General features: G+C 36.9%; 1 protein-coding gene across 1 annotated transcript; it reads right to left on the reverse strand.

The window, feature by feature from the left end:
* Positions 1-16933: 16933 nt before the first annotated feature.
* BCHE (butyrylcholinesterase) lies at positions 16934-94403 on the reverse strand (the record flags this gene model as incomplete). The annotated part of the gene is made up of 3 exons (XM_084232389.1): positions 92879-94403; positions 28293-28459; positions 16934-17058 (listed from the first exon to the last, which is right to left on the reverse strand). Exons 1-3 carry the CDS (start codon positions 94393-94395, stop codon positions 16934-16936), a joined length of 1809 nt encoding a protein of 602 aa, XP_084088515.1. The 5' UTR covers positions 94396-94403.
* Between the last annotated feature and the right edge of the window lie 49776 nt (positions 94404-144179).

The raw sequence follows: 144179 nt of genomic DNA on the forward strand, positions 1-144179 counted from the left end.
GCCGTCCTGCGAGGGTCCCACATGGCGCACAGACCTCTCCTGTCATGCCTGCTGCTCCCCTCAGCAGTGTATTTTGTCCTTCTGCCTGTTCTGTTCCCCGCTCTGGCTCTGGTGAATCCTCTCACCCACCCACGCAGCTGGCCTGTACCCTGGTTCTTGTGTAAATTAATGAATTAATGAATGAATGAATGAATGAATGAATACATAAATCTTTAGGAAAAAAATAAAATTAATTACTATGCTATTTTTGAATGAATTAAAGATGAAATAAAACTAATTATCTGAATGATTATAGTTAGAAAATATTGAGGTCCACAAAATAACATGTGACATACCTCTGCAGAGATTACAGATCAGGAGCATCTACCTATATTAATATAAAGATTACAACTCTTATTGAATAACAAGACCTTTCAGAATTGCTTTCACTCAAATGTGGATTATAAAGAAATAAAACAAAGGAACAGGTAATACTAAATCAAAACAAACCCTAGAAATTGACTACAGAATTGAGGATACCAGAGAGGGAAAGTGGGGGGTTGGAGATTTAAAAAAAAAAAAAAAACAGCTTCTAATAGATTACTGTACAGAATTATTGTGGTTCTGATGGTGGGCTCAATGTGGAACATATATTTGAACAAGTTGAATCGAAATCCCAAATAATATACAGAGTTGTAAATCAATGTCGCCTTAATAAAAAATAAAACAATAAAAAAATTGCTTAATAAATGGGAATTTTATAACCATAAGACGCCCATAAAAGAATGCTTTCTTTGTCCTGCTGAGAACTTTTTAAGATTGTTAGACAGAAACTTATTTAATTGTTATGGATTTAGTGAATATTTTCTATTTTTCCAGGGACAATCAAATGAACCTCCTCACTATGCTTAAATATTTTTTTTTATCATTTATATTGGAATTCTAAGTTCCCTGAACACACTCTAAATGTAAAAATGCTGGCTTCTCAGATTCTACGTTTTCCTATTACCTCAGGCTTGAATATACAACTAAGGCCATTCACTCATGGGCATTCATTGAGAGCTGCCCATTGAGATACAGAGTTTTGATGTTGGGTATTAGAATTGGGCCATGATAGTTCTGGTTTAGTCCATTGAATTTCATCCCAGTCAGAGTCGACAGTATGTTGTGGCAATATTTAGCATCTGGTGAACTATGTCTTCCCTGTCCAGGTGTATTGCCCTAGGCCCTTTAACACTGCTCTCAAAGTCTGGCTTTTTAAGCTTCTTGGTGCATTTTACTATAATATTCAAATAAAATATTTAAGTTCAATATATATTCATTGCATTTCACATTGTTTTAAACTCATTTACATTTGGTGTTTCTAAGCTAAATGTGCATAATTCTTACTATTTTTATGGGTCACTTTATATATTCAAGTTTTTAATTACACAATTAATTGGTATGAATTTTAGAACTACAAAGGATAAACTATGGAAATATAAATTACTTGTATACTCATAAGTCAGATATCTGGTATATGTTCCTTTAGAATTTGTTTTGAAAAATGCTGTTGTATAATTTGAAAGACCAAAGTAAATATATATGAAATGTGCAGTATTTTGATTTGATTAACTAGAAATTCCATTTATAATTTTCCAGTGAACTTTATCATGACAAATATTTGATTACATCCTTCAGATTTCTCATTGACCTATTAAATGGCTGTTTTATGTTCTATTGTTTTTCTCAGCTAGTCTAGTATTCTACATATATTTCATAATACAGTATTATTAGATTATGCAGTATCAATAGTTTAGAGACTGCCTAATAGGCAATGATATAGATAGTGCCACATGAATAATATAAATGAAATAAATATCATTTAAGAAATATAGAAATATTCATTTTGTTGAAAAGTTAATATAGGTAACTGATCTTGAAATTTAAAAGCTTTAAGAAAAGTGAATAAAATGCATATAACATCTTGTCTAGTTATGTCACATACTCATTAAATATGACAAAAACTGTTAATAAACATATTTTAATTTGTAACTTAACATATTGACAAATTACTTGTTCAAACAAGTTTGTGCTCAAAAGATGTCTTCAACATTTCACCCTAAATATTTCCACATTGTTGATAATTTTATTTAATCCTTTTTTATTAATAATTCAGCCCTGTCTTCAGGCTAGACAAGTTTTGACACCAGAGTTAGAAATTTTTAATTTGCATTAAATGAAATTTGCTATATGAAAATGTAAGTTAATGAACATCATCTGAGGTTTGAGTTTCTTTGGAAGGACATCATTCTTTAACCTCTATGTGGACTAGTGACCGGTACTTCATTTGTATACAGTGAAGTTTTTTTTTTAAGATTTTATTTATTTTCTGTGTAGAACTGGGGTGCAGGCCAGAGGTATAGGGGGTGATGAGAAGATTCCCCAAAGACAGAGTTTGGAGCAGATAAACTCAAATAACTGCTGAGGGGAACAGCAGGCAAGACAGGAGAGGTCTGCTGCGCCATGTGGGTAGCTCCCTGGCCGGGATCAAACTCAGGCCTTTGGGGTGAGCATTTAACCTCTAGGCCACCAGAAAGACCCACTATAGTGAGATTTTAAAGAAAGTAAATGTTTTATTTCTCAAATTATATAATATTGTTTATTTTTAGAATTATTTCCCAGTTGTCATGTAATAGTATTACTTAGCTATTCAAATCATGTGCAAGATTCTCACTCTCCAAGAAAATTTGCTGTTTTTAATCATAAATGATAAATTATGTATTCATTTTAATGTCCTTTTAATCTAATGGAATTTCACTTTCAAACCACCTTATGTGAATCAACTGACTTATGTCAACTACCAGCCTCACAGATGGATCATTAATGGCAATCGCATAATTGCTGAGTTCTGCAACACAGGTGCTTAGATTGGCCTTGTTTTCCTGCCAACAATATCCAGATTTTTGGCGGACCGCCATGTTGCAAAGAGGCAGAGAGAAAGAGAACACATAGTCATTTAGCTGACACACATCCTTCTCCACAATGAGCCCCATAGTTGAGCCAGACTCACTACTATCATTGCCTCTTAGTTCCTGAATCACTGTCAGATTTTTGACCCATATTTATAATTTGCAAGTAAACCATTCTGGTTTAATTACAAATATGCAAATTTAGTATGGAAACAAAGTGTTCCTTTATGCAATAACTACTACCAACAAAGGAGAGATAACTGAAAGATTTGTGTTTTTTTCTTCCCAAACCAAAATGAAATGTCCCTACGACAAATATAAAAACACATTTTTAAAGAGACTTTCTTTGGTAAAATTCATACTTACTATTAGTTAAACTTTTGATTTTCCAGCATGCTTTTGCCCTTTGTGTTTAAAGATGGATTAGAAAGAGTAACTGTTATTTGTACATGTTGGTGAGTCTGAAAGTAATGTTTGTGTGCTGTTTTTAAGCATGAGTGCACATGAAAATTTGTCTTTAGTGAGAATTTATTAACTGGGCTAGTTTTCCAGGAATCCTAATATGAATTAAAGGTAAACCTACTCTTGAGAAATGCATGGTAAAGTTGATGAAAGTAAAATGTATTGCCTTCTATTAAAAAGTAAATAAAGTGAAGAGATACTGCTAGCAATTGCACTTCATAAGGGACAAGGAAAACATTAAAAATAAACTAACATAAACTTAGTACTTCCAAATTGTTCAGAGCTTCATTAAGAAAGTATCCAGATGTAGGTAGTTCTGACAAAGGGAATGCAATGGCAGTTTGTTTTGTGGAATGGATTTCAGTTCATTTGTTAGGATTAACTAGAAGCACTACTGGAAAGATAGTTTTGGATTAGAAAGGAAGATCTAATGATTTTCCCTAGGGATTTTAAACTGAAATTTAAATAAGTAAAAGTAAACTGTAAGTAAAATGAGAAATAATAACGGGGAATTATTAAGGCAATATTCTTTTCTTCTTTCATTTATTTTATTTTTTTCTGTTAGAGAAGGAGAGGGACTTAGAGACCTAGAATGAAAAACAGACATGGAAGAAAACTTAGTGGTACAGGATTCTCAGCCAGCACTCTTCTAATGAATATCAAACAACATAGGTAACTGTGGGACAGTACAAAGGCAATGTTATGTATACCATAGTTATCTTGGAGAATAAATCCTGGAACCCAGATAAATATTCCTTCTTAAAAGTGTCCAACATTAGAATTTCCTCTTGGAAATTACTAATATGCTACATTTCCTCACTAAGTAAAAATACAGAAAGAAAAAGAAAACTATCACATGGTTTCACTTTGTAGGGGAACCAAATAAGGGTTCCCCTTATTTGGGATAAAAAAGAATAACAATAAATAAAATAAATAAATAACAGGCAACTGTAAATCAGACACATTCTGCAGGGGAGGGAGAGTGAAACGGATCGAAACAAGGGTGGGAAGAGGGCCTCCCCGGTGGCGCAGCGGTTGAGCGCTGGGTTGCGAAGCTACCTGCGGCCTCTGCGGCGCCGGTTCGATCCCCGGCTGCTCCCCGGCCACCGGAGGAGGGTCCCACATGGTGTGCAGACCTCTCCTGCCGCCCGCTGCTCCCCTCAGCAGTGTACTTCGGTCCTTCTGCCTGCTCTGCTCCCTGCTCTGACTCTGGTGAATTCTCTCACCCTCCGCGCTTCTGACTGTACCCAGTGCATGTATAAACCAAACAAACAAACAACTAATAAATAAATAAGACATGCCTCTAGAAAATTAAAAAAAAAAAAAAAGAAACAGGGGTGGGAAGAGCTCAGGACACTATGGCAATGGTGCATGGGTGAATTGGTGGTGGGAATTCTATGGGGACTATACCTCGAGGAGAAAGCAAATATTGTATGAAAATGAACAATGATATAATATATATATAATATAAAATTAAAAAATGCATTAAATATAATATGTCTCTCCTACCTTTTTTTCTCTTTCTGAAGTATTAACCCAGAAATTGCACCTATTTCTGCCAAAATTTATGTCAGTGCTTATACACATACACATAGTATTATGTTAGCATAGACCTATGGGAAAAATAATTCATCTAAAAGAAACACTATACTCAAAGATCAACTGCTTCTGAAAAATAATGAGAATTTTTATATTCATGAAGTCCAGAAACAAAGCATTGGTTAAGATGTAGAGAAAAGGCAACACTTACACACTGTTTTGGGGAATGTAGAATGGCCCAGGACCTATACAAAATAGTATGGTATCTCAAAATATTAAAACTAGATATTCAATATAACCCAGCAATTCCACTCCCACAGTATGTAAAAACACTAATTTAAAGGAATATATGTATTCCTACACTCATTGAAGCACTATTTACAATAGTCAAGTTATGGAAACAACCTAAATGCCCAATAACCTGAATAAGTAGATAAAGTAGATGCCCAAAACAGAGGAGTGGATCAAGATGATGTGGTATATATAAACAATAGACTATAAATCAGCAATCATAAAAGGTAAATCATCCTAGTTGTTGCAATATGGATGGAGCTGGAAGGGATCATGCTAAGTGAAAAAAGTTAGATAGATAAATAAGTTATATAGAAATAAGAGAAAGATAGATGCTAGATGGTGTCACTTGTAGGTGGAATATAAAGAAATCAAACTATCAGTCAGATAAAGGCAATATTAAAAACTAACACTTGAAAGCTGATTAAAGAATTGAAACATCTAGAGAGGGAGAAGGGACTCAGAAGGAAAATGGAAGGAGTGTGATGGACTATGGTGATAGACTATGGCTGATTTGGTGGCGGGTGCACTGTGAGGGCAACACTTGATTGGAGGGCAACCTAATATTACCTCAATTATAAATAAATACATAAATATATAAATACATAAATAAGTGTGTATGTTCACAATAGAATACTGATCAGCTATAGAAACAGATGTAACTTTGCCAATTGCAACAATTGGTAACAATGTATGGAACTGCAAATGGGACTGCTAAATAAATTAAGTCATAGGATGACAGATAAATATTGGATGGTTCCCTTTATATGTGGACTTTAGAGAGTGGGGAAATGGTCAAATAAAACCAAACCAATAACAAACCATTGAAATCTAACTGTGAATTAGAGGTTAAAAGACAGGGAGGGGAAAAAACACAGTGGGGAAGGGACACAACAGATTCTGGTGTAGGACTATGGATACCTTAGTGGTGCATGGGGTGTGGTGACATGCAAATGAAGAAGGGTGATCCTGTGTCTGTGTTTCCTACAGTGCTGTACTACAATGTTTTTACCTCAATAAAAAATAAATTAATAAAAATACATATACACATGAAAATGCACTGTACAATAATTAAAGGGTTATTTTATATATGTGAATTATAATTATGAATCTTCAGAGAGTGTAAGATGAAATAAGAAAAAAAAAAATCTCTGAATGCAAACCAAAGTTTACAAAGTTAAAAGAAAACACTGGTAATGGTATTGGACTAAATATTGAAGACAGAGCTGGGAGGAGGAGCAAACACTGGAGAAAAAAATCTCTCAAATTAGAGTGTATCTGATGAAACAGGTAAAGAAAACCACAGTAAGAGTAAAGCAAGTCAGATTTGGGTAAGCAAACCCATTAATAATAACTTAGGGAGATGAGAACTGAGTAGACAACAAAAACAACTGAACATTTTCACCAAATAAAGATTTATTTTAACCTGCATACTTTTTTAAAACCAAGGAGCAATTATATTAAATAAATAATATTTAGATATATCTTGGTAAATTATATATTATGCATATATTATTTATAAATAGATTACTTTTTATGGCTGCTGTAATAAATTAGCACATTCTGCAGCTACTGTACTGTATAACTCAAGGCATCATCTTCTCTTACCTGTAATAATTAAACTGCTTCTACTAAACCCATCCTTCCCTGTCTAATATAAAGTATGATATTGATCATGCTCACACCATTGTCCAATCTGCAAATCTCCTTACTTCCTGACTTCATCCCCAAACACTATCCTTTATTTACTCCAGCAGCCTAAGCCTCCTGTTTGGTCCCTAAACACAGCCATTGAGAAGTTCCTTCTGAGACTTTTCTTTGTTCTCTCAACAGAAGTGCTCTTCCTTCATATGTTTGCATGGCTAGCTACTGCACTTCCTCCAGGGTGGCTCATTAATCCTGTTAACTAATCATACAGTCCTTGCCCCACTACAAATCGCTGTGTTCTTACCTATTGTATTTTATTCATGGCTCTGACATTATGTAATTATATGGCTCTTTGTATATTTCATTGTGTATCTCACATTTGAATGTGAGTTTTGTGAAAGCAGAGGATTTTTATGTTTTGATCATTGCTGTAAACTTCACTTGCAAGAAATCAAGAGCTATACATTACAAATAAATGCCAAATTAATAGCTTTTTATATCAAAAAAAATGCATAATATATGTGCACATATCCAAAAGATGGTTATCTTTGGACAGTTTAAGATTATGCCTTTTTTTTAAAGATTTATTTATTTACACAAGAACTGGGGTATAGTCAGAGGCGCGGGAGGGTACGAGAATTCACCAGAGACAGAGTGGGGAACAGAACAGGCAGACAGACCGAAGACACTGCTGAGGGGAGCAGCAGGCGAGACAGGCGAGGTCTGCCATGCCATGTGCCATGTGCCATGTGGCCGGCTGGGAATCAAACCCACAGTGCAGAGGCTGCAGACAGCCTCATGGCATAGCACTCAACCCGCTGGCCACCAGGGAGGCCCAGAGTATGCTTTTTGTTGATATTCAAGATTTATTTTCAATGAACATATACTTTTAAAATTAGTACCTATACATTTAGCCTATTTTGAGATATGAATAAAACATAAAAGGAAAAGATAATTAACTGGGTTATGAATACCCATGTAACTGATGATATACGCAACCACCAGATTGTTTTGAAGGGGGATCTCAGATACCTGCCCTTTCCTACGAACAGAGTAGTCCACTAAAGCTGCCTTTAAAATCTGTGTAGTAGGAGCAACTCCAATGGGAAAATTTATCCAAGTATTCCACCACTAAATGTATTTAGATGGGATCCAAGCCAGATTAATTTGACTAAAAGGGATACCCTATGCCTTAGACTAATAATGGGGAACTGATAGATCAAATAAATTTCATTAAAACATCCAAAGAATAGTGAAAGTGAAAAGCGATTGAAAGGATGATTAAAATCTTATTAAAATGTAGGATGTTTTTCAGCCACTGAAAAATGTAAATGAAGTGGGAGATTACATACAGCAGAGCCAATCAATGATCAAAATGATCAAGAATCTTAGGTCCTCTGGAATTTGATGCATTCCTTGGAGCTCTCCTCTTACTCTTTTTCCACCCCCCCAACAACCCCTCCCCAGGCTGGAGAATGAACCTGCAGGCAGCCTCGCAGCCCAGCGCTCAACCGCTGCGCCACTCTTAAGAATTGCCCCTCTGAATGATTGTAATACCAGGTAAACTGAGAGGGAGGACATGGTATTCATTCTGTTTCAAAATTTTTAAAAGAAAGAAGGAATGGTGCCTGGTAGAATTCTCACTTAATATTTTGCTCATGACTTCAAAGAGACAACTCTGGTGGAGATTATTATTAAAATTTTATCTTTCATGGTTATATGAAAATGTTAATCCACTTACCTGAGAAAGTATTAAACACACATTTGGTTTAAAATTGAAATGCCACAGCAGATATTAGCATTTGAGTTTTTTACTCACTTATTACAATTACCTTGCACAAAGATAGTAACTTCCAAATTAGCATAGTATAATGTTGTAAAACAAAGATAGCACATTTCAACTAAGGAAATGTCTTTAAAGCAGTGGAAGTGGAAGAGTTCTCTGAAATTAAAAATGTTTTGTGCCTGGGATACAAATGACTGAAGGTTCATTTGTCTTGATGTGGTGAAAACAACAGCTAACCCAAGTTTTGTTCTTCCCCAAATAAGTATCATTAGGGAGGGCTTCTTTAAGAATACAAAGTGATTGAATTAATAATTAGATAAAGATAAGGTGATAACCCTTGTTAGCTGACTACTGAAGTTAGTATCTTGCAGAACTACAGACACTAAAGGGAGAGCATGTGGGGAAGGGGAAAGAACAGGATGGGAGGGAGGCATGAATGTCTGTGGTGGTAGAGTATGGGTGAGTTGGTGATGGATGCACTATGATAGCAATACCTGATGGGTGTACTCCAGAGTTACTTGGTAAAAGTAAAAGGTTGAATTAATTTAAAAAATTAGATTTAAGAAAATAAGACAAAATGATAATAAAAAAATATATAAAGTGCCTATAGGTGTCTTTGGTATGTGAGGAGGCCTGAAGTGAATGTTATATTAGTGTAGGGTAAATGAAGTTATCGGACTTTTTCCACCCTCCCACCACTAGTATGGATGCCAGAGACCCAGGGGCGTGGGTGCAGGGCACGCCTCCTTTTATTGTGGACACCTGGGCCCAGGGAGTATGGGAGTGTGCATGTGAAAGTGCAGGTACCTGTGCTGGGAGGCCAGGTATAAAAGGGAGGTCTCACTATTGGGAAGAGGACCACTCTTAGGCAAGACCACCGGATGACACAGACTGAGAATGCCAGAGAGAACTCCAGAGAGAGGCCAGAAAGAGAGCATGTGGAGATTAACATGGGGGCTGGCAGACTCTATTGCTTGCCCGCCTCTTGGGGCCCCTGTTTGGCCTGTGCCTGCCTCCTTGCCTGCCCAGCCTCCCTGCCTGGAATGCCTGTGTACCTGGTTCCCTAAAAGAGCACTAAAAGCCTGTAAAATTGCGAAGGGCTCCAGGACTCTCTTTATACTTCTGCCCAAATTGATAGTAAACCTGCCCTTGTGCATGCACTAGAATTAGCTTCATGAAAAATCCTAATCTGGGGTAATATTCTCATGGTGTATTTACAAATAATATTATGTGTGTGTGTGTATATATATATATATATATATAATAGCTATATATTAATATATATATATATTATTAATAGCTAGATGATCGAGCTGGGCATATTTATTTCAGTTTTGCAATACATAATGTCACTAGATGATTTTTTATACTTAATTCTACAGAGAATTCATCAATGAGATTTAAATTTATTTTTCTTTCTACTGAAGAAAACATTTATAATAAAATGAAAGTTCTCACCAGGAACAACTGTTAATACTAAACTATCTAATTTAATAAGTAATTAATGCTAACAACATCTCTTTATGAGTTTGACAAGTATGATTACTTATAATTTTGAGCATTCACAAGTCAGTCAATACTTTTTTTTAAAGATTTATTTATTTATACAAGAACTTGGGTATAGCTCAGATGCGCAGAAGGGTGAGAGAATTCACCAGAGACAAAGCGGGAGCAGAACAGGCAAACGGACCAAAGACACTGCTGAGGGGAGCAGTGGGCAAGGCAGGAGAGGTCTGCTGCGCCATGTGGGTTATGTGGGTTTCTTTTTTTTTTTAGATTTTTTTTTTTTTAAATTTATATAAGAGCTGGGGTTTCTCCCTGGCCGGCTGGGAATTGAACCCACTCTGCAGAGGCTGCGGACAATTTCACAGCATGGCGTTCAACCTGCTGTGCCACTGGGGAGGTCCCCAGTCAATACATTTTATATAGAAAGTTTTCTGGAAAATGAGAATTAAAATCTGGTTCTTTATCTTGACTATAAATTGTTTTCAAGTGAGCAAATTTCTGTTCAAATTAAACAGTTATCTTCTGTAATGACTGCTGTTATATCATCATCAAAATTATAAATTATTTTCATTTACAACTCATTTACTTTTTTTTTTTTTTCAGATTTATTCTCTCCCTAAAGCATGTGTGTGTGTGTATGTGTGTGTGCACACATACCCAACTGTAGGGTAAGGAAAAATGTCAGGTTTTTCTGCCCCCTGCCATCAGGACAGATGATGGATCCTTGAGGTCCTGAATGCATGCCTGATGGTGGGCACCTGGAGTAGGGTGTGGGCATAGGTAGATGGGATTCACCTGGGCTAAGACTGTTCTTTTTAAGGGCGGCGTCATGGGGATGCCAGCAGAAGCAGAGAAGCAGCAGAACGAACGGAAGAGCAGAGAAGCAGACAGAAGGCCAGAGAGCCCAGATAGAGTGCAGACTTGCTGGGGGCTGAGAGGCCTGCCAGCCTCCGGGCCCCCCAGCACCCCTGCCTGCTGTGTACCAGGTAAATCCCAATAAAAGACCTGCAAAAAACCACTGAGGACTCTGACTCCTCCTTTACCCGGCCTGCTGGATATTAGAAAACCGGCACTGTGGCCTGTCCTGCCCCTACACCAACTTACTCTACACTTTCAGAAATCTCTGTTTCAGTTACTGTTAGAGAAAAAATAATTTGGTTATAACAAAAACAAATATGTATTTCTCACATAAAATTTCAACTTTTAGGGCCTCCCCGGTGGCACAGAGGTTGAACACTGGGTTTCAAAGCTGCCCGCAGCCTCTGCGGCGCCAGTTCAATCCCCGGATGCTCCCTGGCGGCTCCCAGGCCACTGGAGGAGTGTCCCGTATGGCGCGCAGACCTCTCCTGCCACCCGCTGCTCCCCTCAGCAGTGTGCTTCGGTCCTTCTGCTTGTTCTGCTCCCCGCTCTGGCTCTGGTGAATTTCTCACCTTCCCGCACTTTTGACTGTACCCAGCGCTTGTTTAAATAAATAAATCTTTTTAAAAAATTTGACTTTTAAAGTATTATGTTTGTAAGTACTAAAATGATATTAATAGTCTCCTAGTTCTTTAAATTAGCCATCTAGGCTGAGTTATTGGTTGACAAACTTTGCTGTACATGGTGAAACCAATCAGGGATCATTGAGAAATACCGATTCCTGGCTCACTCCCTTGCAAAGTGATTTAATTAGTATTGGGTATGGTAAGGATTTTGGAAGTTTTAACTTCCCAGGTGATTCTAATATGTAACAAAGCTTGAAACTACTGATCTAGGGTGTATATTTCTTCTCTATGGGCATCATCCTTAAACCTGTTGAGACAAATAGTGCTATCATGAGAAATAAGCCAGTTCATCTCATCCTGACAAAAGCACAATCACCTGAGAAATTACAAATACTAATATTTAGGTTCTACTTTTCAGAGATTCTGATGTAAATGGTCTTGTATACACAAACTAAAGTTATACCAAGGAATTCTAATGTGTAGTCAAGGTTGAAGGTTGAAGTTCCTGAGTTAAATATAAACACCTTATGTAACAATATGAATTATTAATTATCTAGTGTAAGGGTTAGGAATTGACCACAGTGCAGGTTTCCTGATCCCATGCAGACCGGGTAAAGGAGGAGTCAGAGTCCTCAATGGCTTTTTGCAGGTCTTTTATTGGGGTTCACCAGGCAGATGGCAGGCAGGGGTGCTGTGGGGCCGGGAGGCTGACAGGCCTCCCAGCCCCCAGCAAATCCTCACTCTATCTGGGCTCTCTGGTGATCTCGGCTTCTCTTCTGCTTCTGCTGCTGCTTTCTCTGCTTCTAGCAACCCCATGACGCCGCCCTTAAAAGCACAGTCTTAGCGCAGGTGTACCCACTTCAGGTGCCCGCCATCAGGCATGCATTCAGGATCACAGGGTTCCCTCATCTATCCTGATGACGGGAGGGCAGAAAAGCCTGATACCTTTTAGCCTTACCCTACACCTAGAGAGCACGTTTGGATAAATTCAGTTTTAGTTGGTAACAGAAGTGGATCTCCACTCTCATCTTCGCACCCCTCCTTTTTCTTCTTCTCCCCTCACATCCACCCCATTTCTTGTCCTCCTGTTTCTCCTCCTCTTTCTACATTTTTCTTTATGGTCCATCCTGTTTCCCTAAAGATTCACAATGCTGTATTCCTTCTACATAATGGTACCCAACTCTTCTCAGCTGTATCATATGTACTCATTCACTCACTCAATCAACAAATACATACAAAGTGCAGCAACCTTGGGCCTCCCTGGTGGTGCAAGGGGTTAAGACACAACCTATGAAGTTATCCACAGCCACTACAGCACAAGTTCGATCCCTGGCCAGAGAGCAACCCACAGACCTCTCCTGACTCATCCACTGCTCCCCTCAGCAGTATATTTCCGTCGATCTGCCTGTTCTGTTCTCCAATCTGTTTCTGGTGAATCCTCTCACCCACCACACCTCTGGCCTGTAACCCAGTTCTTGTATGCATAAATAAATCTTAAAAAAACAAAGTGTGACAGCCTACTCCTACTCAGGAACCCAGAGATAAGACTCATAGTACAAAAAGAAAGGCTGTTGGGGTTTCCCGGTGGCACAGCGATTGAGCACTGGGTTGCGAAGCTGCCCACAGCCTCTCCAGCGCCGGTTCGATCCCCGGCTGCCGGGCGAGGGTCCCACATGGCGAGCAGACCTCTCATGCCACCCGCTGCTCCCCTCAGCAGTGTATATGTGTATTCCGTCATTCTGCCTGTTCTGTCCCCCACTCTGGCTCTGGTGAATTCTCTCACCCTCCCACGCTTCTGATTGTACCCAGTGCTTAAACAAACAAACAAATAAATAAATCTTTAAAAAAAAAAAGAGCTATAATTCACTGAATGTGTCCCCCTGCCATGTAATTCAGTAAATGCTACTTTGTAATTTTTTATTATAAAAAATGAAATCATTTGCAGAAAATAAATCCATTTCATTCTTGGATTGAAAACACTTTTCCTAATAAAATGTTAATATTTCTGTGTCCATAGAAGGGTTTCCATATCCAGGATCATACATGACCTCTGACTTTAGACTTCTGTTCATCCACATTAAAAAAAAAAAAGTCACAGAAAGAATATTTTGCATATATTCATGTTTGAGAGTGAATCTGGAAGTGAGGATATGTACAAGTTGCAAGAATGAGGAATATGAGGAATCCAAGTATATATATTGTTGCACAACCATACCAAGCAGGGTAGGCTTGTTGTTGATTCTCACAGTTGATAAGAAAATTTTGGAGCCCTCAGTATCACTTTGCAGGCCTTTAATGACAAAGCTTCAGGCAGGAAGACAGTCGCTGGACCCTCTAGCCTCAAAGTGTTGCTGTCAGCACAAGCCCTGGAGCTGAGGAGCCATTTTTATCCCTCATTTGTAGGCAAAGTTGCCCCCACTTAATGCGTGTATGCCATGAGCTCTCTGGGCCCAGGTATCCACAATCATAGGTGTGTGTACCCTGTGCCCACATCTCTTGGCCCAGGCATCTGTTCAGCCCCCTAAAGGGAATGCAAGACCAAAGGTGCTAGCTATAGAGACCAGTGGCAGGAGAGAGGGAAAAAAGTCTGATTTATCTCCATTTTCACTACAATCCACTCTCTCAGGATTTTTTTTTTTTTTCCACCCTACAATCTACCAGTCATTCTTCTGTAAGTTTCCCTCGGTGAAAAGTATAGAACAATATCCATTGCCCACAAAGTAAAATAAAAATAGAATGTAACTAAGAGACAGGCCCATACTAGAACACAACGACAGCACAAATGCCTCCACAGAGGCCAGGCCGCCCTTTCTGCTCCTCTTGTTTAACGTCCACAACAAGCACAGTGAATGTCCACTGTCATCTTCCTACATGAAGGCAAACTGGTCTTGACTGTCTGGTGCTACAGAAAGGAAAAAAAAAATCATCTTGTAGCTGATCTGGCTAAAACTTACATGTCTAGCTGATAGCTCAGATGATCCATCAAGTCTGCCACTGAAGGCACTGCCGCAGGCAATTCACAATAATCTGTCAGGCACCAACAGCCAGTGGGCATCTTCACTGGCCACATGGGCAAATCATGGGGACTGTGGGCAGGATACACCAGGCCCACTTTCTCTACTTATGCTATTGTGCCTGTAATATTTTCATGGCCTGCTGGCAACGGCTACTGTTTAGTATTGGTCACTGGCCTAGGGACTGCAGTTGTATGGGCGGAGGCTCACATGTCCACCCACCACTTCCTTCACACAACACACAGCCTAAGGTGAAATCCTCTAACTGCGGTCTCCAGCCACAAACCATGTATCAGAGTGCATCCTGGGGAATGAGATTGGTGACACATATATTCTTCTCCTTTAGGGGGTTATTGCCCAATCCCCAGGGGTACTCTCACTGCTGTGACCTTCACACTCTTGCCTCCATAGCTATCAATGTAACAAGCAGCCCCCTGAACTAAGGTCAACCATTTGCAGATGCACATGGGCTGAGGACCAGTGGATGATAAGCTCCACATGTGACCTCTGGTCCCCACCCGTCTCCTATGTGTGGCCTCACCCTATTCAACAGTGAACAGGTCATCACCCATGGGTGATTTTAAGGTACCCAGAGGCATGCTTGCCTTTTTCAGTGTCCTTTTTGGCTACTGAACCACCACTCAGGAATTCCTAACCTTGACACTAGCCTTTGGCCTTAACTAGGCTGTTTTTTGATACAGCTCCTGCATGGCTGCAGAGGACCTGGTGAGGGCATCCTCCCTCAGCCAGCCGTTATTGTTCTCATGCCTGTCCCCGACTCCCCCCCCCACCACTTCTAACCTGTCCACAGGGGCTATTGCCATTTTGGGATGCACCCACACAGCTCCCTGGCTGGTGGAGCACAGACACCCTCTGGCCCTTGTGGTGCTGGACAGCGCACAAGGCCGCTTTAGGCCACAGATGTCCACTGGCCACCCCTTGATTTTCATCTTCTGGGAGGTGCTAGTGATCCTTTCCATCCCCGCAGTTCCCATAGACATACCAGCCAACATGCCAAAGATCCCCTGCCTTCTGGCGGAATTGTTTGTCCAAGTCTATCAGCTTTATATTTGAGTTACCACTGGGTGAGTTACAAATGATAGACAGGGGTCCTCTTTTTTCCCTTATGAGTCTGCCACCTCAGGTGTAGTGGTCTGGTCCTTGCATGCTGTCACCTTCTCCACACAAGGTCCCATAGCATCAATTTGTCCTGCAGCTACAGATCTTGTCTCCCTCCTGTGCTCTTGCAGCATCTTTAGCTGTTCCTGCAGCTCAGGAGTATTCGTGTCCCCCAGCCTCACTCACCCCATGACCTCTGAGCTCTCTCTCTCCTCTCTGGCATTCTCTCTGTCTCCCTCACTCATAATCTTGATCTCCCCTTGCCTCGGAAGGATGCCACTCTCAACACCAGAAATGAGGAGCCACTTTCATCCCTTGTTTCTAGGTGTCTGTTTATATGCACGCCCTGTGCTCATTGGGCCCAGGGGTCCATAATCATAGGTTCCATGCCCTGTGGCCATACCTCTTGGCCATGGAATCCACTTGGAAACCTGGGGAATGCAAGACTGCAAGTGGTAGCCTTAGAGGCCAGCAGCAGAAGGGCAGAAATAAAAGCCTGATTTAACTCCATTTCCCCTACATATATTTTCAATGTACAGAACAGAAGTAATCATGTTATTTTCATTTTATCACTTGGTAGCAAGATTTTATTGTATCACAAGGGGTTTCCAAGTGACTTCACCTGTTATTTTACAATTCCATCTTCCTTTATACAAAGAAAGGGTCAAACATTCCCTGTGTGTGCTTTAATATCTCACATTGATATTAAATTCATAAATCAATAAGAGGAAATTTTGTAAATTATAATATACAGTGTTTCAAGAGCTAATTCATTTTCAAAATAGACTTTTAAAAGTGGCAATGAAATCAATGAAATACATATGCAACTAAAAATACAATGCAGATACATTTTAGGAGAAATGATTACTTAAAGTTATTCAGGAAAGAGAAAGTGCGAAGCTGTAAAGTACATAATATACATATAATTAATTGTCAAACATTGGTTGTGAAACATAATCAAATATGTTCTAGTCATTTGGGTTTTGAAATGTTATGGACAATACCAAGCGAAAGATGTAAATAATCGGTATAATCCTTGTGGCATTTTTGTTTCTGCTATACAATAATTTTCTTACTAGGTGTGTAAAAGAGCCGATTATATTTTTTGCCTTTATCTAAGGAAAATGAACATTGTACAAAGGGTGAACCTATTAATTAGAGACCTGCACAACTTTCTTTCTTGCTAGCATAATCGTTAAATTGATTTTTCCAATCCATCATGTAATTGTTCCAGCGATGGAATCCTGCTTTCCACTCTCGTTCTGCTTCATCAGTATTTCCTATAAAACATGGGATAGATTGTATTAATCTAGATTTTAAACTCTTCTTATATCAATTGAAAAAATAATTTTGATTACAGATGCCATTTACCTCAAATACACTGCACTTCAATTTTTAATTTCTAATCAGTTCTCTCATTACCTAAAAATATTTTAATAAAAAAGCTTACACATTATAAGAAAATGCAAAAAATTTACACATGTGCAATATATAAAATGCAAAAATGAAACAACATAAATGCAAAAATAAATATATGTATATTGTCAAAATATGTTAATTACATATTTGCTTTGTTTTCTAACAAAATATAGATTATTATTATCTTTTCTGACCCCATTTATAACAAAGGTATTATTTAATGCATCTAGTTTACATACATAATTTACAGCAGAGTATTTTACTTGAAAAAATACCTATATGTGGGCCTCCCCGGTGCTGCAGCTGTTGAGCGCTGGGCTGCAAGGCTGCCCGCAGCCTCTGCAGAGCCAGTTGGATCCCAGTCCGCCTGAGAGGGTCCCACATGGCATGCAGACCTCTCCTGCCACGCCCACCACTCCCCTCAGCAGTGTACTTAGGTCCTTCTGCCTGCTCTGCTCCCCGCTCTGGCTCTGGTGAATTCTGTCACCCTCCCGTGCTTGACTGTACCCAGTGCTTGCATAAATAAATAAACAAACAAACAAATAAATAAATCTTTAAAAAAGATTAAAAAAAGAAAAAAAAACTTATATGTAAATACTAATTAATGCATAAGATAACTTGTTAATTGGCATCCTGTATAGATTTGTATTTGCCTAACAGGGTGGCTTCCAGGATAAGGGGATATTTCAGGTCCTCTGCCCCACCCAAGGAAGGGCGGAGCTAAGCAGGGAGAAAAAGCAAGCAGGAGGGGAGGAGACTGGAGGAAAAAAGCAAGAATGAAGGGGAGCCAGGAGACCTGGAGGCGGCACATGGAATATAGACATACATGAACAACCTGTGCTTGCTTCTAGGTTCAGGACTAGTTAAAACAGATGTGGGTGTGAAGCCTGTGGGGAGGTTAACAATGACAGCTTTTATCTTTATTTTGCTCCTTTTGTCCTGGATGCCTTGGTTCCCTTTTGCCCCTTTTCTGTGGATCCCCACCAGGTGCTTTAGACCATGGCAGACTTTTGGGCCTTGCTTTGGGCTAAATCTGTTTGGCTGGCCATTTACCAATGAGGGGATGGGTAACTTTGGGTGCTTGATTTGGAAACTTTGTTCTTCCCTTTTTCTGTATTACACACTGATGCCGGCGTGTGTAACAACTGCTGCCACTTTATCACGAGTTCTTGTCTCGTGAAACCGTAGAAAGGAATTCACAGACCCTTTGAAGTAAGTAAGCAGAGAGAGACAAATCTTGTCTTTAGAAGAAGAGTTTATTTAGGAAGAAAAGAGACAAAGAAGAAAGACTCCCAGGTATAAAGTACCTGGGAGGGGCCAAGATGAGCTGGTACGGGATATTACATTGGCAATATATACTTTCTCTCCCCCATTATGTTCAAATTTCACTCTCTCTCCCTGATTGGTTAACTCCCAGAGGGTCTCACACTTACTAAGTGGGGAAGTTTCACATTCCTTATCTAACAGCTTCTCTTTCCCCATTTGTTGCATCTTTATCTTTATGGCCCAGTCCTCTGGATGGGCATCCTTGCTTTAAAGTTAAACAGCTGCCCTTCTAAGTTGTCCATAAATTAAACCACTCTCCATTTCTCCAATCTCTGCCTCCCTTTACCACCTGAAGGAAACCAGGACTAGCATTAACAATGTTGTCCTTGGTCCTGGGATGTTTGTTTTTCCTAGTGGAATTGGTTACTTTCCCTTGGTTGTCCTTATCTCTGAAGCCTCCCTAAATTCTTCAAAGGTCCCCTTCTGCACTGTCCCTAAAACTGCCTAATAACCGTAGCTTGCCCTGTGTCTCAACACCAATGTTTCTAAAGTTCCTTTCCAGGGCCTCCCCTGGTGGCGCAGGGTTGAGCCCTGGGCTGCAAAGCTGCCCACAGCCTCTGCAGCACTGGCTCAATCCCCTGTCTCCAGCGAGGGTCCCACATGGCACGACAGGCCTCACCTGTTGCATCCACTGCTCCCCTCAGCAGTGCATTTCATCAGTCTGCCTGTTCTGTTCCCCGCTCTGGCTCTGGTGAATTCTCTCACCATCCCATGCTTCTGACTGTACCCAGTGCTTGTATAAATAAATAAATAAATCTAAAAAAAAAAAAAGTTCCTTTCCAAAAAGTGTCTCATGCACAGGATGATGTTTTGTCTTAATGCGGCAGAAGGCAAAATCTATTTAGAACCGTCGGGATTGGGGGTTCTGGAATGTCCTTTTCCCTACCCTATAAAATTTATACTGTTTCAAAATATTTTAATTTCAAACAATGCTTATTCATTTAAAGCAGTTTACTAAGGCTATTATATGAAAGGAGTTTATTAAATTCTTTGCAAATTAGAATGACTAACAACCTTTGCTTTCCAGCATTTTACAGAGTTTATGTTTCACAGAAGAGTGTTTAATCCAGAAATAATGTGAAGCAATGAACTAGAAAGGTATATGTGTTATAAAAAACATGAAATCTTGATTTATTAGGAAGCATACTACATTAAACACAGTAAAGATTGGAAACAATGGCGATTCTTAATTAAAAGTCTTTAAAATAATGCTCAAACATTGTAGATTCCCTAGTTTGTAATCTCAACCAAGTGAAAGATTTTAACTGAATTTAAAATTGTTAAATACTTCAACGTATATTTTGCATGAATTCACAGGTCCTTCTGAAAGATACCTGTACCAAACTATATCTGCACATGCTCACTGGTGTCTGAATTCCTTCAAGTCTACTGAGGAGAGTAATATTAATCATTATTACTGAGTGTAAATATTCTTTATGAGAAAGATATAAGGAATAAAAGAGGAAATGAAACTGAAAAGTTGGCAGTAAATTTAAACATCAGTGAGCAGAACCTATCAATTACTGGAGTTATGCTTTTTTTAATATTTATTTATTTCTGCAAACAAGAACTGGGGTGTACCCTAGAGGTGTGGGGGAGTTAGAGGTTTCACCAGAAAGAGTGAAGAGCTGAAAAGGCAAATATACTGAAATACAGTTCGAGGGGAGCAGCGGGCAAGACAGGAGATGTCTGCTGGGTCATGTGGGTTAGCTCCCTGGCCAGCCTGGGATCCAGCTGCAGTGGCTGGCTATAGCTTGAGAGTACTGTCTTTAACTCCTGCACCACTAGTGAGGTCCTGGAGTTATGCTTTTTTCAAATAATTTATTTGGACCTTAGAACCATTTTTAGAAGAAGGGACACTGATTTGTAGAAAGATTTTTTTTTTTGATAACTAATATTTTCTATTCATCTTTATATTTACTCTTCCAGTAGCACTATTTTGTTGCCTTGAACTCTGTGAACATAATAAAAAAAAAAAAGATTACTGAACTATATGATGCTCTAATTTATTGTATGAAAAAAAAAAAGGTCTGAATCAGGGCACTGATATTCTCAAGATTTTATGTAAAGGGTACTAACTGTAGTTCCCTCAATAATGTTTATACTCTATTAGTTATATGAAAATGTATCTTTTTTTCTGAAAGATTTATTTTATGTATATAAAAGCTAGGCCAGAAGTACAAGGGGTGGGGGTGTTGGGAGTATTCACTGGAGACAGAATGGGGAGCAAAACAGTTGGATTGACTTAAATACACTGCTGAGGGGAGCAGTGCAAGAGACAAGAGAAGTCTGCTGTGCTGTGTGGGTTAGCTCCCTGGTCAGGGATAGAACTCATGCTGCATGGGATGGCTATAATTTGATAGTGCTGAGACTTCACCACTTGCATCACCAGGAAGGTCCAAAAATGTATGTTTTTCATTAATTTTATTAATAATGGAATGCATGCCAACTGTCCTCACCTTAAAAATTCAATTGCACTGCATTGAAGAACTACATGTGAATTAGCATAGAAAAAAAGTAACAGCAAAAAGCAAATATGTAGCACAAATATAAATTTAGAAAAATAATGACACACTATAAATAGTAGGCATGGTAAAAATAAAAGCCAAAATTTAATTGGTAAATAGTTATATATAAGGTTTAAAAATCCTCAATATTGATAAAACTTATAACTATGATTTTTTCCTAAAAACAAGCACATAAATTATATTAAAATATTACTCAAATTATAAAGATATATTCAGAGAACACATTTATTGCTTCAGATCTTAACTCATTTTTAAAATAAAAATAGATCAGTAAGTAATAAATAAGGTTATTAAATAACCCTGTCATGTAGCTAGTAATACTTTAGACAATTTTAAAATATTTAACCTTAATGGAAGATATTTTATCTTTGGTAAAGAAAAATTTTTCAAAAGATTTGTTGTATTAACCCACACACCCAAATAAAATCATTAAATTTGAATTTGTAGAACAGAAAACTGTATATTTTTAAAAGTAATATTTATGTCAAATTTTAAAATGATTAAATAAACATGTAAGTTAAGGTTTGTATAATAATTGTGATAGTTTTTTTTAGCATTTAAAACAAGCATCTAACAGTAGATAGATAAAGAAAAATTTCTCAAAAATAATTCTCTGAATGGCATGGAAAAGCAAACTTGCAAGTTAAAAAAACAAAAACAAGGTATGTGAATTTATGGGACACTTTCAAATTTGCATTTAGAGGCAAATTTGAGTGTTAAATGCATTCATGTTGATACAAAAAATAAATTTTAGAATAATTTAAAAATGATAAATAAAAGAAGACAGCATATTTCTGACACAAGAAAGCAAACAAATATTAAATGCAAATTTGGATTTGAAAAATTTGCAATAGAAACAATTTTAGTGTTAAATACTTATACAGAGAAACAAAAATGCAATTTTTGAGTCATTTTTAAAGGATAAAGTAAATATAAATATGATACATATAAATGCAATAAATATAAGGGAAGTTAGCATATTCTTAATATAAACAAACTGACAGACAAAAACAGCTGTTTGAATAAAGGGTACTTCCTTGGAAATGAAGATTATGTCGATATGATATAATAGAAATTTGGACATAAGGTAGAAAAACTCTTACAACAATAAAAACTAGTAAATATATAAATCAATTACGAGAACAGGTCATTTCTCATTTAAAAATTAAATGACTTTACTTTAAATAAAATTAACTAAATGACTTTACTTAAAATAAATTTTAAATCCTTTACTATCACAGACAAACTTAATCTCATATCCCTGCTTATGAGTTTTTTCTACTTTGCCTTCATGTTCAAACTCAAAGCAGGTATCTTTTCCTCTCCACAGTGCTGTGTACCATGCCTCTTTTATTTCCCTGTATGTTAGCAGACCTTATCCTATGTAGCTAACCTTTTGAAACTCTAACTTCTAGCACAGCTCCTGGCACAGGGTAGCAGAGAATGGACTTGTAAACATTAATCAAATTAATTGATTAAAAAATGGAAGAGAAAAATCATATTTCTACCAGGACTCTTGTTGTACATTTGATGACATATTTCTAAAAACCTTTTTCATAGATTACATTTTTTACTACCTTAGGAAAAATAATCTGCTTAAAATAAATATCCAGTTGCTTAGATGTTTTCTTCCTGTTTTATAAATATTTTCCTGGGTAAATGATGTTATGATATTTCTGTTTTATTTTGATTTATAAATATTTCACAGCTTTAATTTATTAAATTTTCAAAATATAGGTTTTAAAAACTTACCCCTATAGAAAGATCTTATTCATGTTGGCTTTAAGCGAAAACATTAAGTGATATTTTTGGGGAATTTTAAAAATATATATAAATCTTGTACTATATATTCAATTATATTTTGTAGTCTGCATGAAAATAAATTGTTTTAAAAATGTAAAGAATCAATATCTAGGTATATATGAATACATTTAAATCCTGAAAATTATTTTTTTCTAAAAGTATATTGCCTAATGGAAGAGTAGTAAATATCAAAATAATATCCCATACACAGAAAATATTAATAATTTCAATAATATATAGATTACTTAGTTTAACTTATCTCCTATCATCTTGGATAATCCTTGAAAAAAGGATAGGTCATTATATTTGGCTAACAATTTTAGTATACATTTTTATGGCATATTAATAGTAGTTAAGTTAATATGAGGTACTAAATATAAATATGAATAATTCAATACATGTACACTTTTATACATATGATATATTAATTTCATAATGATATTTATTGAGATATTATTGACATACACTATTGTACATTAGAAAGATTTAATAGATGTATGTATTGCCAAATTATTAGCTAATATCTGTAAGCTCACAGTTACAAATTTTTTCTTGTGATGAGAACATATAATTACTATTATTCAGCTTCATATGCAATATATTAAATCAATGCATTTTTAATTATAGTTTGCCTAAGTGAGTTAAACACTTTAAACTTATTTCATGGTGCACAAATTATTTTAGATAATATACGGAGACAGTCTACTTTGTATGTGTGTGGTTTTTAGGGAAAAACCACATGATGATTTTGATGATTCACAGGGAAAAGAGGAAGGACTAGCTATGGAAGACTATACATGACGCAAATAATGAGTCCAACAGGAATAAATAAACTAAGTGAGTAGAGATTTGGCTTTCTATAGGATAAAGGATGGGAGTGTAAGAGATATGATGCTGGAAAAAGCATGGTGAATTTCAGGAAGGGAAAAAATAGTCCTGATGACTGGAATAGTGAGAATTAGGAGAAGTGAAGTCAAAATGAAATCAAGGTCAAAGGGTGAGGTATTCGTACAAGATATCAAGAGCTTTGTAGGTAATTCTGAAGATGTGAGCTTTTTTTCAAGAGATGGGTGGAAACCAATTTGAGATCTTGAGAATTTGAGAAGCACTGAGTTTTCAAAAATATTCTCTGGCTACCTGATCTGAAATTTTTCTGGAAAGAAATATTAATAGTAATTTAATATAGTGTTCCCTTCTGCTGCTTGGCTAAAAACTGTTTTTTTCAACTTCAGCTTATATAACAATCATGTTAATCATTAGAATCTCTTTCCCCTACAGTCTTACTTCATATTGAGTAAAGTAGAAGTGATTGGAATTATTTCCAATATTTCATCTGATGTGAAGTAGGGTTTTCAGAATGGAGAGTATGAGGGAGAAATATTAAAGCTGATGGGTATATGATACATATATGGATAAAAATTGATCACAAAAGAACAAACAATCCAAATAAGAACACATTAGAACCAGGAGGAATTGAGAGAAGTCTTTCAGATTTACAGTGCTCTAATTTTGCGCAAGAAAACCTGACATTAGTTTATTCTTTCATTTTGAGGCTAAGACATAACTTACATTTTAATATCAGTTTCACAGCTGTTTAGTAGGTCAAGTGACTGGCCATGATTTGGAAGTTTTCACAGCTATTAGTTTGGCAAGATCCTATTCTTCATCAATTACACACCACTGGTTGAATCCATGGTGTACTAGTCATGTGTTCCTCAACAACACTGGAAAATATGCACTGCAGTTTAGAGCTAAGTTAAAGTTGGGAAACATGACATTTTCTTCACTTCTGTCTTTAAAACTAAAATGTGGCTATCTATTTACAATTGTGATTTATAGACCTATTTCTTTTGTAGTTAACACAGTACTGCAGTATGAAATAAAGACCATCAATAAAGGTTTTTGAATGACATGGGTTGAAATTCCAGCTTGACAATTTGTATTAGTGACATACAATAAACTATTTTCTTTTCAAATTATTTTCCAACTGTAAATGGGGTTAATAATCTCTATTTTTCAGTACTACTACAAAGATAGATGAACTGGTGTTTACATTATGAAATCAAGCCCTATACACCTATTGGGAGTTCCACTAATGAATTTACTTACCTATTTACAAGAATTTATTGCTTACTTTGTTCTTTATTGAATTCATACACAGCCATCAATAAAAGAGTAGTTCATAAACATAAATGACAGTTTTTCAGGATTTTTATGATATTTGTTTTTCATATATTGTATCATTTGAGGAAAAAAGTAGTCAAAGCTTTGTTCAGTATGGAAAGAGTAATCAGAATAAGGCTTATTTATTTATTTTGGTCTTGTCAGTTGAAAAAGAGTGGATAGTTTTGTTCTTTTTTTTCTTTTTTTTTTTCCCAACCATAGTTGAATCTATTTAGTCAAGCCTGAGAAACTAAGAGAGAGCACAGGAAACACAATTCAAGTTGATAATGTAGGTAAAATTAGAAGAGATTAAATTGATATTGAGTTGTGCTGAGCATCATATTAAAACAACGTATTTTATGTACTTGGGCAATCTTCTCTGTCTCTTTTATTGCTTATTTCCCTTTTTGTTGACCAGTTATTAGGGGGTGCATAATTCTTTACACAGTAGTTCACAAACTGACAAGTTTTCATGTGAAAATTTTAAGCGTGTGGTAAATGCTTTGTGAAGACTTTGTGTCTTTTTAAAGTGATTATCACTTGACCAATACCTTTTGTTTGCTTTATTTTGCTTTTATAGAGAACTAGAATACTCAGGCATATTAAAATAACAAAATCAGTTTTATTTTTCTCCGCCAAACCAATGTTCCATTTTATCAGCTTTGATTACCAGTCTTGCTGATTAGCAAATAGCACCAAATCATTCTCCTAAGTGACCAATCCATATCTAAGTTTGTAAAGTTTTATGTGATCTTTTCTAGTTTTGGCTACCAATAATGTTTAATGATTTATTCAAAGGTCAAAAGAGAAATGATTAAAACAAATGTTTTTCTTTATTGGGAAGATGTGAAGGTCACAGATTTTTTTTCCCTTTAAATATATTTACTCTGACTTTTAGTGAAAATAAAATATTATGTCATTGATAATGAATTTGTCATTTTTCTTATGTTTATATTTCTGTTTTGATGTCATTATGAGATACTGAGCTTATATTCTTAGTGAAAAATCTGAATTTTAGAACATTCAAAATAAACATAATACCTTTCATTTTTTGCAGGTGTATGTATGAACAACATAAATGTGTGTTGAAATATAGTCTGACAGTTAAGTACCGGATTTATGTGTTAGAACAAGTCTTATGGAACATTTTATTTTAGAGCTCATTGCTCAAATGCAAAATACTGCTTAATGATTTGGATTTCCATCTTGAGTGAGGCAAACACTTTCTTTTAAGAAATACAACTAGTAATTACTCTTTGAAATCTTTTTTTATTTGTAGCTCTTCCTTCATAAAAATCTTGCCCAGGTCATCTGAATAACAGCACTTTTCAAGTCACTGAAATCTTTTGCAGTTACAGAACTTGAAAAGTATAAGGTAGTAAGAAAATGTGTTCTTAATGTTGTTAGTCCCCCTACACTATTTATTTGTGAAACTTAAAAATGAATAATTCAAATGGGTTATTTGTTCAAATGGAATTTTTCATTAGTTATGGATAAATTTTCTGAAAAAAATGGTGCTAAACTAAAAATTATATTTCCAAGACATATTAAACTATACCATAGAATGGAAATATACCATCGTAAAGTATGATATGTCCATAGAGCTCATTGTTTTGATAAAACTAGAAAGTGATTTACATTGCATAGGAAGGACTAGCAGCTAGCCCCAAACTTATGCTTTTACTGTTTATTCATCCTGCTATATGGTCTTTGAGTATTTAGAGATACAGATTTTGAAGTACAGCTTCAAAAACTGCTCCTATCAGATTTTATTTTACCAACAACTAAATTAAAATATTCCACATGCACTTGAACTAGACCAACTCAGTTTGGTTTAAAATAAATGAGTCTTTTAAAATAATCACACATTCCTCTTACTTTCTCTATAACTATGACCCTCTCATTTAAAAATATTTTAAGTAAAGATCAATATTGTGCAGTCTGTGATACTTAAATGGTCCCTCTGTTTGTCTTTTGGCAGAAAAAACACATTACCTCATTGTTATTCACACCCAGAGGACACAAAGGCAGCACTGTAGCTCTGCCAAGGGATGCAGAAGCCCATCTCTGGACATATATTATGTCACAGAACATTTGGTAATACACAGAGCACTGTTATATCAGAAACATCTCCTAAGCAGATGGAGAACATAATTAAAAAATTTTGGTGAGTAATATCTGATAATCAAAATGTGTATTAAACAATCAAATATAGCTCAGAGATGACCATTCTTGCTTGAAATCAAAATCCTAAACTCTTAGCAACAAAATAAAAATAACCACTATATTCTGACACCTAATACATAGTAGCCTGAAAATTATAGTGTTATAGTGAACAGAATGATAAAATCCAAATGATCTGGTCAGACTGTTTCTTATGATTGAATGTCATGTAACTTTTTTTAAAAAATTTATTTATTTATACAAAAACTGGGGCACAGGCCAGAGGTGCGGGAGTGTGAGAGGATTCACCAGAGACAGAGCAGGGGGCAGAACAGGCGGATCGACTGAAACACACTGCTGAGGGGAGCAGTGGGCAAGACAGGAGAGGTCTGCCATGCCATATGGGTATCTCCATGACTGGCCGGGAATCAAACCTGCACTGCAGAGGCTGCAAACTGCCTCACATTGCTGTGCTCAACACCTTGCACCACCCAGGAGGCCCAAAGGTCATGCACTTTTATATGAGAAATAAAAATATGGAATTAGATTTGAGGAGTCACATGGATCATGAAGAGTTAGGCATTTTAAAACAAGTGATTTTTCTCAGAGAAGATGTGATCATTAGAGCTGATCATTTAAATATAATCAATCAACTATTATCTTACTAGTACTTTAAAATAATATAGTAATCTGGAACAGGTTACTTAGTATTGATTACATAAGCTCAAACAATCACTTTCTGAAAGTTAGCTAAATTATTGTTTATTGTTTCATGCAATATAATGTCTGTTCTTAGATAATATTTCCATACTCAAAATATTGAGAAATATTTTTTTTAATATATAAGTTCTGCTGGTGTTTTCCTCCTTAGAAACCAAGGGTTCTAGTATTTAAAAATACATGAGTTTTCTTGCTCATATCATTCATTTTCAAAACCTATCTAACTTTATTGGAAGAAATTTGTTAAAAAATAACATACTAATTTAAATTCATTAATTATATAGACACAAATACAAATTTTAACATCATCTTCATGTCTTGGATGTCTACATTTCCCTTAATTTACATAATCCACAATCAACTGACTAAGCTATAACTAAAAAGTCACATACCTGTTATTTCTAGCACTTTGGGAAAAAACAGTGTCCAGAATCGGCATTGTTGACGACGTAATTTTGTGTGTACTCCTGGTAATTCTGCATTCAAGGTTAAATATTTTTGTTCACTGCTCTTGAAGACGGGCCATCTTGAGTTATTGCTCTGGGTCCCATCCGGATTTCTAATAAATAAATAAACAAACAAACAAATAAATAGTAAAATTTTGTGATTTTTGTTTAATCAGTATTACACAAACGATCTATTAATAAGAGATTTTAAAAATTAGAAAATACGGATGTGTTTTGATGCTGTCAAACCTAGGTTTTCAGAACCTAGAAGCTCTAGAGCTGTTAGTAAAAATTACAGAAATTAAATTTTAAAGAGCATACATTTCTGTTTAACATACAGAAAGGGGGAAATAATTTATATCAATAATGCTAATGTTTTCTTTAATTTAAACATGCTCTAAGGGGCAATGCTTCTTCTATTTCATCTTCTTCCATTATCCCAAACTGAATCTTTTTACAATGAACATTGGACAATATCTCTTGAATCAATATCATTCTATTTTTTTCCTTATCATTAATGCCTGAGTTTGGGATTGATTATACATCTATTTATTATTAAATTCTCATTAATCTAGAAACAACTTTGAATCTCACTTTAAGTTGATCTTACATTCCTTAATATCTGCACATTGTTTAAAACTTTATCAGTAATTCCCAGTAGATTCAGATAAAACTGAATGAACATGGCTCCACATATTGTCATATTAATTTTCAGATACATTTTATAAGCCAACTAACAAGGATTAAGGAAATTTCCTTAGTGAGTCTCTATTTTATTTCATATTCCCTCCTTTAACCTGCTACTAATTCTACTTAGAAATCCTTCATCCCCCCAAAAAGCTCACACACAAAATTCTTCATCATTTGGGTAATTTCTATGTATTAACTCTAGCAGCAGAACTACAAGATTTTTTTTTTACTCAAAACTTGTGGACTCAGTAGAATTTGGAAAGAGAAGCAAGCATTCTTCCAACCTGGTTACAGGAGCAGAGTTGTATCAAGAACTCATATTCAACAAGCAACAAAAATTCTTATGTTATGATCAAAGCATATATTTGAGCAGGAATTTAAGCACAAATATCTTTCTGAGCAACTAGTCTTTTGTTTTGGAATTCCATGACTTAATAGGAATTATTAATAGCCAGAGTTATTCAACCTATATCATAACAAGATTGAAACCCCCTGCTTTAGAGTATTATTTGAGAGAAGTCATGAAGAAAATTTCTCCAGATCACAGATGGAACACTTGTCTAGGTGAATTATATTGTCTTTTTCCTTTCTCTTAACACATTAGAAAATAACAAGTGCAGCTGCCAGAGGCTGTATATTAAACCATGAGAACCATTGGTCTGATTCAGTACAACAGTTCTTATGTTACTAAATTGCCCGCTTTCCTTCCAATTCCACTCTAATTAACTTATGGCATCATTTTAACCGCACATTCATTCATGGCTTCTGTAAATGGTGACTTAAACAGAGCTGACTTGTACTTGAGTTCAAGAGCAAGACACTAATGGCACTGCCAGTGTTCATTTAACAAACTTTGTGCTATGAAATAACTCATGACATTCCAAATTGTAATTCAGAGGTAATAAAATGTCTTTGCCTATGGAAGCAGATATAGTTTTCAAAAAGTGATTGAAATAGTTATTGAAGAGATGGTGCATTTTACACTATAACTTGAAGAAATCTCCAAATAATTTAAAACTTAAGAGATATAATCTCTCCTATATGTATCATTTATAAACTTTGTGATATACAACATGATCTGCACATAAATATTTCTGAAATACTACTTAATTTTAACATATAAAGTAAAATAAGATGCACTTAAACATCTTGACATTATGTTTTTTCAAAAATAGTCTGTCTTATGTCACAAAATATGATTTCAAAGTACTAATACCAAAAAAAAACATAAAATAGGAAGATTTTTGCTCTAATTTTAGCGTTAAATTATTTTCTACTTTTAGTGTTAACTTCTACAGAAGTTAACTGTTTTTTAAGATTTATTTTATATATTTATACATTCACCAGAGACCGAGTAGGGAACAGAACAGTGGATCTACTGAAATACACTGTTAAGGGGAGCAGCTGGCGAGACAGGAGTGGTCTGTTGTACCATGAGGGTCAACTCCCTGGCTGGGGCTTGAACTCATGCTGCAGTGCCTGACAATAGCTTGGCAGCACTGAGACTTTGACCCCTGCACCACCAGGGAGGCCCCAGAAGTTATCTTATGGTCATTCATTAATCTTTTTTTTTTAAGATTTATTTATTTATTTATTTATTTATTTATTTATTTATTTATTTATTTATACAAGAACCAGGGTACAGGCCAGATGCAAGGGAGGGTGAGAGGATTCACCAGAGACAGGGCGGGGAACAGAACAGCCAGGCTGACTAAATACACTGGTGAGGGGAGCAGTGGGCGTGACAGGAGAGGTCTGGCGCACCATGTGGGACCCTTGCCGGCCGGCCGGGATAGAACCGGTGCTGCAGAGGCTGAGAACAGCTTCACACTGTGGCTCTCAACCCCCTGTGCCACCAGGGGAGGCCCCATTCATCAATCTTTGACTCCTATGTATATTGAAAAGTTTAAGAAACAATTTGTTTAGGCAAATATAAAAAAGAGAGAGTATTTTATTTCTTTGTGTTTTTTTTAAAGGTTTATTTATTCATGCATACAAGAACCATGGTAGAGGCCAGAGGCACAGGAGGGTGACAGGATTCACCAGAGAAAGAGCAGGGAACAGAACAGGCAGACTGACCAAAATACACCACTGAGGGGAGCAGAAGTGATACAGGAGAGGTCTGCCACACCATATGAGTATCTCCCAGGCTGGCCTGGACAGAACCTACGTTGCAAATGTTGTACACAGCTTTGCAGTGCTGTGCTCAACTGCCTGTGCCACTAGGGGGGACTAGTTTTCTTGTGATTTTTAATCACAATTTTGCCTACTTAATCCTAACACAGATATTAAAATTATTTTTGGCTAAGGATTCAGAAACAATAATTTTTAAGTAAGCTATCCAGTGATTTTTAAGTGACTATATTTCAATGTACTTTGAAATCTAGTAAAATAAAGAAACAAATAATAATTGCAAATTAAAAGGCCACTAGAAATCTTTCATGGTCATAAGAAAAGTAAGCCGGGCCTCCCCTGGTGGCGCAGGCAGTTGAGAGCAGCACTGTGAAGCTGTCCGCAGCCTCTGTAGCTCCGGTTCGATCCCGGCTGGCCAGCGAGGGTCCCACATGGCGTGGCAGACCTCTCCTGTGGCACCTGCTGCTCCCCTCAGCAGTGTATTTCGTTAGTCTGCTTGTTCTGTTTCCCCCTATGTCTCTGGTGAATCTTCTATCTTCTCAAACTCCTGTGCATCTGGCCTGTAACCCGGGGTTCTTGTATAAATAAATAAATAAATAAATCTGAAAAAAAAAAAAGAAAAGTCAGCAGGTATAGTTTATATTGAATCATTTCTTAAACATGCAAATACACATGGATTCATATTCTTCATTGTCACATTTAAATAAAATTATATTTTTGTTACAAGAAGAAGGATGTTATAAGGAAATCTGAATTTAAAGATTCAGCACATAATTGTTGAATGTATATTATATGAAGCTTATTTTGGTCATGGATAAAAAAACAAAATAAAAATTCCTAGTTCGTGTTTTATTCTATAAGGAAGATAGTAAACAAGACAAATAAGGGAAATATATAATGTGTTATATCTCTAGCTGCTAGAGATAATAAAATGGGTAATAAGTATAATAAAATGTTTAATAAATCTGTGTGTGTGTGTGTGCACATGTGTGTAGGCAGTGGTGGGGGGAATTTTGAACCAAGTCCAGTAGCTTTTGTTAACAAGGTGATGATGATGATGGGTACGACTTATGTTCTTTACACTACTGAAAGGGTTGCTCACACTGATATTCTTAGGGTAGAAAATGGTTAACCAGAAATATCAATCATTTGATTACAGTATTAGGACTTTGTGTCAAATACTATCAATCTGGCCTCCAGGAATTGGAGGTGGGGTGGGGCTGAAGATTGAGTTTAACCACATGGCAAATGATTTCATCTATTTTACATATATAATGAAATTGTAATATAAATTCTGGACTTCAGACACAGGAGAGATTCCATGATTGGCAACACACAGTTAACATATTGCCACAATGGGGCCTCCCCAGTGGCACAGTGGGCTAAGCACAGCGCTGTGAAGCTGTCCACAGACTCTTCAGTGTGGGTTCAATTCCCAGCCAGCCAAGCAGAGTCCCACATGGCGTGGCAAACCTCTCCTATCTCTCCAGCTGCTCTCTTCAGCAGTGTACTTCGTTTAATTTGCATGTTCTGCTTTCCACTGTCTCTGGTGAATTCTCTCACCCTCCCACCTCTGGCCTGTACCCCAGTTCTTATATAAAAATAAATTTAAAAAAATAATAAAAAACATATTGCCACAATGGATGGCTGAAGACAATGCATCTCTGAGAACAAAGACTCTGCATTTGGAACCCTATCAGTCTCAAATCATGCTCTCTCTCTACTTTGAATCATTCTCTTATATACATATACAGACACACAAACATAAACACACACACATATACATATGCACACATATATATTTACTATATTAAGGCTATAATTTTAATTGTAGTACTTTCTTGACTACTGTGAGTTGTTCTAGTGAATTATCAAACTGACTATAACATATTTAAAAAGTGAGATGCATATGTTCAATGACCTTAGATAAATTTGAACCAAATGAGTAAAAATAAAGAGATATTCAGGGCCTCCCTGGTGGTGCAGCTTGTTGAGCTCGGCATTGTGAAGCTGTCGCAGGCTCTGCAGCATGGGTTTGATTCCTAGCGGGCCGGAGAGTACACACATGGCACAGCAGACCTCTCCTGTCTCGCCCGCTGCTCCACTCAGCAGTGTATTTCAGTCAGTCTGCCTGTTCTGTTCCCCACTCTGTCTCTGGTGAATCCTCTCACCCTCCCACACATCTGGCCTGTACCCTGGTTCTTGTATAAATAAAATAAATAAATCTTAAAAAAAAAAAAACTGACCAAATAAGATCCCTTAAAGTTAATTAACTGTAACATTTACTAATAGTTATATAACTTATTAAATTAATTTATTACCCCTGAATTATATTAAAGTGTGTTATATTAATTTATGAATGAATTACCAATAAGTCACTGTAGTGCCGGGAAGGCACAGAGCACCAGATGGGTAAAGTAGAGTCCTGGAGCCCTCAGTGGCTTTCTCAGGCTTTTACTGAGCTTTTACATGTAGTGCAGCAACCAGGCACACGGCAGGCAAGGGTGTGGGGGGGGGGGCGGGCAGGAGACCCAGGAGGCCTCCCAAGTCTTCACTCTCTCAATACTCCAGCCATGACCCAGAGAAGTAAACAACACAACTTACAACAATGTAACAAATGCAGGTGCCCCATCAGGCAGGCAATCCTAACAGTGGAGGGCAGAAAAGCCTGAAAATCATTTACCCTACAGTCACACATACTGATTCCCTTGTAATCCACATAGCTATATCTTATGTTGATTTATGAGCTTTATAAATCTTCAGATACTGAACTTTATAATTTTCTGCAAGATTCCAAGATGAGTCTTTAAAGACAAAGAAAATGATTAAAACACTTTTTCTTTGTACTTACACATGCACATTTCCATTAATATGATTTCTGACACCTGTGTATATAGTGTGGACATTACATATACAAATATATATATACTATTTCTGTGTCAGTGTTCTGCAATTGAATGCTAGGATAACAAAACAATTAGACACATATAAATTAAATAAGTGTAAGTCACTGAAGGAGTGTAAAATTATATAAAAAATTTTGAGTTTCATAGCAAATCATGTTTATTTTTTCAATAATTGATTGTTGAAATGAGAACTAAGTGATTAGCTTTGAGAATTTTGAATGTATTTGAGAATAATTCAACATTAGTTATAAAATATGAATTTTAATGTATTTGAAGAAATTCATTTTATTTTCATGTGTAAAGATGAAAAAAGTCATTATTATTACTTTTTCAAAGATAAAAGCTCAAAAATTCACATTGACTTTTCAAGTTCCCTAAATAATAATAGATTTGACTTCAAAATCTTACATCAGTTATGAATAGCTACAATGTGCGAGATTCTCTTAAGCTTTTTCCAACTTGGATGTACTTTTTCCAAGCTCATTTACATCCTTTATCTAGACTCAATATAGTTAGAAATGTTTTTATGAAAAATAAGGTTTTTATGACTATACTATTTTCACTCTAGATGTAATAGGAGAAAGATATTATTTACTAAACTGTATGGATGTGTAATAATTTAATTATGTATAGAAAATTTTCATAAATGTATCCTTTGCAACTCAGATTATATGTAATGAAAATATCAAAATCTAGTTCACTTTTGTTATTTGTTTCTTCTCATATCCTGATATTTCTTGTGAAAAGATGGAAGTAACATGTGAAGCACAATTCCCCAGTTTCATTAGTTTACTAAGTTTGCCTTTTGCTTCAACAGGTTTAATTTCCTAGGCAGAAGTCCAAATACCTAGAGAGACACGACTATATTTATAAATCATGGACATCTTCAATGATTCAGAAATTTTCCACCAATGATTTAATGGAACTAAATATAGTGCATAACGAGAGTTCATGGTCAGCTTGGTCTTTACATGTTTTTGTTATTTTATTATTCTTAACTAGTTGATACAGATACATTCTCAATTTCACAGGGGACATGGAATACACATTTTTATGAGACAAATTATAAAAGGGAAAAGAAGGAAAAAGAAGAAAAGATAAGAATAACAATGGAAATTTATGATTCAATGTATGATCCAATAACCAAATTTGATTAAATGACAAAATACATCCAAATCTTCTAGGGAAGAAAAAAAGAAAAGCAGGAAGATTTCTTTTTGCCCAGCATTAATATAAAGGGACATAATGCATTTCAATTAAATAAATACCATTATGAAAATGGGCTATAATTATCTGTACATTATTTTCTGACTTTAAGAATAATTAGCAACTGTAGTTACTGTAGATATTGGGAATAGTGGGCGAGGTTTCAGTACAAGCAATAATCAAAGACCAATCATGAAATAATATATCTAGACATGAACTATGAAAATGGATGCCTGGTAAATAAGAAACTACATATAAGGCAAAGACTTCATGAGTGTTCCTTCATGTCAGGAAATGAAGTGTTCCTTCATTTTTATGTTTTTTTTTTTTTTAATTGAGAGCACCTAACAAGGATCTTTGTACCCATTATCAATCTTTGCTATTGAAATCAATCACAATTTAAAAAAGAATAAAAAATATGTCTTACACATAGGAAATGCTGTTGATGTTGATTTTGCCTTCTCCACATATTCACAAGTACATTACAAAAGAACTAGGTCAATAGACCTGAAACATATAAAGACTTACTTGTTTAGGCATACAAGAACTGGGGTGCAGGCCAGAAAGGGTGGGGGAGTGAGAGGATTCACCAGAGACAGATCAGGGAGCAGAACAGTCCCTTTGACTGAAATGCACTGCTGAAGGGAGCAGCAGGTGAGACAGGAGAAGTCTGCAGTGCCATGTGGGTCAGCTCCCTGACAAGGGATCAAACTCATATTGCAGTGGCTGGTGATAGCTTGATAGCACTGTGTCTTTAAACCCTGCATCACCAGGGAGTCCCCTAGCCCTGAAATATAATAGATGACTTCCATATACATCATGAGCAATAGTGAGGTGGGAAATAATAGGAAAAAATACATATAATTTAACTGTGTTTTCTGGATACTAGGACATTAAAACCCCAAAGGCAGAGGTGCAGCTGCTGTTTTGAGCCCCTGTGCTGTTTATTCAAGGACATACATACATCCACATTGGTGCTTGGAAACCCAGCACTTCACTGAAAAAGGGGATGCATAGAGTTATGTCCAGGACATAGTGTACACAACTGAGAACTGTAATGGTGATTACTGATTTGAACCTGAAAATCCCAAATCAGAAGAGTTGAAGCCTAAATTACAGGGAGAGCCAGAGAGATCACCTGTTATTCTTCATAGAAGAGAAGGTTAAAAGTAGGCTGAGACTGTGATATTTTATATATCTGTCTTACATTTATCTAAGGGAAATTATCTAGATGATTAAAAGCTCTAACTAGCACAGCTTAAACATCTATGTTTTAATAACAGGATTAGATCCCCCCCATGTAAGACACTACATTTGAAAAACAAAGAGAATAATTCCCAGCTTGTGTCTCTCTCTCAACTGTAGTCCCCACCCAGCACTATATCTGATACTCAACAACAGCATAGAGGTTGAATATAGAACAAGACTTTGTAAAACAATATGGCTGAGTCATTTCTCTAAGAGAGGTAATGACAGTGGATCCCTGCCACACAAATTGGGTATGCACCATTCCTACCCACACTCCTCACAGGAAACTTGATCCCTTGATGCTCACTGGAGGAGAATAGTTGGTACCTGTCTAACCCAGTTACTTCCTATTAATTATACTTTATGAGTTTCCCAACCATACATAAAAGTGAAAAGTATCAGGCAATGAAATGATATACAACTAATGATACTGGATAAAAAGGCTAAGTTTACACCCAGGTTTTTGTAGGCGAGTTATGTAGTCAATTTATTAACATAAGGACAGGAAATTCCTCATTACAACCGATAAATACTAAAATTAAGAGACAGAAGAACACATCACAAATGCTTGAGGGGGGAAAAAAAAAAAAACAAGAAAAGACTTAATCCAAAAGAATTGCAAGATGTGACTGAAAGGAGTTTTAAGGTTACAGTTAAAATTAAAATTAGACTTGCTAAGTTAAGAAAAACAATGAATTATATAAAATAGGAATATGGAAAGATTAAGAAAATATGAGATATCTACAACTAGGAATAATGTAGAAAAATACTTCATCGAAATTTAAAAATACAATTAGGGCTTCTAAAGTAGACAAATTCAAGCAGTGTAGAGAATTAGTGGGTTTGGTAGCACAGTGGTGTAGAACATGCAAATTGACCAACAAAGGGGAAATAGAATCAAACAAGTGACAAAAGAGTAAAAGATCAGTAGATCAAACTAAGGATAAACAAAATTTACATCATTAGGATCCCAGAGGATAAAAAGAAGAGAAAGATACAGAAAATTTAATTAAAGAAATAATAACAGATAATCATCTCAATCTGGGAAATTAACACAGGTTCCAATTTCATACCCAAAGGCTTCCAAACAAAGTAATAACAGATATACATATTTTGGTACATAATAAGATAAAACTATTGAAAAACAATGACAAGGAAAAATATTTAAAGCATCAATGGAAATAATAGTAACTTTGAAGGGAACACCAATACAACGTCCATAGACTTCTCAGTGGAAATCTTACAGGAACAAAGACAATGGCAGGAACGGTTTAAATATTCTAAGACAAACACTTCTTGCCTAGAATACACTTATACTGCAAGGTTACTGTTCAAAACAGAAGAAAAGGTATGGAATTTCATTGAAAATCAAGCAAACACTAAAATATAACATACATCAACAACAAACAGCTCATGAAAGAACTATTAAAGTTGCTATTAAAAAGCAACAATAAAAAATATGGAAATAACAGATACTGAACTATGCAATGTGGAGGAGGATTATCCAAGAAATATGAACCATTAGATGGAGTTTAAGATCAGGTGGCAAAATGTGTCACAAAACTTGTCCATGATATACTAATTTCAGCAGATCCTCCAAAAAAAAGTAACAAATATGACAATGGAAATGAGAGCTAAACAAGACATAAAATTAAGATGTCCAAAACAAAACAAACTAAAAATGTAATTATGTCTGAATAATCACCTTAAATGTAAATGGCTTCAAGTCAAGAAATAAAAGGTAGTGTTTGAGTAGATTTCAAAACCATCTCTTTTTTTAAAGATTAATTTTTATTTATTTATTCATATAAGAATTGGGGTGTAGGCAAGATCTGTGGGTGTGAGAGGATTCATCAGAGAGAGTGGGGAGCAGAACAGGTGGATCTAATGAAATATACTATTGAGGGGAATAGCAGTGACACAAAAGAGGTCTACCGGGAACTCATGCCTCAGTGTCTGGCCATAGCTTGATAGCGCTGAGACCTTAACCCCTGTGCCACTAGGAAACCCCCCTTTTTTTAAATAAGAAACCAATGTTACTAACTGTAACATTCATAGACTTTGAGTTAAAGAGTGGAATAATATCTTACAAGCAAATGACATTCAACAATGTCAGGAACAGATATACTTATATAAAATAAAATAGATTAGCAATTACAAAAGGTAATAAGAGACTGAAATGGGCATTGAATTATGAATAAGGACATATGATATAAAAATTAATCACATTAGTAACACTATATGTACCAAATGATGGTGCACCATGATACATAAACAACTATTAATAGAACTATTAGTAATAGTGCAACAGAAAACTAATACAAAGGGATTTACAACTAGATCAACAAGACAGAGAATAAATAAACAATATATTTGAACATGTAGCTAGAACAGCTAAGCTTAAAGACATCACAGAGCACTCCAATCAAACATCATTACATATATATATTTTTAAGTGCACATGAACAAATGAAACATTCAGGAGTAAACCATATGTTAGTATACATGTCATTTTCAATAAATAAAAAAATTAAAAATGTATATTTTTCTTATGATTTTGTAAAGTTAAAAATCAATTTAAAAAAAAAGAAGGAAGAACCATAAACACATACAGACTACACAGTATTGACATAATAGTTATTCGATTTAAAAAACGGTTATCCCAGTAGAGATAAAAAAAAATAAATCTTGATCCATGGAATGCAGTAAATGCAGTCCTAAAGGGAAAGATAATTGAAAAACTGGCTATCATTAAAAAGCAAGAGAAAAAAACCAAACATCTAAAGTAACTTGAAAAAAGGAATAATCTGTACCTAAAGTTAGTAGAAGGAAAGAGACAATAATAACAACAGGATAAATAATATACAAATTAATAATAAATGAACAAAACTGAATGATGTAGAATTTATAAAGAAAATAAAAGATCAATAAAACTAAGAGTTGTTTCTTAGAGAAAGTAAACAAAATTGATAGTCTATGTAGGCTATGAAAAAAAAGAAGAGAGAGGACATTAATAAACAAAACCATAAATGAAAGTTCAAGAACTATAACAGATGACATAGGGATACAAATTCTCATAAGAGATGAGCTTTTAACTATACATCAATATATTTGATAATTAATGAAATGGAAAGATTTCTATTTTACAAAGAGTAAATCAGGAAAAAAAATAAATTTGACAAAACATACCAACATTGTGAAATTGCTTAACAATCAAACATCTCTTCAAATAAAAGCCCGGGATCAGATGGTTTTACAATAGAATTCAATCATACCTTTCAAGAATTTATGCCAAGGTCCTCCCTAGGTGGCACAGTGGTTGAGCGCTGGGCTGTGAAGCTGCCTGCAGCCTCTGCAGTGCTGGTTGTATTTCCGCCACCCAGCGAGGGTCCCACAAGGAGTGACAGACCTCTCCTGCTGCGCCTGCTGCTCCCCTCAGCAGTGTATTTCGTAGGTCTGCCTGTTCTGTTCCCCGCTCTGGCTCTGGTGAATTCTCTCACCCTCCCGTGCTCCTGACTGTACCCAGTGCTTGTATAAATAAATAAATAAATCTTAAAAAAAAAAAAAAGAATTCATGCCATTCTGCTCAAACTATTTCTAAAAATCCAAGATAGAAAGTTTCCTAATATACAATATAAAGTGAACATTACCCTCAGACTGAAACCAGAAAGCACAGCACCCATTTATGATAAAAAATTTTTAAAAACAATGAAAATAGAAGGGGCCTACCTTAATATAAAGTCCTCAAAATACTAAAAAATGGGCCTACAATATGATTCACTGATTCTATTCTTACGTATCTACCAAAGAACTCAAAACACTAATTCAAAAGGAAACCTGAACTCCTATCTTTATTGAAAGACTATTTACAATAGTTAAGACATGGAAACAACCTAAATGCCCCCAAACAGATGACTGGATCAAGAAGATGTGGTACATATACACAATGGAATACTATGCAGTGATCATAAAAGATAAACTCATGCCATTTTCAGCAACATGGATGAAGTCAGAAGGGAGGATGCTACCCAAAATAAGTCAGAAGGAAAAAGAAAAAGTATCTGATGTTTTTACTTACAGGTAGAAAATAGGGAAACTAAACAAAGGTCAGGAAAAAGACAAAATTCGCAGGTAAACCATAAATTTGAGGCATATAGCAGGGGCAGGAGAGAGAGTAGGGTCAAAAGAGGGGAAGGAAAAGCACAGGCGACTATGGTGATGATTCATAGGCACTGTGGTGGTGGGAAAATTATGGTGACTACACCTGAGGGGAAAAATAATCTTAATGGTGAAAAACTGAATAATCTAAATAATCAAAATATCAACATCAGGGAACTTTAGGTGGCCTAGGGATTAAATCTCAGTGCTAACACCACGGCACCATGAGTTTAATCCCCTGCTAGGGAGTAACTCACATGGTGCAGTGGACCTTTCCTGTCTTGCCTGCTGCTCCCCTCAGCAGTGAATTTCAGAAAATTTGCCTATTCTGCTCCTCTCTCTGTCTCTAGTGATTCCTCTCACCCCCAGCATTTCTGCTTTACAACCCAGTTCTTCTATGCAAAAATAATCTTGAAAAAAAAAATCATTTGTCTTAAAATAAATTCAACAATTATAATTTATATATTATAATTTACATGCCATGACTCAAAATCAAAAACACATGAGAAAATGAATGAAAGAAATGGAGGTATCATACAACCTTTATTTAACAATAGTAAATAAAACAATATAGAGTTGGCATAAAAATAGAAACATGGAGAGCCTCCCCTAGTGGCACAGGTAGTTGAGTGCAGTGCTGTGAAGCTGTCTGCAGCCTCTACCGTGCCGGTTTCATCCCGGCCGGCCAGCGAGGGTCCCACATGGCGAAGCAGACCTCTCCTGTCTCGCCCGCTGCTCCCCTCAGCAGTGTATTTAGTTAGTCTGCCTGTTCTGTTCCCTGCTCTGTGTATGGTAAATCCTGTCACCCTCCCGTGCATGTGGTCTGTACCCCTGTTCTTGTATAAATAAATAAATCTTAAACAACAGACACGTGGATAAGTGGAAGAGAATTTAAGCCAGGAAATAAGACCATACACATGTCAATGTCAGTTCATGATAAAGAGGCCATGACTATAATGACAAAGGATAGTCTCTTTACATGCTAGGACAGCTTGACAGCCACACATAAAATAATGGATTTGAAATACTCTAACTTCATTACAAAAATAAACTGTTCACAATTAAACAATAAGAAGACAACCCAGTTAATAAGTGGTAAACAGACCTAAACAGACCAAAGAGGATATCCAGAAGGCCAACAGACATATGGAAAAAAAAAATGTTCCTCATCCTTTGAAATAGTGAGAGGCAGCCAAAACCACGATGCATCAACCCATACCTGTAATACTGGCACATATTAAACAGTTCCCAATAGCAAGTGCTGGAAAGGCTATAGAGAAAGAACAGTCCTATTACATAGTTGATGGGAATCTAAATGGTTGCAAACATTTTGTAAAGTGATCTTGATTTACCTTAAAAAAATGAAATACTTTATTTTTCTAATATATTTTTACATCATTTTTCATTTTTGCACAATGTATGCATTATAATAAAGTGAAATACTTTTTGACCCAGCAGTCCTACTCTTGGGCATCTGTTTGTAGGACATGACACAATCAACTCAAAAAATACATATGTTCTACAGTTGCAGGATGATTAACAACAGTTAGGACCTGAAATCAATCTAACAGCCTATTGATAGAGGACCATATCAAGAACAATGGGGTATACATCACAAAGGAGTACACACAGCTATAAGTAATGATGAAAGGCTGCCATTTGAAGCAAAATGGACAGAGTTTAATGGAATTATGTTCAATAAATCAAGCAGAATGTTAAAGACAAATAATATTTACATAGTGAATTTTTTGATAAAGTAAAATATTTATAAAAAACTAGCATATATCAATAAAGAGAGGTTTCTGAGGTTAAGAGGTATGGAGTAAAGGAGAAAGATAGAGTGGTAGCAACAACAACAACAAAAAAAAATAGGAAGAGGCAAATTCTGCCCCTATATGGGCTTTTGCTGTTAGTGATTTTTTTTAAAACTGCCTCTTACATTTAATACATTATTTTCTGTTTACGACCCTAGGATCCTTTGTTCGTGTATTATTCTTATCTGACAGAACCTTAAAAAAATGAATAAATAGAGTAAAGGTGAGTTTTCTCATTCATTCATTTCACAAATATTGTTAAAACACTTGACAGTTGTCAATGACTATAATAAAAGCTGGGACCTGAGGAGCAAAAATCCAACAAACAAGCAAGCATATTTCTCTTTAATCCAAATCCAAATTTTTCAACATATTTTCAACTTTGCTAATACATAGGCTTTTTTTCCCCCTAAAACTATAGGAACCAGGTGCCTTCTTTAAAGCATATTTCCATATTTGGTAAAAACATTTATATTTGAATTAGTCTATAAAAGAGGTTTTTTGTTGTTGTTGTTGTTGTTGGGTTTTTTTTTTTTTGTGTGTGTGTGCTTAACCTACTTTCCTATATAGTTGGATAGAGCCAGGCAAATTGATTCCCAAAGCACAGTTCTCATTCAGCAATTAGGTTGCAGTGCACATCTTCAGTTGTTCATCAACTGAAAGGGCAAATGGTTGCCAGAAAAAAAAAGATCTCCAAGATCTTCACTATACTCTTGGTATGATGGATGAACAAAGATTTCATGGTCTGGAAGAGAATCCTTTCCCCTGCATTGTTTACACAGAAGGGTTTGCTTAATTAGTTGGAGAGTTAAAGAGGAAGAGCAGGCAATGTTTGGCCTCTTCAAGCTCTCGAAAAACTGAATAGAGCTTGATACTGGATTGATTTAGAGAAAAACAAAAGCCATCTTTCCCTCTCTCCCTCCCTCTCTCCTTCCCTTCTTTCTAAAACAGGGCCAAGGCGGGGGACCAGACACTTTGTTCGCATCAGTGCACTATTTTTTTTTTTAATGATTGTATTTATTTATGCATTACAAGAAAGGGCTGTAGCCAGAAGTGTGGTGGGAGAGAGACGGGGGTGGGGGGGAAACGGAATAGGAGGATCTACTGAGATACACTGAGGGGAGGAGCGGGAGAGACAGGAGGGGTCTGCTGCACCATGTGGGTAGCTCCTTGGTAGAGGATGGAACTTCTGCTGCAGTGGCTGGAAATAGCTTGAAAACACTGAGACTTTAATTATATATATATATATATATATATATATATATATATTTTTACGTCATTCTTCATTTTTGTACAATGTATGCTTTCTCCTCTCAGGTGTAATCCCCGTGACCCATGTCATTCACAGCAACATGGATGGAGCTAGAAGGGATTATGCTCAGTGAAATAAGTCAGAAAGAAAATGAAAAAATATGGGATATTTTCACTTATAGGGGGGATGTAGAGGAACCCAATGAAATATCAGAAAAATAAAAGGACTGAGAATTTAACCCCTGCACCACCAGGGAGACCCTCACCAGTGCATGCTTAACTTCAAGATCCCAATCAGGCTGAGGGTGAAACAAAATTAGGGTTTATTAACAAAAGGGAGATTGGGGAAAAGCAAAGAGTTTCTAAGGCCTCAAATGGTTGTTCTCCTACACAAAATTCTGTTCACAGTGTCAATTTTTCCAAAACAAAAGCTGTTCCTGAAAGATGATGCTATCCTTTCAAGGAGAGAATGAAGCGGTTTGCACACTGGTAAGAAGTGGACCAGACCCCAACTCACAGTATTTTCTACTCTCATGGAGCACTAACCAGAGCACACCCTGTCATGGGGAGACCCAGGGATAGCTTGTGCTGGAGAAGGGCAAGAAAACCACTATTGTAGCCTGACTCTGGGGGTCTGCCGGCAAGGAGACACTTTAAGGTGAGGTGGTCGGGCTCCTGTAACACTTCTCCATACTTCTTTCATCCTATTCTCCTGCCCTCCTTTTCCTTGTTTTCCTTTCTTCTCTTCATCAGCTTGGCAAACTGCATCCTGATTACTTGCCTAATTTCTAAAAGTGAAACTGCATTACATCTGTCCCTATTTTTGTCTTTTAGTGACAGTAGAGCAACTACTATCATTTGGATCCAATCATATGAATCCCACAGGAGCTATAGCTCAATGGTCCATAGAAAGTTCAAATGCACTTATCTATAATAGCACTAGAACACTTACTTTAATAAGGAGACAGACATAGCATTAATTATGGATAAGAAAAGAATCCAAAACTTAAAAGAAATTGGCTTCTCTTTTTTCCCAAATTCTATCAGCTTTGCTCTTCTTCATGTCAGTTTACTCCAGTCTGCTATAAAGTTGATGGCAGCAAGCCCAGTTTCAGGAATGAGCTTAAGAAATGCCAAGAAGAAGTACTGGAAACTCAGTTTTGTAGTAGCAGATACAAGTCCTAAAATAACTTGATTCTAAGCGAACACTGAACATTACAAGGGACTTGGGAAATCAAATATTCTAAGAAAACTATACAAAATCTTAATTATTGCATTTTTTTCTTTAATGGGTAGTTTGAGCATATCAAATAATTCTTTTTGAATGCAAAGTTGTTTTTTTTTAATATATCACTATTCACTGGAGGTCCCTATATTTGACTAATCCCTTCTATTAAAATGGAAAGCTCCATGAAAGCAGAAAACATCCTTTTTTTTTTTTTTTCCATTCCTATTCTAGTCAGGTCTCAGTACAAAGCTTACCTACCAAAGTACTTGTTTTAAGTAAGCAAGCCATTAAATTGTCATTGAAACACTTAAAATGAAACAGCCAGAGGAGGAACGGATGAGGACAAGGAAGTAAGGAGGCAATGCACTATGATGGTGCACTATGGGTAAAGATTTGGTGCACCATTGCAGCGGCAATACCAGAGGAGAGGATCATATATTTTCAAAATACCAACATTTCGATATTACAATGTTACTGCAATTTAGAAAATAAACTTAAAAAGACTGTGATTATATTATAATTCTAAATTGAAGCTTGTTTCTAAATGAAAGGTCAAACTTATTTATTTTCTCTCTTAAAAAGCTGGTGCTGATGCTGTCTATGATGATTTTAGTTTATTTAAGATATTTTTCAGAGATGTATGAATAAATAAAAACAACATATATTGGCTAGTGTTTATTGGAACAGCATCCTTTAGGCACTGGTGCAAGCACTTTTTATGCATCAACTCATCTAATCTTCATCACAATTTTCTTAAGTAGGTCATTTTATTACTCAGATTTCACAGATGAGGAAACTGAGGTACACAATGTAACTTGCCCAAGATCTCACAACTACATCAACTGAGTGAAGTTTCAGAGACATAAAGAATGAATATATTGCCCTCAAAACCCGCAGTCCCCAAAGCATAAGTCTGATGTTTTCACGGTTTCAAGTAAATACCTACTTCACTATGAACATTAAAAAAATGTATTGCTTCCTCATGAAAATAAATCTTTTCATGAAGTTTATGAAAAGTAGATTTTATAGTCAAACACATTGATGCCAATGATGCGTGACAACTCCTCATTTTCAATAATAGAATCTGAAATAATAAATGTTTACTGCATAAAATCTGCAACTATCGGTGGTTATTAACTTGCTACTTTTTCAAAGGATATAACCCTGTTATCTTATAAGACTAGCACATTTTGATACATATGATTTTCAAATTTCAAATACTAGTTTTTCTATTTTATTTCAAGAATTTACAAAAATCTAACTCAATTTTTAAATTTTATTCCATTTAGTGTTGTGATATTTTCTAAGGGGCTCAAAGCACACCTTGGAATTAAGAAACTACCTTTGCCCTAAATATTCTGAATGTTTATGTAAAAGCTGTATGCTATTTTAACTGAGCTCTCTCATGAAATGCACCTCCCTAATATTGATAGGAAATGGATTGAATTTAAGGTAAAATTTTTAAGATTTTAATCCCAGGGTGTTTTTATGTAAAAAATAAGTGAATATACATTTTAGCTATCAATTATTTCTTTTTTTTTTTAAAGTATTTTGAAATTCCATCTTTATTTATTTATTTATACATACAAGCACTGGGTACAGTCAGAAGCGCGGGAGGGTGAGAGAATTCACCAGAGCCAGAGCGGGGAGCGGAGCAGGCAGAAGGACCGAATTACACTGCTGAGGGGAGCAGCGGGCGGCAGGAGAGGTCTGCACGCCATGCGGGATCCTCCTCTGGTGGCCGGGGAGCAGCCGGGGATCGAACCGGCACTGCAGAGGCTGCGGGCAGCTTCACAACCCAGCGCTCAACCTCTGCGCCACCGGGGAGGCCCAGCTATCAATTATTTCTAATTGAGTTATTTAATTTTATAAGTATATAGTAGAAAACACTTTACAGTAAGAATGTTCTATTTTTAAATTGTTACAGTTACTTCCTGTCTGGATATATTTCAACATTTTCTATTATTTAAAAAAAATCTTATTTTTTTTTTGTTTTTTCTCGAAGACGAATACCATGCCCTTCAAATAAAGTTGAAATAATAATTTGAAGTAATAATATTTATTTTTCTTTTGGGGCCTCCCCAATGGCACAGAGGGTTGAACGCAGTGCCTGTGAAGTTGTAGTAGCACCTGCAGAGTTGGTTTGATTCCTGGCTTCCCAGGGAGCTAACCACATGGCCCAGAAGACCTCTCCTGTCTGGCCTCCTGCTCACCTCAGCAGTGTTTTTGGTCGCTGCCTGTTCTGCTCTCTGCTCTGTCTCTGGTGAATTCTCTTACCCTCCCATGCCTCTGGCCTGTACCCCAGTTCTTGTATAAATAAATATTTTTTTTTAAATAATATTTTTATTTTTAAAATTTATTATTGGGGGTCTCCTTGGTGGCACAAGGAGTTAAGTATCAGCACTATGAAGCTCTCTGCAGCCAGGCAAAAGTTCAAACCTAGGCCACCCAGGGAGCTAACCAACATGGCACAGACCCCTCCTGTATTGCCTGCTGCTCCCCTCAACAGTGTATTTCAGTCAGTCTGCCTTTTGCTTTTTTTTAAAGATTTATTTTATTTATGCATACAATAACTGGGGTACAGGCCATAGGTGTGGGGGGAGGTGGAGAGGAGTCACCAGAGACAGAGTGGGGAACAGAACAGGTGGATTGACTGAAGAACACTGCTGAGGGAAGCAGCGGGCAAGTCAGGAGAGGTCTGCCGTGCCGTGCGGGTTGCTTCCTGGTCGCAAGGGAATAAACTCAAGTTGCAGTGACTGCGGATATCTTCATAGGTTGTGTCTAAAGCCCTTGTGCCACCAGGGAGTCCCCAGAATGCCTGTTCTGTCCCCCACTCTGTCTCTGGTGATCTCTCTCACCTTCCACACTTCTGGCTTGTACCTGAGCTCTTGTATGCATAAATAAATACATATTTAAAGAAATAAAATATATAAATGAGGGCCTTCCCTGATGGCACAGGGGGTTGATCACTGCGCTGTGAAGCTGTCCGCAGCCTCTGCAGCACGCGGGTTCGATCCCGCCGGCCGGGAAGTGTCCCACATGTTGCAGCAGACCTCTCCTGTCTTGCCTGCTGCTCCCCTCAGCAGTGTATTTCGTCAGTCTGCCTGTTCTGTTCCTCACTCTGTCTCTGGTGAATCCTCTCACCCTCCCGTGCTTCTGGCCTGTACCCCGGTTCTTGTGTAAATGAATAAATAAAATTTTAATAAATAAATAAATAAATAAAATCAATTACTCATTTTTAATTGAAAACATACTTGATGCATCCTCAATTATTACCAGAGTAGTACACATCAACAAATTACCCAGAGTCCACCATCATTGTGCATTTTGCTTCCTTCCCTTTTCATTCTTCTTACCATTCCTACTCCCTTCTACTTAGCGAGTCAGTTCTGCAATTAGTTTTCAAGGGCTAATTTTAAGCTTGTCTTTATCTGACTCTTACTTTATATTCCACATATTAATGACCCCATCCAGTATGGATCTTTCTCATTCTGACTTTTTTCACTTGCCATTATCCCTTCCAAATCCATCCATATTGCCACAAATGTCATGTTTATGTTTTTTGGTCATTGAGTAATAGTCCATGGTGTATGTATACAAAATCTTCTTTATCCACTCATTTGTTATAGGGCACTTAGGTTGTTTCCACAATTTGGTTACTGTAAATAGTGTTTCCATAAACATGGGAGTGCAAGTTTCCTTTTGAATTAGTGTTTTTGTGTTTTTTTGTGGTGGATGCCTAAGAGAGGAATTACTGAAGTGGCAGCTCAATGTTTATTTTTTTTTCAGATTTATTTTTTTTTACTTATGCATACAAGACCTGGGGTGTAGGGCACAGGTGCAGTGGGTGACAGAATTCACCAGAGAAAGAGTAGGGAGCACAACATGTGGATCTATTGAAATACAATGTTGAGGGGAGCAGCAGGCAAGGCAGGAGAGGGTTACCTCCCTGGCTGGGGATTGAACTCAGGCCATAATGGCTGGTGATAGTTTGATACTGAGACTTTATCCCCTGAGCCACCAGGGACACCCACAATGTTTACTGTTTTGAGACACCTCCATACTGCTTTCTATAAGTACTAGACCAGTTTGTGTTCCCACACAGAGTAGGAGGGTTCCCTTTACTCCACATCCTCATGAGCACCTGCTGTTTCCGGCCTTTACAATATAAGCTTGTGTTACAGGTCTGTGATGGTGTCTCAGACAGTGAACTCTTTTTCATATGCCTGTGTGCAGTCTGAAAATCTTCTTTGGAGAAGTGTCTGTTTAGTTCATCTGCCCATTTTTTTAATTATTTTTTTTGTTTTTATTTTTATAGCTTTATGAGTTCTTTGTATATCTTTGATATCAGTTTTTTGTCAGATGTATGGTGTGCAACTATTTGCTCCTATTCAATATTTTGTCACATTGCAAATAATTGGTCTCATTTCATTTCAGTTATTGTTTCTTTCACTTTTCAGAACCTTTTTATTTTTATGTAGCTGATTTTGTATATCTTTTCTTTTCTTTTCCTTGCTGTTGTGGCTGAATCCCTAAAGGTATCACAAAAGTTTATGTCATGAAATGTTTTTTCCTATGAATTTTATAACTTCAGGTTTTACTTCCCAGTCTTTTATCAATTTTGAATTGATTTTTGTATATGGTTTGAGATTTTGTTCTAGTTCCATTCTTTCACAAACAGTTGTCCAGGTTTCCTAACATACATACACACACAAACATATATATGTATACATACATTCATGTGCACATGTATATATACATGTACATATATGTTATGTTAACTGCAATGAATGATAGTTTTACTTCTTTCTCAATTTGAATCACTCATATTGTTCTCTTGTCTAACTGGTCTATCTAGAACATCCAATACTATGTTGACTAGTAGTTGTAAAAGCAAACAACCTTGTTTATACAGTACCTTAGTGAAAAACTTTGTCACCAAAGTGGCCTTGTGATAAATGAAATTTCTTGTGTTATATTCCATTTTCCCCAGTTTTTTGAGGATTTTCATCATAAATTGATGCTGAATCTTATCAAATGCTTTCACAGCATCTATTGATACAAGATAGTTTTTTATATTTCTTTATTTTTGATATGGTGAATTACCATGACTGATTTTCATGCATTGAAACATCCTTGTGAATATAGTATGAATCACACTCGCCTATGGTATATAATCTTTTTTAAACATTGTGAGACAGTTTGCTAAAATTCTACTAAGAGTTTTTGTGTTCATTAGGGAGATTGGTCTTTAATTTCCTTCTGTTTCTTGAGTGTTGACTTTGTTTGGTTTTGATTTTAGAGTAATGTAGGTCTAATTAAAAGCACTGAGAAGTATTCCCTTTTTACCCAATTTTTGGAAGAGTTTAAGCAAGATAGATATTATCTCTACTTTGAAGGCTTGGTAGAATTCACTTGTAAAGCCAGATTGTCATGGAATCTTTATTTTAGGGAAAGTTTTGATTACTGTTTCAAATATCTTGTTGTAATTGGTTTGTTCAGAGTTTCTATTTTTTCCCTACTTAGTTTCAGATGGTTATATAATTCTAAGAATTTTCCATCTCCTCTAGGCTATTTAATTTGTTAGCATATTGATGTCACAGTAGTTTCTAAATTTCCTCTGAAATTCTGTGATATTTTTTGTGATTTCTCCTTTCACTTTTGATCCTAATTATTTGAGATTTAACCCTTATTTTCCTGATGATCCTTGCTAGAAGTTTGCCTATTTTATTTATATTTTACCAAAGAACCTTTTTTTTTGTTTGTTTGTTTCATTTATATTTGTACTGTCTATTAAATGTATATTTTATTTATTTATTTTTTTATTGTGTCTTTTTTTGCCACACGTTTTGGATTGTTTGTTCTTCTTTTTCTAATTCCTCAAGGTACAAGAGAAATGTTTTCTACTTAAGCTCTTTCTTGTTTCTTTTTGTGGGTGTGCATTGTTGTATATTTCCTTCTTGATAGTTCGGTGTACTGTAAGTTTTGAATAGTCATGTGCTCATTGTCATAGTGTCAAGGTACTCTTTTTTAATGTTTTCTTTTTAAAAAATATATTTATTTATGCATGTATGTATTTATTTATGCATAAAAGAGCTGGAGTATAGGGCAGAGTTGTGGGGGATGAGAGGATTCACCAGAGACAGGGTGGGGAACAGAATAGGCAGACTGCCCAAAGTACACTGCTGTGGGTAGCAGCAGGTAAGTCAGGAGAGGTCTGCTGCACCATGTGTGTAGCTCCCTGGCCAGCTGGGGGATCAAACTTCTGCTGCAGAGCCTGCAGACAGCTTCATATGTTGTGTCTTAACCCCTTGCACCACCAGGGAGGCCCTAAAGTTTTCTTTGATTACCTCAATAACACAGTTGTCATTCAGTAGTGTGTTCAGTTTTCATGTATTAAAGGATTACCCTGATTTCTTTTGTAAGTAATTTCTATTTGATACATTTATGGTCTGAAATGATGCTAAGTATGATGTAAAACATAGTGAATTTGTTGGCATTTGTTTTGTGTCCAATAATGTAGTATAATGTGAGATTATCCAATGTGCACTTGAGCAAGATGCTGTATATAAATTAACAACAATATAATAAATACATTAATTAATTGATTTCAAAAAGAAGAGAAAACTGAATATAAAATTCAAAATGTTATTCCAGGTTCTGAAGACTTGTATCATCTGGCAAGACCATGCCAGCACCCACCAACACCTGCAGAGGCATTAGCCCCAACTGAGACTGGTGAGACCCCTGTTCCATGCCAGAGGAAGATCCACACCCAGAGGAAGCCCCACATATAGCAGCTGAGTTCCAAAGCTAACAATGGGAGAAGAAAAAAATTCCCCACAAGGGAATAGTAAAACACAGAGAAAACATGTCTTCAGAATCTAAAACAAAGACTTGGAAACTATGTTCTCCCTATCAGATACAGAGCTTACTATTACAATAATAAATAAATTCAAAGTACTGGAAGAAAACCAAATTAATGTACTTAGAAATAAAAACAAAGAATTGGAAATGGAAAATAAAGTTCTAAATAATATGAAAAAATGGAGTTTCAGGATTGAAAAAGAGAAATACAGGAGGTAAAACTGCAGGAGAAAGTCACTGAAGTAGATAGATGAGTTGTAAGTACAAGTCATTGTAAGTTGCAGATCTACAAAGAAACTTGGTAGAAGAAGGAGACAGAGAAATTAAGTAAAAAATTTTAAAAATGAAGATATACTCCAAGAATTATTTGACTCAATGAGAAAAAAAAAAACTACATTTAACAATAATATGAATATCAGACAGGGAAGAGCAAAAGGAAAAGAAAATGTGTTTCAAGACAAACTGAAGAAAAATTTCCTGAGCCAAGAGAAGGGAATAAATGTACAAATCCATAAAGCTAAATGAACCCTGGAATACCTAAATAACACAAGACAGACAAAAAGACAGATAGTAATGAAACTTCTAACAGTTCAGAATAAAGAAATAATACTGAAACTGGTAAAGGTGGAGTAGCAGATAACCTATAATGGGACTGCAATAGGGCTAACATCAGATTTCTCTGATGAAACAAAGTGAGCAAGAAGAAAATGGAACAACTTGTTCCAAATACATATTTAAGAATTGAAAATGCCAGGTAAAAACACTCCATCTTGCAAAATTGTCCTTCAGAAAAGAGGGATGAATTAAAAGCTTTTTCAGATACTACGAAACTTAAGGAATTTGCAAACACTAAACCACCACCAGAAGAAATAATAAAGGAACTTACACATATAAACCAAAGAGAAGATCATACACACACATATACAAAAAAAAAAAAACAAAAAAAACCAAAAACTGATTTAGGAATTAGATTGACCACACTAAAATTATGAATAAAATGGTAGCAACAAACCATCACATACCAATACTCACTTGATGTAAATGTACTGAACTCACTCATCTAGTTGGATGGGGAAGCAGAACACAAACTAACGCTATTTTCAGGAGACACAACTGAACTCCAAAGTCAAAACAGGCTCAAAGTAAAATGTTAGAAAACAACCTACAAGTGAATGGGACTCAAAAGCAAGTGGGGGTAGCCAAACTTATATCAGACAAAATAGATTTCCATTAAAAAAAAAAAAGTAACAGGAGGCATGGAGGGACACTATACATTGATTAAGGTAAATATGCAACAAGAAACATAACACTGATCAACATACATGCATAAAATAAGGATCATGAAAATATATTAGGCAACTAGTATGAACTCCTTAAACAAATATGGGAAAATACACATGTGGTAAGAGACATCAACACCCCACTCTCAACAATGGAGAGATAAACTATACAGAAAACAGTAGATACTATACTTTCAGCTAAAAATATTATCTATTAAGAAACAACACTTGGTGGGGACGCCCAGGTAGCACAAGGGATTAAGTGTGTCAGCACTATGAAGCTATCCTCAGTTACTGCAGCATGAGTTCAATCCCTAGCCAGGGAGGTGACCCACATGGTGCAGCAGACCTCTCCTGTCTCCCCCACTGCTTCCCTCAGCGGTGTAGTTCAGTCAAGCCACCTGTTCTGTCCCTACTCCGTCTCTGGTGAATCCTCTCACTTCTGCCCTGTACCTCTGGCCTTACCCCAGTTCTTGTATGCATAAATAAATAAATTGTGTCTCACTCATAGCGGGAATTTAGCAAACCTAAATAAGGGACCAGGAGAAAGACTAATTATAATACAGTAAAAATCAAAATCAACAAGCAACTATAAGCCAGAGACGCACTACGGGGGGGGGTGGGGGGGGAGGCGGGTACGAGGGATCATGTTCAAAATAAGGGGGTGTGGGAATTGTATGGGGAATATAACCAAGATGAAAAAGCATACATTGTGCAAAAATGAAAAATGATGTAAAAATATAAAAGTAAAAAAATATATAAAAAGAAACACCAGATGATATAATTAAGTATATTTAAAGAAGATGGAAAGATTTAGAATTGGCTATTGGGTCATGAAAAGTAGTTAAGGGAGCAAAGGTAGAAGGATAATGAAAGCAAATTTTATTTCCTGCACTAATACTTATTACATATTTCTGATTTTTAACTACAAACAGAAATATGAGAAGGGTAGAGTGGAATCTGCATTCTCAGAGTTTCTAAATATAGCTCAGGCAATTCCTTCCAGACTCCTCTCCAGTAATAATGATCAATGTGACTTTTTAATTACTTGCAAATTGTAGCTAAGTCAGCCAGGATTTTATTTCTTAGGTCCAAGGCAGTTTTACCATCATATTAACCATAAAGATAATTGTCTTTTACAGGACATCTTATTTGATGACTTATAAACTCATATATAGAGTGTTTTGAACAATATTTCATGAATTTTATGAAAAAAGTTTATCCAATAATGTAAATAATTGAAGGTATCATTCTTATTACATTATATATTGTTTTATGTTTAGAACTATAGAAATATTTATCTTTTTATAAGCAGATATATTTTCTACATTTCACATTAATATAAATGGAAAATTTGAACTATAAATTTTGAAATATAATAAAAATAAATATGCATTTAATTAGAGATCTTAAAATTCCCTTAATCAAAGAGCAAATAAAATTGTATTGTCTACCTAAAGAATAGCAGTTTTATAAAGAAGGTGAGTATTCTTGTTTTTGATTCAGAAATACAGGAATCGGCCTCCCCGGTGGCGCAGAGGGTGGAATGCAGCACTGTGAAGTTGTCCGCAGCCTCTTCAGCGCGTGTTAGATTCCAGGCCAGACAGGGAGAATCCCACATGGCGTGGCAGACCTCTCCTGTCACGCCCGCTGTTCCCCTCAGCCATGTATTTCTGTCCTTCTGCCTCTTCTGCTCCCTGCTCTGTCTCTGGTGAATCCTCTCACTCTCCCGTGCCTCTGACCTGTACCCCAGTTCTTGTATAAAAATAAATAAATCTTTAAAAAAAAAAAAAGACTGGGCCTCCCTTGGTGGTGCAGTGGTTGAGCGTTGGGCTGCGAAGCTGCCCGCAGACTCTGCAGCACTGGTTCAATCCCGGGCCGCTGGCGAGGGTGCCACATGGAGCGACAGACCTCTCCTGCCACGTCCACTGCTCCCCTCAGCAGTGTACTTCGGTCCTTCTGCCTGTTCTGCAACCTGCTCTGGCTCTGGTGAATTCTCTCACCCTCCCGCGCTTCTGACTGTAGCCAGTACTTGTATAAATAAATAACTAAATTAAAAAAAATTAAAGAGTATCAAAATTACTTTAATATATATATAGAACCTATTTTTTCAGATATATGTTAATTTTATGCAGATCAACTAGATAAAAAATATACAGGAATACAATAGCCTTAAAAAGAGAATTAAGCACCTAAAAAGTACCTCAAGACAAATGAAAATTAGTACAAGATTAAAAATGAATCTACCATATAATAGAGCAATTCCACTCCTAGGACTCTAACCAAAGAACACAAAAATATTAATTTAAAAGGAAACATACACTCTTATGTTTATAACAGCACTATTTACAATAGCCAAGATATGGAAACAACCTAAATGCCCGAGAATAAATCAAGGATATGAGGTTCTCTCTCTCTCTGTCTCTCTCTCTCTCACACACACACACACATACACACACACATAAACTATTCAGCACTCAAAAAATATAAACAACCCATGCTACTGTGGCAAATGGTGCAACTGGAAAGACTTACTATAAGTGAAAAGAGCCATAAGGAGAAAACAATAATAACTGGATGATTAAACGTATAGGTGGAATATAGAAACACCAAATAAATGACCAGAAAACAGACTTTAAAACTGATTCTTGAAAGCTGAGCATAGACAGAAGCATGAGGGGGGTGGGTGGCGATAAAAGGATAGGTGAGAAAACTGAAAGGGTGGGGGAGAGAGCACAATGGACTATGGTGGAGGAAATCGGGTAACTTGGTGTTGAAAAACTCTTATTGATCACACCTGTGGGGAGAAAACTACATTGTGAAAAAAACAAACAAGGATGTGAAATAATGAAAAGAAAAAGATGAGCCTATAATAAAATGTCAAAATTCATAAAAAAAAAAAAATCAAGGGGGGAAATGGGCCAAAAGCTAAATAGACACTTTTCCAAAGAAGACATGCAGATGGCTAACAGGCATATGAAAAAAAAAAATTGTTGAAACCAGTGAGATACCACCTATCACCTGTCAGACTGAGCTATATTAAACAGCAACAAAAACAGAAACAAGTGCTGGGAAGGGTTGAAGAAAAAAGAAGCCCTGTAAACTGTTGGTGGGAATGTAAACTGGTGTAGCCCCTATGGAATGTTCTGTTGTGGTGGAAACTCAAATGACTGAAAATCAATCTGCCACTTGACCTTGCAATTCCACTTCTAGATATATATCCAAAGAACACAAAAGCACTAATTTGAAAGGAAATCTGCACATATTGTGATCCTTTTTACAATAGCCAAGACATGGAAACAACCTAAATGCCACCAAACATATGCATAAATAAAGACAATGTGGTATGTATGGATATGCCGTTTGTGGCAACATGGATGGAGCTGGAAGGGATTATGCTAAATTCAATACTTCAAGAGAAAGATAGAGGATGGTTTCTCTTATATTTGTAGTAAAATAACCAGACAGTCAAAGACAAACTTTGAAAGCTGACCATATGACTAAGCCATCAGGAAGGGAGCGGATGGGGAGTAAGAAAAGGAAAAAAAAAGCGAAAGAAAGAGCAAGGAGGGGAGGAATGAAAACAGGAGTTATACGAAGAGCACAAGTTAATAGGGTGCTTGGTAATGGGAGAGCTACCGTGATCATACCCGAAGGAAGAAATCCTATTTTTCAAAGTACTGACAATGATATAATAATGGTACTTCATTAAATGTAAATAATAAACAAATAAGTCTATTAAAAGACTTTTCAGGGCCTCCCTGGTGGCACAAAGGATTACGTCTCAGCACTAGGAAGCTATCTTCTGCCACTGCAGCAAGAGTTCAATCCCTGACCAGGAAGGTAATGCACATGGTGAGGCAGACCTCTCCTGTCTCTCCTGCTGCCAACCTCAGCAGTATATTTCAGTAGATCTGCCTGTTCTGTTCCCCACTCTGTCTCTTTTGAATCATCTCAAACCCTGCACCTCTGGCCCGTATCCTAGTTCTTATATGCATAACCTTTCATAAAGAGTTAATCGTATCCTATTTAAATGTCTGCAGTTTATATGATATATGATATATAACTGGTGTGACTTAATCACATATAAAATATTTAGACCATGTGTTTCCAGCAATGTACATATAACTCCTAAACAGGAAACTGGAAATAAGGTACCGTATTGTATAACTATAATATAAAACTACTTTATTTACTGATTACTATTCCAGAAAATGTGCTAAGTGCTTTTGAAACTATTGTACAATAATCAATCTATGATATTGTACGAAGCTAAGACTCAAACACAGAGAGGAGTTTGCCTATTATAATAGTAAGTGGATGAACCAGGATTTGAACTTTGTTCAATGAATCTATTTTCAGACCTCCCTGGTGGCACAAGAGATTAAAGAGGCAGCACTATGAAACTATCCAAAGCCACTGAAGCATAAATTCAATCCTGGCCAGGGAGGTGACCCACATGGCACTGCAGCTGCAGACCTCGCCTCTTTAAAAAAAAAATGTATCGGGGGCCCCCCTGGTGGCACAAGGGGTTAAGAGGCAACCTATGGAGCTGTCCATAGGCACTGCAGCACAAGTTCGATCCCTGGCCAGGTGCTATTCACATGGAACAGCAGACCTCTCCTGATTCACCCGCTCTTCCCCTCAACAGTGTATTTCAGTCAATCTGCCTGTTCTGTTCCCCACTCTGTCTCTGGTGAATCCTCTCACAATCTGCACCTCTGGCCTGTACCCAAGCTCTTGTATGAATAAATAAATAAATCTTTTAAGAAAAGTATCTACTTTCCACAATGTGTCCATGTTTATTCTGTTCTAGATACCATCAGGAAGTAAAAATAATTAACAAATGAAAGCTAAAGTTCACTTTATATATATATATATATAATATTTACTCATTTATGCATACAATAACTGGGGTACAGGCCAGGGTTTAGGGGTGAGAAGATTCACCCTGAGTTTGAGTAGGGAACAGAACAGGCTGACTGACTGAAATACACTGCTGAGAGGAGCAGCTGGCAAGACAGGAGAGGTCTGCATGTGAGTCACTTACCAGGCATGGGATCAAACTCCTGCTGTAGTAGCTGAGGATAGCTTCATAGCCCTGCCTCTTAACCCCTTGAGCCACCAAGGAGGCCCTATTTTTAATATTTTTGAAACTAAGGTAACAGAGTTACAACACTGCATATGATTCAGGAATATAGGACCCCCACCTCATGATGAAGATGAAGATGAATTGTACCTGAATGTATTTTGGAAGTTACACAGAGTGATAATCTTATAGATCTTTTATCACTTGTTCTATGTATCAATTTGTTTATGCTGTAGTAGGCTATCATATTCTCCAACTGAGCAATTGATTATACATCTCCCTCCCCTGAAATGTATTTATTTTACATCATATTCCTACTGACTTCTCAGAATTTAGTTCAATAAAAGCATGTTCATACAATACAATACATAGATGTGAGGTAAAATTTAATATAAAATATAAGGCTTTTTAATCAATTAAGTCCATGATATTATACAAAACAAAAAGGGACTAGAACCAAATGCTTAAGTAATGTTATATGCATATATTCATCATAATAATTAGGTAGCTTGTTTCAATGTGCCTGAATAAGTCAAAATTGATGGACTATTGTCTGATTCTTTTAATAACCAAAATAATCCTTGTCATGGTTCTGTTGAGTGATTATGAAAAACTCAGTGGTTAAATTTGAGAGATCAACAGCTTGACTAAACTTCTGTATTCTTACAGAAAGAACTATAAATACAAATCCTCATTAGGAGGATAGATTAAATCAAATCTTTACCTTAAAACAACTATCATTACTTTTTTTAATTTTTGGTTAAAATTATGGAGATAGAAATAGTGTATAACTTCAATTTTCTCTCTTAATTTTTGAGGTTATATTATAGGATTGCAAAATTGTGTTAAATTGTTTCTTCATATTAATTTATAAAAAGACATTCTGGCATTTGGTATTGCTTATTAGTTCAAACTAAAAATTCTACAGGTTGGAGCCTCCCTGGTGGCACAGGCTGTGCAGTGCCATGCTGTGAAGCTGTCCACAGCCTCTGCAGCATAGGTTCAATCCCCACTGGCCAGGGAGAATCCCACATGGCGCATCAGACTGCCTTGTCCATTACTCCCCTCAGCAATATCTTCGGTCAGTCTGCCGAAGGTGAATCCTCTCACCCTCCCGTTAATCTGGCCTTACCCCGGTTCTTGTATAAATAAATCTTTAAAAAACTTCTATAATTGAGGTGAATTATAGCTAAATTATAATATCTATCTACTTTCTGGCATCACACAGAAAAATATTTTTTCTTGTGCTGTATTTGCTCATAAAAAGTCATTTATGAAGTAAAAGGATTTTTCTTGAAGTTAATATTTCCATATTCATAAAATTAAAAATTTTATTTTTTTCCTATCACCCTATACAAGACAAAGATGTGAACTGTACCACTACTATTCAACATTGTGTTCAAAGTTCTGCATAGGGCCTCCCCGGTGGCGCAGCGGTTGAGCGCTGGGTTGCGAAGCTGCCCGCAGCCTCTGCAGTGCTGGTTCGATCCCCGGCTGCTCCCCGGCCACGGGAGGAGGGTCCCACATGGCGCGCAGACCTCTCCTGCCGCCCGCTGCTCCCCTCAGCAGTGTATTTCGGTTCTTCTGCCTGCTCTGCTCCCTGCTCTGGCTCTGGTGAATTCTCTCACCCTCCCACGCTTCTGACTGTACTTGTTTAAATAAATAAATAAATCTTAAAAAAAAAAAAAAAGATCATGTTTAAAAAAAAAAAAAGTTCTGCATAGAACAATCTGGTGAAGGAAAGATCTAAAATAATCTAAATTGGGGGCCTCCCCTGTGGCGCAGTGGTTAAGCGCTGGGCTTGGAAGCTACCCGCAGCCTCTGCTGTGCCGGTTCGATTCCCCGGCCACCAGCTAGGCTCCCACATGGCGAGCGGACCTCTCCTGCCACGCACTGCTCCCCTTAGCAGTGTACTTCGTCAGTCTGCCTGTTCTGCTCCCCGCTCTGGCTCTGGTGAATTCTCTCACCCTCCCACGCTTCTGACTGTACCCAGTGCTTGCATAAATAAATAAATAAATAAATAAATCTTTAAAAAAAGAATCCAAATTAGGAAAGAGTTAGTAAAACTATAACTATCTGTTGATGATATGATGATATACAAAGAAAGTTCCAAAGAGGCAACTGAAAAAAAATGTAATATAATATAATATAATATAATATAATGCACACTTAATATAATAAATTGTTAGTATACATGATTAATTTGCAAAAATCATTTGCATTCCTGTAACTAACATTGAGTTAGCAGAGAAAGAAATCAAGAAAAAAATTCCATTCCCAATTACAACAAAATGAATTAAATAGCTAAGAATAAATTTAACAGAGATTAAGGACCTACATATTGAATACTATGGCATTGTTTTAAGAAACCAAAAACACACAAAAATGGAAAGATATTCCCTGCTCATGGGTTGGAAGAATTAACATTGTTAAAATGGCACCCTGGGGCCTCCCTGGTGGCACAGGGGTTAAGACTCAACCTATGAAGCTAGCCGCAGCCACTGTTGCACACATTTGATCCCTGGCCAGGGAGCATCCCACATGGTGCAGCAGCTCTCTCCTGACTCGCCCATTGCCTCTATCTGCCTGTTATGTTCCCAGCTCTGTCTCTGGTGAATCCTCTCACCCTCCCGTGCATCTGGCCTGTACCCCGGTTCTTGCATAAAAATAAATCTTTTTTAAAAATACACAAAAGACCTAAATATACACTTCTCCAAGGAAGTTGTACAGATGGTAAAAGGCACATAAAAAAATACTTATCACCATCTATTGTCAGGGAAATATCAATCAAAACGACAATTAGATGTGACCTCACAACCATGAGAATGACCCATATCAAAAAGACTAAAACCAGGTGTTGGCAAGAACATGGATAAAAAGGAACCCTTTTAAAGCATTGGTGACAAAGGAGACTGGTCCAGTGTCCATGAAAAATACTGTAAGGTTTCTCAAATTATGAAAGATAGATCTAACATAAGACCCATCGATTTTACTCCTCAGTCTCTACTCAAAGAAGGGGGGGGGAACAACAACAAACTATTAAAAATATTGGAGGTTATACTGTTTATATTTTGGAAGTTTATCTTCTGGTGATGCTACCACAGTGCTCCCACCACTACATCATCCATGGTCCACCACCACAGTCTACTGTACTCCTTCTGCACATTCCCTCCTCCTTCACTCTCCCCTTTGCAAAGCCACTAATTAGAAGGGATATCTGTACCCTTGTTCATTGTAAACTTATTTACAATAGCCAAGTTATGGAAACAAACTAAGTGCCCAAGGACAATGTGGTATATCAGAAAAAATGTATTATGTATACACAAAAGAACACTACTTAGCTACTGAAAAAGAACTTTTTTCCATTTGCAACATCATAGATGGAATTGGAGAGGATTATGCTAAAAAAAATTCAGAAGGAGAAAGACAAACACCAGATAGTTTTACTTACATGTGGAATATAGAGAATGAAGAAGAAATCGTCAGACAAACTCATCATAATAACAAATCTTTCACATTTAACTATAAATCTAAGGCAACTAGAAGGTGTGTGTGGTGGAGCAGGAGTGCCAGAGAGAGGACATCCGATGGAGCATAGTGGAGGATTTGGGGTCTTTGGTGTTGGGTGTGGTGTGGAAACATACATTGTAGAGTTTTAAGCCTATTACCCCTAAAACAAATACAATGATGTAAATAAAATTTACATCAATAAAAAAATTAAAATAAAAATAAATTCATGAAATTAGATATTAAAATTTCCACCAGTTCTTGAACTTTATTTACCCATCTTGCAATTCTGACTATAATAAATAAAATAATTACATAAAACATCTTTTCATATTTATTAAGGTACCATCATTTTTTAAACACTTTTTTTCTTTGATGCGTAGTACACCAAGATATTCTTTAAAAATCATTGAGATCAAACTGGAGAAATTTTATTATTGAATTTTTAAAGTTAAAAACATCTTGCTCTCAATGGAATATCTTTTTTTTTTTTTAAGATTTATTTATTTATACAAGCACTGGGTACAGTCAGAAGTACAGGAGGGTGAGAGAATTCACCAGAGCCAGAGCGGGGAACAGAACAGGCAGACTGATGAGATGCACTGCTGAGGGGAACAGCGGGCTCGGGAGGAGAGGTCTGTGTGCCATGTAGGACCCTTGCCGGGGGCTGGGAATCAAACCGGTGCTGCAAAGGCTGTGGGCAGCTTCACAGCCCAGCACTCAACCACTGCGCCACCAGGGGAGGCCCCTGTATTCTTTGTTTTAAAGATTTTTTTTTTTTTAATTTATATAAGTGGTGGGGTACAGGCCAGAGGTGCGGGAGGGTTAGAGGATTCACCAGAGACAGAGCAGGGAGCAGAACAGGCAGACGGACCGAAGACACTGATGAGGAGACCAGCGGGTGAGGTAGGAGAGGTCTGCCATGCCATGTGGGTTTCTTCCTGGTTGGCTAGGAATCTAACCCATGCTGCAAAGGCTGCGGACAGTTTGACAGCTCAGTGCTCAAACTGCTGCGCCTCAGGGGAGGCCCACAATGGAATTTCTTAAACAGAAATTTGTTGAGTTATGATAACCTTGACTACCATAGACCTCCCTGGTGGCACAGGGGTTAAGTCTCACACTAGCAAGATATCACCAGCCACTGTGGCTGAGTTCAATCCCTTGCCAGGGAGCTAAGTCCCTTGGTGCAGCAGACCTCTCATGTCTCAACGGCTTCTCCCCTCAGCAGTGTATTTCAGACAATCTGCCTGTTCTGTTTCCCATTCTGTCTTTGGTGAATCTTCTCTCCCGCTGCATCCCTGGCCTACATCCCAGTTCTTGTATAGCATAAATAAATAAATTTTAATATCACCCATAATTCACCACCCATAATCCCATTGTGCCTCCTTCCCTCTAAATTCTTATCCCTCTTGACACCTCCCCCATTTGGGTGCTTCAATTCTATAGTCAGTTATCAAGTGCTAGTTTATAAGCTAGTGTAGGGTTAGTTTATAAGCTTCTCTTTGTCTGAGTCTGACTTTAGTTACTGTATATTCCACATATTAGAGATACCATCTGGTGTTTCTCTTTCTCCTGACTTATTTCACTAAGCATTATACTTTCCAGCTCCATCCATGTTGCCAAAAATGACATGAATTTATCTCTGTTATATAGCTAAGTGTATTGCATTGTGTATGCACATGTGCATATGCAATTTTATTTGTGTGTATATATGCACATATACAAATTATATATGCATACACACACACCACATCATGTATGTACATCTTTCTAAAACACTTTTCTGCCCTTGGTTACTTCAGTTTTTTCCATAATTTAGTTATTGTAAATAGTGCTACAATAAAAATGGGAGTGTGTGCTTCCTTTCAAATTCAGTGTGTTTGAATTTTTAGGAATTGGGTTACTTGGTCACATGGCTGGTCCATTTTCAGTCTTTTGAGGAACCTCCATAGGTGCTGTATCAGTCTGCATTTTCACCAGCAGTGTAGGAAGGCTCCTCCAGCAATTTTGTAGAATTATAAAATCCATGATAATCTTTGTACATACCAGTTACATACATCATAAGGAAAAAATGAGAAAATAGTATGCTAGGTTTTAGTATGTTTATTAATTTTAGCATATTTTAATAACCTTTATATTTAATTTGTCAAGGTATGATAATAGTTTATGAACAAATGCTACATAATCAATCCACTCTGACAACATTAGTTTAGCAAATATCTTCGAATGATATACCAAGTTGGTTTTATTTTATGACATAATAAATATTTAGTTTTAAAAGTTATGATCACATTGTGTAACTGTATTTCAACTACAACTCAACAGGGCTGATTTTAAATAGCATGTAGACTGTTATGAATATAATTCCAAATATAATTCATTTATAATAAACAGAGCTATATAGTACAGAAAAAGGGTGAACATATGTTAATCTGTGTGTTAAGAAAGTGAACTGTATGAAAAAGTTATTATTGAGTGGTGTACCTATAGTTGCATATTACTTTTGAACACTAATATTATTTCTGTAGTGTTATTTTCTACACTAAGAAAGCACACGGTTATTTTTAATTTATATTTTAAAAATAAATAATTTATATGTATATATATATTTGAAGATATAAATTATTTCTTTTAAAATAAATATGTATCATATTATTTGATATTTAGCTCCTGGAGGAAAAACTGTTATGGTCTTTCATTTTCTAAAGAGTAAAAATGTTTAACTTCTATTTCATATGGGTTATTTGGGGCATTAATGGATAATTTTAAGTTAATGTTAGAGAAAATATTGAAATCTAGGTACAAAAATAAATAGCTAAACCCAATTTACATGTGATTTCAATTTAATTACTTCATGAGAATTTTTCAACTTGCATGTGAAGACATCACATTATTGCCAGATTTAAGCATTCACAGTTCTTTTGTGCAGCATACTAAAGCAATTTAAATACTTACATGCCATTTAATTTTTTGAAAATGTCTATATAGTAAGAACTGAGGATGCATGAGTTTTTTAAAAGATTTTCTTATCATTCAACATGCTTTAAAATATTTTCTTTCCCATTATGTATGTATCTATATAATTGCACATGCATAGCTTTTTAGATCCATTGCTCATATTATTGTAAGTTTAGCAGTGGTAACTTAAGGCAAATATTTCTTAGATACATAACCCACTAATTACTCACCCATAGCACCATGCCTTTTTATAATCCAAGAGTAGAACACTTTCATATTGGATTAACTTTCAAGGTAAATTACATAAGATGCTAAAATATACAAATTCACTAAGGGAAGTAGCAGGGATTTTATGATTATTGAAACTATGCTAGTAAATGTTGACATACGCATATATAGCAGAGCATGACTTCGAGTTAAATTTCTTCGACTGGGCCTCCCCGGTGGCTCAGGGGGTTGAGGGTCTTGTTGTGAGGCTGTCTGCAGCCTCTGCCATGGATTTGATACCCAGCCGGCCAGGGAGAAACCCACATGGCGCAGCAGACTTCTCCTAAATCGCCCACTGCTCCCCTCAGCGTTGTCTTCAGTCTGTCTGCCTGTTCTGCTCCCCGCTCTGTCTCTGGTGAATTCTCTCACCCTCCCGCGCCTCTGACTGTACCCTAGTTCTTGTATAAATAAATAAATAGTGATAAATAAATAAACAAAGATTCTATTGCAAAATACTTTAAAAAATTAAAAATAAATGTCTTTGATAATCCACATTTTAAAAACATCTTATCAGGGCATCCCTGGTGGCTTAGGGATTATGTCTCAGTGTTATGAGACTTAATGAGTTCGATCCCTAGCCAGGGAGCTAACTCACAAATGGCGCAGCAAACCTCTCCCATCTTGCCTGCTGTTCCCCTCAGGAGTATATTTCAGTAAATCTGCCTGTTCTGCTCCCCACTCGTGTCTTGGTGAATCCTCTCAACCCCTGCCCAACTCCCACACCTCTGGCCTATACCCCAGTTCTTTTATGCAAATAAAAATAAAATAAAATAAAATAAAAACATTTTAAAAAAAGTCTTATCAAACTCAAAATGATTTTCTTATCATTAATTATAAAAAAAATATTTGTTATTTTATGTAAGTCAAAAAACTTTACAGAATCTTAGGGAAGGTTTTTTTTTATGTTCATGATTATTATTGGCATTAAAATTAACATTTTTAATTTTTTTTTGTTTGCTTTGCATAGTAGAACTGGGTTGTTGGCCAGAGACGCAGGGTTAAGAGGACTCCCCAAGGACAGAGTGGGAAGTAGAACAGGCTGATTTACTGAAATATACTGTTAAGGGGAGTGGCGGGCAGTATATGGCCACTGCGCCATATGTGGATTAGCTCCTTGGCTGGAATCGAACTCATACCACAGCAGTGACAGCGCTGAGACGTATATTTAAAGCCACCAAGGAGGCCTAAAAATTACCATTCTTACTCATGTTTACTATGTCATAAATGTTATTTTAGGTGATTTAACACATTATCTAGTTTCACGCCAATTGCAGGAGTTGAGAAGTATTTTCAAGACAAAACCATTAAGTTTGGGTAAGATATAGTCTTGCTTACTGTAGTGCCAGGATGGGCACTGAGTAGGTTATCTATGATCCTGCAGATGGGTAAAGGAGAGTCTTGAAGCCCTTGGTGGCTTTCTCAGACTTTTATTGAGCTTTACATGCATTGCAACCAGGTGCATGGCTGGCAGGGGTGCCAGGGGGCCAAGAGGCAGGCAGGCCTCCAAGCCCTCAGCAAGTCTTCACTCTGGGCTTCTCTCTCCTTCTTTCTCCCCTTCTCTCTCTTGCCTCTTTCTCTTGGTGACTATCTCAATACCCCTCCCATGGCCCATAGAAGTAAACAAGATAGTTTGCAACAATGTAACAACGGCAGCAGCCCAATCAGTCAGGGCAATCCTAATGGTGGGAGGGCAGAAAAGTCTGAAAACCATTTATCATACCATTTACCCTACACTTACTTAAACAAAATCTAGATATTTGACAAAAAAGAGTTATTTTTTATGTATAGTTCTTAATATGAACAATAGATAATACGTTTCTGTTCAAATTATGGTTCTCTAATAGATTCAAATTCACAAATGATATTTTTATGAAAATTTTCTATATTGTCCCTACCAGGAAGATTATCTCTACTCAAAATATCTTGGGCCTCCCTGGTGGCTCAAGGGCTTGAGATGCAACCTATGGAGCTGTCCGCAGCCACTGTGGCATGAGTTCGATCCTTGGCCAGGGAGATACCCACATGGTGCAGCAGACCTCTCTTGACTAGCCCACTGCTCCCCTCAGCAGTGTATTTCAGTAAATCCGCCTTTTCTGTTCCCCACTCGGTCTCTGGTGAATCCTCTTACCCTACCACACACCTCTGGCCTCTACCCCAGTTCTTGGGGTATATATATATATATATATATATATATATATATATAGTTTCCTGGATGTCTTGTTATAATGTGTCGTGTGGGGTGAAAAAAGATTACTCAGGGCCTCCCTGGTGGCACAGGGGTTACAGACAGTGCTATCAAGCTGTCACCAGCGACTGAAGCAGAGTCTGTCCCCTGGCTGGCCATGGAGCTACCCACATGGCACAGCAGACCTCTCCTGTCTTGTCCACTGGTATCCTCAGCAGTGTATTTCAGTAGATCTTCCTGTTCTGCTCCCCACTCTATCGCTAGTGAAACCTCTCACCCCTGACCCTGCACCTCTGACTTACATCCCAGTTCTTGTGTACATAAATAAATAAATCTTAAGACAAAACAAACAAACAAACAAAAAACGATTACTCAGAGTCCATGTGAGTCAAAGCAATGTGAAACCTAGTGGGACTATGCCAAGAAAGTACAGTTACCCTCCAAGGGAAATCTCATTGCTTTTACAATCAAGCAGAAGAGTTAAAAAATGATCAAAGAAGCAAGCTGGCAAATGCACAAGTGTGGGGGGAATATGTAACTAGCTGGCCCCAGCCAAGGCTGGGGTATCAGGGAGACAAGGGAAGCCTGGGTGTGTTTGCTACTTTAACCATAACATCTATTGCTGTTCTCAGCACATGCTGTTTTCAGCATGTGTAGACCCTCATAACCAGGATTTTTCCCCTGAGAAATTCCTCATCTCAAACTTTCCCTGTTCATACACTGGATGAAAGGCACAGAATGGTAAAAACAGAAAATTAAGATAAAGGCACAGAATAATTAAGGCACAGAATTATCTAAGCTCCCACACTGAAGTATGCAGATTCCCAGGGTACAGATTCCTTCATTTGTGTACTTATGTTGTATTTTACTGAATTCATGAAATACTTTCCATAGCTTTATCACTTTGTAACATGTGTTTCTTGTGTCTTTGTGACAGGTCTTTTATTGCCAGCTTTCCACTTTGAGGATAGTCTATGACACTGAGAGAAACAAACACCACTAATCAAATTGCCACTGGGATTAATGATGCGCTGTGTTCATCAGTTAGGCTTTGGTGGCCATCTGGAGAATCAAGTTCCTTTATTTGATATTAATAGTAAGTAGTTAGACTTGGTTTCCTTCACAGTATTTGAGGTAACCTTTTATTTCTCATACCCTTAAAAAACTGTCCCATAGTGGGCCTCCCTGGTGGCACAGCGGTTGAGCGCTGGGTTGCGAAGCTGCCCGCGGCCTCTGCGGCGCCGGTTCGATCCCCGGCTGCTCCCCGGCCACCGGAGGAGGGTCCCACATGGCGTGCAGACCTCTCCTGCCGCCCGCTGCTCCCCTCAGCAGTGTACTTTGATCCTTCTGCCTGCTCTGCTCCCCGCTCTGGCTCTGGTGAATTCTCTCACCCTCCCGCGCTTCTGACTGTACCCATGCATGTATAAACAAACAAACAAACAAATAAATAAATAAAACATGCCTCTATTAAAAAAAATAATAAAAAAACTGCCCCATAGTTTAATATTGAATAAAGAACTGTTGTAATGCTTTTATTTTAAGAGACAAATTGTGAGAAGATCAGAAGACAAAAATTGACATGAACTTCTAGATGAGTAGAAACATCTGACTGAAAGGCAATGAAATAAAATTAATTATAACATAAAATTAAGTATCCTTTTTTTTACATTTTACTTATGTTAAATTGACTAAAATTTACTTCACAACATCACAACAATGATGGAAATGAACCTGTAATACACAAAAGATAGCTAAAGTAGTTTCAATAAATCTTTAATTTTTAAAACAATCACAAAACATCATCATGTTAACTTTTGAACAGGATAATTCAGCTGCCCAAGATATGAAACAATCTTGTTCAAAAATGGAAGACTCAACTAAAAATGAATCTGAAGTTGAGTGACTTAGATCTCTCCATTGTAACTCCAAGGCAGTTACAATTCCCACAAGAGAAGTGAAATTAGCAATGATTTTGCACATGGAAGTAGAGGTTTAATTCTTGTTCTAAACTAACTTCCACTTGATACCAAAGGACTAAGATAAAAATGAGAGCATACATGTGTAGGGGAACAACTATCTTCCAATCCAAAATATGACATTTTGCAAAAAGTTGCAAAAGGGGCACTGAAGGTTGGGTGGGGCTGATTTTGTAAAAGATATTTAGATGTAAATTGTGAGACCACATACTGCAAAGAACTAATTCCTCATCTTTTTCAATGGAGAAGAGAGAACAAAGTACTTTTTTTACTGTACCTTCCCTAGAAAGACCCCTAGCTAACCTTCCATTTCTCTACCCAAACTCTTCTGTTTTATCTAAGTTTTTGTTGTTGTTGTTGTTGTTCGTTTGTTTGTTTGTTTGTTTTAAATGACATCTGAAGACACATGGGTTAGTCACATTGGGTTTCACCCATATATACAAAGTTTATATGTCATTATTAAAGCTTTTTTGACTTTTTCTTTTATCAATCTGTTTGATGCTCATTTGCCAGCCCAGAAGAACCCAGAGGAGTACTGGATGATTTCCTTAGTATTGCATTTTTTAAAATATTTATTTATTTATGCATACAAGAACTGGGGTACACTCCAGAGGTGTGAGGGTGGTGGTGAGGAGGATTCATGAGAGACAGAATGGGGAGCAAAACAGGCAGACTGACGGAAATATTCTGCTGAGGGGAGCAGCAGGTGAGACAAGGGAGGTCTGCTGCACCATTTCCTTTATATTCCAACAGCTTCCTATATTAATGAAGAGATATGCCCACTTTGTGTATACCTAGTCGAGTGTAAGTTTGTGAGGGGTGAAAAAGTGTGAGATAGTAAAAGTGTAAAATAGTTGTAAACATGAGAGAGGTATAATTCTTTCCATTTCTTTGTGTCATCTTCTATTTCTTTTAACAGCATTTTATAATTTCTTTGTATAACTCCTTAACCTCTTTGGTAGGTTTATTCCCAAGTAGTTGATATTTTTTGTTTCATTATAAAAGGGATGGTTTTCTTCATTTCTTCTTCAGATTGACTGTATAGGACAGCTACTGATTTTTGTGTGCTGATTTTATATCCTGCTACTATGCTAAACTGGTGATTGTTTTCATTAGTTTTTCTGTGGAGATTTTAGAGTTCTCCATGTATACTATCATATCATCTGCAAATCGTGATAGTTTTACTTCTTTTATCCCTATTTGCATTCCTTGTATTTATTTCTCTTGTCTTATTATTCTAGCTAGGGCCTCCAGTATTATATTGAAGAACAGTGGTGAGAGAGGACATACTTGTCCTGTTCCTGATCTTAAAGGAAAGGCCTTCAACTTTTCACCATTGAGAATAATATTGGCTGTGCCTTTGTCATATATGGCTTTTGTCATGTTAAGGTATGTTCCTTCTATCCTGAGAATTTCAAGGGCGTTCATCACAAATCAATTTTGGACTTTGTCAAATGCTTTCTCAGAATCTATTGATACAATCATATGGTTTCCATATTTTTTTTTGTTGAAGTGTTGGATTACACTGATCTATTATTTTCCCTCTGTTTGTATCGCTTTACTTTTGTCTGACAATATTTAATACCAAGTATTAAAATGAATGAATTTAGATTTTCAAAAATCATGAAGTATATTTGATCATAATGCTCTAATAAAAAAGTTATGTTTACAAATATATGCACTATCAGTAAGAGATATATAAAGATTACAAACAAATATTTTAGAGTATATGCTTAAATTTTTCTCATAAAAGTATAAGAACAACAAACTTATTTAACCCATTGCTTTAAGAGTGAACAGCAAATCCCTTTCTCTGGCTTACTTACTGAGATATTTTATTTATCAGAATGCCATATATTTCAGACATGGATTGCTAGCTGAATTTTGCATATTTAGATAACTACTCTTTTTTAAATTGTTTTTTAATTTTATATATTTTATATCATTTTTCATTTTTGCACAATGAATGTATTTTCATCTACATATTGGTGATGAGACTCAACAAAAACAAAGAAAATGATCCAGTCAAAAAATGGGCAGAAGAGCTGAAAAGAAACTTCTCCGAAGAGGAAATACAAATGGCCACCAGGCATGTGAAAAAATGTTCAACATCACTTGTTATCAGGGAAATGCAAATCTAAAATACAATGAGATACCATCTTACACCAGTGAGAATGGCACACATTAAAAAAAAAAAAAAAAAAAAACAAAACAAAACAGCAACTAGCAACAACAAATGTTGGCGAGGACGCAGAGAAAAAAGAACTCTCCTGCACTGCTGGTGGGAGTGCAAACTGGTCCAACCACTATGGAGAGCTGTGTGGAGATTCCTCAAGCTGCAAAAGATGGAATTTCCATATGATCCAGCAATTCCACTCCTAGGTATTTATGCAAAGGACACAGAAACATTAATTCAAAGGGTCGCCTGCACCCCTATGTTTAAAGCAGCACTATTTACAATAGCTAAGCTATGGAAACAACCCAAATGCCCCAAAATAGATGACTGATCAATTTTTATATGTTGAACCATCCTTGTGCCCCCTGGAATAGTTATTAAGGCATTGCATGTCCCCAATCCATGGACTGCTTTCTCTTGAACAAAGGATATGAAAGTCACTAATAAATAGTTTTGTTTTTGTCATTTGACAATAAATGTAAGTTTATTGTATTAAGCAAATTTTCTGTAAAAAATTCAACATAAGAAAGGGCAATTGTAAAGATGAAGTTCAGTTTTATATTGATTAAGTTAGAAATAGTCACACTTTAAGAACAATTATTGAACACATATAAAATATTTTTATTGTTCTAATGGTAGGAAAAAATGTAATTGGAAGAAGATAACAACCAATGTGACTCTATACAATAATTAAAGGAATTATAAAGAAATCTACTTAATTTACCCATAGTTGATAATAAACCTGAATAAATAATTTAAATGTGAGCACAAAGTTGATAGAGAGAACAAGGTTAAGACTTAGACATCCCTGAACTTTAATCATTTTTAATTGTTAATTTTTTTTGGCTTTCACAAGGTTCCATTATAATAAAACCCTTTATATTACAAGGTATGAATAATTTATTTTCTAACAACTCAAATTAATAAGTAGTTAGAACAATATAGGTAGGTATTTTTAGTAATACTTTGAAAATGAAATTTGATATTGTAAAATCTAATGTTTTAATTAAATAGAAATAGTTTGAGATTCTACTAACAATCTTTCTGGTTTATGTTATTTTCCTCACGTTTTTAGGGTTCATTAATATGATTCAAAAAGTTAATTTACCATAGGTAGGCTGTAAAGAAACTGATCAAAGGTTTAGTGAAAAATCAAAATATGAAGAATGGGAGGGGAAGGAAATGGGGTCAAAGAGCATAAGGGATAAGAGAGATGGATCAAGGATGCTATCGTAGCGGGAGAACTATGGGAACTTCACCCAAGGGAAGAAATCAAATACTATCAAAAACTTAACCATGATGTAAGTAAACAAAGTCATAAAATTTAATTATTAGAACAGACTCAAAGCATTTTCTGAGTACTAGGTATTCCAGTTAAGGAAGAAGTAAAATTTATTTTGATTATAACAATCATATTTAGATACATTTTGATTGTTGTGATGTTAATCTTTACTTTCCTCAGCTCAATAACAATTACGTAAATCATTAACTAACAAACTGAGTCCTTCTGAGTCCCACAGCAAATACTGGCAATAGGAGCCAGGACATAACAAATGCAGTCTGTCCCTTGGGATCTCCCATTTCCCAAAACCTGGAGGCTTGACCCATTTGTTAGAGCCGGCTCTTTCTGCAGCCTTCTTTTTTATTTTCTTTTCTATCACTGAACTCGCCTCTGATAACGTAATTAGTTTTTGGCTAAACCCTGATGCTAGGGTTTGCTCCCTTTCTCTATAGGTTATCTGACTTTAGATTTAGCAAAAACAAAACAATTAGATAAATGTGAACTTCAGCAAAAAAAAAAATACATATATATATTTGTTAATGGAATGCGTGTTCCATGTAAATGTATGGTACATGTGCAAATGTGTTGTTAAGCTTGTATTTCAATTTAATGGTTATTCTATATTACTATATATTTATCTAACAATCCTATTGATAGCATGTGCCTAGAAATATATCAGATATTTTACATATTTTATTCAAATTTTTATAATTGAAGGGTCAGTTAAAGATAAGGAAACTAAGGACAAAATAAATTCAATTATTTGTTCTTTCAAACTAGTACACAAACATTTTAACAAAGAGGGAGTTAAATATAGGAAAGATGTACCTGAGTTCCTCTATCAGACCACAAGGTTCAAATTGGAGCTCTGGGTTTTACTAATAGCTTGGAATTTTAAGCAGCTTAAGCTCTTTAAGTCTCAGTATTCTTATCACCACCTGTCAGTGATGATCATACTTCCTCAGAGAGCTGTCATATTGAAAGTGAAGTCCTGAGCAGAGAAGTATCACATATTAGCAGTTAATAAATTTTAAATGATGCTATTATTAATATACTATTTAATAATTGACTTAAAATTATTAATTCAAAGGTTATTGTCAGTACTTTCTTAAGAATATTCTGACCACACAATAAAGTAGATTATTACTTATAGGTCATGTGTGTTGCATATTTATTGTTTTCAGTTTTGTTACTATATTCATGTTATTTTAATGAACTAATTTTTCTAACAAATAATGTATAACTCTTCCATTAATATTAAATGGAATGTGTGTGTGTATGTATATGTATTTATATATATTATGTTTTGTGGTCTCATGGTCACTATTTTGTCACTACTTAGACTAACCCCTATACTGGAGGTTATTTCCCCCACCCCAGCTGCTATTTGTCTGTGACTTCTCAGCTCTGTTGTAAAGTCACTTGCTTTTTGTCTGAGCTCTTAGAAAACTGTTGTTTCTGACTTCTCATCTTAAAAATAAAGAAATGTTTCTTTGAGAATTTCGGGGAAAATATATATAAGATAATAGGTTCCAGAATGTGAAGTACAATCTTTTCTGATAAATATCAAATAAATATTTCATGATAACTCTTTTTGACATTCTTATATTTGGATGCTGGCTTTGTTTATTTTTCTTATGCTTCTAATCTCTTTTCCCGTAGTTTGTACTCCAAAAAATTTAAGTTACAGACAACCTGCATTTTTACCAAGCAGATTGCATCATATTTAAATGTATGGTTTCTTGGGCCTCCCTGGTGGCACAGGGGTTAAAGACAGTGCTATCAAGCGATTGGTTGCCACTTTAGCATGAGTTCGATCCACTGCAAGCCAGGTGCAACCCACATGGCACAGCAGATCTCCCTGTCCCCCCTGCTCCTCCCCCTCAGCAGTGTATTTCAGTAGATCCGCCTGTTCTGCTCTCTACTCTGTCCCTGGTGAATCATCTTACCACCTGCACCTCTGGTCTGCACCCCAGTTCTTGCATGGATAAATAAACAAATATTAAAAAAATAAAATAAAATTGATCCATGGGCCTCCCTGGTGGCGCAGCGGTTGAGCGCTGGGTTGAGAAGCTGCCCGCAGCCTCTGCAGCGTGGGTTCAATCCCCGGCCTCTGGGCAAGGGTCCCACATGGCGAGCAGACCTCTCCTGCCGCCTGCTGCTCCCCTCACCAGTGTATTTCGACAGTCTGCCTGTTCTGCTCTCCGCTCTGGCTCTGGTGAATTCTCTCACCCTCCCGCGCTTCTGAATGTACCCAGTGCTTGCATATATAAATAAATAAATAAATAAATAAATAAATAAATAAATCATAAAAAATAGATAGATGCATGGTTTCTAAAAAGAAAATAAGTGAATAGAATTTTGTACATGATTATGATGCTGACATAAAAATAAAATGTTACACCAATCACTATATCACTCCCTAAATACATGAGAAGTTTGCAAAAATCTCCCACTAAAAAGCAAAATACTGAAAAAAACTATAGCCTTCTCCATTCCCCATATACCCTGGTTTAATTTCCTTGCCCAGCTTCAAAGATCTTGAAAAAGTTGATTCAAGTCACAATTTCTAATTTTCTCCTCCCATTCTTTTTACTATCTCCATTAAAGCTTTAGTTGTCCCCATTACTTCAAAACATCACTTCTTTGCCACCAACAACCTTCACGTTCCCAAACCCACAAACCTTCATATAGTTGCCTATAGCTTTCATAATACTCATTCTATATTTTATCTAGGTATTCACCCCCTCCTTGAAATGCTTCCTTCACTTGTTCTTGGTTCTTGGCTGCCTATGTGTCCCTGCAACTCACTGGCTTCTCATTCTTTCTTCTATATCCTCCCCCTCCTTCAGACTCAGACTATAGAGTAGTCAGACAACCTCCATAAGTAATGAAATCCAGTCTTGTGACTTAAATGCCATATTTATTGTTGTTAAGATATCAAATTTATATCTCTAACCCTACCTCTCCCTTGAATTCCAGATTTGTGACAGAATAGCTATTTTAATGTTCCACATGTCTGCAAAGTTGGCCCCTTGAAATTAAAAAAAAAAAGTTCTTAAATTTAATTAGTTTTAATTTAATTTAAAGTTTAAAATTTATAAATAACAATTTTTACTATAAAATCTGAACCATATTCTATCATAGTGTCCCTACATCAGAAAAGAACATCTCTGTTCTTCTGGTGGCTCAGGTCAAAACTTTGGAACATCTTTTTTTTTTTTTTTTTCCTTTCCTTCATTTAATCTCTCTTATCCCACATTCAATCTATCAGCAAATCCTGTCAGATCTTCCTTCAACGTATATCCTGAATCTGACAATTTCTTTCCACTTATATCTAATCCAAGACCCCATCCTTTCTCACCTGGATTGTAACAAAAGCCTCCTGGCTCTTCTCTCTTATTTACCTACTTGTCAGAGAGATGCTTATAAAGTTTGAGTCAAGTTATGTCACTCAGCTGCCCTAAATCTTTCATGGCTTATTGTTTTACTCAGAGTAGATTTCAAAGCTTTATCTGAGATTCCAGCCCTATCTACCTTGACCCTCTGTATTTCTCTGACTTTGTTTTCTAGCACTTTCCACTCTTCCATCCACACCATCTGTCTTGTGCTTCCTGTAACATCTAAATACTTTAGTTTTAAGGCATGTCCTGACCATTTTCTCTTCTTAGAAAACTCTGCCTGCATCTAGTGACATGATTTATGATATCACCTGCTCTCTTTGTCAGAGGTTTATCATGACTGCCATACGAATGATATCACATTCTACTCATATAATGCTTTATGCACCTAACTATACTTAATATTTTTTTCAGAGTTTGATCACTATGAATTTGTTTTGATCACTAAGCTAAATTTGTTTCTCTATTGAATTTTTTCCTTCCATTAGATTATAAGATATTTTATATTATATTATAACACACAGACACACACACACACACACAATTTTTTCCCCTCGATTTCCCTGTGTATATTTTGATTAATGCTATATTGCCATTATTGAGGTAATGCTTGGTGCATATGGTTTGTGAATATATTTTTGAAAGAGTAAATGGAAAAAGTAATCAGCAAACTATCATAATACATTACCCAAATTTACAATAATTTAAAAAATGTGATTATAAAAATGGTAGATTTCTACCATGTTTGATAAAAAGTAAATGTAGAAATTTTCATGCTTACAGAAATATCAGGCCAAAAAACTACATAATTGGCATTATGATTTTTAATCAAAATAACAGATTTAAACCTACAATACCATTGGTTAATCATTTTGCTCTGTAATGGTTCATTAAATAAAATATATTTTGCAAATATTTTACTTTAATCATAGAAATATTGATATAAATTCTTAGAGAATAATTAAATTTAATTTAAATAAGATAAAGTATCACTTATTTTCATAAACAGATGTGTATAGACAAGTTAGTATAGCACAATAAACCTACAGAACACCCTGGCAGATTGATAGGACCTAGCATGCTAATCAGAACATATCCAAGCCAAAAATTGACTTATAGACAATAAAGAGGGTAGAATTATGCATACACAGCAATTTTGTGTATAATCGACTGAAGAAAAAGTGGAACAACAAAATTTTCTTAGAACTCATCAGTCTAACCAAATACTGTGTAGGATTAATAATATCTTGTTTTGGTACAGGCAGAAGGCCCAGTATTTTACACAGTAACATATTTAAAGTAACATTGTAACTACTACATTTTTTTAAAGATTCACTTATTTATGTATACAAGAACCAGGGTACAGGTCACATGTGCAGGAGGGTGGGTGAATTCACTAGAGACAGAGAGGGGAACAGAACAGGCAGATTGACACCGAAATGCACTGGTGAGGGGAGCAGAGGGCAAGACAGGAGAGGTCTGCCTTGCCATGTGGGTATCTCCCTGGTTGGCTGGGATCAAACCGTGCTGCAGAGGCTGCTGACAGCTTCACAGTGCTGCGCTCCACTCCTTGCACCACCAGGGAGGCCCACAAATACATTTTTTAACTTTGTAAAATTTGAAGCTATTATTTTGTATCTAACAATACTTTTGAAGTATTACCTTTATATGTTCTTTTCTGAAAGCATTGCTGAATTTAAAAAATGATGGATTAATTCTAATTTTAGGCTCTTTTCAAGATTTACAAATGAACTGAGTAGTATTCTATTTTTATTTTCAAGTACATAAAACATTTTGGAAAACATAATGAACAAATCACATTTTTATTTCCAAGTAAATTATTCCTATAAAGAGGATTTTTCATATTTTAATTAGCACTGTTACACTACAAATGCCTGGTTTTCTCTTATTCCTTTGTAACAGAGTATTCAGAAACATTTGTTAAACATATTTTATTTTTAAAGCTACCTTCATAGATGTGATCCTTAGGGGGGATCAGGTTTCTCTACTCATTCCATTGTCATTGATGGAAAATATTGCTGCACTCTGAAATGGGTTTGTATGTGATCTTATGTATGTTTTAAACTTTCCCATAACAAAATGATTCCTTTTCAAATAAGTTAAAGTAGTGTATATATGTTTTTCGTCACCTATATATATTTTCAATCTGTTAAACATAAATAAATTTCTTCACAAGAACACTGCAGTTAACATTTTTTACTTTTATCCCTTGCTGAATAATTCCTCACCAAATTCCTAAGGAGAAAAATAATTTAAAGTGGTAGAACACACATGCTATCATAGCAATAAGGTAAATTGAAGGAGACTTGAATATTGACCCTTTTGCAAAGTCTCAAAATGTTCCAATTAGGATAATTATGATAATGCACCACAGATGATTATAAAAGTAGAGGAGAAAGATCTTTTTCTTCACTCTGAAAACCACATGAACTATTATATGTCAGAAAGTCTAATTATATGTCTGATAATAATTATACTGGATAGCTAGATGATAGTCTTTCACAAATATAAACTTGTCTCTACTGTTTATCTAATTTTGGTCTGTTCTCTGCCCCTTAACTCTCAAACATTAACAAGGTGGGTAACAGTATGCCTGCATGTTTAAATTATAAGTTTTCAACCACAATTACTTCTTAAGTATATTTAATGATTGCTTTCAACAATTCATGATGAAGGCAGCCTGGTGAATAGATATATCAAGGAAATTAAAGTTAATAGTGTTCAGTCACCTATTAGCTCAAATTCACTTTTCTTCTATGGACCACACTTTTCACAACTGAAAAATATTAGACAATGTTATCATTTCAAGTATTTCATAACTTTTCATGTTGAAAACTAACTACTATGCTTCTGATATATATTTAAGACATATTTTATTAAGCAGTGTAATGTAATAAACTGCAAGAATATTTATTTTGTTGAATGGTGAAATATAATGCAAATAATAAAGAGTAATTTGAAAATTAATTTATTAACAAAGGGATTAACACTAACTATATATAAGAAGTGATGAGTCACATACTAAATTATTATTTAGAAATTTGAACTTCAGAAATAGTACTGGTTATTCAATTAACACTTCTTTGACTTCTCCTTAGAATTTTATTGCCTCATGATAATAAAAATTGTTTCAGGAAAAGGGAAAAACACAGAAAATTTATCTAATGTGGTGAGTCTGGGAAGACGACTGCAGAGTGAAGACACTAGGTTTACAAACTGTACATATGCAAAAGTAAATAACAGTAAAATAACATAACTGCCCACCCCCTAGTAAAAAAGATGGCCATAACACAAACTAAGAGAATGTTCCTGTACAAAAAGGTAGAAAAATACTTTAAGTGTGCTTTGTTTAAAGTGAAAATGTGGAAATCTAGCTCAAAAGAGAGAAGAGGGCCTCCCTGGTGGCACAAGGGGTTAAGCACCGCACTATGAAGCAATCCACAGCCTTTGTGGTGAGGGCTTGATCCCTGCCAGCCAGAAAAAAGGCCACATGGTGAGGCAGACCTCTCCTGTCTCACCCGCTGCTCCCCTCAGCAGGGCATTTCAGTCAGTCTGCCTGTTCTGTTCCCCACTCTGTCTCTGGTGAATCCTGTCACCCCCTACATCTCTGACCTGTACCCCAGCTCTTGTTTGTATAAATAAATAATCTTTTTTAAGATTACTTACTTACTTACTTAATTTATTTATTTATACAAGTACTGGGTATGGTCAGAAGCGCGGGAAGATGAGAAAACTCACCAGAGCCAGAGCGGGGAGCAGAACAGGCAGACTGACAAAGTACACTGCTGAGGGGAGCAGCAGGCATGACAGGAAAGGTCTGGGTGCCATGTGGGACCCTCCCTGGCCAGGGATAGAACCGGCGCTGCAGAGGCTGAGGCAGCTTCGCAGCCCAGCGCTCAATAGCTGTGCCACCAGGGAAGCCCAATAAATAAATCTTTAAAAAATAAATTTATTAAAAAAAAGAGAGAGGAGCAGTTATTATGCAGAACCTCCTATAGCCATTAACTTGGGTACAAGTTAACATCAGGGACTCCTTTGACATAGTACTGTACTGGGTAAGGGGGGTGCATGAGGTGGCAGCCAGGATGGAGGGTGCACTTTGGAAGAGTTGCATGGTTGGGGATGCAGACTAATGATTATTGACTTGAATCCAAGGCTCTAAATATAGAATAACTGGATACTGAATTGGCAGGGAGCAGTAGGTCAGAGCACTTCGGTCTCCTTGTAGAAGAGGCTACAATTTGAATTCTGGACTGAAAAAAATCAAACCACTTATCACTCTCCATCCCAGAATGAAAACCAAAACAAATGATTGAAAAAAACAAAACAAAACAAAACTAGAATCCCAACACATGCTACTACTAATAAGAACAAACACTAAATGATAAAGTTCTATGCTGGAAAAGAAAAGAGAATAACTCCAGCCAGTGACACCAAATTAACTACAATACGTTTCTAGTGCTGCATCTTTTGCTTAAAAACTAGCCTTGAGTGGAAAAAAGGACATAACACTATAAGAGAATTTAAGACCAAACAACTTATGTAGAGGAAAGGATCATTGAGGATCCCCACCACACAACACAGTAGTGTGTGTGAATGCCTGAATCCAGAAGTGACCATTCATGCCCTACTTCCTAATTCTTGCTTAACACCAAGTGTCCCTCAATAGTACAAATCCTCACATTACTTCACAAAGTGCAAAGACAACCATATGAAAAATCTATCCCTACTATAATTCATAAAAATATTTGTAAATGAGGAAAAATATGAGCCCATCACAAATGTGAGACCAAAAACAACCTGAGTGGCATCCTGACAAAACAGCGATAGAGCATGATAAGAAGGGGAGCTTAGGATAGTGGTGCTTGCAACACATATGGAAATTAAAATAGATAAAGGGTCTCCTTGGTGGCGCAGGGTTTAAAGTTTCAGCACTAACAAGCTATCTCCAGCCACTGTAGCATGTGTTTGATCCCCAGCCAGGGAGCTGACCCAAATGGTGCAGCTGACCTCTCATGTATTGATTCCCTCAGTAGTGTATTTCAGTAGATCTGCCTGTTCTGTTCCTTACTCTGTCTCTGGTGAATCTTCCCATCTCCTAAACCTCGGCCTAGACCCCAGTTCTTGTATGCATAAATAAATAAAATGATTGTTTTAAAAATAGATAGAAAAATGTAGAATATAAAGAGAATATGAAGCAGCTTAAATTAGAATTAATGGAACTAAGGAACTATAGCTGATCTTAAAAATACAACTGAAGTCCTCAATTTCAGTGGAAATAATGAATGAAATAGAAACTGTAAAGTTAGAGAATACAAAAATAGAACTATCGTTTTAGAGGAAAAATATAGAAAATGAAATAGTCTGAAAGCCATTTAGGATTACTTAAAGAGAAATAACATCTACATCATTGGGGTCTCAGAAGGAAAAGAGGAAGGGAAAGGCACAACAAATTTATTTAAATAAATCATTACTAAAAGTTGTCACAATCTGGGAAATGAACTCATTGGGCCATTGGGCCTCTTGGCCCAATGAGGACTTTCAAATAAGGCTCAATGAGGACAGACAACACACCAAGACACATTTTAATAAAGGTGTTAGAAAGCCATAAAGATAGAATATTTAAAAAAAAATCAATAAAAATAAATATCTAAGGGAACACTAATCAGTCAGTGAACTTTTCAGGAGAAATATTGCAAGAACAGAGGGATTGGAAGAAAATATTTACTTAAAGAAAAAGATTGCTAAACCAAAAATCTTTAGACAGCAAAACTAACATTCATGACAGAAGGAAGAACAAGGTATGTAAAAGAAAAATATAAAGAATTTAACAACAACAAGCTGCAAGAGAAATTATAAAGAGATAATTAGAAAGTAACAGCAAATGAATCAAGGTTATAGAGATATAAATCACTTAACGTGTAAAAGGAAGAAAATACCAAAATGGCCCTTAAGAAACAACAAGAAGGCTTCCCCTGGTGGCACAGGCAGTTGAGAGCATCACTGTGAAGCTGTCCACAGCCTCTGCAGTGCGGGTTCGATACTGGCCGGCCAGCGAGGGTCCCACATGTCATGGCAGACCTTTCCTGTTGCAACTGCTACTTCCCTCAGCAGTGGATTTCGTCAGTCCGCCTGTTCTGTTCCCCTCTCTGTCTCTGGTGAATCCTCTCACCCTCCCGTGAATCTGGCCTTTACTCTGGTTCTTGTATAAATAATAAATAAATCTTTTTTTTTAAAAAAAAAGAAAGAAAGAATGAGAGGTTTGGCTGTCTAAAGTGTCACACAACTAACTTTTCATATAATACATTCAATAAATTCCCAAATAAAAATTAACAAAAGTAACAAAGACAGCAGAAATTAAACTTAAACACAACAGACAGTAAACCCTAAAAAAAAAAAAAAAAAAAAAAGATAAAGGCAAAAAAAAAAAAAAAAATTAAAGACAAGGAAATTCCAAGGAACAACCTCTGTCTAAATAACCACCCGAAATGTAAAGGTCCTGACTTCACCATGCAAAAGATGTAAAGTAGCTGAATGTCTTTCAAAATAAGTAAATGTTTCTATTATTTACAGAAATACACCTTGTCAACAACAACAAAAACAAAACAAAAATTATAGACTTAGAGATAAAGACTGGGAGACAGCAAATGGAAACCAAAAAATCAGGATCAGCTATATATATATATATATATATATATATATATATATATATAAAATAAAGTAGACTTCCAGTTAATAAAGACAGTTAGAGATACAGAAGTATACTACAGGGCCTCCCCGGTGGCGCAGCAGTTGAGCGCTGGGTTGCGAAACTGCGCGCGGCCTCTGCGTCGCCGGTTCGATCCCCGGCTGCTCCCCGGCCACCAGAGGAGGGTCCCACGTGGCGCGCAGACCTCTCCTGCCGCCCGCTGCTCCCCTCAGCAGTGTACTTCGGTCCTTCTGCCTGCTCTGCTCCCCGCTCTGGCTCTGGTGAATTCTCTCACCCTCCCGCGCTTCTGACTGTACCCAGTGCATGTATAAACAAAAACAAACAAACAAACCAGCAAACAAATAAATAAAGCATGCCTCTATAAAAAAAAAAAAAAAGAAGTATACTACAAAATGATTAAAGTTATAATACAACAAGAAGTAGCAACACTCACGTGTGTGTGTGCACGGAATGATGAAACCTTTAAAAACCTAAAACATACTATAATAGAACTTAACAGAAAGACAGATAACCCCATAATAATAATTCTGGAGACTATAATACCCCACTTACTATAATGGGAAGATCAACATGACAAAGCACACATAAGAAAATAATAACTTTAAATAAGGAGCTAGATTGAATAGGCCGAACAGACAACCAAATCACATTTTACCCCAAAGCAGATGCATACACATTGATCAAAACAGAAAATATAGTTATTCCAAGTTGGAAAATAATTGAACCTATAATTTATTACAGATGAGGCAATATTATATACAGAAGATCATAAAATACCTATCAAAACATGAGTAGAAGCAATAAATGAAAACAGAAAAGTAGCAGATTACAAAAACATTCAAAAGCATACTGCTTTTTATATACAATGAGCAAGAAATAAAATAAATTAAGAAAATATTTATAATTGCTTAAAAAAACATTAAATACCTCAAAACCATCTAACAAATGAGGTAAAAAGACCTGCATACCAAGAACTACAAGATGATACTAAAGGATTTAGACAATGACATAAATAAAGAAATGAAAGGATAGCCCATACTCATGGATGGGGAGAATCAATAAACAAAGTGACTACCCTGTCAAACATGGTATACAAACTTAATAAAATCAACATTAAAATAAAAAAGAAATGTTTTCAAAAAATTAAACAGCAAATATTGGAAAAATACATTCAATTATAAAATCAACCCTGAGAACAGAAGAAAGGTACATCTGAATTCCAAACACAAAATAAAGCTTAAAGTAAAAGACTAAACAACAATCTTACAAGTCAATGGGGGACATCTCCCCCTCCCTCAAAAAACAAATGAACAACAACAAATAAAAAGGCTGCAGTTCACAACATATATAGCAAAGGGACATCAAATTATATAGAGAAACTATTATCGAATTGTAAAATCTGAAACTAGTCATTGGCAGTACCAAAAATGTAGTAGGGGACTTGAATACTCATTTTCAACAATGGACAGATCAACCAGAGAATATCAGAAATGAAATAATAGCATTAAATAAGAATTGGACAACATGAGTTTGATAGATAGTCATAGGAAACTATACACATAAAAAACTGAATATACACTTCTGAACTGCAAAAAAATCTAAAAGATAGACTACATATTGGATCATAAACTAATGACAATACTTTTATAAAGATTGAAATCACATCAAGATTTCCTTTATCAGAGTGGATCAAACACAAAAACAAAGCAGGGAACACCTGCTTTATAAAACACAAAAATAAAGCAGGGGACACCTCTAATGTATGGAAAGTGAACAGCACAATATTGAATATTTATTGGATTGATAAGTAATTTAATGATAAATTAAGAAATATCTGGAGAAAAATTAAAATGAGGACACTATCTATAAAAACTTTTGAGACACAGAAAAAAAACAGTAGTAAGAGGGAAAAACATAGCACTACTGGCCCACATAAGGTCCAAGAAAGAGTTCAAATAAATAATCTTACCTCTTTTCTAAAGGAATTGAAAAATAAAAGGGACCCAAAACCACTAAATTAATGAAATAAAAATTAAATCAGGAACAAATGAAATAGAAATAAAAAAGACAATCCAAAAGAATAATGATGCCAAAAACTGGTTCTTTGAAAACATTAAAAATTAGAAAATTTCCACCTAGAAATCTCTAATTAAAAAAAAATTCTCTAATAATTCAACATTCAGAAGTGTAAGAGAAGTTACAAAAGACCTTTCAGAAACATATTTTCATTAAGAGCATATTATAAAAATCTATATGCATAAAATTGAATAATCTAGATTAATAGTCGAAGCAGCATCACTAGTGATTTCTACTAAACCTTCAAAGATGAACTTGTACCTATCCTTCTCAAATTCTACCATGAAACTGAAATCACTTGAATATTTCCACACTCATTGTTGAGGCCAACATAGCATAGCAAAACCAGACGAATATATTGCAAAAAAAAAAAAAAAAAAGGGTACCTATCAACACCCCTGATGAATATAGGTGCAAAAATGCTCAGCAAAATATTAACAAATTTAATTCAACAATATATCAAAAAGATCACACACGTAAATTAGTGTACTCGTCACCCACCGAGGAAGACAAGTATGTTTCAAAATATGAAAATCAATCAATCAATGTAGTTCATAACATCAAGAAAATATATAAAAAATATATGATTGTATAAATAGATGCAGAGAAAGCATTTGATAAAATTCAACATACATTTATGTTGAAACCATCAAAAAAAACTGGGGAGAGATGGAACATGCATCAGCATAGTATAGGGCATATATGGCAAATTCACAGCTAACATCATAGTAAATGATGAAAAATTGAAAAATTTTCCTCTAAGATTTGGTGCAGGGATGTCCACTGTCACCACTACAATTCAATTAGGCAAGAGAAAAATACAAAAGGAATCCAAATCGGGAAAGAAGTAAACCTATCACTATTTTCAGATGACATGATAATACACACAGAAAACCCTAAAGACTTCCGTAAAAATCTAACTGATATAATAAATCAATACAGTAAACAAAATCAATATATCACAATATATTGTTTCTATATGCAAACAAGTTTAATGAAAAAGAAATCAAGAAAACAATCTGATTCACGATTGCAAAAAAAAAAAAAAAAAAGGAAAGCAATAATACCTAGGAGTAAACTTAACAAAGGGAGTGAAGATCCTGTATAAGGGAAATTATAAGATATTATTAAAATAAATGGAAGCTACAAAAATTGAAAAGGATATTCCTTGCTCATAAATTAGAAGAAGTAGCATTTTCAAAATGGTCATCATATCCAAAACAATATACAGATTCATTGCAATTGCTATATGGCTTCCATTGGTATTTTTAAAATAAATGGAACAAAAGTATTGAAATTCATATGCAACAGCAGAAGAACGTGGATACACAAAGCAATTCTGGGGGAAAAAAAAAGAAAGCAACATTAAACTCACATACTTCAAACTATACTGCAAAGCTACAGTTATCAAAATAATATGATACTAGACTAAAAACAGATGCAGTCCAATGGAATAGAATTGAAAGCACAGAGGGCCTCCCCAGTGGTGCAGTGGTTGGGCGCTGGGTTGTGAAGCTGCCCGCAGCCTCTACAGCGTCGGTTCCATCCCCGGCTGCTCCCCGGCCACTGGAGGAGGGTCCCACATGGCGCACAGACCTCTCCTGCCACCCGCTGCTCCCCTCAGCAGTGTACTTCGGTCCTTCTGCCTGCTCTGCTCCCTGCTCTGGCTCTGGTGAATTCTCTCACCCTCCCCCGCTTCTGACAGTACCCAGTGCTTGTATAAATAAATAAATAAATAAATCTTAAAAAAAAATGAAAGCACAGAGATAAATCTTCATATAACATGGAGTGTTTATCTACTACAGGGACTTAAGAGTATACATGGAGAAAGGAAAATATGTTCAACTGATGGTGTCTGGGAAAATGGGTCTAGTGCAAATGACTGAAACTAGATCAACATTTCACAACATAGACTAAAATTAACTCATAATAGATTAAAGACATGTATATAAGCCTGGAAAACAAAATACCTTAAAGAAAACATTGGCTAAAGAGTTCATGACATTGTTGCAATGATGTCTTTGAGTATTTGCCTCTAACAGCAAAAGAAAACAAGCAAACAAGAAAAAATATATACCATCAAATGAAACTACAAATAAAAAAAAAAACTTCAATGTGATGAAAAATGTTTTCTTTAAAATGGAAAGACCCAAAAACCCTACTGAATGGGAGAAAATATTTGCATATCATGCATGTAACAAAGTGTTGATATCCAAGATATATATACAACTCATATAACTCAACAATCAATCAGAAATATTGAAAATGGGAAGAAGACCTAAACAGCACTTCTCCAAAGACTGCAAATAGATGGTCATTGGGCTCATAAAATATATATATATATATATATATATATATATATACACACACACACACATACACACACATACACAAAAAGAAATACTGCTCAGCTCAGGAAGAAAAAAAAAAAAAAAGGAGATGAACACTTGCCTTTCATAGAGAGGGCTGGAGAGTATAAGTCAGAAGGAGAAAAACAAAACAAATACAAAGTGGTTTAATATTAATAAAAAAAAAAACTAAGCAAAGCATTGAACAAAATCAAGCCAATAACAAATAGCAGAACTCTTACTACAGAATACCAAAGAGGGTGCAAAAGGGTGGTGAGCAAAGTTGAGAGTGGTCAAAATGGACTTGTGGAGAATTATGGGAACTTTGGTAGTGGGTGTGATTCTTGAGATCTGAGGAGGCATCTCCCTTTGCTTCTGAATCACAGAGTATTATAAACAAATGTCATCTCAATCTAGAGAAAGAGAGAGGGTTATCAGATTAACTGACTTCAAACTTTATTATAAATCAATGATACTAAAAATAATATAGTGTGACACAAAAATAGATATATAGATCACTGGAATAGAAGCAAAAGCCCAGAAACAAATCCATGTAAATACTGGCACCAACTCAATGCTAAAGCAACTATGACCACACAATAAGGAAAGCAAAGGCTCTTTAATAAATGGTCCTGGAAAAATTGAAAAAACACACATAAAATAATAAAGTTGGATAGCTTCTAACAACACACATAGGAATAAACTCCAAATGAATTAAAGGTTTAGATAAGACTCAGAAAAATATAGAAAAAATACTGGGCATTTGTTCATTATCATTGATAACTATATTTTTGGTTATTATATACACATGACAAGGGAATTTCAAATAAAAATTAACAATCAGGATTACATGGGCTTAAATAAGATTCTTACACTGAAAGAAAATATAGTATGATTTAAAAATCTCCCTGTTGGATGCAAGAAAATATTCATGTAATATATATTTTACATAGGGATTTATATTCAAGATATATAAAAACTGAAGGAATTCAACAATGAAACACAAATAGCCCGATTAATAAATGGGTAGCAGATATGAACAGACAATTCACCACGGAAGATATCTAAAAAAGGCAAAAGACCAATGAATAAGTGTTCATTAGCCCTTCTATTAATAGAGATACAGGTTAAAACCACAGTGAGTTATCTTTCACTACCATTAGGCTAGCACATGTTAAAAAGAACCCCAAAAATTATAGCAGAGAATGTGGAGAAAAATTAAAGATGGAGAATGGATAATTTTTATATGCTGCCAAAACTTTGTGTATGTATCTCATTAACACCTCATTCACACTTAGTGTCCAAATGAGTCAAAGGTCATAGCTTAGGAATAAGGGATATAATAGGAACTACAACACTCTCATCCTAACAGATTCAAATAAATAAATGAAATTTGAGTTTCAGTCTTGCTGAATTAAAGGATTTATATCTTGGACCATCCATGGACCCATGGTTTTAGCAAAATATAAAACCAAGCCTATATACAAATTTGAGGCAAATTCAAGCCTACAAAAATTCCTTAATCAAATTGTCTGGTAGAAAAAGATAATCTCAGTGGAAATAAACATTTTTCAGAAGAGTATAAAGTAGGACCTCCCTGGTGGTGCAGGTGGTTGAGTGCAGCACTTGAAGCTGTCAGCAGTACGGGTTCAATCCCATCCGGCTGGGGAGATACCCACATGGTGCAGCAGACCTCTCCTGTCTTGCCCGTTGCTCCCCTCAGCAGTGTATTTCGGTCAGTCGTCCTGTTCTATTCCCTGCTCTGTCTCTGGTTAATCTCTCACCCTCCCTCACATCTGGCCTGTACCCCGGTTCTTATATGTATAAATAAATTAATCTTTTTTAAAAAGAATATAAAGTAATATAAAATCTCCACCACATATTCACAAAATCTAGCACGACTTTGAAAATTACTAGATATGCAAATAAATAGAAAAATGGAAACTAAAGCTGATCCTGATCCACACTGAAACAATGCACAATAATAATTGCCATAATGACCAAAAAAAAAAAAAAATTCCTGAAAACAGTGCCAAGAGAAAGTGTCCTTGGTGGTGGGGACGGGGGTGAGCTGCTTACTGTCAGTGGGCTCTTACCCATACACACAACTGCAAAATCACTCAGGCTCAGTGTCAAACAAATATAGAGTTTATTTAACAAACAGAAGATTGAAGAAAAGGAAATTATTTCAAAGGCCACTGGTGGTGCTTGAGTACATCTGCCTTGGTCCCAATATAGTTGCCTTGCCCTAAGATTCCAGAGGCCTCAAGGATCTGATTATAAGCCTATGAACCAGATATTGAATAATCAAAATCTTAAAGATGTTCAAGAGCTTAAACAGGAAACAAGGTGAAATTCTTGGCAAAAAAATGAAACTACAAAAAAAAAAAAGAAAAAGAACATTTAGAACTGAAAAACCAAAATTAGAGAAATAAAAAAAAAAATATTGGATGTGTTCAACCACAAATTGGAGGAGGTAGAGGAGTCACTAAGCTTGTAGATCAATCAACACAACGTATTTAATTTGAAAAACACAAACACAACTGAAGGGAACCAAAATTTGACCTCCAAGCAATACTGAGCAACATACTATATGTATAATTAGAGTTCAAGGAGGAGATGAGAGAAAGTGGCAGAAAGAACATGAAATACTGACCCACAATTTATTTAATAAATGTGACATTGAAATAATTAAAAATCAACAGGAAGAATAACAATGAACATCAGATCCAATATGTAAAACTATTGAAAACAAAAATAGAGTAAGTTTTTATATCAACCAGAGAAAAAATAAAACATATCATATGGAGTGAGGGACAATAATATGAATACAGTCTCACTTTACATGTACTGAAGAGGCAAGAAAGAAATAAAATACATCTTTGTGTATCTCCATTATGATGTGAGAAAATATAAATTCCGGGAAGAATTTCAATGTGAAAATATGAAGTCCTTTAAAAAGGCCAGGCATCAAGAATTTTCCTATATTTATTTACAATATCTGGAGTTGTAAGAAAATAATTAAAGTGCATTCAAGTGATTTAATTTGGATAAAACAGTTTGGGAGCAAACAGAAAGAGATAAATAAATCTGATGCAGGGGCCTCCTTGGTGGAGCAAGGGCTTAAGAAAAAAACTATGAAACAATCCACAGCCTCTGCAGCACAAGTTCAATGCCTGGCCAGGGAGAGTTACCCACATGGTGCAGCAGATCTCTCTTGACTTACCCACTGCTCCCCTCAGCAGTGTATTTCAGTAGATCTGCCTGTTCTGTTCCTCACTCTGTCTCTGGTGAATCCTCTCACCCCCCCCCACGCCTGTGGCCTATACTCCAGTTCTTGTATGCATAAATCTATAAATCTTTAAAATAAAAAAAAAAGCTAATGCACCTTTAGAAATAAGATAATAGTGCTAAGGCAGAAAGTTAGGCTGCTGTTACAACAGTATAAGACATTCTATAGCTACAAATAATATTTTATCTCACATAAATTGGGAAAATACAATTTTTACCTAAACTAGATAAGTAAAAAATTATTTCTTATTCAATTACTTAAATGTTTAAGTATGATATATACCTATGTCAGTACTTTAATGAGTAGTCAATAAAACTACAGTTTCTCTTTCAAGGAGCTAGGTGACTTTAGGAGGTCCAGCTATTACTGAACATTCATACAGCCAAGTCAGTCAACAACAACTGCATGAGTCAAAAAGTCTTGGGGCCTCCCTGGTGGTGCAGGGATTAAAGTCACAGTGCTATCAAACTATTTCCAGTCACTGCAGCCTGAGTTCGATTCCAAGCCAGGGAGCTAATCCACATGGCACAGCAGATCTCTCCTGTCTAGCCTGCTACAGTGTATCTCCATAGATTCACCTGTTTTGCCCCCCACTCTCTTTCTGGGGAATCCTCTCAAACAGTTCCCATAACTTTGGACTATACCCTAGTTCTTCTATGCATACATAAATAAAAAAATAAATCTTTAAAAAAAGTAAAATGTCAGAGTCAAGTAAATAGGAATTAAACGCTGAGTTGAACATATAGCTACTCTGGAAGTTAAAAATTAGTAACTTCTGTGTCATTATAAAGAAGAGTTAGAGGGTCTAAAGAGGGCACTGTAGGGTAAATGGAAGTTATCAGGTTTTTTCCGCCCTCCCGCCATTAGAGTCTATGATTAACACCGGTGGTTTTACATGCATGCCTGGTGTCGGCATCTGGAGTTTGGTGTGGGCATGGTAATGGGCACAACTGAGCGCATAAGGGCGGCAAAACAGAGGACAGTGCAGTAGAGTGCAGTAGAGACCCCCGAAGAGACCACAAGGAACACCAGAAAGCCCAGAAAGAGTAAAGATTCGCTGGAGGTTAAGAGGCCTGGCAGCCTCTTGGCCTCCTGGCCCCCTTGCCTGCCCTGCACCTGGTTTTCTTACTACAAATGGTGTAGAAAGATCATTTAAAAAGCCTGACAAAGCCGCTGAGGGCTCCAGGACACCCCCCACACTTACCCACCTGCCTGGATCCAGAGAGAACCTGCTCCGTGCCTTGTTGGCACTTCAGGCACACAGCAATCACAAGGCTGTAAAGTGTAGTTAAACTTATAACTTTGGCATTCATAAAATCACTGACCTCCCAAGCATTCATGTTTTGAGGAGTAATTATTAATTTACACTAGATGGAAGAGTGTTAACCTTATACATAGCAAATAATTAACATTTTTAAGAAAAATTATACCAAATGATTACTTTGTAGAAAGACAAACACAGTAATATGGAGTATAATGAATTCTAAGTTGAGATAATAAAGTTTCTGAGAGTGGAAAACAAAAGTAGAAAGGCAGAAAGCAACAATTTCTCTATTAATATGCTTTTCAATTGTAAAGGAGAGAGAGTGTATATCAGCTTAAACAGGTGCATCAATTTATGAGATTTTGTAAGCAATCCTTTTAAAAATAAGTGGCCAAATATCTATTTTTATTATTTTCATTGATATTAATTATTACAACATGTAATATTCAAATTTGGGTAAAAAATGCAGTGAAAAAACCTTATTTTCATAGACATCAATTTACAAAGAAAATAAACAAATTGGAAAAAAAAAACATTTGAACAGATTAATTTCTTAACACATTTAAGGACATCACCAAAATGCTTATGACAAATGAGGGAAAATAATGTCTCTGATTATCTATCTAATGTAAGAACTTTGACTACTCAGTGGTTAACAAATTAATTAAACATAAGAACTTCTGTACTTTTTGTTGAATGCAGGTTTCCTGAAAGCTCTGAATAAACCCATTAAGAAAAAAAAATGATGTATTTTGGGTAATCAGGAGACTGATCTCATAACATCTTGCACTTTGATTTTCCTGAACAGTCATGCATTCCTTCATGTAACATGATGAAAAACATTTTACTTCTCTTTCCTAAAACAGTGAGCATTTTAAACTCTCCATTAGAAAGCAGGGTCACAGTAATTATAGTTCTCAAGGAAAACATCTACCTCCATACAAGCTTTAGCTAACATTATTAAAGTACTTTGCAATATCTTCGAAAGAAATTCAGAAAATATTTTTCATAAAAGTTTTTTGATTAATTATTTTAAACACTTGATGTAAGGAATTGGAATTCTTTACAGAATAAAAAACAAAACCAGCATAAGGTACAAAATAATAGATTTTGTGACTTTAATAAATTCCACAAGAGAGACCAAGGGAAACTAAACAAAAGAAAACAAAAGCAAATAAAAAAACAATTACAATTACTTACCCATATTTCGCAAAATTTGCCCAGCTTCTCATTATGGATCTACTCAAACCTTCCTCAGCTTTTGTGTAATTAACTCTTCTTTCCAGCGGTAAGCCAAAGACAAATTCTATTTCATAACCATGCATCACTCCCATCCACTCTGGCCAAGGAAGTTTAGAAGATCGGTGTTCAAAAGAGTACACAAAGGCATTAATTCCCAATTCTGAGAACATTTTGGTAAACTCCAAGGCAGGACATATGATATTATAATCCCCAACAATATCATCCAAGGCCTCACGGTAATTTTCAGCTCTCTCATCTTCTAACCAGTCCATGTAGTGGAAAAGGATTGATTCTTTTCCAAATTCACTCACTCCTGGAAAAGCTATTTTTAAACCTTCTTGAAATTCTTTTCTAGTTATGATGCTGCTGTTGTCTTTGCTGAAACCGGGGGCACCATATACTAAAAACATTGTCCCTTCATCTTTATTAACACCTACCAAGATCTGGGTTTTTTTAAACTGTCCAAGCTGTAGAAGTGTTCCTGGCATGTCAGTGAGAAAATCCCCATCCATGATTGGACCAAAGTTTATAGACAAGAGAGTATCATAGGGGACAACAAATACTTCATTCAAAAGAATTTCCTGTGGATCTTTATTTCGAAGGCATTTGATGATATCAGTTTCATTTTCTATGGAGCAACCAATAAATTTTGCTAATGTCAAAGTTCTGTTCCTAGCTTCATAAAGAGGTGTTACTGCCCAAGGGGCATTAGCGGATCCACTTTGCAGAATGGCTCTGGTAAACAAAGGGTGACTTCCCGGAGAAAGCAAATGAAGGCTAACTGAAGCTGCTCCTGCACTTTCTCCAAAGAGAGTTACACTTTTAGGATTCCCACCAAAGGCTGCTATATTTTCTTGGATCCACTGCAGTGCCAACTGTTGATCAAATAAGCCCATGTTACCTGGCGCCTCAGGATTTCCTGGTATAACTAAGAATCCTAGAGCACCCACCCTATAGTTCATTGAAACTACAATAACTCTTTCAACCCTAGCCAGAAACTTGCCATCATAAACATGTAAAGATGATGTTCCAGTTTGAAAACCACCACCATAAATCCATATCATTACTGTAGCATTTTTTGGTTTAGGTACTGGAACCCACACATTCAAATACAAACAGTCTTCACTGAGGTTAGTATTTGGGTTCCACATCTCTGATCCATGGAAGCCAGGAAAGCTTTGATCTATGTTCTGATAGCAAGAATTTGCATATTTTGTGGCATTCCAAATATCAGACCATTTGGTCAAGGGCTGTGGTTTTTTGAATCGAAGTCTACCAAGAGGAGGCTGTGCATAGGGAATTCCAAGAAAGGCTGCCACTGTACCACCAAGAACTGGCAAGCTCTTTCCTCTTACTTTTCCATTTTTTGTCACAATGATGATATCTTCTTCAGTGTGTGACTTTCCAATAAACAAAAAGAGCAGGAAAAAACACAAAATAAATTGGATGCATATGATTGTAGACTTGCTCGGCATGTTGATTTCTGAAAAAGATGTTATGTAGGGGTTTTAGCAGTCTCATGCATCTGATTACTATATATTATTGTTTATAATTAACTAAAATATGCTGGTTGTTATTAACCATACAAATTATGAAACCTAATGTATCCACTACTATTACAAAGGTTGATATAAGACATTGGAAAGGTTAGTGATATTTCAGTTTTCAATTTAGAAAAGATAAAAATGGAATGGAAAGCAGAAATTACTTCCTTACTAAAGATTCATTACCAAATATCTATAAGGGATACATAGTATTTAAAAATGTATTTTGTCCCAGGTATGTATATGTGTATGTAAATTCTGTGATATATATAGATATATATATATAGAGAGAGCTGCAATGAAAGGGTCATTAATTAGTAGTCTATTTATGACATACAATCTCTATCTTAGAGGAGAAAACAGAAGTTCAAGTATTCTCTGAAATATGTACATTTCTAATCATGACTGGATGGTTTTTGGCATAACTGTGAAGTAGGTTAAGAACCTGGGCCTTCCTGGGGGTGCCAGGATTTAAGCACAGCACTATGAAGCTATCCACAGCCTCTGCAGCATGAGTTCGATCTCCAGTCAAGGAGCAACCCACATGGTACAGCAGACCTCTCCTGTCTTGCTGGCTGCTGCCCTCAGCAGTGTATTTCAGTCAATATGCCTGTTCTGTTCCCCACTCTGTCTCTGGTGAATCCTCTCAATGCCCATACCTTTGGCCTGTTCCCCAGTTCTTGAATGCATAAATAAAGAAATCTTAAAAAGAAAAAAAAAAAGAACTTGTAAGACTCCTTAGACTTCTGCAATTTTGTGATCTTTTTTTTTTTTTGTCTAGTGATTTCTTCCTCCATTCAATATTAGCCTACAGTCAGGACAAAATTTAAGCAATCAGTTCATATATTGACTGTTAAGTAACAAAACTAAGGTAATTGCTATTTATCCTAAATCTGTGAAAACTAACAAACCTGTTACCACTATAAAGGTATATGAGAAAATATAGGAAAAGGACAATCTATATATTCAATACAATTTCTTTGAAAGTTAAAAACAGAGAAGGACTTCTTTCCCTGAATTATGATGTCAAAGAAAATTAATGGGTGATAATATGATCTGTGGGGAAAGATGCTAACATAGAAGGAATTTTATATTTGAGAATTACTTTATGCACATTTATTAAATAGCTGTTAATAAATTATATGCAGCTAGTGAGGTTAAATATGTTAGCGTAGCCAGATTTATTTGTATTTTGATAGAGGGCTCAATAAATAAAAAGAAAGTCCCAAAGCTGAGACATGCCTGGAAATAGTGCCAGAAGTAAAAATAAACTGAGAACTACAAAATCATAACTATTTACTATCTTAATAAGTAACATGTATTTGACAACATACAGACTAAAGATTCATTATGCAATATGAATTTCTTTTAAATAAAAAAAATAATTTAATACTAAATTCTGAAATCTCACATGACAAAGAGGGACAGAAAAATTAAATAAAGCAAATCTCATTTAAAAGAATCAACATCTTTAAATAACTGAGTGGAGAACTAATTCAAAACATCAAATGCAAACACTGATCTCACCCACATCATAACTAAAGCTCATAAATGTAAAAATCTTTCCTGTTATTTATTTATCTTTTTAAAGTTTTATTTATTTATGCATATAAGGACTGGGGTACAGGCCAGAGGGGTGGGGGGTGAGAGGATTCAACAGAGACAGAATGGGGAACAGAATAGACAAATCTACTGAAATACTTGGGAGAAGCACTGGGCAGGTCAGGAGAGGTCTGCTGTGCCATGCTGGTCTCTCCCTGGCTGGGGATCGAACTCATGCTGAAGAAGCTGCTGAAAGCTTCACAGTGCTGCGCTTAACCCACTGCACCACCAGGGAGTCCCATTAATGTAATTTTAAATTTCTGAGAGTTACAGGTATTTTAGTCACAACTGTTAGAATCTTTTTTTTTTCTTCTGATAATTTCTAAGTTTCTTCTCTTAAGTAAATGGATGTAGGTCTTTGGAGAAGAACAAAGTGCCATATAGATTTTTAAAAACAAAACATGCTTTGAAAAATAAAAAATGAAATAAAATACAAATATCATCTCCTCCAAGCTGCAAATTAGATAATTGTAGTATCTTTGGTTGTATAATTCCTCTCTTTTGTGTAGTGAATCACTGTTCTTCTGAGTCTAATGTAAAGATCATCTGGTTTTACTTCTTGGTTTTATATAAATATTATTTTAGCTTTATAAACCAAATGCCCAACCTAATAATTTTAGATTTCTGATCCTTTTAAAATCATTTTCTTATGGGCCTCCCCTGGTGGCACAGTGGTTGAGCGCTGGCCTGCAAAGTTGTCCACAGCCTCTGCAACGCCGGTTCAATCCCTGGTAGCCAGCGAGGGTCCCACATGGTGCGCAGACCTCTCCTGTCTCACCCGCTTCTCCCCTCAGAAGTGTATTTCGTCAGTCTGCTTATTCTGTTCCCCACTCTGGCTTTGGTGAATTCTCTCACCCTCCCGTTCTTCTGACTGTATCCAGTGCTTATATAAATAAATAAATAAATCTTAAAAAAAATTAAAAATATTGTCCTGCAATTTATTATAATTATACTTATATAATAATTACAATTACTACTAAAATATTTGAATTGATACATAATTAATGACATAATAATTTTCATCAAATAGATTAAAAAATCTACTATAACATCTAAATAGTTATAATATCTTTCCCATGTACCTTAATGTGACTTACATAAAAAATTCTATTATACGCTTTTATTTATATTTGGCACTAAGTAGATCTTAATATTATATATCATGATTCATATGATAATAGTCTTGCTACTTCAACAATATCTCAGTTATCACCTTGTGAATACTCATTATAAGCGTGTGTTCATTGCAAGAATGGAAATGTAATTTCCAGCTCTCCTTGATGCTATTTGTTGGAATGCTTTCTCTATTATTAAATTTAATCTTTAGGGGCCTCCCCAGTGGCATAGCAGGTTGATCTCAGTATTGTGAAGCTGTCTTCAGCCTTTGCAGCAGGGGCTCGATTCCTGGCCAGCCAGGAAGATAACCACATAGGTAGCAGAACTCTCCTGTCTCACCCAGCTGCTCCCCTCAGCAGTGTATTTCGTCAGTCTGCCTGTTCTCCTCCCCACTCTGTCTCTGGTGAATCCTCTCACCCTCCTGTGCCTCTGATATGTACCCCAGCTCTTGTGTCAATAAATCTTTTTTAAAAAATAAATAAAAAACTTGACTTGCAAGGCCATTTCTTTAAAAAAAATCTTTAATATGAAAATATAAATATGTTATACTCATTTTTAGTGTAGGATAATACTTTAATATTTAGCTGCAATAACTTTTAAGTAAAATTATCCTTTTCATAATCTAGTCTATTATGCTATTCTGTTGTTTTTCCATTAATTTTTTTAACATTTTAATATAGGTAGTCACATGATTAAATAATCACAGGAGGTATAAAAAAAAGGAAACTAAGAAAATGTTATTATTCTATATCTCTAAGTCTTTATATTAATTAAAATAGTACATAAAATGTTATTGTTTTTCCTTGGGAAATTTTCACACTAGGTACAATTTATTATCTAAATTTGAATCAATTAACATAAATTTTCATATGTTTAAAATATGAAAGTAGGCTTTGTTTGGTCTTGCAAAAGAGAAATAGTAGGTTTAGTTTGTATGATGGGAGTGAAAAGGGAATATAATCTAGAAGATAAATAGAATATAAATGAATACTACACTGTTCAAAGTTCAACAAATGCTCCAGGATATCAAAATCTAATGGCAATATTTGGAAAATATTCTAAACTTTAAAAAATATCACTTTCAAAATTAAAACAGGCAAAAATAATTTCCTTGTTTTTGATTTTTATAAATTTAATTTTAAAAATAGTATCAAAATTCCTCAGCCAGAGGCCTCCCTGCTGGCACAAGGGTTAAGAAGCAACCGATGAAGCTATCCACAGCCACTGCAGCACAAGCTAGATTTCTGGCCAGCCAGGAAGCAACCCACATGGTGCAGCAGTCCTCTCCTGACTCACCTGCTGCTCCCCTCAGCAGTATACTTAGGTAAGTCTGCCTATTCTGTTCCCCACTCTTTCTCTGGTGAATTCTCTCACCCCCCCCACACCTCTGACCTTGTATGCTTAAATAAATATTTTTTAAAAAATTCCTCAGCCATTTTAAAAAGAAATATATAATACCCTATGGCATTAGTGTGATAAAATTATGGCTGTAGAGATACTTATTTGCCATAAAAGTATATCAATTAAGTTTTCAAAATAATGAGCATGCCAAGGTCCAATTAAAGCATGCTGAGTCCAAATAGTAGTTTTCTCTGAAAATTGGTTTTATAAAGCTATCATAAACTATTTCTATGTGAAAACAAAGCTTCTTGTTTGTTTTAAAGTTTTACCCTCTTGCAATGGTATGTAAAGAACCAATTACATAATGTCATCCAGAATAAGTGCCACTAAAATATATTGGGTCAAATCAAAACAACCAAGTCTTTCTATCAAATCTAAAAAGCTTCTTTTTTTACACTCTAAGTGAAGTAGAGAATGGAGGAAATTTGTCCATAAATAGACTATATCTCTCCCTTTCAGGGCTCTTTCAGATACCCATAGACTCTGAAAGAGTTTACAGATAAAAGACACTATATTAGGTAACAGAAGCATAAGATCTGTATCGGTCCTCTTCTGGGAAGAACATCCACAAACTTTTCAATATGTGAATAATTTTAGAATTAAACATAAGTATTCTCGAATCTTTGCAAGATGAATCATTTCTTAGTTAGACTTCTATTGAATTATAATTGTCTAACATCTGGGACTGTTCAGTTTTGATAAGAATAAGTAGATTTGGGGATAAAAATATTAAAATGAAGACAATGTACACTTGAAATATGTATTAGTAATTGTTGCCAAGAAACTAAAGCAGAACTAAATCTAGAAATAAGATGTAACTTGCTAAGATATTATTGACTTGTATTTTAAAACTGCATTATGGAGTAGATCTCATTTTCCTACAATTAAAGAAACATGACATTAAAAGCAATCATATCCAATTTAAAAGAGTAAAAACAGAACATGAAAATCATATTAGAAAATGTATTTGGTATTCAAATGACCATGGACATTCACAGAGAATTCTAAAGATTTTAACTTTTAGTATAAAGTGACTGTCTAAATACTCATGATTATCCTTAGACAAAGTAACTATTATTTATATGAAATATAGTAGTATTTACAATAATTATAAGATAGTTTATATTACGGAAGGCATCACACAGGTTAGTAGTAGGAACTCATTGAGTTTACTATCACTATAGTCACAAAAAATTTGGAAGGCATAATCAAAAAGTTAAAAACAAAATACAGATAGAAATCATGAACAATGAAATAATTTTATTTATAATTTAGTTTACTTTTAATCATTTGTATATTTTATATAAGATGCTTAATCCCCTGATTAAACTGAACTAACATCAACAAAATAAGATAGGTATCAGCAGAAAATCTCTATCTGCTTATGATTTCTATAATAATAAAGGTAATAGCAAATACAAAACACTTCTCTATAATTTAAACACACATATAAAAAAAGGAAGGTCACAAAAACGGCCAAAGGGAAATATTTTTAAATCAAATTAGGAAATAAATGTTTCTTTTGCATAAAATAAACTTTTATTTTTCCTTTGCCAGTTGATATTGTAAAGTTTCAGATGACAAAGTATTGATTAAGAAAAGTATTCTGTCAAGCCTGACAATAAGAACTATTAATTTCATGACATTAAAAAAGAGGAAAAAAGATAAAGAATGTTCACAGACCACTTTTGTTATTCTCCAGTAGAAATTCACTAAACAGTGAATTTAAGGATAAAACACTGCATAAAATATTTTCTCTTAGGAAATGCATTAAGAGCACACATCACGGTGATTCCACAAGTGCTATGGCCCTTTATAAAATGTTGAAAAATTCCTTATTTCCTCAGCAGTTAATAGACTCTCCCTATGTTCCCCGAATAATAGGAAGATTTGATGCTTGTGCCTGCTGTCTTGCTTCATTTATACCATTTGCAATGACTATCCCCCACAGAGCACCAAAAGTGTACAGCAAACACATAAAGGGATCACAGTCCTCCTGCAGAATGAGGTTCACAGCAACATGGATCTCAACACAAAAATAAAAATTCAGCGCAACTTACCGAACTCACTGCGACAGAGATGATAAAGTTTTCAAGGAGCGGAAAATGATCTAAAACTTCAGGGAAATGCTGTATGCAGCTGCTGCTGTAGCCTGTAAATTGGACTGCACTGACATTACAATCAACTGTTACTGACAAAGCTCGCGAGAGTTGGCAGTAGCAACTTGATCTAGAGGCAGCCAATCTTTCTGTCATCTGTTCAGGGACTAATGATATGCATACAATCATTTACAAAAGTATTGCCAGATTCATGCTTCAGGATTGCAGGAACAAACCTAAGAAAGCATTAAGCTAAAAAGACATGAAAGCTTCTTTAGTTAACAAGAAATGTGCCTTTTAAAAAACACTAACATAAATTTTAAATATTTCTCTTATTTTATGTAATAAAGATTTTTCTTATGATCACTTTAAGGTTTAAAATATTTATGTTCTAGACAAATATTGTTATTGAAATTCTTAATATCTTCAATCTGTGCCAACCATGCAATTTTAAAGTTAAAAGATAAAATAGAAAGCAAAATAATTACTCTGTAGATTAAGCCTAGAAGTCAACAATCACTAAGGGAATGTCTTTGATATGTATGTGCTTCATACCTGGCACCCCAACACTTATTGAAGTCATGTAGATCTAAATGTTAATAATTACCTATTCATTGACCATGCAAACAGTTAAATGTAATGAAATGCAAAATTTTCTGGTTAAGATAAGAAAAAAATATGATGAGGAATTTTCAACAAACTCTAGAAAATATATACATGTCCACTGGAAGTGTGTGAAGCCTCAGGGATGTATTTGTGTCTTTTAGATCTATTGCCCCTGAAACAGGTATTTGGTTTAAACATGCAATTGTAAGACTGTCATTTTTTTGTTCCAGTCATTATAACTGACAATTGGCATAAATTATTTTACTTTATTTCACAAATATGAGTTATGTATTATTTGGTATATTTTCAGAGAAAACTAAAGCTTACAAATCATAATCTCATTTCCCGTTCTACTACATATATTTGTTGGAATAAAGTTAACCTAGATTTATCTGATGTCACATCAACAATTTTCATAATAATAGTAATTTTTTAAATTATCTTTTCTGTAAAAGTTACTACTGAAGAGGTATTTATTAAATAACTAACTTCACAATCACAATGATTTGTCATGTATTTAGAATATAGATTATATGAATAACCTAGTTATGCAAAGTTACAGAATACACAGTCTATCTAAAGGAGGAAAATGTTGTGTTTTGATTTTAATGTAGTAAGTTGATAGTTATGTAACGGCTTATCAAGTTATGTGTTTCTGTTTAAATTATCGTCATTCCGGTGGCTCATTTGAAAGCTAGATCTGGCTTAAAATGTGATTTTTTTTTTAATCTAAATGTCAAAATGCTCTCCAATACAACTGTTTGCTGTGTTAGCATGTACTTGTTCTTATTCTCAAATCATGCAAATATTGAGGTATGCCTTTTGTGTTTGTGAATTCAGCAGAATATTGTGCATGATCTTAATATGCACTCACAAATATGTAAAATGTATTACATATATACACATATTTGACTTTCAGTTTTAAATATGAAACTAAACAAAATAATGTTTCACCAGAACATTTTTATTTTTACTACATAACTTGGCTCACCAGCAACCTAAACTGATTACAAAGCTTGGTAATTTTTGTTACCTTCAATGTTTTTCATTTAGTGAACTGCTTGTAGTTCCTTTCTTTCATGATTTCTCAGCTATGCCACATTATTTTTTGCATTATTTTAGTGCATGATTATAACATTACTTTTCCTTTATTACTTGAGGCTTTTTCTTTCTTTTGTGACTCAACATGCTGCAGCTGTTTTATTTTTGTGATGCCATTTTTTCATCACAAATATCCAGGGGAGGAAATGAAGATTAATCGGCAATTTTCCTCTCATACCTGGCCAGTGTTGATGGTTAATAATTGTGCTGTTAAATATTGAGTATTTCTGTAAATGACAATGTAGAAATCACACAGGACACTTGATACAGCATTAGCACTGCTCATATTTTGCGAGCATGTGTGCTGAAAGTTGAGCATGACAATCATCGTGGTCTTCACACTGTGATCATTTTTATTTAGCCTGACACAATAGCTTTTTGGTTTTAAGGTTTTATTATAATGCAGTCTCCACTGGGCTGCTGTCTCCTAGATACAGTGTTTTCTAGATTGTATATCTCAAAGAGATTTTAGACAATGTGGGAAATATCAAGCTCAAATTATACAATTATATATTGCATATATATGTAATGCATACAATGTATACAATTTATTTTAAATATTATATTAGTCTTCCTTGGGCATACTGATGCCACACAAATGTCTTCTCTTTTATTAATACCTTCTTTTTGTCTCCACAAAGTAATGTATTCTTTAAGAAACTATGAAATACAAAAAAAATTGTTTAACAGGGCACCATAGTGGTGCTCACATTTACAGAAATAGAAACTATCAAGTGATGTGTTTCATTCTATTTTTTAAAGTTTATCTACATAATTACAGTTATCTGATTACCTGGCTATATATACCAATAGCAAAATATATCATCATAATTTTTGTTTCTTATTTTCAGATTATTACATGATACATTTTATTAAAATATTTTAATGACTGAGTAATATATTATCAATTAGTTTACCAGAAATTATTTCATCATTTGTTACTTATATGATGGTAATAACAATGTTAGGTAATAATTATTACAAAATCTGTTCTAAGTACTTGAACATAGTAGCAATAAAAATTCAAATCATTATTGAAAAACTACTAATATACTTATTTTAAGGTTGAGGAAATTTTGTAACAAAGGATTTAAATAATTTTCCAAAAAATGTTATATAGGCAATAAAATATATTTTCTATTTTTTAAATATTTATTTTATTTATTCATGTATAAAAGAGATAGGGTGTAGGCCAGAGGTGTGGGGATGGTGAGAGGGTTCACCAGAGACAGAGTGGGGAGCAGAACAGAGAGATCTACTGAAATATATTGCTGAGCAGGTGAGCCAGGAGAAGTCTGCTGTGCCATGTGAGTCAGCTCCCTTGCCAGGGGTTCAAATGCATGCTGGAGTTGCTGCCAATAGCTTCATAGTGCTGAGCCTTAACCCTTGCAGTACCAAGGAGGCCATATTTTCTATTTTTAATGTAATATAATTAAAATTGATATTTACATATTGTGGTGCCAGGAAGGGCACAGAGCTGATTCTCTATGAGTCTATGCAGACAGATAAAGGAGAGTTCTGGAGTCCTCATGGATTTCTCAGGCTTTTATTGAGCTCTTAGATGTAGTGTAGCAATCACATACATGGCAGGCAGGGGTTCCAGTGGGCCAGGAGGTCAGAAGACTTCCCAGCTCTGGAAGAATCTTCACTCTACTGGGCTCCCTGGTGTTCTCTCTCCTGCTTCTGTTTCTCTTGGCAAATACATCAATACTCCAGCCACAGCCCACAGAAGTAAACAATACAACTAAATATAATAATGTAATAAAATGCAGGTACCACCATCAAGCAGGGCAATCCTAATGGCCAGAGGGCAGAAAAGCCTGAAAATCATTTACCTACACATGTGTAAAGGACATGTTTTGCTTATTTTCCCCAAAATGTAATAACTAAATATGATGAGTAAAATGTAGACTTTTACAAACTCTGAGATTCTCCAGAGACTGTGAATAAGAACAGATTTCCAACAATTCTTGCAGAAAGAGGAAATGTTCTTAATCAGAATATATCTGAATAAGCCTCTAGAACCAAGAGACTGGACATTCACACTTAAATGTGACAGGTGTTTAACTGAATTTCATGACAGATTTTCGAAGTAAGTCTAGTCCTGCTGGCAATAAATTTCTTTAAAACTATGCTGGCAGATAATAAGGGTGTGACTGCAGCCCAGTGTCATAACTAGGCAATAAAACAAAGGTCAGCAATTTAGTGACATTGAATGATGGAGAGTCTGAAGTTAGCCTTGTGCTGCTATTTATAAGGGAATATTGTAATTTGTGTAAAGTATTTCTTTTTTTTTAAGATTTATTTATTTATTTATTTATACGAGCACTGGGTACAGTCAGAAGTGCGGGAGGGTGAGAGAATTCACCAGCCCCAGAGTGGGGAACAGAACAAGCAGACCGATGAAATACATTGCTGAGGGGAGCAGCAGACACTGCAGGAGAGGTCTGTTGCGCCATGTGGGGCTCTTGCGGGTGGCCAGGGTTCGAACTCATGCTGCAGAGGCTGTGGGCAGCTTCGCAGCCCAGTGCTCAACTGCTGTGCCACGGGGGATGCCCTGTGTAAAGTATTTCTGAAAATAGATTTATAGGCACCAAATTTTGGGTAGTCTAGGACCTTATACTCCAAAATGTAATTAAAATCAAGAAAAAGTCACAATTTCTGTGAAAATATGGCACCGAGTAGAATTTCATGGAAGTTGTGAAGACATTCAGTGTAATCAAAGTTAAGGAAATAAGTTTAGGGAAAAAAAAAAAAAAAACTCAGTTTTTTGTTTGCTTTTTTTAAATAAAGAGAGAGAGAGAGAGAGAGAGAGAGAGAGAGAGAGAGAGAGACTGAGAGAGAAATAGCAACTGTCCTTGTTTATCATCTTCTTGAATTGACTTAAATTAACTCTTGCCAAACCCTTGATTAATCTCAAGATTTCATTAACTTTATAAGCATGCTATCAAGTCAATCCAAGTGCTCTTTATAAATCCAGATATTTTTGGGTGATATCTGTCAGGTATTGCTGTAGGTGATCTAGAGAGGGTATAAATAGTTCCATATTTGTGGTCAAGAGTTCTATAGAATTTTATGGAAACAGAATAGGCTAAATGGAAGATTAAATCAATGACCTTCAACATAGTTATATCCAAAGGACATAGGTGGAAGAAGAGAGAAAAAATATATATTTAAAAAAATAGACATAATTCAAAAAACATTTGACACCATAAAGAAAGTCAAAAAAGGGGCCTCCCTGGTGGCATAAGGGGTTAAGATGGAGCACTATAAAGCTACCTGCAGCCACTGCAGCATGAGTTTGATCCCCAGCCAGGGAGGTGACCCACATGGGGCAGCCAACTTCTTCTGACTTGCCTACTGCTCCAGTCAGCAGTGTATTTCAGTCATTCTGCCTGTTCTGTTTCCCACCCTGTCTTTGGTGAATATTCTCACCCCTGTACCTCTGGCCTATACCCCAGTCCTTGTATGCATGAAAATATAAATCCTTAAAAAAAAAAAGAAAGCCGACATAATAATAATGTGTATCCCAGATGGTGAAGAGAAAGATAAGGAAATAGAACCTGATCAATCAAATAATAAATTAAAAACTCTCCATACCTAGGGAAAGGAATAAAATATATCTGTCCATGAAACTAAAAGACCACCTGGTTACCTAAATGCAATGACACCTATACCAAGACACACAATAGTGAAATTAGCAATATTTCAAGACAAATAAAGACTAGTGACAGTGACTTTGGGGAAAAGAGAGGTAATGTATGAATGCCTTCAGGCTTACATCAGAATTTCCAGTAGAAATGCTGTATGCTATAGGCAAGGAGAGAATGGAATGACATATTCAATGATAATCAAAGATAAAAACTGTCAGCCAAGGACAAGAATCTACAAGAATCCTACAAGAATCTCTTTCAGATACATAAGAGAAATAAAGACCTTCTCAGATGAATAAAAGTTGAAGGGACTTATAAGCACTAGACCTCCCATAAAAGAAATGTTGAAGAGTGTACTTCTATCTAAGTTAAAGCAAAGAAAATCAGCAATAAATAAATAACAACATAAGCAGATTAAACCAGAAAACTAAAGACAAAATGACAGTAGCAAATATCCATAGATCAATAATCACTCTAAGTGTAAATGGACTGAACTCACAAATGAAATGGCACGGAATGGTTGATTAGATCCAAAAATAAACTAACCATACTTTTGTCACTTGGGCACCTATATTATCTCCAAACATAAACAGACTCAAGAATATGGGGGGGGGGGGTTTACAAGCAAATAGGACTAAAAAGGTCAGGGACAGCAATACTTATATCAGATAAAAAAATTTCAGTTAAAAGTGTAACAAGAGACACCTCCCTAGTAGCCTAGGGGTTAAGTCAGTGCTACCACTTCAAAGGCCCACCTTGATGGATAGAATTTGATCCCAACCTTAAAGTTAACCCATACATGGTGCAGCAGATTTCTCCTGTTTCACCCACTGTTCCCATTAACAGTGTATTTCAGTCAATCTGCTGTTGTGTTTCCTACTCTGTCTCTGGTGAATCCTCTCACCCCCCACTCCTCTGGCCTGCATCCCAGTTCATCTATGCAAAAATAAATAAGTAAAATCTTAAAAAAGAAAAAGGAAAAAGCCACTCTAGGGGCAGGATGGGCACTGCACGGGTTATCTATGATATGGCAGATGGGTAAAGGAGCGTCTTGGAGCCCTCAGTGGCTTTCTCGGGCTTGTATTGATCTTTACATGCATTGCAGCAACCAGGTACATGGCACACAGGGGTGCCTGGGGGGCCAGGAGGCCAGCAGGCCTCCCAGGCAAGTCTTTGCTCTGGGCTTCTCTGGCCTCTTTCTCTCCTTCTCTCTACTGCCTCTCTCCTGCTTCTGCTTGTCTTGGTGACTATCTCTCAATATCCCTCCCATGGCCCACAGAAGTAAACAAGATAGCTTGAACAATGTAAAACTGCAGATGCCCAATCAGGCAGGGCAATGGCAATCCTAGTGGTGGGAGGGCAGAAAAGCCTGAAAACCATTTACCCTACAGCCACACACAGAAAAATATGTAACAAGGGACAACACCATCCCCAAAACAAAAGCCCAGGACCAGACAACTTCACAAATGAATTCTACCAAACGTTCAGAAATTAACTAGTGCCTATTCTATACAAACTCTTTCAAAAATGTGAGAGGGCCTCCCCTGTGGCACAGTGCTGGGCTGCAAAGCTACCTGCAGCCACCGCAGCGCCAGTTTGATCCCCGGCCGCCAGCGAGGGTCCCACATGGGGTGCAGACCTCTTCTGCCACGCCCGCTGCTCCCCTCAGCAATGTACTTCTGTTCAGCCTGTTCTGCTCCCCACTCTGGCTCTGGTGAATTCTCTCACCTTCCCACACTTCTGACTGTACCCAGTGCTTGTGAAATAAATAAATAAAATATTTTTTTAAAAATGTGAGAAAGAAAGAATACTACCAAATACATTTTATGAAGTCAGCATTGCACTAATATCAAAACCAAACAAAGACAAAACAAAAAAAAAGAAAACTACAGGCCAAAGTCCTTAGAGAACATTGATGCAAAAATCATCAATAAAATCCTTGCCAACCAAATCCAACAATGCATCAAAAAGATAATACACCAAGATCAAGTGGGATTTATTCAGGGATATAATTATGGTTCAACATCTGAAAATCATTTAATGTAATCCAACACATCAGCAAAATGAAAGAGAAAAAAAAATGATCATATCAATAGATGCTGAGAAGGCATTTGACAAAATTCAACATCCGTTTATGATGAAGGCCCTAAAAATTCTTGGGTTAGAAGGAACATACCTTAACATAATAAAAGCCATATATGACAAACCCGCAGCCAATATTATTCTCAGTGGTACAAAGCTTAACATCTTTCCTTTAAGATCAGGAATAAGACCAGGATATCCACTCTCACCATTGCTTTTCAATAAGACACTAAGTCCTAATCAGAGCAATAATACAAGAGAAAGACATGCAAGAAATTCAAATAGGGAAACAAGAAGCAAAGCTATCATTTTAGCAGACAATATGATAATATACATAGAGAACCCTAAAAATTCCACAGAAAAAATCTAAATAATAAACCATTTTAGTAAAGTAGCAGGATACAAAATCAACACACAAAAATCAGTAGCCCTCCTATATGAAAAATCAATCTGAAGAAGAAATTGAGAAAACCATCCCCTTTACAATTTAAACAAACAAACAAACAAACAAATCAAATACCTAGGTATAAACCTAACCAAGGAGGTGGCCTAAGCCTTATGTCTCAACACTATCATCTCTAAGGCTTCAGGTCAATCCCGGGCCAGGGAACTAACTCAACTGGTTCTCCTGTCTCTCCCACTTCCCCTTAAGAAGTGTATTTCAGGGGCTCCCCTGGTGGCACAGGCGGTTGAGCACAGTGCTGTGAAGCTGTCTGAAGCCTCTGCAGTGCCGGTTTGATCCCGGCTGGCCTCAGAGCAACCCACATGGCGAGCAGACCTCTCCTGTCTTACCCGCTGCTCCCCTCAGCAGTGTATTTCGTCAGTCTGCCTTTTCTGTTCCCTGCTCTGTCTCTGGTAAATCCTCTCACCCTCCCGCGTATTTAGCCTGTACCCTGGTTCTTATATAAATAAATAAATAAATATTTTAAAAAAAGGAAGTGTATTTCAGTCAATCCAACTCTTTTGGTCTCCACACTGTCTCTGGCAAATCCTCTCAACTCCCACCCCCACCTCCACACACACCTCTGGCCTATACTCCAGCTGTTTTATGCATAAATAAATATTTAAAAAATAAAATGTTTAAAATTTGAATCTTTAGCTATAAGATTAACATATAGTGTATGCTTTATGTTATTTATATTTTATGTGAAATAAATAAAACTGAAGAAAATAGATTATATTACAATGAGGTATCCAGACAGTTCCTGTAAGTGAGAATTCATTGACACTGTCATTTTAATAAAAAGTGAAGAAAAGTTTCTGTGCAAACCTGTCTGACATGTAAGGGACATAATCACAAATAGTGCATGGTGCAGACTAACAATGGGATTGGACATTAGAGAGGATATTTGGAAGGATCAATTTTGAAAATCTAAATGAATTCTGCAATTTTTTTTATTTTATTTATTTTTAAAGAATTATTTCTTAATGCATACAAGAACTGGGGTACAGACCAGAGGTGTGTGGGGTGAAAGGATTCACCAGAGACAGAGTGGGGAGCGGAACAGGCAGATCTACTGAAATACACTGCTGAGGGGAGTAGCAGGCCATCGTTTTATCTCTATATTCACAATGCATAGCACATAGCAGATATCATATAAAGATATGATATTTGGTTGAGTGTATAAGTACACACGCAAAATGTGTAGATAAGTTTTATCCAAATTGATTATAGATTACCACACCACACCCACCACAAAGACACCCATATGTGTCTACCACAGTTCATCATGTGTGCCATTTTTGCTCTCCACATGGCCCTTCTCTCTCAATTTTACAATCAGATGTACAGGGTATCTTTTCATATGGTTCTCTCTATTCCTTTGTTGTTTTTTTCTCTATAGTCCACAAGAATGAATTCACTCAGTGTTTTCTTCTTCCTTCTGGCTTACTTTGCTTAACATAAATCCCTCCATCTCCATCTGTGTTGTGACAGTGGTAGAGTTCATCTTTAAGAGCTGAGTTTTATTCCCTCATGCATGTTTATCACATATTTCTAATCCATTCTTCTTTTATTGAACACTAAGTTAGTTTACATAACTTGGTTATGTAAATTGTGCTACAGTGAATACAGAAGTACACACATCCTTACAGATTAGTGTTTTTTTTTTTTTAAATATTTATTTATTTACTTACTTATACAAGAATGGGGGTACAGGCAAGATTCCTGGGAGGGTGAGAGTATTCACCAGAGACAGAGCAGGAACAGAACAGGCAGACTGATGAAATACACTGCTGAGGGGAGCAGCAGGCGAGTAGGTGATGTCTGCTGTGCCATGTGGGACTCTCGCTAGCCAGCCGGAATCGAACCAGTGCTGCAGGGGCTGTGGACAGCTTCATAGCACTGTGCTCAACCACCTGTGCCACCAGGCCAGGCCCCAAATTAGTGGTTTTTTGCACAGTAATAAAATGTTGTCATTTACTCTCAGAACTTTAAAGAAAAATTATATAATATACAATTACATATTTCACCTATTATTTTCACCTATATAATTTCACTTATATAATTATATAATAGGTGAAAACAAGTCAATGAGAAATACATTTAAGTGATAAAGAACAAATATGAACTCAGTGTTTACAGTAACATCTTTTTATGTAATGATGTAACTGTTAATGACTTGCATGAGATTCAAGAATAGAAAATTATCATTCCTTATGATATCATTATATCAACAAAACAATATTTCAAAACCTTATTGGAGTCATTGGTTTTCTTTATATTTTCTTTGATGCTTTGCCAAGGCATTTCTTCACCTGGTAGGATAATCCTGGCATTTGAAGCATTTATTGACTGTGGAGTTTGGACCGTGACATCAGATGAACACAAACCTTGCTTCTTGCCACTCATCTTCATCTTGCAGAGCTGCAGCTGTGCTTAGCAACAGAATGCCAGATGGCACAGAGACATCAATTGATTAGTACTCATGAACAATGTCACCTACCAGAACAGACCACAGGCAAATTGACAAAAGCAATGCTATGCTTCCTGGCCTGAATGGAGGATCCCTTTATATAGATTTATGAGTACTCTTAAAAAGCCTGTACTGTTTGGAAAATTGTTTCTAAGGTAAGGCTACAATTTCAGTTATATAGCCATGCATGTGTTGCTGGAATTTTTTCTTTAGTGTTTAATCCTCTTATCTATACATCTACACAAATTATAATTCTTTGTTGTCTGCAAGCGCAAATCCAAAATTATCTAGTCTATTTTTTTAAAGATTTTTATTATTTATTTATACAAGCACTGGGATACAGGCCAGAGGCATCAGAGGGTGAGAGAATTCACCAGCTACAGAGCAGGGAGCAGAACAGGTGGAAGGACCGAAGTACACTGTGGGGCCTGGGCGGGGAGCAGTGGGCTAGACAGGAGAAGTCTGCCTCTCCCTGTGGAAATCTCCCTGGCCGGCCAGGAATCTGACCTGTGCTGCAGAGGCTGAGGACAGCTTCACAGTGCTGCACTCAACTCACTGCGCCACTGGGGAGACCTATCCAGTCTATTTTTTTTTTAATATTTCTTCTTTTTTAAAATATTTATTTTTGTACAAGAGCTGGGGTACAGGGCCTCCCCGGTGGCACAGCGGTTGAGCGCTGGGTTGCGAAGCTGCCTACAGCTTCTGCAACGCCGGTTCAATCCCCGGCCACCAGGTGAGGGTCACACATGGCGCGCAGACCTCTCCTGCCATGCCTGCTACTCCCCTCAGCAGTGTACTTCTTCAGTCTGTCTCTTCTGCTCTCCGCTCTGCAACTGGTGAATTCTTTCACCCTCCCGCGCTTCTGACTGTACCCAGTGCTTGTATCAATAAATAAAATAAAAAAGGGGGGGGCTAGGGTACAGGCCAGATTTGCGGGAGGGTGATAGGATTCATCAGAGACAGAGTGGGTAGTAGAACAGGCAGACAACAGAAATACTGCTTAAGTGAACAGCAGGCGAGACAGGAGAGGTCTGCTGTGCCATGTGGGATTCTCACTGGCCGGATCAAACCCGTGATGCAAAGGCTGCAGACAGCTTCACAGCACTGAGATCAACCCACTGTGCCACCAGGGAAGCCCTCCAGTCTAATTTTAAGATACATTCTTAACCAGTTTTTTTTTGTTGATGATAATCAGTTAACATGATAAAGTTGGGTCAGAGAGATGGCCAACAGAAGAATTTTGGAATTAACAAGCTGTCAGGTTGAGTCATCTGTTGACAAATATTTTTTTTTTTTATGAGTGAGTCATGTTTGTATAGAAGTCATGCATTATTGTATTTAACATCACTTTATATAGCATAACTTTAATTGTTTGTTCTCAAACTTGACTATAAGCTATGTTTTATGACCTAAGAATGGATGCCAAAATTTGATAAATGCCGGGGACCAGCCTCCGGCAAAATGTCGTGTCAGGGGTTCCTGAAAGGATGAGACAGCCTGGGCAACCTAAGGTAAGGGGCTGAAACTTAAGTGCTGAAGGGAAGGGGATGAGGTAGTGAGGAGACACTAACACTTGGAGGAGGTGCAAGTATCTTCTGCCGAGAGACTCAGCAGGTCTTTATTTATTCATTTTTAGTAAGCAGAAAAAAAAATATACATTGTCATGTGTAAAGCAGAAACAATTAGTGTATTTTATTCCCATGGACTACTGGCTCCTACGGGTCCCAGCTAGACAGTAGCCTTCAAGGTTAATAGATAAAAAAACACACCTAACACTAAAACTTATTTTTTTAGCTAGACAATTACCTAAGACAGTGGATAACCGCCAGTGCATCCCTATCAGCTAAAGCCTAAGCATCAAAAGACTGTTTTATTCACATGGCCTTCAGTCAGAGACCAGCTGCTACTTAGCTATCAGAACATTTTCTACCTACAAACTTCTTAACACAGTTAACTTCATTTAAAAACTTTCCTAAGAAACTTCTAAATAAAAAGGAAACTTCTAAAAAACAAAAGAAGGATTTATTATAATTGTTATGCTGGATTGCTTGTCAGATATATACAATAAATTGTCTCCCATTGTTAATTGGGCTGAATTGTGTAGTAACTAATTTCTAAACAGGTTATTTTCCGTGCCAATTGCTTGCAGTCTGCTGATACATATAATTTATAGCCTAATGTACTTTTTGGGAAATTTTGTCTTTTATGACCAAGAACAAAAAATGAGGGAATGTTAGATCTTTACACGGTGTGAGGCCCTTTACCTTCGGCCCCATGGTGTGAGGCCCTTTACCTTCCAGTGTCTAATCTGGCTGGAGCATCAAGGCCTCCTGCAGATAAATATCTATGCAAGGTTACTGAGCTTAGCTTTAGTAAATAAGTTATATTGATATTAGAAAAAAAATTCATGAGAAACTTCCTATTTGTTTTAGTTTCTCTAAAAATTTATTTGAAGTGATGCTTGTATTACAGTGCAAACTATGTTTAAACAAATACACCTTACTGAAACTATTGAACATGAATAATGCTTGCAACTTTTTTTCTTAAGATTTTATTTATTTTTGTGTAGAAGAATCGGGGTGTGGCCAGAGGAACAGGGAGTGAGAGGATCACCAGAGTAGGAAGCAAAGGAGGCAGATATACTGAAATATATAACTAAGGGGAACAGTGGGCAAGACAGGAGAGGTCTGCTTTGTCCTGTGGGTCAGCTTCCTGGTCAGGGATCAAACTCAAGCCACAGTGGTGATAGCACTAAGACTTAATTCCTAGGCCACCAAGAAGGCCCCCTAAAGATCTTGTATTTTTCATTTGTGCTTAGATGTTTGCAACTATTTTTGATACATAATATGAATTTAATTAAGAGTGAATATAACATAATTTTGAACACATAATTGATCTACTTATCTGAAATGTTACCAAAGCACCTCACTTACTGCAAGGGAAGGCTTTACTTGGAAGTTCCAAGAGGGTACATGGATACTGACCCTTTCTGTACTGAATGACATTTTAACTCTCAAAATGTAACTTTATCATCAATAATCGTCCTTATCTCTTATATTCTTGCTTGTGGTATTGACAGAGTAGATCTAATAGTTCCTCATTAAATATAATCAGATTTATTTTGATTTAAAATAGTTGTTTACACTTAAATAGACAGTGAATATGAAGTTTGGGCATACAATCATGATTATTTTCTACTTCTCACCTTGACTTTCCAGTTAGAAAGCTCAGTTTTATGTGTTTTTTTTTTTTCCACAAAGGATATTTTATTTGATTATTCCTGAGCTTCATTATTACAAGAGATTTTTTTTCTTTTTATTATTATTATTATTATTATTATTTTATTTTTTAAATAAATAAACTCAACCCCCTCAGGTTGAGTCTCCATAGAATTTCCTTCCCCAAGGCACCGGTGCACCATCACCACAATCCCCTGTGCTCCTCCCTCCCTGTCCCTACCCGTGGGATTCGAGAGGCACGGAAGAGGGGCTGGGGATGAGATGAGAGGCTGACACACTTAATGAGAAGCTGCAAAAAAGGAACTTTATTTCTTCTCCGCCTACCCTTAAGTATCTTATGCTGCGCCTGCACTTTGCCTGTTCCTCATGCTTGGACTGTTCCTCATCCTCATGCTTTCTCTGATTGGCCCTAGTGTCTCGTGTGCATCTTTTACTGGCTGTCTGTTAACTATATGCATTTCAAGCTACGCAATAGCCTGCCACAGACCCGGACATCTCCCCCTTCTTTATTTATGTGCGAACCTGGCCTGTCTTAGGTTGAGGCGTTCACGGTATCATCCTTACCCATCATCGCAACTGCTGTGTCTGCACGGCGGCACTGTCTTAGGTTGGTATGCCTGCAACACCTTCTTACCCGTCATTGGCTCACAGGGTGCAGAGAGCTATGTTTATCCATATTGGCTCCTGCTGTCCAGGGGCCCGCTGCATCTGCCGTAAGGCAAGGCGCAGGATGTGGAGGCGATGCACATAGCAGACAAGAAGGCGTTGCACTATGACCAGGCTGCCAAACAGCATGGATGCCAAAAGGCCTAGACCACTCCAAACCTTAGCAAAAGACGTGAAGCTTCCAGGCTGCATTACTTCAGCCCTAGTGGAGTGGATCGTGGCAACCTGTTTTGCCAATTGCAAGGTATAGTTAAGAAATTGCTGGCTCCAGGGGCCACGCAGGGCAGCATTAAGGCTTTGTACAACTGCTAAATGATTATGCAAAACAACTGGCATAACACAAGAGTATTGGTAGGTAGGCATGCATGCAATATAAGAGGTCAACATAAACATATCAATTTCTTCTTGAAGCAAGGCTATCTGCTGATTCAGGTTTAGCTTCCCTACATGAATATGATTGTTGAGTGTGTTTTGGGTAGTTAATGAGGCAGCGACCTCTGACGACAAGGTATTGATGGCATTTGCAGTGGCCACAGAATTTGAGATGGCCAAAGCCGCTCCTGTAGGGACCCCGGCCTGGATATCCAGGTTCTTGCCTGAAGCAGATACTGAATGCTAGCCCGAGTTAAGTTTCAAGTTCTCCATTATGACGATTGAACCCTGCCCCCTGCCTGCTCGTTGTGGCTCGTTTGTATTGGTTGTCTCTCCTTGTTCGGGATGACGAGAGACTCCCTCTTCTGGACCTATATAACACTGTACACATCCTGAATAAAGGAGACTAGCAAAGATCCTGGCTTTGTCTCCACTCCTTGCGTTCCCCTGTCCTGCCTAGCCCCTGCTTCCTCCCCCAGGTGCTGTGTTGATTTGCCCTGCAGGTCCCCACATGCTCCCACTGCCGCCGCCGCAGCAATGGCAGCAACAGCAACCACTGCGACTGTAATGCCAACATCCCTTTCGTTACGGATGATGACTGCTGTGGCCAGGTTTCTGACGTTGACTGGCAGTAACAGTGTGCCAGGGATCCTCATGATCACCACCAGTTGTCCTCGCGACATGTTCCAGCATGATTGAAGCTGACACGGAACATCGGAACAATTCAGCTCTTCTTTCGTGGAGGGCGATGAATTAGTATCAGCATGTCTGCAGTCCAGGTCGCCTGAGGCAACATCATCTGGAAGCAGAGGGCATTCGTGAAGTTCCAAACCCCGGTGACATTTGGGGCTGAGGAGTCAAAAGGAACAGAGGGAAGTCTGGTGGACAGGTTTGTGGCATAAATCGGGGAAACACGCCACTATATCGATGGACAGGAAGCAGGAGCGGTGGATGGTGTGTCACTGCCCAGTGGATCTCCCCTGACACCGTCACGGTCAGGGTCATCAAGAGCAACATCAGGATCCGTGGGTGCACAGGCTGTATCTTCATGATTCACGGGGGGGGGGGGGGTGGAGAGAAACCGGACCAAACACCACAGTAACCAGATGGGATGGTCAGCCGACCTAGGGAAAAGACAAACACTGCCTGATGTTTGGGTTAACACCGGCGTGGGTGGTTGCCAATCCCCTGAGGATGGGTCTTTCCACCTGGCTGTACGTAAGGGAGGCCAGCCATCTGGCATCCAATGATGATCTGCCGCTGAGCAGGAAGAAGAGTCCAGCGTTAAAAATTTTTAGGTAAATAACGCTAAGGTTAATCTGTCCTTGGGGGATCGGTACGCCCCCTTTTGTTTTTCAAGCATGGACTTTAGGGTGGCGTGTGTGCGCTCCATGATAGCCTGACCCTGGGGATTGTAAGGAATGCCAGTGCGATGTTGTATAGCATGCTGACTGCAAAGGTAGCAAAAGCCTTGCTGGTATAACCAGGGCCATTGTCATTCTTCAGAGCCCTAGGGCAGCCAAGGGCTGCAAAGGCGGCGAGCAAGTGAGCACCCTTGGTCGCCTCGCCAGCATGGAGCATGGTGAAAATGAACCCGGAGAAGGTGTCAACAGATACATGGATGAAAGCCAAACGGCTGAAAGCAGAAAAGTGCGTTACATCCATCTGCCACAGATCATTTGGCAAGAGCCCACGAGGGTTTGCCCCTCTTTGACTCTGGGGGGCAGGAGTATAAGGAGCACATTGCTCACAGGTGCGGAAGATATCCCATGCGTGTGCTCTGGTAAGACCGTAATGAATGGCCAGTGAGCGGGCATTGGTATGCATGTGGTTGTGCTCTTCAAGAGCGCTCTGTAATGCAGGGCAATGGAAATGAGTGAGAGTCCACAATATGGTTACCTTCAGTGAGCGGACCAGGGATGGTCAAATGGCTACGAATGTGCCCAGTGAAAAGGGGGTGAGCTCTCTCCCGTATGAGAAGCTGAATTTCGTGGAGTAGAGATTGAATGGAGCTCTGCGAGGAAATGCATGCCACAGTCTCTAACAAAGGGACTGACACGGCCAAATATTTACCGTCAGTATAAAGGTTCATAGGCGTGTCTGAAAAATGCTGCAGCGGTGGATAATGGCCACAGCCTCTACCAGCTGCGCAGATTTATGTGGTGTCGGGATTTGGGTGTGTTAAGTCCATGAGAACATGGCTGCCATCCCTGCGGACGAACCATCCGTAAAGACTGTGCATGCCTCCTCAATAGGAGTGGTGGAAATAACCCTCGGGAAGCAGAAGGGATGAGCTTGAAAGAATGGAATAAGGGGATGACGAGGGTAATGATTGTCAAAGAATCCTGAGAATATGCAGTGCAGGATAGTCCATCAGTGTCATGGCGAATGAGCCATTCTAATTGCCATTTGGTGTAAGGGATAACAATCTTGTCTGGCAGGGTGCCATAGATTGAGGCGCCGAGATCTAAAGCTACCATAATGAGCTGATGAATCGCCGTAAAATATGGCATCAAAACACGTTTGGGCAAAACAGGCAGATGAATCCAACACAAAGGCCCATCTTGCCAGAACAGGCCTGTGGGAGTAAGGTGACTGGCAAAAACAAGTAGGTCATAAGGCTTTGTAGGCTCAATATGCTGGATGGTGACAGCTTGCAAAGCCTTGTCTACGGTTTGCAGAGTGGCACAGGCTGCGGGCTTAAGATCCTGTGGGGAGGTTGGATTTGAATCCCCCTTGAGTAAGTCAAATAGAGGTTGCAGTTCTCCCATGGTGACACCTAAAGAAGGTCGGAGCCAAGCGAGATCACCACATAATGCTTGAAAATCATGAAGAGTGCGCAGGCCATCACACACCATCCGGAGATTTTGTGGTCTGTACGTAGCACCCTCAAAAAGATAGCCCAGATATTGGAAAGGTGGGAACATCTGCGGTTTTTCTGGGGCTATCTCCAGGCCTGCTGCAACAAGGTAGGTTTTGAGGACAAGGAGGACCTCATGTAACATGTGACTGGAGGGTACAGTGAGAAGTATGTCATCCATGTAATGGACTATATGCACTTCTGGGAAAGATTGCCTGATGGGAAGTAAGGCGTCACTGACATGTAACTGGCAGATAGTAAGGGTGTTTGCAATGCCTTGAGGGAGGCATACCCATTGATATCGTTGGCTGGGAGCCTCCAAATTCCTAGCTGGGAGCGTGAAAGCAAATTTGTCTGAGTCTGATGGATGCAAAGGGATAGTAAAAAAGCAGTCTTTGAGATCCAAGACAGCTAAGTGATATTTCCTGGGGATACTGGAGGGGTCCGGGACGCCCAGTTGGACTGGGACCACCAATTCCATGGCCTCATTCACTGCTCTAAGATCTTGTAATAGGTGCCATTTCCCTGATTTTTTCTTGATGACAAAGGTGGGGTGTTCCAAGGGGAAGTAGAGGGGACTAAATGTCCTGCTGCTAATTGTTCAAGTACCAGCCAATGAGCCGCCTCCAATTTCTCATCTGTAAGTGGCCACTGAGGGACCCAAACTGGTTGGTCCGTTTTCCATCTAATGGATAAAAGGGTCCATATAGGCGGCATTTCAGTGGCCACTAAGAAAAAGGTGCCTGAGCAACCATCCCTAGGCCTCGACGGTCCCCTTCTGTCCTGATGTCTGAACGTAGGTCAAAAGAGGAAAGGCCCTGTTCCAACTTCCCCAATCCCTTCCCTGGGATGTAACCATTATTTATCATCATCTGAGTAACATGAGGCCCTGCTACCAGTAGAGCTCCCATAGCACCGAGAACATCTCTGCCCCATAAGTTCATGGGGATATTAGGGAGAACATAAGGTTGGAATCGCCCAGAATGACCCTCTTCATGTTTCCACTGCAGTACAGCGGAACTGCGTTGAGGGTTTTTTGTAGTCCAAGACCCTGAAGGATAGTGTGGACTTCCTGGAGAGGCCATGATGACGGCCAGTGTTTAGAGGCTATGATTGAGGTATCTGCACCCGTATCCATGAGGCCGATGAAGTCTTTTCCCTGAATTTTTAGTGCCATGGATGGTCGATCCTATAGGGACAACGCCAGGTTGATGACGCTATCTCCCGAAGACCCAAAGCCAGAGGAGCCCCTAAGCTGTCAGAGGCACTTCCCTGATGAAGGCAACAATGGTAGGGGGATGATTTGTGTGATACGGTCCCCCTCGTGGATGGCAACCTTGCCACGGAGGGCTTGGGCCATGACTTTGATTTCACCTGTGTAATCCTGATCAATTAGGCCTGGAATAATTGAGAGGCCTTTCAAGGCACTAGAGGAGCGACCGGTTATCAAACCAAGGGTGTTCTCTGGTAAGGGGCCATACACGCCTGTCGGGAGTAGCTGTACTCCCATGGTAGGCATCAGTACTGAGTATATGGTTACGGAGATGTCATACCCTCCGCTGTCTTTTGTGGCACAAGGGAGGTCAGAGAATAATCTGGCTGGGAGCTCTGTATGTCTTCCATAGTCTGTATTGCCCTGTACAGCTGGGGAGTCCGAGGCTTTGGCCCCCCGTGGCGGTTTCCCTGTTGAAGGGGGTGGCCTTCGCTGTCAAACTTGGAGCGACATTCATTTGCCCAATGGGAACCCTTCCTGCATTTTGGGCAAGGACCAGGTGGCAATCTCTGTGTGTTCTGAGCACTAGGTGGAGGAATCGTAGCCCATCCTAGAGTGGGGCACTGTGCTTTAAAATGGCCTGCTTTTCCGCAGGCGAAACAGGTGCGGCTGTTGCCTTCTCTGTTCCGTGAGGAGTTGGAGCCTCATAAGGCTGACGCAATCATGCTGCCCATGATCGATGTCTCACTAATGTCTTTGCACAGCTGTATATAATCCTCAATGTTTGCCCTATTCTTCCATGGTCTGATAGCGTCTTGACACCACTTGTTAGCATTTTCGAAAGCCAACTGTTTGACAAGGGGAATAGATGCCTCTGTGTTGCCTAAAATACAACCTGCTGCCATCATCAACCGAGCCACGAAGTTTGCAAATGGCTCGGAGGCTCCCTAGACTATGCGTGTCAAGTTTACATCTGCTCCTCCCCGATCCCCTATGGCTCGCCAAGCAGCCTTCGCCGCTACTGCGACCTGAGCAAAAACAGCGGGGTCATAATCTTTCTGGTGGTCATTCCCTGTATGTTGCCCCTCCCCGGCTAGCATGTCTTTGTTGAGGATGGGAAAACCCACCGCTACATTCTGACAAGCGGTACACTCGCAGTTCTCAAAAAAACATCCCTTCCAAATAAGATAGTCTCCAGGGGTCATGACTGCTTGGCATAAGTTTTTCCAATCATCAGGTGTCGGGTTCTCATCGGTGAAAGAATCTAGCAGGGACTGGGTGAAAGGACTCTGCAAGCCATATTGAGATACACTTTCCTTTAGGGTTTTTGTGGCCTTAAAATTGGTGGGCTGAAGCACTCGTGTGCGAATGCCTTGGACATCTACCTCATGTACGGGGTAATAATGAGAAGGGGGTGTGAATAAGTCTTTAATGGCTTTCAGAAGCTCCGGGATGCCGACGGCATCCCGCCCCTCATGCTCCATCTCTCCAAAGAGCCGCTCCTCATAGGGTGCGCTAGGTGTGGCAATTGGCGGCTGATGCGGAGGGGGAACATAAGATGGCGGCAGCTGCCCAAGCTCTAATTTGGGAGGTGGCTGCGTCTCTTCCGCATCTGATTCCTTCTCCGAACCGGATTCGGAGGAGGAGTCATCAGATGAGATCGCCTTTCGGGGCCTCTGGGGCCCTTTTTCTGTCAGCCCTGTCACCTCAGGAGCCCGTCTTGGCTGTGCTCCACCAGTGTCGCTCTCCGATTCCCGGGCAGAACAAAGGGCAGCCTTAGCCACGGCGCAAGCCTCCCTGCCACCTGTCTGCAAGGCATCTCTAATTAGTCGCCATAGACTTTCAACCTTCGGGGGGACCGCATCCTTTCCGTACAAATCTCTATGTAGCTGTAGGTCTCCCCCCACCTTCACCCAACTGTCCAACGTAATACAATCCTGTTTCAGGAACCAAAGGCTGGTTTGACTCAATGTTTCAACTAAGAGCCATACAGTTCGCACTTTAACTGGGGTGCCATAATTTTCGAGCAAGACCTGTAAAGCACACATCAGTTGTCCCTTGGACACACTAGTGCCCATGATTCCCAGTCTGCCCTTACTTACCTTCAAAACACAGCCCGCCTACCCGGAGACTGGTCCCTCAACGATTCCCACGTTGGGCGCCACCTGTCCCGACCCGCGGGATTCAAGAGGCACTGAAGAGGGGCTGGGGATGAGATGAGAGGCTGACACACTTGATGAGAAGCTTCAAAAAGAGACTTTATTTCCTCTTCGCCTACCCTTAAGCACCATATGCTGCGCCTGCGCTTTGCCTGTTCTGCATGCTTGGGCTGTGTGGCTTTCTCTGATTGGCCCTAGTGCCTCGTGTGCATCTTTTACTGGCTGCCTTTTAACTATATGCATTTCAAGCACCATTTATTGAACAAACTTTCTTTGCTCCAATGCATAGTCTTTGCTCCTTTGTCAAAGATTAGTTGACCATAAACCTGTGGGTTTATTTCTGGATTTTCTATTCGATTCCATTGGTCTGTATGTCTGTTCTTGTTCCAATACCATGCGGTTTTGATGATTATGGCTTTGTAGTATAGTTTGAAGTCTGGGAGTCTGATGCCTCCATTCCCTTCTTTTTTTTTCAGGAGAGCTTTGGCTATTCGGGGTTTTTTGTGATTCCATATGAATTTCATCAATAATTGTTCTATTTCTTTGAAGAATGACATTGAAAACTGGGTCGCTACATGCAAAAGAATGAAGCTTGACCACCACCTCACACCATACACAAAAATCAACTCAAAATGGATTAAAGAACTAGACATAAGACCTGAAACCATAAAATATATAGAAGGAAATATAGGCGAAACACTACGTGATTTGCACATCAAAGACATCTTTACAGACACATCACCCAAAGCAGTGATAGTGAAGGCAAAGATAAACAGCTGGGACTATATCAAATTAAAGAGCTTTTGCACAGCAAAAGAGACAATAACAAAAACAAAGAGAAACCCCACCAACTGGGAGAACATTTTTGCACCCAACACTAATGATAAAGGACTGATCACAAAAATCTGCAAAGAGCTGATGAGTCTCAACAACAACAAAGAAAATAATCCAGTCAAAAAATGGGCAGAAGAGCTTAAAAGAAACTTCTCTGAAGAGGAAATGCAAATGGCCAACAGGCATATGAAAAAATGTTCAACATCACTTGTCATCAGGGAAATGCAAATCAAAACTACCATGAGATACCATCTTACACCAGTGAGAATGGCACATATTAAAAAAACTAGCAATAACAAATGTTGGCGAGGGTGTGGAGAAAAAGGAACTCTTCTGCACTGTTGGTGGGAGTGCAAACTGGTCCAACCACTGTGGAAAGCTGTGTGGAGATTTCTGGACCTACTAAACATAGAGCTTCCATATGACCCAGCAATTCCACTCCTAGGTATTTACCCAAAGGACACAGAAACATCAATTCCAAAGAGCACCTGCACCCCTATGTTTATAGCAGCACTGTTTACAATAGCTAAGCTTTGGAAACAACCCAAATGCCCAAAAATAGATGACTGGATCAAGAAGATGTGGTACATATATACCATGGAATATTACTCAGCATTCAAAAAAGATAAACACATGCAATTTGCTGCAACATGGATGGCGCTGGAAGGGATCATGCTCAGCGAAATAAGCCAAAAAGAAAAAGAAAAATACCGGATGGTCTCACTCATAGCAGGAATCTAGAAAACTTAAATAAGGGACCAGGAAAATGAATAACTATAAGAAAGTGAAAATCAAAATCAACAAAAAACTATGAACCAGAGACACTTTTAGGGGGGCGGGGGCGGGAGGGGAGGGATTGGGGTCAGAATGGGGGGCTGCAATTGTATGGGGAATATAACAATAAAATTTATAAAAAAAAAAAAAAAAAAAAACCACTTTATAAAAAAAAAAAAAAAAAAAAGGTGTAAAAAAAGGAATGAAAATGTTTATCTCCTAACAAATGCTATGTATGCCTTAACTCTCATGATGTGGAATAAAAAAAAAAAAAAAAAAACAAAAAAAAACTATATGCATTTCAAGCTACGCAATAGCCTGCCACGGCCCCAGACACCTCTCTCCCTCCCTCCCTCCCTCCCTCTGATTCCTCTCCTTCCTCCTCCCCTGCAGTATGTCTCTGGTTTATAATTATCTGATTTTGCTTTGTTGTGTTTTGTACTGTTTCTATTTTTTTTTTTACACTGTTGTGTTATTTGGTTCCCCTATATTCCTGTTAGAAGTGAAAACCATCCAATATTGTTCTTTTTCCTTCTGGCTTATTTCACCGAGCATAATTTCTTCAACTCAAAATGGATAAAAGAACTGGACATAAGACCTGAAACCATAAAACATATAGAAGAAAATATAGTTAAAACACTGCACGACATACATCTCAAAAACATCTTTAAAGACTCATCACCCAAAGCAGTGATAGTGAAGGCAAAGATAAACACCTGATATTACATCAAACTGAAAAGCTTCTGTACAGCAAAAGAGACATTAACCAAAACAGAGAGACACTTCACTGATTGGGAAAAAAATCTTAACACTCCATTCAACTGATAAGGGACTAATCGCAATGATATACAAAGAACTCACATGGCTCAACAAAAACAAAATAAACAATCCAGTCAAGAAATGGGCAGAAGAATTTATGTGAAGCTTTCTAAGCTTTCACTTATGTGAAGCTTTCTAAGCTTTCACTTATGTGAAGCTTTTCTCCATGGGATGCATTGCCCATACACATCTTAACCTCACTGAACTCTGCCCCAACAGTCACTGCTGAACCAATGGGCACCTGGGTCAGCCTTAACTTAGACCATCAGGATGATCTCACTGATAATGACTGGCAGACACCACTGCCTCAAATCACAAGATTATCAGATTCAGTTTTGCCTTTATTTAATTTTGGAATTCTATTACCACTTGTTCAAAGAGTGAATGAAAAGTTTATTCTTCCTCCTTCAAGCAAGCTCAGAGGTAGAACCTGGTGACACCATCTTCCAAGATTTCTTCTTATACACTTCAAATTGCTGCTTCTATTCTTTAGTAGTTATAGTGTGCATCCGTTACAAGCTTTTCCCATTCAGCCTACTGTTTGTCCTAATTTTTTAAAAATTTTTCTTCCATCCAAACTGAGGACTTAGAACCCTAACGATTGGCCTCCTCAATATCTTAACAAACATTTTATTACTACTGCCGATACTTATTTCACAATGAAACTATTCTGATATTGTTCATATTCTCTGTCATTTCTACTTACTTAGCTTTGATGAAAGGGTATGCCTTTAAATTTTATCTTTATATTTGAAAAGAACCTCGTAAAATGTTGTAAAAATAACAAAAAAATGTCAAGTCTATTATACTATGGTAGATGAAATAATATATAATTGAAATCCCAAGTTAATTAATAAATGCTTGGTTTAGATCATATTTCAACTTCCTCTGACACAATGTACAGAATTATTTCAATAAGTACACCATAATGCAATTAAAATTCTATTGTTTTAATGTGCAAAAAAATCATCTCAGTTTCATTCTAACAGGTAACATAGTGCTTCTTTGAAAAGACATGCTTATAAAAGTATGCCATTTCACCCAATTAGTTGGAAGCTGAATGTTGTCTAATTTGATTTTCCTTTTTTCTTATATTTAAAGAACAGGCTTATTAGGGAAAGGGAGAGAAGAATAAAGGACACTTGCATAGATCCAAGCGGTAGCTAAAGCTGCCCGGAAAGGGACAGGTTTGCTAAGAGAGGCCTACATGGTTGCAGGCAAGCAGCCTTGAGGAGAGCTGCCTCTGCTGAGGGAGGTCAGTAAGAGAAGTCCCAGCATGGTACAGGTCACAGGCACACAGGAAGGCTGCTGCCCTGCAGAGGGAGAGAGTTGGTGAAAAGAAGCCCTTGCATAGTCACAGGTGGGCAGACGGACTGCTGCTTCTAATTTGATTTTTCTATTACCATTACATTATCTAAGCACAAGAAGACACTATGTATTTTCCTAGAACAGCATTTTTCAAAGCAATTGGACATCTGTATCAGCTGAAAGACTAGTTAAACCATTTGTGACAACATGATGGAGCTGGAGGGGGCAAAGCTAAGTGGAATACTTCAGAAGGAGAAAGATAAATACTGGATGATGTGTCTAATATATGGGATATAAAGCAAGAAAACTAAGAGTTAGATAAAGACAAGCTTAAAAACTAGCTGTTGAAAACTGACTATAGAACTAAAAGCACCAAGGGAAAGAGGGATTCTCTATTCCTAAATAATATCTAGGTCTCTATATTTAGAGATTGTTCTGTGACAAGAACATATTCTGAACCTGGAAAGAGTTTTCAATGTTTGTAAATTGGAGTCCAAGAAAAAAGGTTTAAAGTCTTTGACTATTGGGCCTCCCTATTGGCGCAGTGGTTGAGCGCTGGGTTGCAAAGCTGCCCGCAGCTTCTGCAGCCCGGGTTGGATCCCCGGATGCTCCCCCGCCACAGGAGAAGGGTCCCACATGGCGCGCAGACCTCTCCTGCCGCCCGCTGCTCCCCTCAGCAGTGTACTTCGGTCCTTCTGCCTGCTCTGCTCCCGGCTCTGGCTCTGGTGAATTCTCTCACCCTCCCACGCTTCTGACTGTGCCCAGTGCTTGTATAAATAAATAAATACATCTTTAAAAAAAAAAGTTTTTGACTATTTTTAAAAAGTTATTTCCATGCCTCTTTCCTTTATTATTTTTTAACCTTATTAACCAGAGGAACCCTTGGTGTATTTGCTGTTTTTCTTGAAGGATTACAGACTTGAGTTCATATGAATAGATTTCTACTGTTTATTTGTAAATGTGCATATAAAACAACCCTAAATTACAGGTCTGTAACATTAACACTTCTAGACACTAATATTTTTTTAATTAATTTGTCAGTTGTTTACATGTCTAACTTAGAGATTGCATTATTACTTTTCCATGTGTGCATAAAATTCACTTACAGTCCACCCAACCTCCCGTGCCAATGCCCTATCAACTTCTTTCTCCTGTTCCCTGTGATTACCACAATTTTTTCCATAAAGTCAAACAATTGTTTTTGCTGCACCTTGCCAGTATAAGTGTTTTGATTATTCATGTTCCGCAGATATCTGATATCTCTTCTCTACTTTCTTTTTTCACTTGCCATTATCACCTCAAGGAAAATCCATTTGTCCCAAAAGGAACTATTGCACATATATTTTAATAGCTGAATATAAACTAAATGGAGTTTATACGGTTACATTCTTGAACAATTCTTTCATTGAGAACTGATATTGATTCCGTGACTTGGAATTTGTGGATAATATTGTTATAAGTATGTGTATGTGTAAGTTTTCATATTAATATTTTAATATTCATTGGATAAATACCTAGAAAGAGGTTTCTGGATCACAGATGACTTTCATTACTAATTTTTAAGGTATGTCCATGACATTTTCCATAGAGATTATAACAGACACATATTTCTACCAACAGTGGATAAGAGTTCCTTTTTTCCCATATCATCTCCAATATTTGTTTCTTTCCATTCTTTTTGAAGTAAGCTATTTTTATAGGGGTGAGATAATATCTAACTGTTGTTTTGATTTGCATTTGCCTTATAATAAGTGATGTTAACCTTGGCAGGAAGTGTGTGCAAGAGGGGAGCTGGGGTTAAAAACTGGGTGCTTCTCTTATTGAGGAGTAATGTTTTCTTTGGACCAGTATGTCATCTGGTGTCCTCTCCCTCCAAAGCAATTTCCATTTAGTGTTTCAGTTATTCTCTTTTCCCACCCAACCTCCTAGCTTCTCTGTTCGGTGGCAAATCTTTATCCACAAAGTTTGAATTTCTTATGGTAGGGATAGGTGTGCTACATATCTTCACGTTCTTGCAGGTAATGGACTATATGCCTTCTTAGCCAGGCAATGGCTTACCAGCAATGGACATTACCAAAGTCACTACTGCCACTGCTTACACAATGGAGCCAGACTTCAAGTCTTACACCTCATCAACTTGATTATTTATAAGGGAGTGGCAAGCTCACCCTCACACCTGTTTTTCACATCACTATTGGGTTCCAGAACCAAGTGTGGCCTGACTCTGCCTGAAGTACCTTTTTTTGTTTTCTACTGGAAGGATTTGGGGGGAACTTTCATTACTTATGCCGGCTGCAGAAACCCAGTAATATATGAGAGAACTATACCCATTTGTGTCTGCATTATCTTTACAAAACGACACTCTGGTGAAATACATGATGTCCTAGATAGCTGGGGTAGCCATACCACTACCTTTTCATCAAGCTAAGGTATCTACTGTATTGGCCATAGTTACCTTCATACACTTTCTCTCCTTCCCTGAAGCAAGGAGCCATCCTTAGTTAAATTCTGTATGGGGAAGTACTTGGATTCTGTTATGGAAATTGCAAATCTTCCTTTCAGGAAAAAAAAATACTCTCAGTCATGTTTAGAAAAGAAGGTGAAACAAACACCTCTATTCCAACATGCTGTGGTTAGAGTTCAATAATCCTTTTCTTATATATAAGTCTAACTTCATAAACTCCCTAGCATTATTCAAAGTACCTACAAGAGGACAAATAGAGAGAAACATAAATGAAACTAGACCATGAGTTCACATTATATACAAAGAAAATAACTCAAAACTGATAAAAGACTTGGATATAAAATGGCTAAACAATAAAATATATTAAGGGAAAAAAAAAAAAAAAAACTTAACCAAAACACTCTATAACATTGGCTTCAGGGATTTATTCTATTCATCCTGTGGACAGCAATGAGATAGAACAGAAATAAATAAAGGAAGTAATCCCATTTAAAATCACACCAAGAAAAAAATTAAAGACTGAGGAGTAAAACTAACAAAGCAGGTAAAAAAAATCTAGTAAAAGAAAACTATAACACATTGTTTAAAGAAATAGAAGTCAAAGAAATGGAAAAAAAAAATTCCCTGCTCATCAATTAGTAGAATAAACATTGTCACTATTGCCCTCCTATCCAAACCAATATACAGATTCAGTGTAATCTCAATTAAAATATCATTGTATTGGGCTTCCCCTGGTGGTGCTGGCGGTTGAATGCCACATTGTGAAGCTATCCACAGCCTTTGCAGCACTGGTTCTATCCAGGCCAGCCGGCAAGGGTCCCACATGGCACAGCAGACCTCTCCTGTCTCTCCCTCTGCTCCCCTCAGCAGTGTATTTTGTCAGTCTGCCTGTTCTGTTCCCGCTCTGGCTCTGGTGAATCATCTCACCCTCCCGCGAATCTGGCCTGTACCCCAGTTCTTATATTAATAAATAAATAAATCTTTTAAAAAATTAAAAAAAAAATAAAAAAGCAATGTATTTTTCAAAGAACTGGAATAAACCATACTAAAATTGACATGGAATTATAGGATACACAATCCAAACTCAATCCTTACAAAAAAGAAAGATAATGGAGGTATCACACTTCCAGACTATATATTATATTATAAATCCATAATAATTAAAACAGCCTGGTACTGGAAAATAATCAGACACACTGTCCAATGGAATATAATTTAGAGCCCAGAAATAAACCCACACATATACTGATAATTAATCTATGCTAATGGAAGCCACAAACATACACTAGAATAAAGATAACTTATTTAATAAATGACTTTGGGAAAACTGAACTGTTGCCTGTAAAGGAATGAAAAATAGACTATGATCTCACACTGTACAGAAAATTCAATTCAAAATGGATACAAGATTTTGATGTAAGATCAAAAAACAAATAAAAAATATATATAGTAGAAAATATGCAAAACACTTCACAACATAAGCTTGAGTGATGTGTTTAGAAATCTTTCTCCAAAAGTAAGGCAAACAAAAAAGAACATAAACAACTGGGTCAACATAAAATTAAAAAGCTTTTACACAGTAAAAGAAATTGTATCTAGCTGACTAGACTAAGCAAAAACAAAGTAAAGATCCCAGTCAAAAAATGGGCAGAAGAGCTAAAAAGAGACTTCTCCAAAGAGGAAATGCAAATGGCCAACAGGCATATGAAAAAAAAAAAAAAAAAGTTCAACATCACTTGTAATCAGGGAAATGCAAACGAGATACCATTTTAAACCATTGAGAATGATGCATATTAAAAAAAATAGCAACAACAAATATTGCTGAGGATGTGGAGAAAAAGCAACTCTCCTGCACTGCTGATTGCAGTACAAACTGTTCCAACTATGGAGAGCTGTGTGGAGGTTCCTCAATCTTCTAAAGATGGAGCTTCCATATTATCCAGCAATTCCACAGCTATGGAAGCAACCCAAATGCCCAAAAATAGATGACAGGATCAAGAAGATATGGAACATATACAAAATGGGATATTACTCAACAATCAAAAAAGATAAACTCATGCAATTTGCAGCAACATGTATGGAGCTGAAAGGGATCCTGCTCAGCGAAATAAGCCAAAAAGAAAAAGAAAAATAGGGCCTCCCCCAGTGGCGAAGCATGTGAGCTCTGGGCTGTGAAGCTGCCCATAGCCTCTGCAGCACCGGTTCAATCCCTGGCCTCCAGCGAGGGTCCCACAAGGCATGCAGACCTCTCCTGCCACCCCTGCTGCTCCCCTCAGAAGTGTATTTCGTCAGTCTACCTGTTTTGTTCCCCACTCTGGCTCTGGCTCTGGTGAATTCTCTCACCCTCCCATGCTTCTGACTGTACCCAGTGCTTTTATAAATACATAAATAAATCTTAAAAAAAGAAAAAGAAAAATAACAGATGGTCTCACTCAGAGCAGGAATTTAGAATATCTAAATAAGGAACCAGGAAAAAGACTAATTATAATAAAATCAAAATCAAAATCAACAAGGAACTATAAACCAGAGGCACACTATGGGGGGGGGGTGTTAGGAGGAAGAGCAGGATCAAAGCAATGGTGGTAGGAATTGTATGGGGACTATAACTAAGCTGAAAATGCTTACATTGTGCAAAAATGAAAAATAATGTAAAATATACAATAAAATAATTAAAAAAAAAGAAATTGTATCTAAACATGAAGAAAAGGCACCAAACTGAATGGGTGAAAATATTTGCACACCATACTTCTAACAAGGGACTAATATTGATGATATACAAAGAACACATCCAGTTCCCCAAGATAAACAAACAAATAACCCAATCAAAAAAAAAAAAATAGAAGAATAAAACAAACACCTATCCAAAGTAGGCATACAGACAGTAAACAGGCACACAAAAAAATGCTTATCATCCCTTATCACTAAGTAAATGCAAACCAAGTCTAAAATAAGATAACATCTCACACCTATGCAAATGACTCATGTGAAAAAACAGAAAAAAAGTGATGAAAAATATGTAGAGAAAACAGAACTCTCCTACACTGCTGATGGGAATTCAGACTGGTCCAGTTCTTATGGAAATCATTATGTGTGTGCCTCAAAGAGTAAAAATTGATCTGCCACATAATCCAGTAATTCCTCTCTTAGACATATATCCCCAAAATTTAATAATAATAATAATAATAATAATAACAATAATTCAAAAGGAAATTGCTTTCCCAACACTATTTACAATAGCCAAATTGTGGGAAAAATAAAATGTTCCTCAAAAAAGATGAATGGATCAAGAAGACACGCTATATGAATATTACTCAGTGATCCAAAAACATAAACTCATATCATTTGTGGCAATATGGATGGAGCTGTAAGGAATGATGTTAAGTGAAGTAAGTCAAAATGGGAAAGACAAATACAGATTGTTACTAATTATATGGTATACAGAATAGCTAAAGTAAGAGTCAGAAAAATAATAAGCTTAAAAACTAACCCTTAAAATCTGACTCTAGAACTGAAGCACCAAAATGGGGGAGGGGTGAGGGAGGGGTGAGAGGGGTAAGAACAAAGAAGAAAAGAAACGCAATGGACTATGGTGGTAGAATGTGGGTAATTTGGTGGTAACAGCACTATGGTAGCAATAACTGATGGGGGTATCCAAATATTATCTCAAATAAAAAAAAAATAGGGCCTCCCTGATGTGCAAAGGGTTAAGATGCAACCTATGAAGCTATCTGCAGCCATTGCAGCAGGAGTTCAACTCCCGGCCAGGGAGCTACCCACATGGTGCAGCAGACTTCTCCTGACTCTCCTGCTGCTCCCCTCAGCAGTGTATTTCAGTCAATCTGCCTGTTCTATTCCCCACTGTGTCTCTGGTGAATTCTCTCACCACCCACATTTCTGGCTTGTACCCTAGTTCTTCTATGCAGAAATAAATAAATCTTTCAAAAATTAAAAATATAGTTAAAAATTGCAAACATTATACTTAATTATAAGAGAGAAAGAGAGAAAGGGAGATAGGAAGGGAGGAAGGGAGGGAGGAAGAGAACAAGGAAACAATACAATAGAAAAATGGAAAAGCAGTAAGTAGACAAAACTTCAGAGAAGATGTACGTATGACCTGCATGTAGGAGAAAAAAATGTTCAAGATCACTTATAATTCTAGGAGGTGTGTGATGGAATATGCAGACCATATTCCATATTGATTGATTTGTTATCTTACTTGGGAAGCAGACTGTGTGAGGTACCACAGCTCATCTACATTATCTTCCCATAATTCAAAGGCATGTGATTCCAGAGATTCTCTACTCCTCAGATACCCTGTGCAGCACTTGACTGAGCTGAACATACACACCCCTGAATCCAGTTCCTTTTTCCCTCTCCTCATCCACTTCTTGTTTGATTAAACTCACATCACCTCACCGTCATCTCTGTTGACATCTGTACCAGTACTCAATATCCAGTGGGTCCTCAGCCTGACTACAATGACAAGGGAAATAAAAGCAAAATCAAATAAATGGGAATAGACCAAAGTAAAAATATTCTGCACAATGAAAGACACTCTATGCAATGGGGAAAAATATTTGCACATCATACATACCACAAGGAATTAATCTAAAAAATCTACATGGATACATACAACTCCACAAAATGAAAACAAATACTCATTCAAAAATGGACTGAAGAGACAAAAGGACACTTCTCCAAAGAAGACATGCAGATGGCCAACAAGCACATGAAAAGTAATTATCACTTATTATAAGGGAAATAAAAATTAAATCCTAAGAAAGCATTGGTGAGGATATGTTGAAAAAGGAATGTTTCTAACGGTTGGTGGGTTTAGAGACTTATTCATTTTAAGTTTTTGCATTCTTATAGAAATTGACAATAATCTCAGGAATTGTAATTAAAATGAATGCACAGGTTCTTAATTTTTTTAGAAATTTGGCCTCTTTTATATACATAAAAATTATTGAGAATTCCAAATAGCTTATTTTATGTAAGTCTTAACTATTAATATTATTGGACTTTAAAATACACACTTCTCCAATGAAGACAGATGGCCAATAGATACATGAAAAAATGAGCATCATTATTCATCATCACTGAAAACCACAATGAATTACTACCTCACTTCTATGAGTATGGTCCATATCAAAATGTCCGCAAACAAGAAGTGTTTGGAGAGAATGTGGAGAAAAGAGAACACATCTATACTGATGGTAATAATATAGATTTACCTCCCATAAGACAAACAGATTCTCAAAATATTAAATATAGGTCTACCATGGGATTTACTATCATGCTGTCCTAGATATCCACCCAAAGAATGCAAGAACAATATTTCAAATGGATATTTGCACTTCTATGTTTATTGCAGCCCCGTTTATATTAGTCAAGGTGTGGACACAACCTAATTTCACAGGATTAGATGAGTGAATTAAGAAGATTAGTATATACACATATACAAACACAAAAGATATTAGTATATACACATACACAAACATGCACATATACATGTATGCATATATAGTTACACACATATGCAATGGAATAATAGTCACCTATAAAATTTGATATACTATTGCCACTTGCAACATCATGGCTGGAAATGGAGGAGATTGTGGCAAGGAAAATAACTCATAAGGAGAAAAATAAATACAAAGTACTTTGCTAATATTTGGATATAAAGAAATAAAACAAAAGTTCAGATAAAACAAACCAAAAATTGACTCTAGAAATCTGACTCTAAAATTGAGAAAACAGATGGGAAGCTGGACATTAAAGGAGGGTAGAGGTCAGTGGACTATGGCTGAGGAATATGGATGTCTTGGTTGTGGACGTGTTGTGATAACATACATCTGAAAAGGTGGACTACCATTCTTCTAAATCAATACAGTATTATAAATCAGTATTTTCTTAATTAAAACATATTTAAAAAATTAAAAAAGAAAAATGCATATGTTTTTTATTTTTATTCATTTTATTTTATTTCATTTCATTTCATTTCATTTCATTTCATTAAAGATTTATTTATACAAGCACCGGGTACAGTCAGAAGCGCTGAGGGTGAGAGAATTCACCAGAGCCAGAATGGGGAACAGAACAGGCAGACTGATGATATACACTGCTGAGGGGAGCAGCAGGTGAGACAGAAGAGGTCTGCACGCCATGTGGGACCCTCGCCAGTGGCCAGGGATAGAACCGGCACTGCACAGGCTGTGGGTAGTTTCACAGCCCAGCGCTCAACCGCTGCGCCACCAGGGGAGGCCCTATGTTTATATTTTATATTTTATTTAAAAAATTATTTATTTTTAATTATTTTATATATTTTTAAATCATTTTTCATTTTTGTACAATATGTGAATTTTCATTTTGGTTATAGTGCCTGTAAAATTCCCACCACCCATTCACTCGTGAACTACTACCATGGTCCCTTGTGCTCTTCCCACCCTTGTTTTGATCCTAATGAATGCAACATTAATTTACATGGGTTTTTAAATAACTCAATTTTTTAGATCATAAAACAATTTATTCAGAAGAGTAGCAATAATCTTGCTGAAAACCTTTTCAATATTTTTACTTAATAAACAACAGTTGGATTTTCATAATTGTTTTTATGTTTGATCTGTTGTAATACTACATATCATGTATTTTCTGGAAAATTCCACTTTGCACGCATGACATGACAGGAAAATCGCAAATGAGTTCTTAGTGTTATGAAAATAGTTTTAAATTTAATAGAATCCCTGCAAGGGCCACATAGAAACCTGACAGCCCCATATTTTATTTTGTGAACCATTGGCATGATTATTTCTTGATAGTTTTCCTCTTTGTTTAATGCCATTAAACATAAAACTTCAACTTAAAAATGAACTGAAAAAAATAATAAAAGGAGAATAAATAAGAAAAAAAATAAGAAAACATTTCCTTTCACTGTCTACTTAATTGGTCCCCTCATAAATTTTCCTTTATATATATTTTCATTTTCTTCTTAAAGTACATTTAATTTGGTTTATAGACAGATTTCAAAAATGACTGCCAATAAAATAAGTATATAGATATATGAGACTTTTAAAAAAATATTTTGGAAATAACAAGTCTAAAATGAAGTCAAAACAATTAGTAAAATTTATGTATGTCATGGTATCTGCTTCCATTATGGTTTTAAAAAATGTGTGTGCATCATAATATGTGAGACATGCACACAAACACGGAAAATCACAGAGATAGAGAGTAAATACATATGTTAGGATTTAGGATATTCTAGAGCCTGAGTGATTTTCTCCATATTTAAATCAGGGATACTCAGTATTATGTATGGAGCTGCTCAGACACTGGAATAATGTAAATTTAAATGACAGTATTAAGGAACTAAGACACATTATAATGAAACATATTTTCGCCAGTATTAATATTCATATTATGTCAAATGATTTACTTACCTTTACTGAGAATCAGCACTCAACATGACAAATCACTGGCTTTCTATTAAAATCATCTCCAGGGCCTCCCCTGGTGGCACAGCGGTTTTGCACTGGGTTGCGAAGCTGCCCAAAACCTCAACAGCGCTGGTTTGATTCCCTGCCACCAGTGAGGGTCCCACATGCTGTGGGACCTCCTGCCAAGCCCACTGCTCCCCTCAGCAGTGTATTTTGTAAGTCTGCCTGTTCTGTTCCCCTCTCTGGCTCTGGCGAATTCTCTCACCCTCCTGCGCTTCTGACTGTACGTAGTGCTTGTATAAATACATAAATAAATCTTTAAAAAAATAAAATAAAAAAATAAAATCATCTCCATGTCCTTTATGAATCAAGTTGATTAGCTTTGTATGTTTGCAATAAAATATATTTCCTCCCGAATGGTTCATTTTACTTGCTAAAGTAAAACACACATTTCAAAGAGAATTAACATTGCAACATTGCATACAATATATATATATATATATATATATATATATATATATCTTTTGAAGATATAATTTATATATCTTCATATCAGCATTTTATTTTTCACTGGAAATAATATTTTCTCCAAGTAACAAAATGAAGTTATTTCTCCTGACAGCTTGGAAAACTCTCTGGCTGAAAATTAAAATCATATTGAAATCTGGAAATTCAGTTTTGTAAACACCCTTAAACTCAGAGTATGTTCAACTCTTTTTGTTAAAGAAAATAAATTCTAAATCTATCTTCCATCAAAAATTTCTCTTAGAGATATATTATCTTAAATATTGCAGTCATTACATATAATAAAAAGTATTTTCTAGGAAATGAAATCACCATCGGGCAAAGCAGCATCACTAAGCATTACTAAAGAAACCTTACCATATAAATGTCTTTCACAACAGAAGTTTCTGTCATTCTCTGAATCTGCAAGTGGCATGTGATCACAAACATCTCATTATAAGCATCTGTGCAAAGTTTTCATATCCATGCCATGATTCTTAGATATCTGAACATTTATTATAGTGCCATCTGTTTAAAAAACATAGTCGCCAACATGGTTGAAGTATCAAGGAAATAGATTGTTTTCTGTCTTTATGTAGATGTTTTTAATGATCTATGCATGTCCATCCTAATAGATCATTAACTTTTATTTTATTTTTTAAAAAAATATTTATTTATGAATATAAGAGCTGTGGTGTAGGCCTGAAGTGTGGGGGAATAGGGAAGGCGAGAGGATTCACAAGAGACAGAGTGGGGAGCAGAACAGGCAGATCTAGTGATATACATTGCTGAGGAGAGCAGCAGGTGAGGCAGGAGAGGTCTGCTGTGCCATGTTGGTCACCTCTCTGGCAAAGGATTGAACTCCTGCTGCAGTGGCTGTGGATTGCTTCATAATTCTGATGCTTAACCCCTTGCTCCACCAGGGAAGCCCAGATCATTAACTTTTATTTATTTTTTTATTTTTTTTAAAGATTTATTTATTTATTTATACAAGCACTGGGTACAGTCAGAAGCGCTGGAGGGTGAGAGAATTCACCAGAGCCAGAGTGGGGAACAGAACAGGCAGACCGATCAGATACACTGCTGAGGGGAGCAGCAGGCGTGGCAGGAGAGGTCTGCATGCCATGTGGGACCCTTGCTGGGGGCTGGGGATCAAATCGGTGCTGCAGAGGCTACGGGGAACTTTGCAACCCAGAGCTCAACAAGCTGTGCCACCAGGGGAGGTCCGATCATTAAATTTTAAAGGCAACATAGCACTGTAAAGATAAAATAACCATTAAAAATAAATATAATTCCAATTAAAGCCATAATTCTCACATGGTAATCAGGTTTCTATTGTCCTGGTCAGTTCAAACATGTATGGGAAAAAAAAAAAAAAAAGGAAAACAAAGTGATCGATCATTTTGAGAAAAAAAAAATGATGTATCTAGATTTCCTCTCATCCTTTTTTTTTTTTAAAGATTATTTATATGCATACAAGACCTGGGGTACAGGCCAGAGGTGTGGGGCATGAGAGGATTCACCAGAGACAGAATGGGGAACAGAACAGGCAGATTGGCTGAAGTACATTGCTGAGGGGAGCAACGGGCAAGTCAGGAAAGATCTGCTGCGCCATGTGGGTTGCTCCCTGGCTGGCCGGGAATCTAACTCGTGCTGCTGTGGCTGTGGATTGCTTCATAGGTTGAGTCTTAACCTCTGCACCACCAGGGAGGCCCCTCTTTCATCCTTTTTTAAGATTGTTTTATTATTTATGCATACAAGAGCTGGGGTGTAGGCCAGAGGTGTGGTAGGTTGGGGAGGATTCACCAGAGACAGAGTGGGGAGCAGAACAGGCACATTGACTGAATACACTGCTGAGGTGAGCAATGGGAGAGACAGGGAGAGGTCTGCTGTGCCATGTGGGTCAGCTCCCTGGCCAGGAATTAAACTCAGGCTTCAGTGGCTGTTGATAGCTTGATAGTTCTGAGACAACCCCTTGTGCCACGAGGGAAGTGAATCTTTCACCATTTTTGTTATTATATTTACATACAATTATTTTCTTAGATGCAGAGGCTAGCCACAAAATTATTTCATAATTTATATTTCATTTAAGTTCTCTGGGCCTCCCCTGGTGGCGCAGAGTTTGAGTGCTGGGCTGCAAAGCTGCCTGCAGCCTCTGCAGCACCGGTTCGATCCCTGGCCACCAGTGAGGGTCCCACATGGCGAGACAGACCTCTCCTGCCGTGCCTGCTGCTCCCATCAGCAGTGTATTTCATCGGTCTGCATGTTCTGTTCCTCTCTCGCTCTGGTGAATTCTCTCACCCTCTCACGCTTCTGACTGTACCCAGTGCTTGTATGAAAACATAAATAAATCTTTAAAAAAAACCAAAACATCATATTTACAACTATTATCTTTCAGCACTTTGTAAAGATTGTAATTGACCAAAAGCTTATCCACACTCTCCTATCCCACAATAACTTGAGAAAAATGACCTTAAATTGTAGCTTATGAAAATTTGGGCTCTAAGGAATTTTGAAGTCACCTAGCTCAGTTCTTTTATTTTCTGGGCTAGGGAACTCACTCATACAGATGTGGAGTTTCTAGTCTAGACTGAAGTTTAGGGTGGAAGGTTGGAGATGCACAGCAAAAGTGCAGTCCAAGGTTCAAGGCAGTCTGCAAACAGAATTCCTTTCTGCTAAAGTTTTTTCCAGGGCCTCCCTGGTGGCACAGGCAGTTGAGTGCAACGCTGTGAAGCTGCCCACAGCCTCTGCAGCACCGGTTCGATCCCTGGCCGCCGGTGAGGGTCCCACATGGCACAACAGACCGATCCTGCCACACCTGCTGCTACCCTCAGCAGTGTATTTCATCAATCTGCCTGTTCTGTTCCCCACTCTGTCTATGGTGAATCCTCTCACCCTCCTGCATATCTGACCTGTATCCTGGTTCTTGTGTAAATAAATAAATATCAAAAAAATACAGTAAAGTTTTTTCCAGTAAAACTTTCACTTACTTCCACTTTATGAGGGTGAATAGCTTTATTCAAAGTCCAATGCTTAAAAAAATCAAATACTTGGGAATAAATCTAACAAAAGAGGTGAAAGACCTATACAAAGAAAGCTGTAAAACACTTTAAAAGAAATAGAAGAAGACACAAAGAAATGGAAAGACATCCCCTGCTCATGGATTAGAAGAATAAACATTATTAAAATGGCCATCCTACCAAAAGCTATATACAGATTCAATGCTATCCCAATAAAAATTTCAATGTTATTCTTCAAAGAAATAGAACAATTATTGATGAAATTCATATGGAATCACTGAAAACCCCAAATAGCCAAAGATCTCCTGAAAAAAAAGAAGGGAATGGAGGCATCAGACGCCCAGACTTCAAACTATACTACAAAGCCATAATCATCAAAACTGCATGGTATTGGAACAAGAACAGACACACAGACCAATGGAATCAAATAGAAAATCAAGAAATAAACCCACAGATTTATGGTCAACTCATCTTTGCAAAGGTGCAAAGAATATACATTGGAGCAAAGAAAGTATATTCAATAAATGGTGTTGGGAAAACTGGGTCGCTACATGCAAAAGAATGAAGCTTGACTACTACCTCACACCATACACAAAAACCAACTCAAAATGGATTAAAGAACTAGACATAAGACATGAAACCATAAATACATAGAAGGAAATATAGGCGAAACATTCCATGATATGCACATCAAAGATATCTTTACAGACACATCTCCCAAAGCAGTGATAGTGAAGGCAAAGATCAACAGCTGGGACTACATCAAATTAAAGAGCTTCTGCACAGCAAAAGAGAAAATAACAAAAACAAAGAGAAACCCCACCAACTGGGAGAACATTTTTGCACCCAACACTAATGATAAAGGACTGATCAAAAAAATCTACAAAGAGCTGATGAGACTCAACAACAACAAACAAAATAATCCAGTCAAAAAATGGGCAGAAGAGCTAAAAAGAAACTTCTCCAAAGAGGAAATGCAAATGGCCACCAGGCATATGAAAAAATGTTCAACATCACTTGTAATCAGGGAAATGCAAATCAAAGCTACAATGAGATACCATCTTACACCAGTGAGAATGGCACATATTAAAAAAAAAGAAAAAATAGCAACAACAAATGTTGGTGAGGTTGTGGAGAAAAAGGAACTTTTCTACACTGTTGGTGGGAGTGCAAATTGGTCCAGCCATTATGGAGAGCTGTGTGGAGATTTCTGGACCTACTAAACATAGAGCTTCCATATGATCCAGCAATTCCACTACTAGGTATTTACACAAAGGACACAGAAACATCAATTCCAAAGAGCACCTGCACCCCTATGTTTATAGCAGCACTGTTTACAATAACTAAGCTTTGGAAACAACCCAAATGCCCAAAAATAGATGACTGGATCAAGAAGATGTGGTACATATACACCATGGAATATTACTCAGCATTCAAAAAAGATAAACACATGCAATTTGCAGCAACATGGATGGCACTGGAAGGGATCATTCTCAGAGAAGTAAGCCAGAAAGAAAAAGAAAAATACCAGATGGTCTCACTCATAACAGGAATCTAGGAAACTTAAATAAGGGACCAGGAAAAAGAATTAATATAAGAAAGCAAAAATCAAAATCAACAAACAACTATGAACCAGAGACACTCTATGGGGCATGGGGGGGCGGCGAAAGGAGGGATTGGGGTCAAAATAAGGGGGTTGCAATTGTATGGGGAATATAAAAATAAAATTAAAATTAAAAAAAAGACCTTAATTGAGAAAGAAAAAGAGTTGACTAGATTTAATAAAGGAATGGATCCAATAGATTAAAAAAAGTTCAATAGATTAAAAAAAAGTCTAATTGTTTAAATATTTATCTTATTTAAAAAAAAAATAACTTCACAGAAACTTTCAGCATGTTTGACAAATTATCTTGGTTAAACAGCCCAGTTACCTGATGCATAAACATTAACCATCACACTGTATTTTATGCTGTGCATTTGATGTTCAGTTAACAATTGGTTAACTGTGTATTTGCATTTACTTTCCACAAATACATGTTACACACCACACTCCCTTAAGCAATTAAGTATGAAATGGCCATGACAAGTATATTTCAAAAAATTACAATAAGTGACTTTTCTATTAACTAAATTAAACTGTCTTCTTAACGTAAATCACCACCTTTAGAATGTTGTGTAAATACTAGATAATACGTTGTCTAATTTTTTTACACTATTTAGAAAATTTAGATATGATCTTAAGATCTATTTGGAAAAATAAAGCATATTAATTTATTTAGGTGTAATTACTAGGACATTTTCACCATCAATCACAAATGTTGAAAGGAATCTACACTAACAGACTTGATGAAAATAGTTTAATTAAAGGTGTATGTAAGCCCTTAATTTATCATTTTTTTGCAGTTCTTTGTCTTTATTGCCATTCTTTGTCTTTAACTCATACTTAACTCTAAAACAAAACTTAACCACCTCCTGCTTCTCCATTTATTTTCTGATGACCCCCTTTTGTTTCTAAAGCAACTACTATTTATTTATTTATTTGTTTGTTTGTTTGTTTGTTTGTTTGTTTGTTTATTTATTTATTTATTCAAGCACTGTGTACAGTCAGAGGTGCAGGAGGGTGAGAGAATTCACCAGAGCCAGAGCAGGGAACAGAACAGGCAGACTGCTGAAATACACTGCTGAGGGGAGCAGCAGGCACTGCAGGAGAGGTCTGCATGCTATGTGGAACCCTCGCTGGGGTCCAGGTATCAAACCAGCGCTGCACAGGCTGCAGGCAGATTCGAAGCCCGTTGCTCAACTGCTGCGCCACCAGGGGAGGGCTGCAACTACTATTCTTGAATCCCAGCAGACACCTATGATATAGTTTACAAATGTCAATCAATATTATTTTCTACAACAACTATTCAAAATCTCTCCTTACAATACACATTTATATTGTCAAGTTATTTTTCTAAAGATTTATTTATTTATGCATACAAGAACTGGGGTAGAAGCCAGAGTTGTAGAAGGTGAGAGGATTCACAAGAGATGGATTGGGGAACAGAACAGGAGGATCTACTGAAATTCACTGCTGAGGGCAGCAGTAGTGAATCAGGAGAGGTCTGCAGTGCCATGTGGGCAGCTCCCTGGCCAGGGATTGAACTACTGCTGTAGAGGCTGTGGCTAACTTCTCAGTGCTCTGCTTCATCCCTTGCACCATCAGGGATGCCCCTATATTGTCAAATTATTAAGTGAAAAAAAAATTCTGGAACTACGATAGGAAGCATTTCAATATTTTAGCATTGTGCTTTGTAAATCTTATTAACTATAATAGGTATAATTCCATTTTCTAATGAAAATAAGTATAAATTTCACTATCAAAATGGTGGTTGTTAATGTTTCTTTTCTTTATGAAAAAAGTAATATTTATCCATTACTATATTTTAAGGTCTAATATCAATGTTAAACTGTGGAGGCGTGTCATTAACCAATGGTTGAAATGTGACTTTTGACTTTAGGTTTCGTAGTGGTTGAATCAAATATATTTGGGATATGTAATGTTTATTCACTAGGTGTGAAATATTTGATGAAAAGTACTGTTTCTTACTCATTTCTTTTTAAGAGTCACCCTTCATTTGCTACAATATGTGTTAGTGTTTGACCAAGAGGCACCCCAAAATATCAAGGTATACATACTCTGAAAGGGTTCTAGTCATGTGCTACACAAAGGTAATGGAACCAGACTCTTAGTGTGGGCTATCTTTGATAGAATATTTGTGCATAGAGAGGAGAGACTATTCCTAATAATAGATTCCAATTAAACCACCCCCAAATTGGGGCCTTGCTGGTGGTGCAAGGTGTTAAGTTACAGCACTATGAAGCTATCCACAGCCACCACAGAACAAGTTCAGTCCCAAGTCATGGAGGTGACCAACATGGCCCACAAGACCTCTCCTGTCTAGCCCACCGCTCCCCTCAGCAGTGTATTTTAGAGTATCTGCCTGTTCTGTTCCTCACTCTGTCTCCGGTGAATCCTCTCACCCCCTGCACCTCTGGCCTTTACCTGAACTCTTGTATGCATAAATAAATAAATATTAAAAAAATAAAATAAACCCCCCAAATCACTCATCCCATCATGGCCCAATAGCTTGCCACATATCTAAGGTGACTTCCGGCAGGGAACCACAATGAATTTGTAGGCAGGTACCAGAGAGCTTGGACAGAAGGAGAGAGAGAAAATAAAAATCAAATGACGTATCAAGAAAATGGCTGTCACTCTCTCTGCCAAGGAGAAAGAACATTTGTTCCACATGTCTCACAATGAAGTGTCTCTTTCAAATATCTCTTAACAGTGTGTCTCTATATATTTCTCCTCCACGAATCTCCTCCAATTCCTTCCAAGCAGTTACAGGGAGCAAGTCAGACCACAGAAGCAAGAGAATGAGTGTGCCTGCCTCATTTACATAGGTATATCTGGTGATTTACTCCTGCCCCTACCTCCCAATAGCTCACCAGTTCAGGAAGTTGATTCATGGCATACTGGGGGCTTGTAAGCAAAGGTGGTTGCATGTAAGTGTGGGCAGAGAAAGTGGCACTTCACCTTTATGAAGGTGTACCTGTAACATAGATGCTACTCAATACAAAATATTAAGTCAGATATACTTTATGATTTACTTTTTAAAATATTTATTTATTTATTTTGTATAAGAACTGGGGTGCAGGGCAGAGGTTCAGGAGAGGAGGTGAGAGGATTCACCAGAGACAGAGTGGGGAACAGAACAGGTGGATCTACTGAAATACACTGATGAGGTGAACAGTGGGCGAGACAGGGAAGGTATGTTGTGCTATATGTGCGTTAGCTCCCTGGCTGGGGATTGAACTCAGATCATAGTGGTGATAGCATGTTAATGCTGAGAATTAAACCCTAGGTGACCTGGGAAGCCCCATAGTTGTTATTAAGGAAATAATTGTGTATTCTCATCAAGATTAACCGTGGTAACATTGCAATTTTCCCTATGTATTTTAATAACACAATTTTATAGTTCATTAAATTAATGGATCCAAACTTATCTTTGTTTCTTGCCATCAGAGAAAATTCAGATTTCAATACCTTTTACTACAATGTTTATAATAAATATGGATTCATCACCATAAAATTTTAAAATTATAGATAACTTAGAAATAGCAACATAACTTGCAAGAAACAAATATGTTTACATTAATTGCAAATGGCTACAATTAATATTCAGATAACATTTTTTAAATCATAATAACAATGAACTATTAATTTTACATGTGAATAGAGATAATTATAAAACATCCACTAATGCTTGAAACTTGATCATGTTGTTCAAACTCTATGTAACATTAAGTGCATTTTTTATTGCTAACAGATGAAAATCTAACACATCCAGTTCAATTTTCAAGAAAAATGACTTAAAATCACAATTTCTCTGAATTTAGTGGGTAGCAGTTTCCCAATCCTGGTAT

The sequence above is a fragment of the Talpa europaea genome (assembly GCF_964194135.1).
Source record: "Talpa europaea genome assembly, chromosome: 4".
Classification (NCBI taxonomy): Eukaryota; Metazoa; Chordata; class Mammalia; order Eulipotyphla; family Talpidae; genus Talpa; species Talpa europaea.